General features: G+C 42.6%; 5 protein-coding genes across 8 annotated transcripts; 1 reads left to right on the plus strand and 4 right to left on the minus strand.

Moving 5' to 3' along the window:
* Positions 1 to 1726: 1726 nt before the first annotated feature.
* Positions 1727 to 69675, minus strand: LOC125879283 (vesicle-fusing ATPase). 2 transcript variants are annotated; one of them, XM_049561053.1, is made up of 21 exons: positions 69452 to 69675; positions 46601 to 46618; positions 34602 to 34687; positions 30318 to 30417; positions 30131 to 30170; positions 28074 to 28240; positions 27809 to 27916; positions 25912 to 25987; positions 23776 to 23931; positions 21788 to 21987; positions 21536 to 21701; positions 19499 to 19573; positions 18769 to 18956; positions 16285 to 16380; positions 16037 to 16193; positions 12896 to 13029; positions 12605 to 12751; positions 9798 to 9932; positions 9345 to 9458; positions 7532 to 7587; positions 1727 to 3016 (listed from the first exon to the last, which is right to left on the minus strand). In XM_049561053.1, the coding sequence occupies exons 1-21, from the start codon at positions 69461 to 69463 to the stop codon at positions 2995 to 2997; spliced, it is 2253 nt and encodes a 750-aa protein (XP_049417010.1). In that variant the 5' UTR covers positions 69464 to 69675; the 3' UTR covers positions 1727 to 2994. The 2 variants fall into 2 exon arrangements, with proteins under 2 accessions (XP_049417010.1, XP_049417011.1); XM_049561054.1 differs by lacking the exon at positions 46601 to 46618 and having other exon boundaries at positions 69452 to 69674.
* A 9734-nt stretch (positions 69676 to 79409) lies between these two features.
* Positions 79410 to 89982, minus strand: LOC125879304 (cyclin-dependent kinase 5 activator 1-like). 2 transcript variants are annotated; one of them, XR_007447845.1, is made up of 4 exons: positions 89274 to 89982; positions 85932 to 86574; positions 82468 to 84986; positions 79410 to 82136 (listed from the first exon to the last, which is right to left on the minus strand). XR_007447845.1 is itself a non-coding variant. In XM_049561135.1 (3 exons), the coding sequence occupies exons 2-3, from the start codon at positions 86439 to 86441 to the stop codon at positions 84495 to 84497; spliced, it is 1002 nt and encodes a 333-aa protein (XP_049417092.1). In that variant the 5' UTR covers positions 86442 to 86574; positions 89274 to 89982; the 3' UTR covers positions 79410 to 84494. The 2 variants fall into 2 exon arrangements, 1 of the variants encoding a protein (XP_049417092.1); XM_049561135.1 differs by having other exon boundaries at positions 79410 to 84986.
* Positions 89983 to 95451: 5469 nt separating this feature from the next.
* On the minus strand, positions 95452 to 111114 carry LOC125879294 (26S proteasome non-ATPase regulatory subunit 11A). Of its 2 annotated transcripts, none has more exons than XM_049561092.1 (13): positions 110987 to 111114; positions 110143 to 110244; positions 106497 to 106693; positions 104364 to 104421; positions 103929 to 104123; positions 103586 to 103730; positions 103366 to 103426; positions 99702 to 99764; positions 99417 to 99542; positions 99144 to 99179; positions 97922 to 97973; positions 97615 to 97758; positions 95452 to 96554 (listed from the first exon to the last, which is right to left on the minus strand). In XM_049561092.1, exons 1-12 carry the CDS (start codon positions 111075 to 111077, stop codon positions 97616 to 97618), a joined length of 1269 nt encoding a protein of 422 aa, XP_049417049.1. In that variant the 5' UTR covers positions 111078 to 111114; the 3' UTR covers positions 95452 to 96554; position 97615. The 2 variants fall into 2 exon arrangements, with proteins under 2 accessions (XP_049417049.1, XP_049417050.1); XM_049561093.1 differs by having other exon boundaries at positions 95452 to 96550; positions 110987 to 111100.
* A 1872-nt stretch (positions 111115 to 112986) lies between these two features.
* On the minus strand, positions 112987 to 118113 carry rpain (RPA interacting protein). Its single transcript, XM_049561154.1, has 7 exons — positions 117943 to 118113; positions 117656 to 117847; positions 117405 to 117477; positions 115993 to 116104; positions 115763 to 115826; positions 113294 to 113434; positions 112987 to 113089 (listed from the first exon to the last, which is right to left on the minus strand). The coding sequence occupies exons 1-7, from the start codon at positions 118012 to 118014 to the stop codon at positions 113060 to 113062; spliced, it is 684 nt and encodes a 227-aa protein (XP_049417111.1). The 5' UTR covers positions 118015 to 118113; the 3' UTR covers positions 112987 to 113059.
* Positions 118114 to 119691: 1578 nt separating this feature from the next.
* LOC125879307 (homeobox protein Dlx3b-like) lies at positions 119692 to 135925 on the plus strand. Its single transcript, XM_049561138.1, has 3 exons — positions 119692 to 121230; positions 127608 to 127792; positions 133012 to 135925. Exons 1-3 carry the CDS (start codon positions 120879 to 120881, stop codon positions 133432 to 133434), a joined length of 960 nt encoding a protein of 319 aa, XP_049417095.1. The 5' UTR covers positions 119692 to 120878; the 3' UTR covers positions 133435 to 135925.
* Positions 135926 to 144179: the final 8254 nt, after the last annotated feature.

Raw genomic sequence — 144179 nt, forward strand, 5'->3', positions numbered from 1 at the left:
TCATCCTGCCTCGAAACATAACCAGCAGAGTTAAGTTGATCCATGTAGGGCTTGTTTTTGATCACAGACATGTTAGCAAAGGTTTCTGCTCCCTGACTTCAGAGGAAACTGTGTGGGTTCAGTACATTTACCGAACGCTGGAACGCTGCAACCAGTGCCAGGATGTCAACTATAGGGACTGTCCAACTCCCTTTATTACTTCGTTACTGGAAGCATTTCAAACAGACATTGCCAAACGGCGTGGAATCCTGTGAAAGGTAGGTTTTGGCGAAAAAAATCACTGACAAAGCGATGGTATTTGACGAGTTAAAGGATAACTTAGGTATTTTTCAACCTGGGCCCTATTTCCCCATGTGTATGTGTGCGTATGATTCATAGGTACAGCTCGTTCTAAATTGGTTCAGTATTGAGGGAGGCGAGAGCCACGAAACGAGCTAAAACGGTGACGGGGGCAAATGCATCCCGTATAAGTTTGCGCATTAAAAGTGCTTTTTAATTTTAATTTATCTCTGTAAATAGCATAGTAAATGTTTCCCTTACCTCTGGGCTGTGACGTCATCTCATGAGAGCTTTGCTCCACTGTGTCTGTAGCTCTCTCTACTCGTGGGGCAGCCGTTGTCTTGAGGAAGAGGTGTTTCGGGATTGGATGTCTTCTCTTCTTCGGCTGGCAGTAGTCATCTTGGAAGAAGTGAGCACTGCAGACCCGATGGTCTGCAAGGCGCAGTGTCTGGACAGGAGTGTTAGCATCCATTTGTAGCACAACTAGCCACAACTTCAGCATCTCGCCGTGCGACAAAGGCAGCCTATGAAAGCTGTACGGGGTGTTACGCGACATCCTGTTCTTGCAATTCGGATAAGCACAAACACCAACCATTGTTTTCAATCAATGCAGTAAAACTCTCAGCTGTACTCCGGGACAACCAGTGCCACTCTGAGCGGCGCTCAGCATGGCTCCTCTGTTTTCAAGCAACGAGCAAAGCTCTCACGAGATGACGTCACAGCCCAGAGGTAAGGGAAACGCTTAGTATGCTATCTACAGAGATAGCACTGGCGATCTGAACCGGTCAGTGGCGAAAAAAAACACTTTTAATGTGCAAACTTATACGGGACGCATTTGCCCGTTACCGTTTTAGCTCGTTTCGCGGCTCCCGGCTGCATCCGCCTCCCTCAATACTGAACCAACTTTAGAACGAGTTGTACCTATGAATCATACGCACACATAGACATGGGGAAATAGGGCCCAGGTTGAAAAATACCGAAGTTATCCTTTAAGAGTGAGAACGAGCTGAATATCCATATATCCATCCAACACGTTCTCATCGCAAGACGTCACACATCGTGGCTTTGTCGGTGGACTCAAGTGCTAGGTGTCCTCATGCGTCTGCTGTTGACGTTCCAGGAGGCCAAAACCAACGCCAGAACCCCAGCAAAAGTTCATGGTTAGGTTTAGTAAAAAAAAAAAAAAAAGCATGATTTGGTTCTACGTGTATAAGGGACATGAACACCGGGTGAAAACCCGCCATTTGTTGGACCCCTCCACCAGCCCTCTCAGCCGCCCTATAAGGACTCTCCAGCTCCTTATATCGTCACAAGCAGCGTGTCTGATGCCAACAGACAGAGCGGCGGTATCTGACGAGTTTGGGGTGAGAACAGATTGAAGGTCCATGTCTTCACCAATAAATAAATGACACCAGACAGTTTCTTTTTCCTGTGCATCAGTGCTTTTTATTGCAATAATACATCTGCATGTTAATATATATTTACACACACACTCACGCACACTCACACACACATCGTCAATGATCCGAATAAAACAAGAACATTTGGACAAAAACCACTGAACACATGACATGAGAAAAACCCCACAAATTAACCACCGACCGCCTCAACCTGAACTCAAGATGCACACACACACTAAAACACACACATGCTCACATTCAACAGCACTTTCTGCTGCCACACACACTCTCTCAAACACACACACACACACACACACACACACATATACTCTGACATACTGGACACATGCAGCGTTTAGTTCCTCACACATGCACACGAGCTCGAGTTCCCACGAAGAGCCACTGAGATACTAAAGGTTCTTTGACTCGATGTTGAAAGTGCGGAATATTTTTTAATCGTTAACACTGATGCTGCCGTTTAGCGACACTAGCGAGACTCAACTGAACACAGACAGAAACAATCCAACAATTACTTTCACTATTACAGTAACCTGGTAACGTCTCAGGGAAGAAGAATCATACTGATATAGTACCAAACAGACTGGAGACCGATCATTTAAATGACTCTTGTGATATACTGCATTTGTCTCTATATATACTATGTACAGAACATGAACAGGTTACATACTGTAGATTTTAAAGGGTTTACATTGTCACATGGAACAGCTTCGTTTTTACAGCCACTACATATTCACTAAAAGCCTCTCAGAGATCCACATCTTAAATATTCAGATGGCTTGTGTCACGTCTGGATGTTTTCTGTTGACTCTGCTTGTGTTTGTGAGGATACATATCGTATACTAACAATAACTATCTTTAGCAGGACGAGGGATATGCAACAACACAACAAATACTAGAGCTGAAAACATACTTTCTTTTTTTGTTGTTTTTTTTTACGCACGATGCACAAAACAGCACTTTTTACAATCATCTATTGCAATTTTCTTTACAGATAACAGATTTTTAACAGTACGACTTCCAGTAGTTTGCTGTGATATGTCAATAAGTAAAGATGAAGGTGGATGAAGAGTAGGAGGACGGTGATACAGTGGCACTGCCTACAGAAACATGCTGAGATCAAGAGGAGTTGTGTGTCCCTCTCTTCGAACAGGTGGGTATTTAAGTAGATAGATGGACGGACGGATGGATGGATGGATCACTGGGTGGATGGACAAGAGGAGGATCTCTTCTTCTTCTTCTTCTTCTTCTCCTCTTCCTCATTTTATCCAATGGATATTGTTGGTGGTGAGCCCCTCTACTCATAGAAGCTGCGATCACTGGAAAGAGGAAGAGGCAGAAGTTGTTTCAGTTTCCTGTTGGTTGCGTTGTGTTATTTCCCCCAAAAGCAACTCCATATTTAAAGGGATAGTTCTGACTTTTTTGAAGTGGGGTTGTATGAGGGTCTTATCCACAGTCAGTCAAATATAACTACGGCAAACTAGCTACAAATTCTACAGCATCTATACAATCAGCACAGTTTCAAGATTAGAGTCACCAATTCAGTATCTGACCAAAAGTCTCCCCTTCTGTTCCTGAGATATGACGTTAAAACATGATGATGTCACAGTCAAGCTGACCTTTGACCTTTTCACCTTCATTATTTTATCCTATTAGACATTTGGGTGATGTTTCGTCATAATTAGTGTATGAACTCTTGAGTTATGGCCAAATACATGTTTTCTGAGGTCACACTGACCTTTGACCACTAAAACTGAATCAGTTCATTGTTGATACTAAGTGGACGTTTGTGCCAAATTTAAAGAAATTCTCTCTCAGTGCTCTTGAGATATTGCATTCACATAAATGAGACAGACAAGGTCACAGTGACCTTTGAGACCTATGAACATTAAAACTAAATCAGTTTTTTCATCTGGGTGATGTTTCGTCATAATTAGTGTATGAATTCTGTCAGTGTAGGACATCTGTGCCAAATTTTACAACAGTTCCTCAAGGCAATCTTGAGTTAGCACGTTCACGAGAATAAGATGAATGCAAGGTCACAGTAACCTTTGACCTCCAAAATATGATCAGCTCATTGTTGAGTTTAAGGGGATGTTTATGCCAAATTTGAGGAAATACCAGCACGGCATTCTTGATGTAATGCACTCAAAAATAAGACATACAAGATCATAGTGACCTCTGACCACCAAAGTCTGATCAGTTCACCATTGAGTCCAAGCAGATGTACGTGCCATGTTTTAAGAAATTCTCTAAAGGTGGTCTTGAGATAGCACACTCATGACACTGACACGGATGCAAGGTCACAGTGATCTTGGCCTTTGACCACCAGAAACTGATCAGTTTATTGTTAAATCCAAGTGAATGTTTGTGCTTAATTAGAAGAAATCCCTTCAAGATGTTCTTGAGATATTGTGTTCATAAGACTGAGACGGGTGCAAGGGCACAGTGACCTTGACCTTTGACCAAGAAAATATAACTAGTACATTGTTGAGTCCACTTTGGGCCAAATGTGACGAAATTCCCTTGAGGCGTTCTTGAGATAACTTGTTCACAAGAACAGGGTGGATGGTTTTTGGCCACGGTTATCGTTGGTTCAGTGGCATAATAACAGTAATTTTGGCGCAGTGAACGCAGGAGCTGCTGGTCCACAGCTGCCTCTATCATTTAGTTAGTCTGTCTTATTGTGTGACTTTGGTGAATGTGAATGAACCCTTTCAAACATCAAAGTCACACAATAACACAAACTAACTGATGGAGGCAGCAGGAGACCAGCAGCTCCTGTGTTCACTGATGTTACATCACTGTTTTTCTAAATGCAGTCTGGCTCTGACGAGGGCGATATAACAGCTTCACTTCCTCATCAGTAATGGCTGTCTGACAGAAAGAGTAAAGCTGTGAAAATACTCTGAATATAGCGACAAACTGGGGGCGTGCTGACTGACATCTACTGCAGGTAACACACTGTGGTTACACACAACCCTACTTCAAAGATCTGAACAATCCCTTTCAGATGGGCCCTTTATAGCAACCCTCATGAACTCCAGTGTACTCACACAACACCAGCACAACGCTGGGCGGTGTCTTGAGTGAAATAAAAAACGATGAGCAGGCTTTAAGTGGCTATAAAACAAGAAGAGAGCCACAACACAACACCATCACTCACTGATCTTTGGAGAATACTGCACTCTGTAGACGGAGGGGCGCCATCATACTACGGCAGCCCTCAATCCTCCAGCACACCATCCAAAAATAGTGCTGACAGATTTCATCTGAGCCCTGCAGGCTTTCACTCCAGCCATCGACTCTGGGATCTCAGGGTGTCTACATTCATCAGACACTTAAATTTAATGCTTTTTAAGACCCTTTAAAGGACCAAATTTAAGACTGACGGATTTTATGTAGGAATATGGCTATTAGAGTGAGTCGGGTTCATCTTCAAAATAAGTGACAAGAGAAAATTAAAGATGGATAACTTACCTCACATTTATATTTATATTTAAATAAAAAGAGCTGGTGTCACTGACTCATGAAACCTGCAGCACTTTAAATTTAAAATATAAAAACTACAAAAAAAAAAAATAAAAAATAAATCTTAATACTCTGTTGAATCACTCATGTTCAGGAATTAATACAGTCGAGCTACAATATTAAGAACACTGCTTGCAACAGTAAAATAATGATGAAGGGGGAGTAATAATGTAACATGACATTTAAAATGTCATGTTACATAAATTCAATAAATATGAATGTAATGTTGGCTTTAGGAACAGATCACTGAGGGTACAAATCCATTTTGCTAATGAAAGAGATGTGACGATGGAGTGGCGAAGAGCAGGTTAAAGACAAGCCAGACTATTTAAATTACACTTATTCTCTCACAAATTACAGGCTGGATTCATGAGAAATACAAAGCACTGACGCTCTGTTCGATGACGTTCATGGTTTTACTGATACAGCCTCACTCTCATAGAAGACCAGAAGCTAATGGTGGCTAACATTAGCTATTGTTCGCAAACTTTACTGCGTCACTGATACTAATGAGTTCACCTGCTGATTAATTTGATGAATCTTCTCTCTTGGCATCTACTGTAATCATGCAAATATCACTTGTGGCCACAACGACTGTTAGATAGCGTTAGCCAAAGTTACATCCTGTAAGCCAAAGTTACCTTCAGCCAAAGTTACACAGCACTGGACAAAGTTACCTACCATTAACTAACGTTACATAGCATTATCCAAAATTACCTACCATAAGCCAGCGTTACGCATTGTTAGCTAAAGTCATTAGCCAATGTTGCATAGCATTAGCCTATGTTACATACAATTAGCCACAGTTACCTACGATTAACTAAAGCTACACAGCATTAGCCAATGTTACATACTTTTAGCCAATGTCACATAACATTATCCAAAATTACCTACCATAAGCCAGTGTTACGTATTGTTAGCTTCATTAGCCAATGTTGCGTAGCATTAGCCTATGTTACATACAGTTAGCCACAGTTACCTACGATTAACTAAAGCTACACAGCATTAGCCAATGTTGCATAGCATTAGCCAGTGTCACATAGCATTATCCAAAGTTACCTACCATAAGCCAGTGTTACGTATTGTTAGCTTCATTAGCCAATGTTGCATAGCATTAACCTATGTTACATACAGTTACCTACCATTAACTAAAGCTACATAGCATTAGCCAATGTTACGTACTTTTAGCCAAAGTTACATAGTGTTAGCCAAATTTACATAGCATTAGTCAATGTTTACAGTTAGCCACAGTTACCTATGATTAACTAAAGCTACATAGCATTAGCCAATGTTACATAGCATTATCCAAAATTACCTATCATAAGCCAGTGTTACGTATTGTTAGCTAAAATCATTAGCCAATGTTGCATAGCATTAGCCAGTGTTACATAGCATTATCCAAAGTTACCTACCATAAGCCAGTGTTATGTATTGTTAGCTAAAGTCATTAGCCAATGTTGCATAGCATTAGCCTATGTTACATACAGTTACCTACCATTAACTAAAGCTACATAGCATTAGCCAATGTTACGTACTTTTAGCCAAAGTTACATAGTGTTAGCCAAATTTACATAGCATTAGTCAATGTTTACAGTTAGCCACAGTTACCTATGATTAACTAAAGCTACATAGCATTAGCCAGTGTTACATAATGTTAGCCAAAGTAACATCCCCTTAGCCTCGCTTTAACCTTTAAAATGAGACATGATGGTGCAAAATGAAATATTTGTACCCTCAGTGTGAATGCTTTACGTGTAAAATGGACTGAAACAGTAGTAAAACAGTTATTTGGAGCTGCTACTTAAATCAAAACCCCATAGAAATCAATATAAATGCTAATCTACTAGCTAACGGGAATGCTACAGGGTTTGTACTGTCTCTACCTGGAGGCACTAACATTACTCTCATTGTTTTGCTGTTGACCTTACCAGAGATCAGGGACAGAGACCGAAGGCTTAAATTCGGATCTGATCGCCATCATTCACCCTGGTGATTGCAGAATAAAGCCGTTAAGATCAATCGTTGGTGACTGGTTGTTATTAGCCTTTTTGTTTCTGTCCTGTTGAGTCTGCTCTGTGTGCACAGCCTTAATGGAGTCAATCAATACGTGTTGTTGTGTGACATTACTGTTCACAGTACAGTCTGTCAGTGGTGTTCATAGAGATAATAATATAGGAGGAAACAAGCTGAAGGAACAACATGAAAACAGATGGAGATGAGAATAAAAGAAGAGGGTGAGGTAATGGAGGCTGTTGACAAGCAGTGAAAATGACTTGTGATTGATGCAGAGCGCTTGTACTCACGCCCCCTCGTCTCGGAGCAGAGACAGGAACTTGGACACTCTGTAATCCTGGTCCATCTAAAGACGGAGAGAGAACAGAGGGTGAGACGGACTGAGCAGTGTGTCGTCGTCAGCAGCAACAAACAGTCGTGCAAATAATCACTAAAAGTCAATACGTTGAGTCGCATCACAAATCTGTCAGCGACCACAGCTGGTGCGTCTGTGGAGCCACCAGAGCACAGAGCAGCTTCACTAACCTTCAAGGAATAGCTTCACAATTTATGATGTTAGAATCTAAGAGAATTTTTTTTCTTATGAATTTGTGAGTTTTTTCCTACGTAAATTTGTGACTTTAATCTCTGAAAGTTTTTTACTCAACAATTTACAATTTTAATCTCAGAAGTTTTATTCCACATAATCAGAGAATTTTCTTTTCTGATAAATCTATGAGGTTTTTTTGGGAGTTTAATCTCAGGAAATATCTTGAGTTTTTTTCTCGCCCATTTACAATTTTAATGTCAGAAGTTATGAGGTTTCTTTCATTTGAGTTTCGGACTTCATAATATCAGAGAATATTCCTTTTTTTCTAATAAATTCACAACTTTAGTCTTAGAAATTTCATTTTTTCCCACATAATTTTATGACTATAATCACGATGTTTTTTTATTTGTAAGACAGTTTTATTTGTAAAACAGTTTTTTCTTGTAAATTCTTTACTTTAATCTCAGAATTTTAGATTTTTGTCTCACAAATTTATGACTTTATATTCTCTGAAAATGTTGTTTTCTCATAGATGTATGACTTTATAATCTATGGGAATGTTTTTTTATTTCTTAATAATTTCTTATTTAGTTTTTTTCCTTGTAAATTTAGAATTTTATTGTCGGAAATTCAGATTTTTTTCACATAAATTCAGGACTTTTTAATCTCTGAGATTTTTCTTTTTTCTTAAAAATTTACAACTTCAATCTTGATAATTCTGAGATTTTTTTCCACATAATCTTATGATTTTATAATCACAAAGCCTATTTTTTCCTTTATAATTTTGTGAGTTTTTTCTCATTAATTTGTGACTTTAATCTCAGTGAATATTTGACTTTTTTTTTCTTATAATCCGGGAATGTTTTGTTTATAGAATTTTTTTATAAAGTTTTTTCTCATTGATTTACTACTTAAATCTTGGAAATTCTGTTGGGGTTTTCTCAAATAAATGTGTGACTTTATAACATCAGAGAATTTTTTCTTATACATTTGTGATGTTTTTCTCATCAATTTCTGACCTTAATCTTAGGGAACATCCAAGTTTTTTTTTCTTGTAAATTCAGGACTTTATCTCGAGTATACTGAGTTTTTTCTTTGAATATTCGTGGGATATTTCCCCCTCGCCAGGCTCTGTGTTTTTGTCTTTTTACCCACAATGGTCCTAATACACCATCGTATAAGGACGGGCTTTAACTAGTCACGAACTCTTGTTTATATCAGCATCAAACAATAACTGGCTTTTTGCACTCTCTATTATTTCACTGTGTTGCTGTTTTATATATATATAGATAGTCTTTGTATATTTATATCTGTACATGTTAGTCAAATGTTTATGTTGACCTGCTCAGCTTTGTTGTCCTTGTTTGTCTGCCTGTTTCTGTTTGTACACTGAGAGCAACAAACTACTGTATGTGTTCACACTAACTCTGCTGCTAAAGCTTCTGACTGTAATTACTCGTGTTCTTCTTTTCTTTACTTCAGTGTGTAAATTTATCCTCTAACATCTCACACATCAGCCCTGCAGTGTATCACATCACAGTGTGTGCACGCTGCTTTACGTCAGTCTTCTGTACCTGCAGCGACATCTCGATGAGCACCAGGAGCTTCTTGATGCCGATCCACACTCGCTTCCCTTTGAGCTGCTGCGCGATGCTGGCGCGCTCTTTATCTGAGAAGCTCCCCAGCAGCTGCAAACACAACAAAGACATGAGAGAGGCGGAGCTTCTCAACGCTACCTCCACAACCTCCGACCCAGAACTAAAGAAAAACTGTTGGTGTAAACATCCTGTTAATTATGTTGAAGGTTCTTATAAGGCTGTGTGTGTGTGTGTGTGTGTGTGTGTGTGTGTGTGTGTGCGCTCCTGAGTATGGGGGATGGTGATGTATAATTTACCACATTCATCTGTTTGTCCTTGTGTGAGCTGACGATCTTTACCTTCAAGCAACCAAATGTGTTGACTACATTAAAGTGAAGGCCTGCGTGTGTGTGCACGTGTGTGCACACATGTGTGTGTGTGTGTTTATACCTCTAAAGCGTCGACTAGCTGCTCCCCAGTAGATATGTTGGGGATGTGGATGGTGGTGCTGAAGGCGTCCAGCATCTCCATCTCCTGCAGCACGTCCTTCCTGCTGGTGGTGCCAATGATGAGCAGCTTCCGACCCTGCAGGGGGAACAAATGCTTTCTTTTGTCCTTCCTTAATTACACCACATGGCAAACTCTCCACTCGATTTCCGTGATGAGTGCAGATTAATTGTCCGTTTACGAGCTCAGAATGTAAAACTCATGAGTTGTAGCAGCTCTGACCACAGGCACAGTGTGGATTTTCATTTCAGCAGATTTATTCTGGCTCATGGTTTGGTAACTCTGAGACAAACAAATGTTCTGTTCCAGCTTCTGCCGATCGAATTAAAGAGAGAAAGATAGAGAGATATCCAGGACTCCAGATAAATTCAATTATTTGCTGATGCAATAAAACAATAAACATGTGCACAGACACAGGAAATAAATATGATGAAGTACTTTCTGGTTATTTCCTGATTATTACATAACGTTCAGCTGCCATCTCAAAGCACTCTTCTTTGCTTTGTTGCCATGAAAAGAGCCACGCTCACATTGAAAGCTAGCAGCTGGCTAGCTTAGCTTAGCATACAGACTGGAAACGGGGAAACAGCTAGCCTGGCTAGAGGCTTTGCTAAAAGTGGTCAGGCACATAAAACCACAACGTGTCGTTATTTAATTTCAGTTTTTCTATGGATGAAACACGTGGCTGCTTCCTGATGTTTCCATATTTTATGCTAAGCTATGCTAAGCTAAGGTGCTACTCTTGTGCCAACTTTAAAGGGATAGTTTGACATTTTGGCAAATTGGCCTATTGCCGTAATCCCTGTAGTCATATGAGTAGGTACATTACCTTTAATTGTCAGTGCCTGCTGTTCTGAGATCAGTGGGGCAGAGCTGCCCTCTGAAATGGAGGTGAACGGTACAGCTCCCTCTCTCCCTCAAAACTAATCAAATACACCATCAAATGACTCCAAAATGCTCTAGTGGAAAACACACGGCTTGCGCATTCACCACACTATGAAATAATAATGTATAATTAAGTAACATTACGACACATGAAGCAAATACTCAGAACTACTTTCTTGAGTAAACCACTGGGCGGAGTGACACAGTGCGCAGCTGAGACAGTGGCGTTGTTATTGCTTGTAGCCATTTGCGTATCGTCAGCTGGACGCAGCAGAAGGTTTGAGGAAAGTTTACAGAGTGCTGTTGTAAATCATGGTTTACACATGCACTGTAAAAGGTTGCAGTAACAAGCCGAAGACATGGAGCAGAGTGAAGTTTCACGTAGTTCCAACCAGTAATACGGACAGGATGAAACAATGGCTATTTGTGCTGGATCCCAACACGCCTGTGGAAACGGTCCGGAAAATGTTTGTGTGCTGCTGCCATTTTTTACCGGAGGACTACGCTGAAAGGATGGAGCGCAGAAGCTCAGGAATGGTTCAAACGCTTTTCTTGAAAGACACTGTCACACTATCTGTTGGCATCACAAAACGAGCAGACGTGGTAAGTGATCGTTGTGTATTTTGCTCAGCAATCTCTCTGCTGTAACGTTACCTCCATGTTGAGTAACATTAGCCTACAACCCAAGCATGGTAAATAAGGCTGAAATGCAAATGTTGTTGTGGTCATGTTATGGATAAGTGCTGCCCAGAGCATATAGTGAAGTGACTGGCATTACTTCTCATTGTTGGGAATAAACAGACTGCTAGGGAACATTTTATGTTGTTGTTCCTTCAGGAGTTGTGGTGATTTATGAGTGTGGAGTTAGCATATTCTCCCCGTGTTCTGGTGATTATTTTGAGGCGTACTGTATATTCATATTGCACAGGTGTACCTAATAAAGTGGCCAGTAAGCCCCACATTTACACCACCGGCTCTGGGTCTCAGCCCCTGGTTGCTCGGCAGCCTCAGCCTCTCTTCTTGCTCTCTCTTCTTCCAAAACCTGTAACTCTTCCTCTGTATATTCTGGCTTCTTCTCAACAAACTTGTTGTTTTGATGACGGGAGGAACTGTACTAAACATACGCTGTTTGAAATCACTCCGCCCACCAAGTACTGTATGTCTGGAATGTAGTTCCGGCTCTGCATTTGGCTTCAAAACAACTCTGTCTCGTAATATTACATTATTATTTCATAGTGTGGTGAATGTGTAAGATACAAGTTGTCCACTAGAGCGTTTTGGAGTCATTTGATGTTGTGTTAGTTTTGAGGGAGAGAGGGACCTGTACCGTTCACCTCCATTTCAGAGGGCAGCTCTGCCCCACAGATCTCAGAACAGCACGCACTGACAATTAAAGGTAATGTACCTACCCATGTGACTATAAGGATTACGGCAATAGGCAAATTTGCCAAAATGTCGAACTATCCCTTTAAAGGGCGTGAAGGCAGGATGTCGCAAAGCAACAGTAACCAGCACCACATTGCAGCCTGCTGACCAGAAATCCAGAGTTTGGAGTGAATCTTATTCCAGGCGTTGTTTTCTAAGTGTGACAGGTCGTACAGCTCTGTGTAACCCTAAAACTATGATGTTCTCCTTCTTATCTATCAGACTGATATTCACAGAAGAAGAGACTGATATCAGCCGGCCATGATTGTTCCAGTGTACGTTGGGTTGAGTAAAATGCTCCTGGTCATGAAGGAACATGTGATCCAGTGACAGAGTGCAGCTCATCAACGTGTTCTAAACACTGAAGCTCTACGACTCGACTCGATACACACAGCTTTGTTAGTAAGATCTTTTCGCGTGAGCTTCAGATGAACTCTGACCTTTGGCGGCGCCTTCTTCAGCAGCACCAGCAGAGCCTGAAGCACCAGGTTGGAGAAACGTGGCCCGATGGGGACGTAGTCCAGCAGACGCTCGATGTCGTCCACCACCACGCAGCTGAGCTGAGACTTGTACGCGTCATCAAAGACCTGAGACAGAGGATGAGAGGAGGGGCGGATGATGAAGACGTGGACGAAGGGGAGAGACAACAGTTCCATGAGCTGCTGTTTAAATGTAGATGTCTCAGTGTTTGCTGACACACTCTAAGGGTTAAAACACACTGCAGCACGTACCTTTTTGATTGCCTGGCACTTGGAGATCTCGGAGTGTCCAATCATCTTGTCTGGAGAGCAGATCTTAATGAAGGGGAACTGTGAGTCCTCTGCAATCTTAGCTGCCAAGGCCGTCTTCCCACTGTGGGGTGGACCTGCGGAGAAGGAGGAGGAAGAGGAGGAGGAGGAGGAGGAGGAGGGCTGTTAGAGCGGAGGAGGGCTACAATTTACCGTCTGCATGTCTTTGTGTGTGCGGAGCTATTCAGTGTGCTGTTTGAGGCATTTACTGCAAATAATCGTTATTTTCGATTGAATGCATTTTTATTTCAGCCTGGTGCTCGACCCTTACATTTGATTACTGTGACTCTGTGAAGACTTTGCACCCGTCACCTCTGCTGCAGAGATCTGGGGAAATGAGGACTCAACTTTGTGTGTTTAAGTTTGTCAGAAATGTTGAAATGATTCATGTAAAAATCAGGTTTATTACAGGTTTACAGGTTTGTGCCTCATATGAATCCTCTCTGAATCTCTGACCCAATCGTCAGAATAAATGTGGGCACTGTATGTTTCTGCACACCACATATACGTTACAGTTGCATGCTGTTATGTAGCAATTTTAGGTTTCATCAACACTGTGGTAATTGTGAGGTTCGTTTTATGCAAAAACCACTTGGTTATGTTCAGGAAAAGATCATGTTTTGGCTTAAAAACACCTGGTTTTGGGGGTAAAATCCCTGCTGGAAACACAGCGATGTCTCTGCAAAAACACAACCACTTTTCATGGAGCTATCCAAGTCCTTGCTCTCTATCCTAGAGAGCAAGGACTTGCCACATTACAACCGGTGTTGCAGCTTGGCAGGGATCATGCCATCAACCATCAACCATCCCCTCCACCTCCACATGACAGAAGCCTTTTTCCACAGTCTCCTCAAGGCGGGAACATCGCACCATTATGTCGTCATGCCATTCTGTGCATAAGATACACTCGCAGAATGGGGGGCAGAGTTGTCTCCCCTTCAAGCTGGCAGCAGAGGTATTGACAGCACAGAAACAGTGTCTGTATGAACAGGACAGCTGGGAGGACGGGACCATGAGCAGGACGGTGTGACATTTTGACAATTTAAAAAGCACCTACTGGCAGTTAGCAGCTAACTCAAAGAAGAACAGCAGCCATAAATGTCAGCAAGTAGTAAAAACAATGAGCTCCTTACCCTCCGAGCAGAGGACGAGATCAGCCGCCATATAACAGGGACGCTACATGATTGTTATTGACATGTGATGTCACTGTTATTGTTTATAAAGAGCTGCTGACACTGGAGCGACATGATGCTGCCGTTTTTTGGTTCTGTGTAAAAATGCAAAGAAGACGTAAAGAAGGGAATTCATAGCGGCTCTACAGCGCCACCTCTGTGTGAAAAGGGCTAAAGTCAGCTCAGATCTTACTATATAATGACGCAAACCCTGTGTGTGTGTGTGTTCCAGGTTTTTCTCCTCACTGACTTGGTCAATCCATGTGAAATTTGGCACAGTGGTAGAGGGTCATGGGAGGATGCCAGTGAAGCAATATTACATCAATTGGCCAAAGGGGGGCGCTATAGCAACCCATTGAAATGTTAAACTTTGAATGGGCATATCTCATGCCCCGTATGTGGTAGAGACATGAAACTTTGCACAGAGATGCCTCTCCTCATGAGGAACACATTTGCCTCAAGAACCCATAACTTCCGCTTATATAGATTTTCCGCCATTTTGAATTTTTTGAAAAACACTTCAAATGGATCTCTTCCTAGGAAGTTTGAGCGATCTGCATGAAACTGGGTGAACATAATCTAGGGAGCAATATCTAAAGTTCCCTCTTGGCAAAAGTTGGAAAACTTCCTAAAACTGAGCTTCTATAAGGCAATGAATATTGCGGAGGGCGTGGCTCATCACATAAAGGTGTAGAACATCTCAAGGGTTTCACCCATCACCACGCAACTTTGTAGGCATATAAACTGTCAGTGTGTCATTCTGTCAGTCAGTCATTCTGTCTGTCCCACGTTTTTCTACTCACTGACGTGGTCAATCTATGTGAAACTGCACATAGGCATTGAGGACTGGCATAGGTAGAAGGTGACAAAGCTACCAATGGCTATGGACTAGTTATTACGTTACTTTAGAAATGTTAATATCAAAACGTACAAATAAAATGTGTCTGTGGTTTATAGAAACGTGCAATGGTGGGAGAAGTATTCACTTCCTTTACTGTAGTAAAAGTACTAACACCACACTGTGAATATACTGTTAAAAGTCCTGCACTGAAGATGTTACTTACGTAGAAGTAATTATCATCAGAAAAATATTCTTTAATTTACTTTGAGTATAAAAAGTAAAAGTACGCAATGCAGAAAGCTCTAAACCAAAAAACAAACAAAAACACACCCAAAACCTCAAAATTATTAAAAAAAACCCTCTAAATTATTTCCAAGAAAAACGACCCAAAACACCACTCAATTATTAAAAAAAAAACACACACAGTAACCCCCCCAAAAAATTATTCCCCCCAAAAAAATCTCAAAAATAATAATAACAATAAAAAAATGAAATTATTACCAAAACAAAACACCAAAAGAAACAATATATTATTCCAAAGACCCAAAAGACCCTCAAAATTATGGGAAAAAAACACACCCACAAAACAAATAATTTCAGCTGTACTTGCATTAACCTTTTGGCCGATTATCTTACAACAAAACATCATATTTTATAAACTCTTCTTATGTTTTTTACTCAAAAATCTGAATCTGTAAAGTAACTAAAGTTATCAGATAAATGTAGTGGAGTAAAAACAACAATATTTCCCTCTGAAATGTGCTGGAGTGAAAGTAAAAAGTGGCCTGAAAAGAAAATACTAAAGTGAAGTACAAGTACCTCAAATTTGTACTTTGATCTACTTAGTAGAATTTTCTTTAACACTTTTTTCTCCATCTGAATCAAACTTTACGTTGATGTCACTGCGCTGGAAAAATCACAGACTCACAGAATCTTATTAAATCTTGTGGAAAGTCGGAGAAAATCACCAGTTTAGGTGAAACTGTGAAACACCAGAAGCTTTTTATTGCACTAAACTGTGAATTAACTGTGACTTTTGCTGTATTTCCCTGAGTGTGTGTGGTTTCTCACCCTCCAGTAGCACGGCCACCAGCGGTGTGCGGTCACTGTTCTTAGTCTGCTGCACCAGCAGCTCTCCGTCGTCCAGGACGTGAGTGACGGGGTCGCCCCATTTGATGATGCCGTTCATGATGTAGCTGGAATAATCCTCCTGGTTCGTACCAAACGCCTGGAGAAGAACACGAGGAAGTGTTCGCAACCGTGCTCTGCCTTTTCATTCGATGTCAGGGACATAAACTCTAAGATGACCTGGTACTCACAGGTTTGATGTCGTTGTTGAGGGACCCCATGAAGTCGTCTCTGGTGACCTGCAGCTTCTCGGCCCTCTCCATGTCCACCTCCACTGTAGATGTGGCCTGGAGCAGAACAGACACAAACAACTGCGTCAGAACAACGTCAGGTTAAAGAGAAGCTGTGACGATTATAAACACCATATTCAGTTTACACGTCACCAGGAGTACGACTCAGAAAACTGTTTGATAATGTGTGGCTTATAGACCATGTGAAAGAAGTGGATTCAGCCACCGTGACATCAGTCTGCGAGGGCAGAGTCCACAAGCCGCTAACCGACAGGCCTAAAGTCTGTTTGACTCGTTGCTGTCATATTGTGTCTGCTCATCTGTCCCTGCAGATAACAAGCTATAAAGCCCATGCACTGTGAGTAAACAAAATAAATGTCTGTATCACATACAGACTGCAGACACTCAGACACAGAGATGTCTGTAGATGACGACTGGGCTGTGACTAAATAAATCAGGTAGGCCTGTGAGTTACATCAGAAAATCTTCTTTTGTCATTTTTCATTGTTACTTTTCAAGCCCTATATTTGACATTACACTGTGCAGCCTACAGCTGCGATAATACAAGCTACAGTAACTGTTTTACACACACATAAGTGTTGTTTTTTCTCCTGTGATCCAAGTGTCCTGAAGCCCCAACATATGGATCACTACGGACGAGCAGTATGGAGATACTTTGTGGTTTCAATTATGTGTGTTTGGACGTTTGAATCTGGGGCGCCGTCAGCCTCCATTAGGTGGAGTTGTGTTGCTACCTCCTCTCCCCTTGGATCTCTGCAAGTGATGTGAGGACTCTAAAACTTCACCTGAGCCTCCCTCGGCATATGGGTGAGTAGATAATGGCTGAGTTTACATTTTTGGGCGCACTATCCCTTTAAGTCTGCACCTAAAGCAGACTCTGTGGAAGCCTGCAGAAGGTCTGCTTTAGGCCCCTACTGAACTGGACGAATCGTGGATTTGGAGCCCTCAGCACTCCCAGACTTGGGAGCAGGACCCAGGAACGTATCTGTGCATGCGGTAAAGTCCGGACATTTGGATTCAGCCTGAAGCTTTCCCTGCTTTAAGCTCTATTTTACTCAAAACTGAACTATGATTTAGAAAGTGAACATCATGTTGTATTGAAAGAAACTTGAAACTACAGATTGAGACCATAAAGTCATCAAAACGTGTTTACTGAGAACTGGGCGCATGTCTCACTGACTTCTGTACAATCAGACATCGCCCCCTGCTGGACATTAGAAAGAATGCAGGTTTAAGGCACCTCAGTATTGTCTTCACTTTTCAGACCTGGAGATAACCTCTTGTCCTTTCCGCTGGAGTGCTTCAAAGTCTTATGTCATTTCATTAAAGCGTGCATACAGGAGGCTGGAGTTTAACACAAGGAGCTACAGTATCAGCTTTCATGAGAAATGTGATGTTTTTTGGAACTTCAGCGTCCACAGACCAGCTTTTTCTGGGGCCTTCATCGAGTTATCAAGTGGGCTCATCTGTCATAGAGTTAGTCCAGGTGTCTCGTTTATAAACTTTGCATACGCACAAATGAAACTTGAAAGAGGCGTGCCCCACTTCCCGCTAAGGTTGTGATCTCTAAAAACAGACTTGATGGGCGAAGCTTTGACCCATGCTTACCAACATTTTGGAGAAGACGGGAAATTGGCGCAGCAGACGGTGAGGTGGAAGCCTGACTGCATGCTTTTTGGTGCACACCATTTTTGGCTTTTGTCCGTTCGTACATTTTTAGTCTGGATCCTACAGATTGTTTTAAAATGAGAGCCCAGGTCATGTGATGTGAACTGAACCAGCTCAGTGGCCACCGTGCTTATTCCACTTGCTGTGAGATGTGGATGAAAACACCAGAAAAAGTAGGTACTCCTTGACTTGAATTATTTGTCAAATGATCTTTCCCAAAAGCTCATTTCCATGACTACTGACACTCCTATTGTTTTGCCTTGGTTCCCATCATGCTTTGGGTGATGTCAACAGTTAATATTCTGTTGCCTTGGTAACCTAATGCTAATCTGATTGCATGTTTACTTTCTGCTGACCAGTATAGACCCAGTCATCATGATGTTGCTCTGACAACAGTCACCTCCAGGTAGAAAACTGGAAATTTGTTTAAATTGCAGAGATAAGTGAACCTGTTTATTTCTAACATTTAAACATGTATAATTAAACATGGTGACGTGTCTGATGTTTCTGCTGTGCCTATTTTACTTCCTGTGGTGCTTTACTATCGGCACTAAGTTAAACAGTGTGCTGCTGTGGACGAGGCTGCAGCAAGACATTTCATTGCCACCTGAAATAATCAGTATCAGTGTCACTTCACGCATGAACTGATGGAGGCAGCAGTAGACAAGCAACGCCGTGTTCTTCTAACATTATGTGCCCTGGAGTATCACCCCGCCCCCGCCCTGATACAATGTGTATTGTGAAGTGCAGAGTGACCTTGATGTGTCGGTTCATGGCGGTGGACTGAGCGGCCCTGACCAGCCCCTCCAGCTCGGCACCGCTGTAGTTCTTAGTCTCAGCCGCCAGCTCCTTGATGTTGACGTCGCCAGCGAGCAGGTTGAAGCTTCGCATCTTGTTGGTGTGGATGGTCAGGATCTGGACACGCCCCTTCTCATCAGGCAGACCTGGAGGTGAGACGATGAGGCACGATGAGGAGGACGAGGGGCGGAGAGAAAGAGTTGATATGAAGGAAAGAAAGGAGAGAGGGAAGGAGAGGAACAAACATGTAAAAGGGTGAAGCAGGAACATGGCACTAATATGAGTGATCCTGATCAAACTGTCAGACTGATCAAAACTATAACTGAATACATGAATAAATTAAACTGTGTGCTGTGGCTCCTCATGATCACAAGACAAATACAAGACGCACAGTGTCTGTGAAGCAGCATTAGCTACTCTGTTAGCATTAGCATGCTGGCTAAACTGCTTTGACTCCCACACAGGAAGCGTTTTGCAAGTTGCAGATCACGAGGCACACCAAACAGTGATCAGTGTGTAGCTGCTGCCATGTTGAGGCAGAGGGTGCTGTCTGTAGCTCTGGTTGAGGGTGAGAGGCTGTCAGCAGATAAACAGAGATCTGTGTGGGTACATGAGACCCTAAAAAAGAGGCTGGATCATGGGGAGTACCACCAGTTGGTCCAGGAGCTTCTCCTTCCAAAACACTCACCGATTTCCATCTTGACCTCAAACCTGCCGGGCCTCATCAGAGCGTCATCGATCAGGTCGGGCCTGTTGGTCATACCTGCAGAGGAGGAGACGACAACAGAGACTGAGAGAGTAGAAAGAGGGCGGACTTGTGTAACTGATGCTGTCTGATGTTGATGATGCAGAGTTTGTCACGCTGACGTCTGTACAGTGCTTACTGATCTCACATGGAGTAAATGTAAATGTATGTATTTTTGAGGCTAAAAATAGTAATGAGGCTAAAAACAGAGTTCAAATGAGGTTCTTCCAAACAGCTTTTTATGTCGGGGCTTCAGGACACTTGGATCACTACGGACGAGCAGTATGGAGATATTTTGTGGTTTCAATGATGTGTTTTTGGACGTTTGAATCTGGGGCGCCGTCAGCCTCCATTAGGTGGAGTTGTGTTGCTACCTCCTCTCCCCTTGGATCTCTGCAAGTGATGTGAGGACTCTAAAACTTCACCTGAGCCTCCCTCGGCATATGGGTGAGTAGATAATGGCTGAATTTACATTTTTGGGTGCACTATGCCTTTAAGTTATGAGTAGAGGAACACTCAGCTAGCTGCTAGGCTAATGTATGCAATGTAAGACACTATAATAACTTGTGAAGAAAATACAAAAGAAGAGGGATATGAATAAAACATGAGCATACACACACACGCATCTACATACACACAGAAACACATATATACTATAAACACGTTAAATGTTTAGTGTTATATCATGAACGCCCACAAATGAAGCAGAACAGCCTCTCCTCGGTACAGACGGTCTACTGTCTGTGGAGCTCTATCAGAGGGATGGTATTCCCTCACTGGCTTTTAGGATGGTGCTGGTGGAGAGCGCTGTTGAACACACTGCTCTAATGCAGCACCTCTATCAAAATAAAGTGTCACCTGACACTAACAGTGTACGCAGATAATAAATATCACAGCGAGGTTTTACAATCTGGGACCAGTTTCACAGAAGTGATTTGTGAGTATGGCTCACAGCAGATCCAAAACGGTGACATGTTTTAAAGTTATTGTTGCATCACAGAGTCCTGCAGGGCCTCAGGTCCCTGCTCTTCAATCAGTGTAAAGCAGTGGTTCCCGACTTTGGGGTCGCAGGTTTATTCTGAACAGACTCAAGTGACTCGCAAACATGTCAAGTTTGTAAAAAACACACTTGATTTTGAAGTACGATGAATTCCCAGCACAGAGCTTTAATTCTGAAGTGCCGTTTTGCGTCGAATTGATGCCATACCTACATCAACGTAGAGCCTACGCCGTACCCTGACGTGCACCTCCCCAGAGATGTACCTACACATCACAGTGACGCAGACCTCCTGTCTGTCTCTGTGAGCTGAAACCATTTCCCTCAGTGGAAACAAAGCTTTGATTTACTTTAATTTCACAGATAAGAAACAATAAATTGTGAAGACAATAAAGCCTCCACACACTGTGTGTGATTTATCCTGGCTGTAATATGAGCAGAGGAAATCTCTGCTAGCTGCTAGGCTCATTTATACAATGTAAAATGCCATAGGCTTGTGCTAATAACGTTAGCATGTTGTATTTGTGGGGGAAATGTGTCCAGATAAAGACAAGTGTTTGTGAATGCTGCGAGTTATAGTGAAGCTGATTTGTGTTTGAAACTGTCTCTATTAAGCCATGTTTAATGTGTGTTTAATGTGTGTTCAATGTGTGTTCAATGTGTGTTTTGAATCAACTAAACTTTACAGCACTTCACAGAAACCCCACAGCCGACTAGTGTTTTGGAGGTGTAACTGCAGAGTGACACAGACACACCACCGCACAAGTATAAATGCCGCTTAACAGAAGGCTACTTGACAGAGACAGCAAACTAACTCGATGACATGGCCAAACTTAGTATGACGCTGAACACATTAAACCGTGCGGGCCTCGGACTAATGACTGAGCAGAAATCTGGACCAGTTGGCAACCACTGGTATAAAGTATGATACAGCTGGTGAGGATGGTGAGTGAGGTGAATCAGTTCCCTCTGATGCTACTGACCGATGACCAGGATGTTGTTCAGTTGCTCCACGCCATCAATCTTGGACAGGAGCTGGTTGACCACAGTGTCATGCACCCCTGTGCTGCTGGCGCCCGTTCCTCTCTGCTTGCAGATGGCGTCCAGCTCATCAAAGATGATGATATGGAGGCCGCTGTTGGCTCCCAGCTGGAGGCAGGTTGGGTGTAAAGATAATTAATTCAGTTGTTATATTTAAATGAAGCACACAGAAGATCACACCGAGCGGCTCTCACCCTCTTCTGCTCCTCCTCTGCGTCAGCAAACAGTTTTCGGATGTTGGCCTCAGACTCTCCTACGTACTTGTTCAGGATCTCGGGGCCGTTGACGATCTTGGGCTCGCGGGCGTTGAGCATCTTACCAATCTGCCTGGCCATCAGTGTTTTACCACAGCCTGGAGGCCCAAACAGCAAGATGCCCTTCACGTGCTTACAACCTGGAAACAAGAAAGAGGGGAGTGATGAGAAACAGTGAAGGGAGGAGAAGAAGGGAGGGACAGTTAACTAGAATCACCACCCCTTGGTTGTATGACTCCGCCCACTAGTCCACCCTGTGGTTGTATGACTCCGCCCACCAGTCAACCCTGTGGTTGTATGACTCCGCCCACCAGCCCACCCTGTGGTTGTATGACTCCGCCCACCAGTCCACCCTGTGGTTGTATGACTCCGCCCACCAGCCCACCCTGTGGTTGTATGACTCCGCCCACCAGCCCACCCTGTGGTTGTATGACTCCGCCCACCAGCCCACCCTGTGGTTGTATGACTCCACCCACCAGTCAACCCTGTGGTTGTATGACTCCGCCCACCAGTCCAGTGTCTCTGACAGTCTCCATCCATGTCAGTGAAAACATGGATGCTTCACACACAGAAGATCTATACAGTCAGCACAGTTTCAAGATTAGAGTCACCAATTCAGTATCTGACCAAATGTCTCCCCTTCTGTTCCTGAGATATGACGTTAAAACATGATGATGTCACAGTCAAGCTGACCTTTGACCTTTTCACCTTCATTATTTCACCCTGTTAGACATTTGTGTCAAGTTTTGTCACAATTAGTGTCTGAACTCTTGAGTTATGGCCAAATACATGTTTTCTGAGGTCACACTGACCTTTGACCACTAAAACTGAATCAGTTCATTGCTGATACTAAGTGGACGTTTGTGCCAAATTTAAAGAAATTCTCTCTCAGTGCTCTTGAGATATTGCATTCACATAAATGAGACAGACAAGGTCACAGTGACCTTTGAGACCTATGAACATTAAAACTGAATCAGTTTTTTGTTGAGTCCAGGTGGATTCAGTGCCAGATTTGAAGAAAGTGCTCTTGGGATATCGTCTTCACAGGAATGAGACAGACGAGGTCACAGTGACCTTGACCTTTGATCACAACAATCTAATAAAAAATCTGAAGAAATTCCCTCAAGGTGTTCTTGAGATTTCACCTCCATGGTGAATGAGACGGATGAAGGGCACACTGACCTCTGACCACGAAAACTGTATCAGTTCATTAGTGAGTCTAAGTGGACGTTTTTGCCAAAATTGAAGAAATCCCCTCAAGGTGTTCTTGAGATATCATGTTCACGAGAATGGTATGTAAATGTGTGCAGACGGACAACCAGAAAACAGAACCCCTCTGGCATGGAGGGAAAGAACAAAAGTCAGATGAAAAGTGGAAGAAGAATCAGAAACAGAATCAGAAAGAAAGAAAGAAGTGAGAGGTGAAAGCAGAGACGAGGCAGGAGAGGAGAGGACGGGGAGAGATGTATGAAGATTATAAAATAGTTTGATGCTCAGAGCTCGAGGGAGAAGAAACCAGATTAATAAAATGAAACGGAGGAATAAATTGTGTCTGTCTGTCTGTCTGTCTGCGACTAACTCTGTTTCCTCCTCTGCATCACTGTTTATTCCATTTGGCTGCAGCAGGGATAAAATACACTGTCGACAAAATTACCAGCAAAGTCACGTTATGCAAACCAGATGTTTCCATATAATAAAATACCTTTTATTTAAACTTTAATGAAATCCAATTAAACATTTAATTTACAGTAAAACCCAAACGCAAATGAAAAGTCCCTGAAGTACATAAATGTCATATGGGACGGAGAACTTTCAGATCTCTTAAGGAAAGTAGAGACGCAGTGACAACTCCTAACGAGCCAATAAAAAGACAGAATGGAAAAAAACCAAAACACTAAAGCAGAGTTAAGAGTGAGGAGGTTTCTCACCCATCTGCTCCACGATGTCCGGAGGGAAGACTCGGGAAGCAAAGGCTCTGCGGAAAATGTCGGAGAACTCCTTGTCCAGACCTCCGATTCCCATCTTCTCAAAGTTCCAGTCTGGGTTGATGATTGTCTGTCGAGCCTCCTTGGTCTTTGCCTTTCCTGTTCAAACACACAAGAGAAACTTCTTTATGCGACTCACACATTTATATCGACTCAAAGCAGGTGACTCCATGAGGACAGAGGAGGATATCTGGAACACAAAGTTTAAAGATGTCAGATGGAAAGGAGGGAGGTTTCTGAGGAGTGTCATGAAGAATTAAAAAACATTAAGTTAAAGTCAGGTTTGGTCTGTAAGGTGCTTTTGGCCTTTTCCTCAGCAGACACATGATCTGTGGGAGACGATGCTGTAATGTGCTCTTACTGCCACCTTGTGGAGGAAACAGATACAGGACCAGAGCAGGAAGCTTCATCTGCAGCTCTCTGAATTCACCATGAAGGATTTGTGGCGTTTAAAATGATCAGCCGTATAAAAGAAACTGAGGAAAAGAGGTTCTGATCTTATCTACGGCTGTGATTCACAGACATCCTGTATTTGCATCCTTTAACCTGGCTCGTAGGGAAGGCATGGACATGTTCACGGGGGTCCATTGACCTCTGCCCTCAAGATATCTGAATAAAAAATGGGTCTATGGGTACCTGTAAGTCTCTCATTTACAGACATGCCCACTCTGTGCTAGTCCAGTGCAGCTTTTCTCATACAGAACTAATTATTGGCTGTTACATTGGAATATTTCTGCACACTGTGGTGCCTAACCAGTCTTAGAATTGCATGAATGGGGCATGACTGGCAAGCTTAGATGCATGTGGATCTGATGAGCCCAAATTTTTTCATATGTGATGATGTTAGTCCCCATAGCAGTCATTTTATTGTAGCACGACCATGTTTGTATAAGGGGGTTTCTCAGCAGTTTCCAGAGCAGAAGTCGCCGTCCAGTCACTGAAAACTGCAGTTCTTACAGAAATCTCCAAATGTCAAAAGTTTTTTTTTCCAAATCTGGATTTTTCTGTCGGGTTCCTCAAGGTTTTGGTGTCTTAATGTGATATTTTGGAGGGATTTCCGACCATTCTTATTAATACTTGAGTGATGCTTAAATTTAGCACCAATTCAAATGGAATCAACCCAAAAACTGGTTGCAACAGTTTATGAGACAGAAACGATCATCACATGCTTTGATCATAATGTTCTCAGCACCTGTGCACTCTAAACTTTCTAAATAGGTGCCTTACCAAAACACGTGTATATTACAGATTTATGACTAGACAAACGACACACAGAGCTGGGCTGCATCTCAAATTAATGTTCAGGTTCACAGCTTTCAGATGGCGTAACCCACGTCTGTGTGGCATCTACTGTTGACCTGCTGTCCCCCCAAAACAAGACAGAATGGGTCTCTGTAGGGAGGGTGAAGTGGAGGAGGTTTTGATCTACGGACCAGCTGCACAAAACAGTTAAGGCCTTAAGGCTTAAATTCTCCTTAGCTGAAGGACTTATATAGCTGCACAGAATCCCCTAAAAGGTTTCCTTAGTTAAGTAAAAACTCATTTACTGCGATAAAAGACAGCAGTAAGAGTTTCCATGGAGATTGTTTGTTTGCTTGGACAAAGTTGTCTCATAGTTAGATAATGAGAAAATGTCAGAAGAAAAGAAGAGAAGACAATCAAAATACAATCAGAGAAAGAACAAACTACAAAGTAAACACCAGAAAACATTAAACGACTGTAGGAAGAAGCAACGGAAATGAATTCAGTCAAATCAGAAGTGTATCCGTCAGGTTCTCCAGGTCACAGAACACTCTGCTCTGGGTGTGTTAGCTTTTTCATTCATCACCATAAACTCGGTCATGTTGCAGTTAGGACAGAGTCAGAGGGACCTTAAGGGTTTGTTTGGTTGCTAAGGTCTTTGGTGCAACAGTTGAGGGATTCCTTAGGTATAAAACCAAGACAAGGAGAAAACCACAAATACTTAAGTGAACATTTTAAGGAAACCTTAACTGGGACTTTAAGGAAAATCTTAAGGTGTTTTGTGCAAGCGGCCCCTGATCCTGAGGTTAATTAAGTTTTGGGAAATGAGGAACATACCAACGAGTGTGAGGGACGAGCTCTCCGCCTTCTCAAAGATCACCTGGCTGTTGCCGATCATCAGCCCGCACTCGATCTGTCAGAGAGAACACAGTTACAGTCAGAGACGTGGAAACATTCACCTCTTTCACTTTCAGCCATAATGGCTTCAATAATTAATTTATGTATTGCTACACCTGTGGTGGTTGCTGTCCTCAATAACCCAGAGACCATTTATCAGATACTTTGGCAAAGACAAGGCCTTCATCTCCTGATTACAGGAGCAGTGTGGAGGATTTAGTGCCATCTAGTGGTGAGAATTGTGGATTGCAACTAGCTGAAACTTCCTCCGTGTGCCAAGCGTGAACTCCCAGTTAGAATTCCTTCATTGTTCAGGAGGTTTTTACAGGGAGCTGAATTACCCACAGAGGTCTCTTCCACTCCAAAACAAACAGACCAGCTGATTTAAAAACACTGAATGAAGACGTTTCATGTTAAAAATCAATGTTTTTCCAACAAATTTCACTTTACCCATTTATTCATTTTTTAATGTGTATAACGTTTTTTTTTGTTTTTTTTTTAAATCTATTTATTTTTTCATTTTTTTAAAAATAATTCTTTATTAATTTAATTATTGTAAATATCTTTTATTTCATCCTGCCCAGTATTTATACCAATAACCGTTTCCTTTAGAGTTGAAGTAGCATTTGTAAGTTTATTTTTATTCATGTTACCTCTCATGCCTTCTCTAAATTAACAGACATACTTTATGTTATTCAATCACTTTATTATATTACTAACTTCTATTTCACACTCTTATTCTTACTTCTTAAAATCCTCTAGTCTTTACATCAGAGCGACTGTAATGAATCACAATTTCCCCGCGGGGATCAATAATGTATTTCTGATTCTGATTCTACTGGTCACAGTGATGACTGTGATGGTGCAGCTGTGGAAAACAACAAAATCAAGCATGCTAGACTTTCCGTTGGGATGTCATGAGGCATCCGAGACACAGCGTTGGTTGTCGTCTACCATGACGCACTACACAAGATAAAACTCACACGACACTCATTATTGTTCATGATCCAAGCCAACGCCACAGGATGGCCAGGTCGGGCTATAATCAGGCTGATATCCTGTTGTCTAAACCCGGCTTAAGCTGACACAATTTTCAGGTGAGTATACACTAAATAAAACATCCTAATTATGTTATTATTATTCCATTTCTGCCAATGTATCCCCCTGAATCTGACACACTGGAGCTTTAAAACATCAGCTGAGAGGACTCTACTTGTAAGACATGAAAACACTGTGGCTCCTACAGATACAGCATGTATACAAGCAAAAGCACTGGCAGGAGGAAAGAAGGAGAACACTGCAAAAATCCCCAAAGTGCAACTAATAAAACAGGATTTTTCTGTTTTTTAAATACACTTTGCTTTGACTCATTCGTACCTTTAATTCTGAACTGGGAGCAAACCCCTCTGAACGTTGTGTTTAAGCAGCTGCTGCGTCTTCAGATCTGAAGTGCATTTTTCTGAAGTGCAGTGTTTGGTCCTTACGGGCCTCCTTATTAGTGTGCATGGATAAATAATGAGTGTGACGCAATAAATCAGGGGTAGGATGCTCCTCTGTACTGCAGTGACACCAGCTGTCAGGATGGTGTATGTGGAGGATCGAGATGATGCTTAAATATGAAATTAATTATTCAGCAGGCAGCAGCAGTGTGTGGTAAACATACGGTGCATTATTTAAGAGTGTGTGTCACTGTAACGCTTCTGTTCCCCTGTTATATTTCTCTACTATCAATGGGAGTTTAATTATGGAGGGGCGACTGTGTGTTGGTCCAGTTTACAGTGACAGAGCTGCATTAAGGGAAGACGAGCTGCTACGAGCTGCGAGCGCCGTCAGGTACCTTCTGTTTCTTTCCAGAGGCCGGCTCTCCTTTGAGGATGCTGGCGTCCATGGCCTCGATGTCTTTCACCACCAAACCAAACAGCTTGTCACAGAAACTGAAGACGAGCTGAGAGACAGAGGAAAGCAAGAGGAGGATCAAACAACCTGCAGAGGCAGCGCCAGAGAGCAGAGAACAAAGCAAACACACACACACACACACACACACACACACACACACACTGTGCATCTATGTGTTGGATATTTTGAGGCGTGTGAATATGAACCTGCTGGGTAACAGAGAAGGCCTGGTTGTTGAACTGCTGGATGAACTCGGCAGCCATCTTGTCCGAGTCATACGGGGAGGAGTCCGTACTCTTCTTCTGCAGGAAGTCGATTTCGATTGTCATGGCGCCGATGCACTGCTTGGACTTGTCAAAGTTGTAGTTGGCCACTGACGGGACAGACGGACAGAAGACTGAATCAGAGCAGCAGGGTGACGCCTCTTACTTTAAGCCTTTTCAAAACTAAAAACACAAGTGTGTGTTTAAGTGCTCTAACGTGATGCAATCATCAGCACATGACACATACTAACATGCTGCATAAAAAGGCCGGGGATAACATATCATAGCGTTGGTTAGTGTGGTTAAAACAGCCCTGAAGGTGGTCCTGGATGCTGTCACAGTCCTGGGTCATGTTGGCAGCTCTCTGCTGAACTCCAGCCAACACCATCAGAGACAGCGAGAGGTCTGCCAAATACATCAGTCAGTCCTCATCCTAAAATCTGTTAGTCTCGTCATGTTAACAGTGAAAAATACAAAAACACAAACAATTAGCCAAACAGCGTTCTGTTGGAACTGAACAGAGGTTTGATCTCACATTTACTCACAATACTGGGACGAACTGGCTCCAAGCTGCTGCTCCTTTATGTCATGATGCTAAGTTATTATCCACTGTGTGATGGCCACCAAATGCAAAGGTTTCTTGTTTTCAGCTGGAGGTGGTGTTTCAACCATCTCATGGAGCTCACATCACAGGAGCTTCATTAGCTAACCACAGCTGATCAAACACTTCAGTGACAGTTGTTATTTCAGCCAGTGAACCAGTCAGAAATAAGAAGCTGCGTCAGTCTGAAATCTGCCCTCATTGAGTTTAAGGTGGTAATCTGTCACTGCTATCACTGTACAGCCTACTGCATGTGACTGAGGAGGGCGGGGCTTAGACAATGGTGATGACAGCGACAGAGTTTTAGTGTTGTGTTTGTTCATCTTTCTACATAATGAGGAAAACTCTGTGTGTGTGTGTGTGTGTGTGTGTGTGTGTGTTCCAGGTTTTTCTCCTCACTGACTTGGTCAATCCATGTGAAACTTGGCACAGTGGTAGAGGGTCATGGGAGGATGCCAATGAAGCAATATTACATCAATTGGCCAAAGGGGGGCGCTATAGCAACCCATTGAAATGTCAAACTTTGAATGGGCATATCTCATGCCCCGTATGTCGTAGAGACATGAAACTTTGCACAGAGATGCCTCTCCTCATGAGGAACACATTTGCCTCAAGAACCCATAACTTCCGCTTATATAGATTTTCCACCATTTTGAATGTTTTGAAAAACACTTCAAATGGATCTCTTCCTAGGAAGTTTGAGCGATCTGCATGAAACTGGGTGAACATAATCTAGGGAGCAATATCTAAAGTCCCCTCTTGGCAAAAGTTGGAAAACTTCCTAAAACTGAGCTTCTATAAGGCAATGAATATTGCGGGCGTGGCTCATCACATAAAGGTGTAGAACATCTCAAGGGTTTCACCCATCACCACGCAACTTTGTAGGCATATGACCACACATAATCTGAGGGGACCCCTCCATTATTGAGCCCATCAAACAAAATGGGGGCGCTAGAGAGCTCATTTCTTATCTAGGCCTAACCGCCATATGGATTTTTACTAAACTTGGTAGATATGTAGAACAGGACGCCTCAAGGTGACTGGAGAAATTTAACTCTAATTGGCAACTGGGTGGCGCTATAACAACAGAAAAATGCTTCAAAATGGCTAAAATGCGACCGATCGCTGTGGCTCCCCCTGTGGACCAATGTTGGTGTTGTTTCTAATGTTTGGTATGACTAAGTCATGGTATGGTATGCTGTACATAATCACGGAAACTGTCAGTGTGTCATTCTGTCAGTCAGTCATTCTGTCTGTCCCACGTTTTTCTACTCACTGACGTGGTCAATCTATGTGAAACTGCACATAGGCATTGAGGACTGGCATAGGTAGAAGGTGACAAAGCTACCAATGGCTATGGACTAGTTATTTAAATGATCAAATACAGAAAATATCATACCTTCAACCTCCTGGCCGATGGAGAGACCCGCCCACTTCCTCTACAAGAGAGATAAGGAAGGAGAGGAGGAGTGACAGTGAGGTAAGTAAAGAGAGGTATGGATCCAACAACTACTACTTAACAATGTGTGTGTGTGTGTGTGTGTGTGTGTGTGTGTGTGTGTGTGTGTGTGTGTGTGTGTACGTACCTGCGGCAGGCTGAAGGCGATGCTTCCAGGTGCCACAGTGTGGTGAGTCTTCACTGTAAACACATACTTGTGGTTGGGTGTGGTCTTCACAGTCACATGTCTGCACACACAGGAGACAGGAGGACACTGGTTACTGAGACGTGGCGCTGCTGCTGGCCACCAGCCCGCTGTGACACTGGGGGGTTTGTGCTGGCTGAATTTCAGCCACCAACTGAAGGTCTGTCTCTGAAGCTGCTACAAACACCTTCAGTCTCTCTTCTTTGTCTCTGCTTTGGTCTCCACCAGGTAATAAAATATGTGTCCTCTTTGATGGACAGCTAGTTGTTAACTTTGTCTGTCTGCTGTTAGCTGCACCTTCCTGCTGCAAAACCACAGACTGTAAATGAAGATGGACAACATGACTCCACCTCCCTCCACTGTACAGAAGTGAAGCTAAAATATTGTGGATACGGCCGCTGCCATCTTGCTCTGGTGTCCTAATTCGGAGTCAAAGTCTGCGGAGTAGTGTTCTCCACAGTATCATCTTCATTCTACTGAGCTCAGACCTGTTGTCCTCGTTCATGGACACTTTTTTGTGTCATCTAGTGGCAGTAAGAGCACAATACACTAATCCACCTAAAAACAAGATGGCTGCCATCTCTGCCAAGTCAGTCTGCAGCCGATCCTGACACAAAAGTGGACAAGGTCCAGAACCTGATCACATTTAATGATTGAAACTTGTTTATTTATGAGTAATAATGGTTGAAGTTTGATATGGCAACAAATTTGACCAATTCTAGCAACAGGAACAAATTAAGACTGTTAATTAGGAAGTACTCGTTTGAGGACACTGGGACTTTATTATTGTTGACAGTGTTTAGTTTTTTATACTTATCAGTTCCGACTGATCCCATATAGTTTGGAGAAGTTCAAAATGAACACCAAACAAAAGTTGAGGTCTCAGGGGGACACTGAAGGACAGGAATGACCTACCTTTGGAGATGTTCCTCAGCTGGTAAAAACAGGACTGGACTACGTTCTTTACGTGCTGCTCCAGGGACAAATTACTGTTCAGAAGAACACCCAGATTTTTTACACCTGATTTTATGTTCAAAGTGAGGGGGCTGAATTTGTCTTTTCAGAGTATTGGGACATCCAGCTCTTTGATGTCATACAGGCAACTATGAAGAGATGCTGATGCACAGGTGTCAGGGGGTTTAAAGGACAGGTAGAGCTGTGTATCATCTGTGTAGCTATGGAAAGAGATGTTGTGATGACGTATTATCTGTCCCAGGGGGAGCATGTACATGTACAGGGTGAACAGAACAGGTCCCAAAACTGATCCTTGTGGTATTCCATGTTTTGACCGAGCAGTTCTTGAGGAATATTCCCCGATGGAGACAAAAAAACCAAACACAGTCCAGAGTGGTTCCAGTAAGACCCACCCACTACCCATTAGTAGTACCCACCTGCTGCAAAATCAAGTAAAAGGCTCCGTCTGTCGCTATGGACGACCTTGATTATTGATTCAAATTATGTAATTCAGCTTTAATTCATTCAGTCAAAGACACCACTGATCTTTTCACAGTCCTCCAGGTCACATCCTCAGAGGTTAGGGAGAGACACCAGTGTATCAGTGTGTGTGTGTGTCATTGTTAACTGGCCTATTTCACAGAAGCATTACTGAGCTCTGATTGGTTAATCTCCGCTGGTTACTAGGATACTAGCACTGCCCTCTGATCCAACACGGCTCATCAGCAGAGTTTGAATGAAAACACCTTTTAAAGTTGATGCTTTGAAATGAATGTCACGACATCAATGCAGGGATTATTTAACACCCTCATTTCAAAGAGTCATGTGGCCTCGTTGCTAGGCGACAAGAAAACAATCGTGACTTTTAACATACATTATGTTGCAGTAAAGTATGATTATCTGCAGATGCTCATCACCAGAAAATATAATTTCAACATTAAAAAAATCCATGTTGAGCTGCTCCTCAGTGAAGAGAGCGTTCTGCTGGTGGCTGTGACATCACTGCCTGGTGCCACTGAGTGATGAAGACGAGGCTGCTGTTGCCATGGCAGTAAAAATGTGGGACAAACTTAGGTAACACATTTATTTTGAGATCTGAAACGTGACTGCCACTTTAAAACACGTATAATTTATCATTTATAATCAATAGTTTAAATGATTCTCAGAATGACAACAGGTTGTTTTGGTGGGAAATTAATGTCCTCATTTTTCAAATGTGTTTTTAATTCTTCATTGTTTAATTCTTGTGTGTGTTTGCTGCTGCAGTGAGTGTCCCGTCCTTTCTGTTTGTCAGCAGTTTAATTGCATCTTTTCTCTTTATTAGCACATTTCTTTCTCCAACACACACAGACACATAAAAGCTGCAAAAACACGACGACATCTGAAGTGTCTGAATGCTTATCACACAAAACCAAGTGGAGAAGCTTTTGTTTCACAGCTGCATAAAAACAAGCTGACAGAGACAAAATACTGCAGTGAGGACTCTTTAAAAAACTTAAATAAGGGTGTGTGCTTAACTGTTTGCAGCAGACACTTTATTTCACTCACAGGGCCAACTGTGAGGGTGCCAATGCAGAACTGGCAGTAAAATAACTTCCTACTTGAACCACTGGGATTAACAATTAATAATAAAGCTGCACAAATATATTTCATGTCAGTAACCTCTCATGGCAGCCAAAGGGATTTTCAGTGCAAACTTCAAACTTACATTTACTTTGTTTATTGAACACATTATAGAGTATTATTTTGGGATTTAGGCATGGGCTTGTACTGTAGTTTTTTAATTATAACATTAACAAATATAAACAAATATATCACACCCCCTGCAGTTCTCCAAAGAACCACTCAGACACTGGTTTCTGAGCTGTGGGTCGTGAAGCCCATTAGGGGTCGCCGAAGCTTCACAGGGGGTTGCAACAGGGTCACAGGGAGTTGTTTGGAAAAACCTCATTTGAACTCTGTTTTTAGCCTCATTGTAGCCTGTAGCTCTGACTGCCTCTCTGGGCACCGCGCTCACGTGTTGTTTTTGTCCAAACAACTTTTTATGTCGGGGCTTCAGGACACTTGGATCACTACGGACGAGCAGTATGGAGATATTTTGTGGTTTCAGTTATGTGTTTCTGGACGTTTGAATCTGGGGCGCCGTCAGCCTCCATTAGGTGGAGTTGTGTTGCTACCTCCTCTCCCCTTGGATCTCTGCAAGTGATGTGAGGACTCTAAAACTTCACCTGAGCCTCCCTCGGCATATGGGTGAGTAGATAATGGCTGAATTTACATTTTTGGGTGCACTATCCCTTTAAGGGATGTAAGAAAGCTTTTTTGAATTTGTAAAAAGAGGAGCCCATTAAATGATTGTTAAATATATATATAATACAAACAGAGAAATGTATACAAAGTTTCTAAAAACATCAGGAAAACTCAAATCACTTGTTTCATACAAACTATGTTCACTATTTGGGTTACTTACACAGTTTACCAGTTGTTCTGTACAGTTACTGTTACGCACTGAATATAATCTGAATACATAAAGTCTGTTTCTTCGTCGGGTCGTCAGTTTACTCAACAATAGAAAAGAGACCCCATCAGGAAAAAGGTTGGGAATCACTGAGACTAGAGATATCAATGACCCCCGTTTGAGAAACACTGCATTTGTATATGGATGAATGTGCCACAACAGCAGTGGGAAGTACGATGCATAATTACCCACAATGTATTTGATCTGAGAAGTTGGGATAACATCAATAACCACAGTTTCGTTTTTTGCTTTATTGAGTTTCTGTTTGAACGATTATTGGCCTGCAATTTCCTGCAATAAACATTTACATTTTGTAATGGCCATTCCAGGCAGTTGTTGATGGCAGAGTCCGTCTTCCTGCAGGACTCAGTTCGACTGGGCGGGAAATGGCAAAATATTTCACACCTTCACCTGGTTCGGTTCATTTTCCTACTGCACTTTTTAAAGCGGACCAAACCGCCTGGACAACATCATGCAGTTATAACAGCTGCTCGTTTGGGGCTAAGATGTGACTTGGTGAGTCAGGCTGACATTAAATTTTCGCAGCGTTATCATCATTATTATGATACTCAGCCTGATAACAGTGATAATGACACGGAGCAGGTCCTGCAGCCTCACATCAGATCATTGACTGCGACCCTCTGAATGAACGATGGCTGATAAGGTGGGAGGATGGATGAGAAGATGATTGGAAAGGTGCCTGGCCGTGCGCCTGTATTGACAGATGCATTGATGAATAGGCGATAACGACTACTCACTGTCCTGACTGCAGATCCTTCTCGCTCACCACGGCACAATTAGTCAGCGACAGCTCATCTGTTGGGCATCGCGCCGCTTGCATGGTCTGTGAAGAGATGAAGGGGAGGAGGAGGAGGAGGAAGAGGAGGAAGACGAGGGGTGGAGGAGAAAAAGAGCAACGTTTAAAAGATTTTTTTTTTTAACCGAGCATAAAGATCAGAAGTTCTACTGTGTTTTATCTTTTAGATGAACATGTGAGACGTGTATCAGACACTGGGCTGAGGGTTCAGACCCAGACTGCCTGGTGAGAGACTCAACAATGTGTCACTCTGAACATCATCATTCACTCTCTGCATTAAGAAGTTACTGTAGTCGGAGATCAGATAAATGAAGCAGACAGAATTTTGCAGCTGATCAGAAGCAAAATCACACAGTGTAAATAATTCAACATGGAATAAATGTGACTAAATTTGCGCCAAAGTCCTTGAAAATATGACATCAAATATCTTATTCTGTTCAGTTGTACTATGCAAATCATTTCCAGCTTGTTCAACTTAAAAAAAAACTTTCTCCGCTGCCTGAAAAATGTGAGTCGACTGAGCTTAGTCTGAATCATTTGTGCAAAGTTGTCTTCTGAGATTTGAAAATATAAAACCAGCTGATTTAAAGCTGTGGTAAGCAGAAATCTGGGAAAACAAAAGCTAGAATCACCACCCCTTGGCTGTTTGACTCCGCCCACCAGTCCACTCTGTGTCCGTATGACTCCGCCCACCAGTCCACCCTGTGGTTGTATGACTCCGCCCACCAGTCCAGTGTCTCTGACAGTCTCCATCCATGTCAGTGAAAACATGGATGCTTCACACACAGAAGATCTATACAATCAGCACAGTTTCAAGATTAGAGTCACCAATTCAGTATCTGACCAAATGTCTCCCCTTCTGTTCCTGAGATATGACATTAAAACATGATGATGTCACAGTCAAGATGACCTTTGACCTTTTCACCTTCATTATTTTATCCTATCATGTTGTGTTCACACCAAACGCAATGAGAAGATTCAAGTTGCATCATCCGCGTGCGTTTGAATGCTAGAATATTTTGTGTTGACTCCCTTCACATGCACGTGAAATCACTGAATCAGTCTGTGCATCCTCGGCATCATACGTCTCCAGAGGATCTCAATGTTGATTGGCACGAATTGGTCGCTGAAGTTCAGATTTTTAGACTTTTGCGAATAAGGATTTGACGCGAAAAAAGAATTTACGTCTTTACATGTAATTCACTCGGGCAAACTGTTTTATTTGCGTCCGGTGTGAACACAACATAAGACATTTGTGTCAAGTTTTGTCATAATTAGTGTATGAATGAAGGTCACAGTGACCTTTGACCTTTAACGACAAAATTTTAATCATTTTATTCTTCAGTCCAAGTGGACGTTTGTGCCAAATTTAAAGAAATTCCCCCAAGGTGTTCTTTAGATATCACGTTCGCAAGAATAAGACAGATGAGGTCACATAGACCTTGACGTGTGACTTATGACCACCAAAAATTAATCAGTTCATGGTTGAGTTCAAGTAAACGTTTGTGCCAAATAGAAGAAACAATCTTACGCGAAGGGTAAAAATGGGTAAAAACACTGCACTTGTCATTGTCACTTTCTACCCAGCTGTCGAATCACAGCGGGGGAGGGGCGGGACAAAGACCAACAAAAGTGAACCGTCTGTCCTACGTGCTTCAGTCCTCGCTTCGTCCAGGCTGAGTGTCTACCTTGTGCTGACAGTTTTACTTCCATGGACATTCCTTATCAAAGCAACCAGATGCAACGTGAAAAAAAAAAAGCCCTCGAGTGCTCCCAGCTGGGTAAAAAACATCGGACTCTTATAAAATATCACCAGGAATAAAAACCAACCAACGAGAATCTGGTCAGACAAGAACATACTGACCAACCAATCGACCACAAGGCGTCAGCTCTACTTTAAAGGTCATAAAATCTGTCTATGAGCACCTCTAAAGCTCAATATATATTCTGTTTTATCTCATTACCTTTCCACCTTAACTTTCATTGTTGTTCTGCTGTGTTTCCCCTGATGAAGCCATTAACGGCGACTGGCCGCGTATCATGCCGACATAAAAGGACGTCTTTTTTCGCCAGTGTCTGACGCCAGAGGTCACTGACCAAGTGCTAGTTTTCAGTGACTTAGGAGTGAGACCAGGTTGGATCCATCAGGGAGTTGGGAATGTCCAGTCGTGCAGCTTGAGCCTTCTGCTAACCACAGCCTAAAGGATTTCAACACTTCCTCCACCTCTTTAAATAACCTCAGATGTATTCAGGAAGACGGATGACTCATACAGAGCTGCAGGGACAGGATCGAGGATTCACCCTGATAAAAATAGAAATGTGAGAAAACATCCGACACTGGAATTTTTTTTTTATTTTAATATTTACTGCTGATGAAAATGCAGGGAACCTCCGCCTCTTTAGATTAGCACTGAAAGAAAAGACAATCAGGCAGGAAGCTGCTTCAGGAAAACACCGAACCACCACGATGATCACCAGCTGGTCAGAGACAGATGGAGAGTATTTACTGTCTTTGATGTCATAAAGAAAAAGGAGAAACCACCTGTACTTCATGATGCGTTCACTGTGATTAGCTTTTACCCGGACTTCCCATTTGAGTCTTTATGTTTGAGGCGTCTCCTGCTGCTGCACAGGTAAGACAGGTTTGAGTATAAGGACACGCTGCTGTGGCCTCATCTCAAAGCCTCTGCACGGTTCAACCCTCTCTGCAGCACAGCAGAAGAAAGGTACAAACACTCAGCCGCGGGGTTCGGCAGGAATTCCAATGCACATCCCTGCAGCCTGAAGTGGTAACCATGGTAACTGCATTAGGCAATCAGACACAGCCTCTGACGATAAACTGCACTGATTTAACACGAGCCTGAAGAGCATCGTCCCTCAGAGGCTGCAAAGGTTACTCCTCCAGCACACACAGATTTATTTGATTTGATTTTGATTTCCTCCTTTGGAGTGCATAGAAATGTCTCCTTCATAAATTAAAACAATAAATTTGACACACCTGAATTTTTACTAGAGAAAGAAAAATAACAATAATTTAGAATGATTTAATGAACACAATGACATGCGACCAGGATCAGTTTATGGTGTAATAAAGTGACCGTTCATTCACGAGCAAAACTAATTACTCTTCAAAGGCACTTGACAGGAAGTTCATTAAAACAAAGATGGAGACACCGCAGAAAGAAACCAGAAATGTGTCGTCTGCATTTGAATCAAACATCTGGACATATTTGGGTTTTTACCACAGAAGAAAAGTAGGACTTGGACATGACACATGCTGTTTGCAAGCAGTGTCAAATGAGAATAAAATACTCTGGGAATAACGGACATGAGGGCTGACCTCACAGGCCACCATCCAGGGATAGCGTTAGCCGCTAACGGCCAAGCTAACGCTAAAAATCAACCAACACAGGACACAGTGAGCTCGACACAACTACCATCAGACAATAACACAGTCCATCACCTACTTCACGTCCAAAGATCTGCGTCTATACAGCGCTGCTGAAAACCAAGGCTTCTGTTACACGCTAAAAACACATGAACCCAGGTATGTGACTCCGCCCCCTCACAGCCGTACCCAAGCTCTACAGAGAAGTGAAGCATAAAGCTGAGGAAGCAGGACATTATCTGACAGAGGACAGGAGACACTGTCTCACGTCCTCCAAACTAGAGCGGACATTATCTGACAGAGGACAGGAGACACTGTCTCACGTCCTCCAAACTAGAGCGGGACATTAGAGCGGGACATTATCTGACAGAGGACAGGAGACACTGTCTCACGTCTTCCAAACTAGAGCGGGACATTATCTGACAGAGGACAGGATAGGGTGACCATATTTTGATTTCCAAAAAGAGGACACTTAAATGATACTCGCAGTTTACTCAAAGATGCCTTATAATTTTAATATATTTAAAATTTATATGTATGGATAGAAAATTCAGTTATATTACAAAATAATATCTCTCAAAGACAGAAATTCAGATAGGCCCCAATAGGGGACACATACACACATACAGTGTGGCGATCCGAGCCCGACGGGTCGGCCGGGTTTGGTCAAAAATGTAGCTATAAATTGTATTCGGGCTCGGGTCGGATTCGGTCAGCTTTCAGTGAAAACATAGTGTAAAAATAAATAAAATCCTATTGTCTGTCCTGTTTATTGCTTGGGCACTGTTATTTACGTGACAACACCTGAACATAACACACACAGACACACATTGGCTGTTTGTTTCTACCTCTGTCCTCGCTGGAAGTCTCGGACCTCCAGCCGCCCGCCTCCGCCTTGATTAAACGCTGAAAATAAAATAAAAGAGGGAGACAGGTGTCTCCTATTTTATCTTATTTTGTTATATTTTGAAAAGTGGACATGTCCGGGCAAAAGAGGACGTTTGGTCAGCCTAGGACAGGAGACACTGTCTCACGTCGTCCAAACTAGAGCAGGACATTATCTGACAGAGGACAGGAGACACTGTCTCACGTCGTCCAGACTAGAGCAGGACATTATCTGACAGAGGACAGGAGACACTGTCTCACGTCGTCCAAACTAGAGCAGGACATTATCTGACAGAGGACAGGAGACACTGTCTCACGTTGTCCAAACTAGAGCAGGACATTATCTGACACAGGACAGGAGACACTGTCTCACGTTGTCCAAACTAGAGCAGGACATTATCTGACAGAGGACAGGAGACACTGTCTCACGTTGTCCAAACTAGAGCGGGACATTATCTGTCAGAGGACAGTTCTAACATGTGTGTTGTCCCTCAGTCAGCAGGACACCTGCATGTTAAGTGTTTGTCTCATGTCTTTTAATTTGCAGTTGGAAAAAAAGGTAATACATCCCAATTTATTGTATCATGATAATATGGTATCGTGGTTCCTCTGATGATTCCCACCTCTCCCTTTGTGTTTCTGTGCAGTACGTGTTGATCCATAAAGCTGGCGTGTACCTAATATCCTTCACAGTCTGCAACATTCAGAGCTGCAGCTTCTGCATCAGACTGGCAGAGATGCTTCTTCACAGCTGAGTTTTCAGGCCTCCTCATCAGGAGAGCAGCCGTGGATAAAAAAACAAAAACTGTTTCATGGGCAAATTTCCAGATCGAGATCACAGGCAACATCTAGTAACCACCCAATCTTTAGTCTAATCCCTCCTCTATATTTCAGCCAAATCCATCATAATCTGTGAGGACTCTCTGCCAGAGGCACAAACACACAAATAATGACCTGACTGCAACACTGCTAACAAGGTGTGCGGGCAGTTTTTATCCTTTTACAGCCTCCAGAATGCAGTGTAAGTGGTAAACTAGATGTGAGATATAAAGCAGCTTTCATTTCTCCCTCATTATTTGTGCCACCTGTTGATGACGAATACATAATAATCAGTTATCAGTCACAAAGAGCTACAGCGAGATACAGACACAGCGAGGGAAACAGTGACATGAGAGCTCTGTATACAGGGAGGAACTGTGGGAACAGGGACAGAGACACAGACTGATAGAAACACTGCAGTGCTGGCCTCGTGCCCACATCACCTGCTCTCTGTAGTCTGAGCAGACAGAGGTGAGACGGAGCAACACCAGCGTGTCAGAGGCCTTAAAGGGGCCAACACTCAGAACAAGAATGACTGCTCTACCTTTGTCTTCAGTTTGTATGTTACAAAGAGGATTTCATCATGGTCATGTTAGGACATCAACTAATTAAACACAGTTCCTCACCTGAATCTCCAGAGCTGCAGGAAATAACTTCTTAGCCATTGTCTTTGTAATAACAGGACTGTGGGTTTCACAGCTCGGGTTATTTCTCCACCTTAACCACTATTGTCCTCTCATCCATTCTTCAACACACACGAGAGACGGCAACAGCGAGAGGTGAGGAGAGAAGTCGAGCTGCCACGGGAGCAGAGAAGAAGAGCTTGTACAGGGAGTGAGTGAGGAAGAAATGCAGAAGCAAGAAGGCTGGAAACAGGAAACAGCATGAAGTGTTGAGGGAATCTAAACTTTTGAACGGGGACCATCTCAATATTTTCTGTGCTGCAATGTTTTGTGATGCCTCATAGTTTTATCTGAATCCAATTAAACATAAAAGAAACGTGTTTGATGTGATCAGTTATGTTTCCTTTAAAGAATGATGCACATCTTACAAGTTCAGCCACCGTGTGTAAATTTAAGTGGGATTTATACTTCTATGTTGAATTGACACCATACCCTTACCATTACCCTGCACCTCCCCAGAAATGTAACTCCATGTCACAGTGACGCAGACCTCCTGTCTGTCTCTGTGAGCTGAAACCATTTCCCTCAGTGGAAGCAAAGCTTTGATTTACTTTAATTTCACAGATAAGAAACAATAAATTGTGAAGACAATAAAGCCTCCACATAATTTATTAATTTAATTTATACAATGTAAAATGGCATAGGCTTGTGCTAATAACGTTAGCATGTTGTATTTGTTTGGAAAACGTGTTTAGTATCAGACAGTTGTTTTGTCAGTGAACCTTGTGAGCTGTAATGGAGCCGAATTATGTGCCGTTACCTTTGTTACATGTTGCTGTTGTCCCTGGCTTCATATGAGTAGAGGAAAAGTCAGCTAGCTGCTAGGCTACTTTATACAATGTAAAATGTCATAGGCTTGTGCTAATAACGTTAGCATGTTGTATTTGTGGGGGAAATGTGTCCAGATAAAGACAAGTGTTTGTCTGTGAATGCTGCGAGTTATAGTGAAGCTGATTTGTGTACTTGTGTTTGAAATGGTCTCGATTAAGTCATTTTTAGTGTGTGTTTAATGTGTGTCTAATGTGTGTTTACTGTGTGTTTAATGTGTGTTTTGAATCAACTAAACTTTACAGTGACACAGACACACCACCACACAAGTATAAATGCTCACAACAGCGTAGGCCACGTGTGTGGAGCTGACACACGAGTATAAATCCGCCTTTCCGAGCAGAACTGTATCATAATGCAGGACATCGATGCTAATCATTAGGACTCATTAGTTCCTGGCATGTGTCAGAACAAATATAAAACTATAAAACCTTCCTCTGAGTGACTGCCGACCACAGAAGGTTGCATTAATTGCTCCTCTGACTAGTTCAAACACGCTTAATGTTCACAGTGTTTGCCAACATCGCTGAAAAGGCTGTGCCATAAACTCAGGAACTAAAAACCAGCCCCCCCGTGTGGAACACAACACAAATGTGACACATGATGAAAAACATTTTGTGGTAATGGAGATGGGAAATGTTGCTTTCAGCAGCAACATTAAAGTGCCAAAAAAATCAATATGGAAGACAGAGAGGGCAGGAAAGAGCAAAAGTATCACTGGATAGATAAAAACACGAATGCAGTGTTTATCTGCAGACTGCGTCCCATCGAGGGTACCCTAGAAAGCATCTGGGTAACCTAGAAAATAGTGACTATAACATAGTTTATTTAAAGCCCAGAGCAATAACATCTGATGTCTGTGGGGCATTTGTGATCTAGTTAGAATCATACACTGTATGTTTGTTGAGAAATACTGTTTTTGATAGAAAGTCTTTTGAATGTAAGGTTATGGATCACTGGATTACTCTGATACGAAGGAAAAGTTCTCGAGTTAAATGGAGCAGTTTGAAGAGATTCACTGATGTTTCTTGTTGATGGACATCAGAGATAATAATATCCTCTGACAGTGTGTGTGTGTGTGTGTGTGTTCAGGTCTGTCTGATTTATAATTCAGAGACAGAGAGTGAACGCTGACACAAACTGTGATGCTAAGGGTTTTTAAGTATCTTAATTGCTTGCAATGAGCATCACTGCTGTTCTAGAGCTGGGAATCATTTAAAAGTTACGATACCAGTAGGCTCGGGCGGCGTCTACAACACAAACTCACAGAATGTTAAGAAAGGTTATATTCTCACATTTATTTTCCTTATTAAAGCTATAGTGCGTAACTTCTACAGGTCTGTAAATGTCTGTTTCACCCAAGCCACTACTAGAGGAGATGACACAGTGCTGATTAAGCCGATCGGCTCCTCTAACATCTTGCAGTATTTTTCAATATATATCATTTTTATCATTTTTGCGTGTCGACCGGCGACATTCCCGCGCTGGCGCACAGGAAATACTTCCTCACAACAAGAAGGGAGGGGGAGGAGGAGCAGAGAGTGTCACAGCAAGAGGTAGAGTGCAGGTAGAAAGAAAAAGCAACATGGCGGAGAAGCGGCCGAGACACGGTTCAGAAGTGGATCCTACCACAAAGAAAAAGCCTGGACGTTCGGCTGAAGGTCTATTAGCAAAGAAGGAAAGTGACCAACAGAGAAGGCAAACAAGGATTTGTATTGGCGTCGCTTTTCCTCGGTGGAGAGCCCTGAAGGAAGAAATTGGGCTGAGAGCAGACACGGATGTTGCCTTGCTGCTGTTGGATAAGTAAGTGACTTGGTTTATAATTATATTATGAGTAGTATGTGTTGCTGTTACATGTACTGGACCTAGTACTTTATTATTTTCTTGGAAATGGTGCCATGAACGTAATGTAATGTTAGCAGCCTAGTGTTCACCACGTTGTGTAGCATTGTGTACACGGTGTGTGGCGACTGGCGAGTGTTACTCTGTGTACGGTGTGTGACGAGTGTTACTCTGTGTACATGGAAGTGCCGCCGGCTTATTAGTTGTAATAATGCATTAGCCGCTGGGAGGCGACAGAAGTTACGCACTATAGATTTAAATGACGAACTACAACTGCACACCTTTTAAATTCTCATTTCTGTTGGTCACGGATCATAAACAAATGAGGCCAGTGTTCTCGGCGCAGTCATCGACCCCTGCTTCAAGCACTGAATCCTCTAATGAGGAAAAGGTAAAGGTAAGACGAATCGTAGATGGTTGTCTATGGCTGCAAACTGTAGTGAAGCACTCGCTTTGCATCCAGATGAGGACAAACCTGCTGTGTTCCTAGTTATTGATAACCTGCAAAAACATTGCTAGCAATACTCCACCTTCCACCTTTTCTTCCCTCACTCTATCACACACATGCAGCAGCACACTAGATAATTAACGTACGTGTCTCGACCCATCGAAGCTCTGAATATGTGGGTAATATCACTGAAGTTGCGAAGCTTCTTAAACGGTATTCGAGACAGCTATTTTTTTTTCACCATGAAAACTTGTTATCACTAAAATCCTCTGGAACTGGACTACTGAAAGCCATGTGGCTCGATACGCCTATTCTGACGTTCATATTAATAAGTGACATTTGTTGGTCTAACAGTTAAAAATATAATGTCCTAATGCGTCAAAAATGCGTTAAGACAACAGAAAATATCCTGTAAAAAAGTACATTTCTGATGCTTAAGATGTTTAATATTGGTGAAACCATTTCACCACTTTCGGAGAGGACACTTATGAAATAGTGTTCAGTACACATTGTATTCGCACAAGTGTCCAAAGTCATCTATTCTCAGTGTGTTCCTGATTTGCCTTAATTCTTTCATTTTATATAAATTGAATGCCTAAAGTTATGTGCTCTACTTCTGTTCTATATTATTGACACTACTAAGGTCTGCTGCTGAATTCGACGTCATGTTTCACTTGGTAGAACTTTGATTTAGTAAGATAAACTTTACGTTTATCACTGCTGACGTTTATTCACTTTACATGGAGCTAAAGTTAATACTGAATTATGTAAAAAAGTTTGCCTCATGTGTTAGTGTCTGTTTATGAGTCGTAAGAAATCATAAATCATCTTTTAAGAGTAGATGTTTACCATAAGCTAGCTGGGGATCTGTTAAATCTAACAATATGCTAACGTAGCAAGGCAAGCTACTCACTAACACGCTTGGTTAGGAATTAAAGCAACAAATGCTTTGAGACGGCTGTCAGAGATGACAGAGGTATTATTGCGTTATACCATCTGAGGCATGACAGGTGGTGTGTTCCTCAGGTTATTTCCTAATTGATCTAGAAAAGAGGACTAGCGTACGGTTAACGTACCATTACAATAGGTAAACACCGGTTCTTGTTCAGTGCTGGAAGCTGCGCCTATTATTCATGCAAGCTATCACGGGGGCTTTGTCTGTTTATGAGTCATAAGTAATCATCTTTTAGGAGTTTACCGTTAGCTAGCTTGGGCTCTGTTAAAGTTATCAATATGCTAACAGAGCAAGGCAAGCTAAATGCTAACATGCTTGGTTAAAAGCACGTTTATTTCCTAACTGCTCTGTAAAAAAGGATTAGCATACCGTTAGCATGCCGTTCTGTATTGTTACCCTAGTAAAACGCCGGTTTCTGTTCAGTGCCGGAAGCCAAACCTATAATTAAATAATAAGAGGAATAAGGTGGATACAAAGCTCAGTTTTCTGAGTAAAACACCACGTTGTGTTTAAGAAGAATTTTCAATTTAATTTATTCTGGATGAAAACACACACAGGCTGTGGTACGTTACGGCCACAGAGGCTTTGCATTTGCTCTCTTCAGTCACCGGGAGTTCATGACAGAATCTATCCCCCCCCCCGCACAAAATAGAATGTCCCAAATACGAAATTGTTGCGTAGAAGACGGGTGATATGTACGTAGCCAAAATGTACCCACTAACAAGAGCCCACATTGGCCAATGCAGTCTCTACGTCAAAAAGCGGTGGGTATGTTAGAAGCTGTTCTAAATGTCATAAGACGTCAAAAATGTTCTTGTTAACAGGACATTTTCTGCCGTCTTTATGAGCATTTGATGCGTTAAGACGTCATGTTTCTACCTGTTAAGACAACCATATCTGACTTAATAATGCGAACATCAAAAACGTCAATAGCTGACAGCTGCCTCCATTTCTGGAAAGTAGCAAACCTTTACAGACAACTTTAAAGCAAACAGGAAGTGAGAGTTAGGGCTCATTTATGCTCAACGTTAAATACGGCTCCAGATACGGATGGAGCCTTCGGTCCGTGCTCCACGTTCATTTCGTCCGTATTTCTGCATGTTTCCATAAAGCTTACGGATACGGGCCAAACGGAGCAGTACCACCGGGAACCGTGGGGCCAGTGTTGCTGTCACTACCCGATACGTAGCTCTAGTGAGACACAAAGAAGAAATAACAATTCAGTTTCTCTCATCGGCAGTACTAGAGAAAAGAATTCTCCGTCCTCCAGTTGCGATGTATTTAACGGCCTCACCGACCACCGCCTCCTACAACGCTGCCTCTGTTTTTGTCTTTTATGCAAGAGGTACATTATCAATATCTCCTCCACAGTCGCCATGTTTGTTTTTGAGTTTTTCTTGTTGTGATAAACTTTTGACTCTGGGCTGCCCCCTGGTGGATATATTGGTTAACATCCATGCCAACGTAAAGGACACATGGAAGTATGTGGGCAGTGACGGTAACATCATTTGAAACGGACGTATACATTTTCATACGTAAAGGGAGCATAAATGAGCCCTTAGAAGAACTTCTTGTCCACCGCTTTGTTCGCTAAAATGGCATCATTAGCAAAATCTCTTCAATGTAAAGCTTCATTTCACATTTCAGCGCTGAGATGTTAGCATAACACGGCTAACATGCTAACATACTCACTGAGTCTAATCTGCATTCAGACTACCTGCCACATGAATCAAAATGGAAAATGGCTCCTAATGGAACAAATCCATTTTGTTCTGGCCTCCAGAGACTGAGCATTCTGTGCAAGTTACGATGCAACAGGGAGCTGATTAATGGATGCTAATGAGTTAGCGTTTCCATTCGGTCAGCACATGACACCAGCTTGACACTGCAGCTCACAGTGGCAGAGAATCTAGGGTTGTTATGCTCTATCCATCCTGCAGCAGTGGGGGGGAGGGGGGGGGCTGAAAGCAGTGACGTACATCCTCTATACAACCATCTCCAGGAAGAGAGCCACAAACAGCAAATATAATCCACATGACGGGGAGGATGGCTGCTCGTTTGGAAAGTTGAACAGATGTGTATCCATACATACCTTGAAAAATATAACGACCTTGTGGGCGCCAGCGAAGGCAAGCAGAGAGGAAGGACAGAAGACAGTATTTGAGACGGAGGGGGACTCAGAGCAGCAAGCTGGGGCTGGGGTGTGAAGCTGTGGTGCAGTCAAGGTGCATTCCTGTGTATGGATTCACTCATGCAAGCCACACTCAGATAATGAGGTCACCTGGGATGGAGTCAAGTGCATGCAGGCCAGAGTTGGGGTTTATTCGGTTTGCAAAACCATTTCTCAACCAGAGAACACATTTTTGTTTGTCTTTTCTTTTTCAAATGCCAAATTTACATGTTATAAATTACACCCCAAATCTGGTCGTGGTCAGATGACGTGAGCCGTATGCAGAATGTCATGCCAAACACACAGTGTTATGTTCGTCCAACCCAGTCACCAGAAAAAATGTGGGATTGTAAGTTTCTGCAAACCACGGATATGTTATATTTGTACTTAAACGTTTTTCAAACACACCGTAGGTGAAAGCGAGTCGGAGCACAGACCCCATGTTTTTTTAAACATACACGTGGAAGGAACCGCAAATCCTTAAAAATCCAGTTCAGACCAAAGATTCACGACGAGACGAAACCATTGCAGAGTGTCAGCGGTGTGAACTGGCTGGTCTGAGCTTGACTCAAGCCAGCTAATGGTGTCACCTGACAATCAGCTGGTCAAATGGGCGGTGGCTGGTTTTAAAGCACGTCACCTGTTTCAACAGCCAATCAGCTTGTAGTGAAGTCACTCAGTAGACTACCAATGGTTTTTTTGGCTGGTGAGTTAAGCAAATCCAGCAGCCACTTGCATATTTTACCAGCATTTGGCTGGTGGTAGATTCCAACCCTGGTGCTAATTTGCAGGCTACTGTAGTGTAGAGGACCAAACATGACTCTGACCAAATGTGGGTATGTGATGGAAAACAAATCTTCCCACGACTAGTTGTTGAAATGACAGAAACAGCAGCTTAAGTGACGGGAAGCACCTTGAATGTGTGTGCATGGGAAAGCTCGTTTGTCAGACACTAATTTTTTGGCTTTCTCTTAAGATTAGAAGACTCTCAAATGTGCAGCTCTGTCCAAGCCTCTCTCATTTTAAGTCTTGTTTACGCTACAACAATATTATATGATAATATGTAACGTATTCATGGTTTGCAGAAACGTACAGTAGCAACATTTTCCTCTGGTGGCTGGGCTGGTTTATCATGAGGCCGTATCTCTTTACCACAATAAAGACAAAGTGCCACCTGTCTTCTTGTGGTAAGAGACGTGGATACCGGAGACACAATCAGCTGCTATCTGATGGATGGATGTTAAATGCTGATGGATGAGAGGGGGTGTGATCTTCACTGTGATATGCCCTTATGGTAATTTGGTTCCACATTTCATTCAGTCAATAAATCAGTCAATCATGGATGCATACATTTTAAAAAACAGCATTTGTGATTGAATTTCCTCACAGTGTAAGAAGGGCAGTGACTCACACTGACACTAGTCCTGTTACTGCTTCATGTTTACTGTAGTATTGTTAGCACTGCATTGGTTAGCATTAGCCGGCATGCTCAAACAGGCAGAACATCACAGTGTGAGAAGAAAATACATTTTACAACAAGTTTTTAACAAGTATTCATGTTAACATCGGCTGCACTGGGTGGATTCCCTGTTTGACTTCTTGCTCCGGTTGCTGAGCAGAGCTGTGTCTGTCTTTGCCTCAAGGAAGCTCTGAGCCGCCTCTCACAGCTCTTTCAACTCAGGAGGAACAGCGACTTCAAGGAAAGTGTCCGTGCAGGAGCAGAAAAATATGGAAGCCCTTGTGACTGGGCTGCAGATATGTGTCCATAAAACACACCACCATACTTATAATACCAGGCACCAACATCTAAACCAGTTTTATCCAGTGACTTCTGGATGTCTTCAAACATCAGATGTGCATGTTTTGGCATCATTACAAAGATACATTGCTTATCTTTCATTTGAACACAGACGTCACTGCATCTTTTGGATTAAAAACGATTCCATTCCCTCGCCTAAACTTTACATTTATGAGCTCTATGGATAAAACAAACATAATTCCAGCTGTGATAACCTAATAGCCTCTCACATCAGGTAAACATCACCACTAGTAATGAGCTACAGCAGTATTTTAAGCCTCAAAATTTCTTAATGTGATTTTACAGACATTATATTTTAACCTTTTTCTGTGGTCAGTAGCAGCTACAAATCATACCTCAACAGAAAGAATGATAAACATTATGACTAGATTGATATCTTGCTGCTTCATGGGCGACATCAAATTTGCATTCTCATTTAAAACAGGATCACAAAACTATTCACATGGATTCACACATTGTTTTTCCACCATGTGACCCTCGAGGTGCTGCGTCGTAAAACCATGGAAACCACATTATGATTCCAGTATATTGTAACTCTGTGCATAGAAGGCAAGATTCGTACCAGTCTTATGTCTTTGTGAGGTAAATACGAAGCTAGAATGAGCGACTGGGTAGCTTAGCTTAGCATAAAGACTGGAAACAGGGAGCCTGGCTCTGTCCAAAAGTAACCAGATCTGCCATCCATCCATTTTCAGCTGCTTATCCGAATACCGGATTGTGGGGGCAGCAGGCTGAGCAAAGCACCCCAGATGTCCCTCTCCCCAGCAACACTTTCCAGCTCCTCCTGGAGGACCCCAAGGTGTTCCCAGACCAGAAGAGATATATAATCCCTCCAGTGTGTTCTGGGTCTGCCCCGGGGCCTCCTACCAGTGGGACGTGCCCAGAACACCTCTAACAGGAGGCGCCCAGGAGGATCCTGATCAGATGTTGAACCACCTCAACATGAAGGAGCAGCGGCTCTACTCCGAGCTCCCTCCAGATGTCTGACTCCTCCCCCTATCTCTAAGGCTGAGCCCAGACACCCTACAGAGGAAACTCATTTCAGACGCTTGTATCTGTGACCTCATTCTTTCAGTCACTACCCAGAGCTCATGACCATAGGTGAGGGTTGGGACGGAGATGGACCAGGAAATCGAAAGCTTTGCCTTCAGGCTCAGCTCCCTCTTCACCACGATGGTCCGGCACAGCGCCTGCATCACTGCAGATGAATGTATGAATGTGCTTAAATGTATATTTAGCAATCTCCGTCCGCACAACATTAAAGGGTCTGGTACCTCGCGCATGCCCATGTTTTAAACAGTAGCTCTCCTGCTCTGCATGTGAATGTTTCTCATGCCATGGCCTTCAACCAGCATGAGATGGAAATGTTAATGGCGCCCTCCTCAGCTGAGCTGTGACGTTAGCTAGCTCAGTGGCGCTAGATGAGCAAGCAGTAGATGCCCCTTCCTTCTGCACGTTGATACAATTGGAGGGTTGATTTTGAGGTGACCTGTCCCTTTAAACAAACATGATAACCTGTTGATTAGAGATTCAGAGCTGCTGATAGGTGGATTTTCTTCCTTTGGCAAAGCTAAGCTAGCTGTTTTCCAACATTCGTACAGACAGGAGAGCCACACCACTTCTCTCATCTAACTCTCAGCAAGAAGGCGTGTAAGTGTACTCCCCAAAATGTCAAACAGTCGGCAGAACATTTTGCACTGAGAGAAATCACACCTATTTAGAAACTGCTGAAATATTTCCAGGCTCTTGTGACATTAAGATCTTCCTTCTCTTTATTCATGCATCTGTGTTTCCTTGCTTCCTGTCATCTTCCTTTCTTCTCTCTTTCCTTATGGTGTTAAATATTTAAAGTTGCCTTCAGAGAAAGTGAGCTGTGGCTGCAGCAGCAGAGATAATAAAAGGCTTCGACAGTTTCTGTGTTTGAGCTGCTCAGAGAAAACGCTTCTCCAGCCACTGTTTCTGTTTGAGTCTGGACCGCTGATATGAGAACATTAATTGTCCGTGACTTTTTTGAGTTGCTGCTGGCTCAGGTGTTTCTTTTAAAGCTTCTCCTGTGTAGCTTCTCTCTATATTTACTGTAAATTCAATCCTGTGTGCTTATGAAAACTATTTTCCTGCAACCTTTCTGATGTCTCAAATATCCTCTCAGACATCATCTCTATCAGGCCCTTCAGTTTATCTGCTGCTCTCTGCTCCTCCTGTCTGCAGGGAAATAATCTGTCCCAGTGCTTTCTGTGAAATGATTTTGGCTCTCTGTGCCGCCCTCATCTAATCAGTTATGTTCCTTTCAGCAAACATCCTCATCACCAGCAAACAGCATCTTGAAACGCTGAATTAGATTTCTCCTCACCTGTTTGATGGCAGGAGAGACATTAATTTTAATATTCAGACACTTTTTTAAATTACTTTCCAATTACTAATGATCGTTCTGTCTCCCTCCTGTGAGCCTCTGACACATCATCTCTGATTCTTTAATCCATTATTCAAAGTGTTCGTGTCTTCCGTGCGAACAGGGAGCAGCTGGGAAGCAAAAAAGTCACTCCCTGGATCTCCCCCAACTCGTTCTAAATATTCCCCATATTCCAAGCATGCTGATAAATTATTCATCCCGCTGTGCCTTGGGGGGGCGTATCCAGTCACATGTCTGCACTGGCGATCGATGAGTTGATGGCGACACAGCAGATAGCATGATATCTGTTGTTTTTGCCTGTTGAGCTGGACTCTAAATGGATCCTAAAGAGGTTCTCAGTTATTCTCTGCTTTTATCAAATAGTCCACAACACAAAGGGATCTCTGAACATGAAACAGACGAAAAATATAGCGCACTTCTTTGAAGTTCTTACATAACCTTTATTATCCTTATTTCTGACGTCTCACTGAGATTAAAGCTGCCCTCATTAATATTTGCACATGTACAAAAGCTCACTTGACTCGTAGAGATAAACGTGCAGAGAGCTATAAAGAAATTAGAAATATAACTGAATGGTAATCTGCTTCTGCAAATTGCTGACATGTTACATTTGCACATTATTATTCAGCAGATACAATGAGACTTTATATATCTTTACATTTCAGCGACGCTGTGGTTCATGTGTGGTTAGGTTTAGGCACAAACGCCACTTGGTTGTGGTTGGGAAAAGATCATGTTTAAGCTTAAAATACCATGTTTTGGGGGGCACAATCCCTGCCAGAAATGCTGTCAATGTCTTGCTTAAAAACAACCGCTTTTCATGGCACTATTTCCCAGTGAAAAACAGCAACGTAGCTAAAAATCTGTGAAAAACACAGGAATGACTCACTGAAAACTGGAAATCTGGCTTCCGCTCTGCCCACAGCACGGAAACAGCTTTACTGAGAGTTACAAATGATCTGCTGATGACTGCTGATTCTGGTTCACCATCCCTCCTCATCCTCCTCGACCTATCTGCAGCGTTTGATACGGTCGACCATCACATACTGCTCCAGCATCTACATGACTCTGTTGGCCTCAGAGGCACAGCATTGAGCTGGTTTGAGTCCTACCTCACTGGCAGGTCAGAATACGTTGCCATGGGAAGATCAAGGTCTCGCTCACATGCTGTTGGCTGTGGGGTTCCACAAGGATCGTTGCTTGGACCCATCCTGTTTATTCTCTACATGCTCCCCCTCGGTAAAGTCATCAGACGCTTCGGGGTATCTTTCCACTGTTACGCAGATGACACGCAATTATACATCAAAACGGACACTCATCCATCACCATCAGCAGTATCACCTCTCTCCATGCTCACTGCATGTCTGGAGGAGATAAGGGCGTGGATGAGACATAATTTTCTCCAGCTGAACAGCTTGAAAACTGAAGCCATCCTCATTGGTTCCCCTCATCAGATTTGAAACACCTCCATGACCTGCATTACTTTCTCTGGCAAGGACATCCCTCTATCATCAACAGTCACTAACCTTGGTGTCAGGTTCGACCCCCAGCTAACCTTTGAGGCCCACATAAATCACCTCTGCAAAATATCATTTCTCCACCTGAGGAATATAGCCAGACTTCGTCCCACACTCACCTTAAGAGATGCAGAGAAGCTCGTCCACGCCTTTGTCTCCTCCAGACTTGACTACTGTAACGCACTTCTCAGCGGGATTCCCAGCAAGAGCATACAGAAATTACAACACATTCAAAACAGCGCCGCTAGAATCCTGCTGAGAGTACGTAAATATGAGCACATCACACCCATTCTTCACTCACTACACTGGCTACCCATCTCCGCTCGGATCGACTACAAAGTCTCCCTCCTCACATTCCAGTGCATGGCAACGCCCCCCAGTACCTCAAAGAACTCCTCACCCTCCAGACCTCAGCACGCTCACTCCGCTCCACCAACAGCCACAGACTTCTCCCCCCAGGGACGAAGAGCTGCACACTGGGAGATCGAGCCTTCTGCTCCTCTGCTCCTCGACTGTGGAACACCCTCCCAGAACACCTGAGGGTTCCACAGTCAATTGATTGTTTTAAAAAGGGCCTTAAAACGTACCTTTTTAAAAAAAATCTTTTAATCTGTAATTTTTGCTCGTGTTACTTTGATAACTGCTTTTAACTCTTGTTTTAACTTATTTTCTTCTTTTCTTGCTGTTGTAGCACTTTGAGATTTTTCGTTAAATATGAAGTGCGTTACAAATAAAATTTATTATTATTATTATTATTATTATTATTATTATTATTAAAACAACCAGTTTTGTTGTTTGTTGGTCTCAAACAGTGGTCTCTCTTTTCTATCAGTGGTCTGCAGCTTGGCAGGCGTCTCGCCACTCCTGATAACAAAGTCAGCTCATATACTACGTCACTTAAGAAATGTTGATATGAAATGTACAAATGCAACATATCTGGGGTTTGCAGACATGTACAGTCCAAACATTTTCTTCTGGAGACTGGGTTAAATACAGTATTAATTTCGTTGATGAAAACTATGATGAAAATTCTTCATCAGCAACCTTTTTCTGTGACAAAAACGAGACAATGACAAAGCTTAAAACAGATCTTGATAATAAAAACTAAAATGAAATCTATGTTTCAGACGAGACGTGATTAAAATGTTCGTGCTGGTATGACTATCGGGCATTGAAAGTGGAGAACAGCTGAGAACAGCTGTGCTTGTAATTATCTTTAAAGCAACAGGCTGGTAAACTCCAGTAAATAGTCTGCACCAGGATGTTTGGGTTGGTGTGAGTTGTGAGCTGTAATTCAGCAGTAAATAATCAGCCGTGTGTGTCTGACTGTGGATGGTGGAGCTGCTGAATGGATTTGTGGAGTTTGTTAGTTGCAGCGGTGGCTGTTAGCAGCTAGCTCCGCGTTAGCAGCTGAATGGCAGCGGAGCCAACAGCCGCCAGCCACTTTACCATGATTGTAATTTCCAATATATGAATTAGATACTGGGCTAGTTTAAAGATAAAAACATATAGAAAACATAATGTCTAAAATCTGACTATAACATTTTTCGTTGACTAAAACTATGAAGGATAAAAATTACTAAAATGTGACTAAAACTAATGAACATTTTCATCTTGAGACTAGATTGAAAATTGCTGTCAAAATTAAACCTGGTTAAACAAATCCTTGTTTCATGAAGATTAAAACATTCAGTTCTTGTGAGCTGTGGAGTGTTGATTCAACTGTATAATCACTTTGGAGGCTGCAATTTGTAGAGCTGTTGAATTATGTTGCATCACACTGACAGGTGTTTCTAAATACGTCCACCTGATCTGTATCAGTGAGAGCCTAATTAACAGGCACAACACCATACAGTTCACCAGCAGCAGAGTGATCACACAGCTGAATCAACACCTCTCTAAATCAGTTTCAACACAAACTAAACATTATAACCTTCATGAAGGGAGGACTGATTTAATCAGACGTAAGATCAGTCGATGACGCAGTCTGAAAATCTATTTTGGGGGTTTGGCACAACAAAAGTGTGTTTTTATACAAGACCAAAAGCTCTGACAGAATTTAACTCAACATTATTGGATATGTTATTTTTTTGTCAAAGGACACTTGAATTTTTCAGCATAAGGAAAATTTTTTTTATTAAAAATAAAATCCACAATCTTTCCGTCCTAATCACTGAAGCTAATGTGTCTCAGCCTCTGGACTCTGTTTGGTTTTGTGATCTCTCCACAGAATATCAGAAAAATCAATGTCAAACAAATTTGTTGCATTTACTTCACAGCTATTGAATTTGAAACCACTGTAGTCGGATTTTTCCATACAGATGAATGAAATATGAGCCGAGCTCGGCAGGAAATTGTATCCGCGCTGTCTGCTTTCTCCACTTTAAGCTGTGCTTTGGAATTTGTGCAGTAACCAAACAAACACTAAACACTCAACACTAACAGGGTTTAAAAGCCAACAAGGTGATGTGATATTCACCAGTTCATGACTCCGCCCACCAGTCCACCCTGTGGTTGTATGACTCCGCCCACCAGTCCACCCTGTGGTTGTATGACTCCGCCCACCAGTCCAGTGTCTCTGACAGTCTCCATCCATGTCAGTGAAAACATGGACGCTTCACACACAGAAGATCTATACAATCAGCACAGTTTCAAGATTAGAGTCACCAATTCAGTATCTGACCAAATGTCTCCCCTTCTGTTCCTGAGATATGACGTTAAAACATGATGATGTCACAGTCAAGCTGACCTTTGACCTTTTCACCTTCATTATTTTATCCTGTTAGACATTTGTGCCAAGTTTGGTCAGAATTAGTGAATGAATTCTTGAGTTATGGCCAAACATGTTTTGTGAGGTCACAGTGACCTTTGACCACCAAATTCTAATCTGTTTATTCTTCAGTCCAAGTGGACGTTTGTGTCAAATTCAAAGAAATTCCCTGAAGGCGTTCTTTACATACTGTGTTCATGAAAATCAGACAGATGCAAGGTCACACTAACTTTTGACCACCAAATCTAATCAGTTAATTCTTCAGTCCAAGAGGTTGTTTGTGTCAAATTCAAAGAAATTCCTTTTAGGGCGATGCTAAGATATCACGTTCATGAGAATGAGACGGACGCAAGTTCACAGCCACCTTAACCATTGACCACCAAAATCTAATCAGTTCATTGTTGAGTTCCAGTCAGGGCTGCCCCTGACCAAACTGGGGCCCTAAGCGAAATTTTATTTGGAGGCCCCCATCCCAAATGTATCATAGGTACAAAATGACGGTACAACAACTTGCCATTTAACTTGACAACCTTTACTGGCAATAACAAATGTACTGTAGATACAGTAGTTTGGCTGTATGAGTCAAATAAAATAAAAAATTAAAATAAATAAATATTAAATAAAAATAACTTCAAACTGAAATAAATAAATAAACAAATCTGAGTCACAAACAGCCATCAATTACTCATCAAAAGAAAGTAACTTCCACCACCTCAATCCCCCACCCTTGATTAAACACTGAAAATAAAATAAAAGAGGGAGACAGACAGGTTTTTCCTATTTAATCTTATTTTGTTATATTTCTCCCTCTCCCCTCTCTGGAGGCGTCCGATCTCCCTCAGCCCTCCGCCTCTCCCACCTTAATTAAACACTGAAAACAGAAATAAAATACAGAGACATTCTTTTCTATTTTCATCTAATTTAGCTATATTTCTCCCTCTCCCCTCTCTGGGAGCATCCGACCTCCCGGCCCCGCACATACCCCCGAGGCTCGGGTCTCCCCCTCCGTGGAGCCTGCCCTCCCGGCCCCGCACATACTCCTGAGGCTCTTTTGGACGACATGTCGACAACTCTTCACCTACTGCAGCTCTGCAAGTGCCTGCCAGCGCACCCCTCTGATTGTTCAGATGTGGAGTGCTGTCAATCATTGCATCGACGCATGGGCGTTCAGGTCTCTTCTCTCCTTCCTCGAGCTGATTCTACGCGTGCCTGACGGTAGCACATGTGCGCATCCATTGCGCATATGCGCAAATGCGTCCCCTCGCGCCCCATGGAAGATGAGGCCCTACGCACAGCGCGTGTTCTGCGTTTAGGGAGGGGCGGCCCTGGTTCCAGTGAACATTTGTGCCAAATTTTTAGAGATTCCCTTGAGATATCATGTTCACAAGGATGGGACACATATGTCAGATGGATGGATGGACTGACAACCCAAAAACATAATGCCTCTGGCCACGGCTATCGGCGGCATGGAGGCTTAAAAAGCCAAATTACAATAAATGATAGAAAACACTCAAAATGAAAGATTATTTCCTGTTTGGCACAAACACGCAGTCAATACCTGCACATTATGAAATGAATCAGCTGCTGGTAAAAGCCAACTCAGCAACCACTTATATAAATCACACAAAGTGAATTTTTGGCAGCTTCTGTATTAAATCAAGAAGGTTTCAGTGCACACAGTAACTGTGACGGTGCCTCCCTGCCTGGTTTCATCTGTTATTCAGGGGCTGTTCATCATAGTTAAGCAATAAAAAAAAAAAAAAAAGACTCAAACATACTCAAATAATCTTTATGCAATTACGAGCGTTGCAAAGCACAAAAAAAGGACACAGGACTGTGCTTGTAGAGTAAAATCATTATGAAGCAAAAATGCATCGTAGCAAAAGTGGGCTGTGGTTTTTTCATTATATAAGGACCATTAACATTAAAATGTGATCTGCTGCAGCCACATTTAGCTTCGGAGCTAATTATCCATCCACTGTAAAGTGCTTTTCAATCTTCTGCTGTCACTTCCTGTTGTAAATTGTCCGTCTGTAAAGTGAACATTAGCTCGTTAGCTTAACAGCCAGAGGAGAGCGTCCGCAGCTTCATTCAGAGGTTCAGTGTTTCCACACCGTTTTAAAAACCAACACATGAAAAGACAGCTGCTGCTCGTGATGAACTTATTCGATGATAACCATCAACTTTTATATCACAGTATGCCTCGAAACCGGTATGGGTGAGGTGGGACAAAGACCGAGTGCTGAACAACAACAACAGTGGAGGAGAAATTAATACTGAACTCACACAGAGCAGCCGGTCTGTCTTCTCTCCCTACGTCCTTCAGTCCTCCCTTCATCCGGGCCGAGTATTCTACCTTGTGCCGACATTTTTACTTCCATGGACATTCCTTATCAGATGTTTTTTCACTCTGTCTTGTCTCGGTCTCAGACAAAAGATTTTATTTCACGACAGGCCAAGACGACACATTTGCTCTCTGAACTCGTCGATTACCGACCTGGCCCTACAAGCCAAAATATTCTGTGTCAGTTCTGAACGCTCAGGGATGGCGTGGCAAGTTAGGATCTTTACATGCACTTTTCAAAACAAAGTCGTCTTCGTAGGAAATAGGGGCTGGCGATTTCACAGGGATTTTCTGTCTTTGATTTGTGTCCATTACAGTCTAGTATGCTTTGTTTTCGACAGCCTGACACCCTTTAACAGGTAACTATGTGGTTATTATCAAGAAAAAAAAACAGGTAAAAATGATGTGAAATATAAAAAGCCTTTCCTTTTAGTCCGGCGCTCCACTGACTGATTTAGCGCTGGTTTTCAAAGCGCTATCCATTCAGAGGTGGTGAAATCTTAAGGTTTTGTGATGTAACAATCTGGTCTCACTCTGAAGTCGTTGAGAACCACCACTTGGTAAAGCCAAACCCTGTTCTTTTTTCATAAACGTAACCACGTGTGTGTTGTTGAAGGAAAAAACATCAGTTGGCGGTGTTGTACCAATGTAGTGCTTTTACTTTGAAAGAGAAACTGTACATTTCCTGTGAAAACAGAAGTGTATTTTGAAAACAGACAATGCATGTAACAGGCTGAAGTTGACACGGCGTCCCAGAACGTCAACAACCAACACACCCAGGGTACCTTGGACGCCATATGTGGACATGGAAAGGTCACAGTGAGGATGGGCTGTGAAACTGTAATCACAAAAATCCTCCAGTAAACTTGACATTTTAACACTTTGCAGTTTGTGCGAATCAAACAAATGAGACGTAACGTGTTCGTCAGTGAGCTGGACGTATTCTGGCTGCAACCTCTCAGCACAGCTGTAGAAATCTGAGTGACAGAGGAAACACTCCAACACCCGCTCTGAAGGTTTCTCCTGTATTCAGTGAACACACACACACACACACACACACACACACACACAGAAACACAGTGTGTGTGTGTGTGTGTTGTGTTGGCTGCCCCACAGCAGAGTGCACGGCTCTCTATATTTAGCTCCAGCTCAGAGCTGACAGAGGAAGGCCCTGTGATCAGACGGCCGGGGATTAACCATTACTCTCCCTCTCCCTCTCACACACACACACACATTTGTTACTACACACTCACTGACATCCTAAACACGCAGGTACACACACACACATACAAACAGCATGTGGCATTTCAGTGATGCGTACAGACCAAGCACCTCAGACCTGCTGCACCACTGTCGCACCTATACTGTCAGTAAAGCTCACCCTCGAGTGTGATACGACTGATATCTGGTGAGTTTTAGGACTCAGTAAGAGAGAAGATTTTGCATTGCTGTATGATAATGATCTATACTACATGTGTGTGTGTGATGCTGACTGCACAACCAATCGTCACTCAAAGATAATAAAGATATCCTGTATTGCGATAACGATATTACTTGCGATAAATAAACAGATCAAAGTGTACTCAGTTTTCTGCTAAAATACAACTAATTTCTTGTTGAATTTAAAAAAAATAAAGAAATTATTTTAAGTATTTAGTACTGAAAAAACTGAACATTGAAAAAATGTAATGATAGCTACATTTCAAAGTGTAGTTTTCTACTGACTCTTTAAACAAAGTAAAAAAAAAGTTTATTGTGCAATTTGATTAAAAGAAATATTGTGCAGTTGAAATATTGTATAAAGAGAAAACTACAAAGGGAGAGGACGGCTGACAGGAAGACTGAGAGGCAGAGAAAATGTTGCTGCTGCTGTCGTGATAAAATTTATAAAGCAAACAGCGAGAAGCCTTTTAGCTGTTCAGAGCGAGCGATGAGTTTGTCAATGCAGCATGCAGAGGCAGTCTAACAGCCTCCGACCTCGCCAATGCAGTCTGCTGCCTCCGAAATTGGGTGTGGGTGCAAAAACAAAAAGCAGGAGCAGAGAAACAAATAAAGTCTCCTGACGAATGGTTGCTGAGCAGAAGATGGCTGAACTACAGGGAGAGTATGAGAGACATAAATCTATTAACGAGGAGCGAGGAGGAGACACACAACGGCAGAGATGCCATCGTTTGAAGCCCACTCGCTTGTTCCATCACACGAGTGGGCGTCTTTTTTTTTTTCTCCTTTGCCGACTGTGGGATTAAAAGCGCCTCGGCTCTGTTTATTGATTCTGACACAATCACATCGATCAGGCCGTCCTTGAAGCAAAACGAGCTCCTCCTCAGCACTGTTAGGAGACTCTATACATGCTGACAGCCATGAGGAGAACGCCTGAAGACATCTGTCAGAGGTTAAAGTCAGTTTGATGCTTCAACTTGTGGCTGAAAATATATTTTACACTTTGACTGCGAAGTATTTTGTTGTCGTATGTCAACAACACAAAGCAAACAGCCAACTGTGTTTACTGCTTATTCTTGTATCACACGGTTTAGTGTCCACACTCCGACTCAGGTCTAATTCCTTGTAAGCTGTTTACCTTCGACACTGTCCTGCCACAGCTGCTGTTTGTAAAGCAGTAGGGTGAAGTAGGGCAGTAGGGTGTCCAAAGATGCCTGTTACTTGAGTAAACAGAAGGTTTCTTCTAAAGTTTTAGCTGTTTTATCCCTGCAGTATGGTGGGTTTCAGTAAGTATGGGCTCAACCATGGTATTCTGAAACATTTGTAATGTTTCAGTGCTTTAGTCTTGAGTCGCTACTCTCTAATTTAACAGGTTTATGAAGGCCAGGTGGCTGATGAGACTGCCCGATGGACAGAAAGTTTCTTCCAATACAGAGGAGCGGGAACAAAGAAAAGCAGCAAGATGTTTCTACAACATTTGTAATGTTTCCATGCTTTCAACTTCGGCTGCTTTATGAAGGCCAGATGGCTGATGAGACAGACTGCACGATGGACAGAAGGTCAGTTCAGTTTCTTCTAATACAGAGTGGACACAAACAAAAGCAGCAAGATGTGTCTAACCCTGATAACATCCACAAATCAGGCAGTATCGTGAGCTTTGAGTGAGTATGAGCTTAACCATGTTGCTACTCTCTAATTCAGTGACTTTGTAAAGGCCAGATGGCTGATGAGACTGCCCGATAGACAGAATGTTTCTTCCAATACAGAGAAAAGGAAACAAACAAAAGCAGCAACATGTTTCTACCCCTGATAACAGCGTCAATAAATCAGGCAGTGTAGGTTTTGAGTGAGTATGAGCTCAACCATGGTATTCATGGACATTTGTGATGTTCAAATGTAAAAAGGCCAGATGGCTGATGAGACCGCCCGATGGACAGAGGGTCATCAGATCAGTCTCCACCACAGCCAGAGTCTGTCCAAGTGTCTCAGTCAGCTTTTAAAATCCCTGTGAACATGTCAGTGTGAGTGAAATGGTCCTGCAGTGAATGTGTCACAGTGGGACTAACACACCCAGATCATGTGACTCCTGCATGTATACAGTCAATCAGACCCAAACTGGCCGAGGCGCTCTGAGCATGCTCCACAGTTTCCGCCCCAGGCTTTGACCCGGAAGTCCAATAGCATTAAATGTGTAAGAGAAGAAGAAGCCGGTAACAACATGGAGAAATCTACATCCAGAGCCGTGACTTTTTGGACGCACCAAATGTACAGAGCTGTAAAGTTGTCCACCATGGTAGCAGTTAGCAGCTAGCTAACCGTAGCTAACTTGTTTGTCCATTGTTTGGTCTGTGACGTAATAGGTCAACAGGAAAAAGGTCCAATACTAACAAGCTGAAAGGGGGCATATCTCCACCTATCGTAGAGGAGTCGCACATACTTGGCTCAATAAATGGATTCCCCTCCCGTGCTCGTATACTGGGAGAAACAATAACCGCATAGTTGCCAGTTAATAGGTGTCAGGACACTGGCATCCCTATAATAGACACAAGTCACAGACAGAAAGTCCCTGTGAATCCATTGGTCAATTTACCACTGAAGACAGCAGATCAATAATTCATTACGTCTTACACCACCAGCCCATATTTCCTATGAAAACAAGAGTTCATTTTGAAAAGACACAATGCATGTAACGACTCTCACTTGACACTCCGCCCCTGAGTGTTTAAAACTGACGCAGACATGGTACCCAGGGTGATATATTTTGCCTTGTAGAGCCATGTCTGTATTTGACGAGCTCAGAGTGAGAATATGTCGTCTTGGCCTGTCCTGAAATAAAATCCTTTGTCTGAGACCAAGACAAGACAAGTGTTCTCGAGGCAGATCTCCAGTGCTTCAACCCTGGAGGACGGTCAGTGACAGCTGGAAACAGCGCGGCCTCAGATCAGCATCACAACAGACAAACCACAGAGTTTCTTATTTTGGCATCAGTGATGAATCCTCTTTCTGCCCACAGGAAATCAACACATCGGGTCAGCGCCAGAGGTCTATCAACACGCAGACTACTCACTTCTTCTTCTTCTTTCCTTCTCACTGAATGAAAGCCATGAAAAATTAACGCTTGACAAACAGGCTGCTGAACGGCCGTCACTGCTCTGTAAGTGAGAATTACAAAACAGTTTTTCACCCAACACCATCAGGTGAGCCGTCGATATAAACGCTGAGATGATACAGATTTGTCAACCCTCAATCATCATCATATTAAGCCTTAAATTAGCCCTTAAATTAACCCTTTGTTTCCCCTATACTATCTTTTGAAGCTGATGTTGAGTCCTTCACGGTGTCAGGCTGTGGAAGTGTTAGTTTGGTCCTGACTCCCTCTGACAGGCGGCAGGACGCCGACAGGACATGCTCTGCTGGGCAAGTCAGAGTGAGGGATGTGTGTGTGTGTGTGTGTGTGTGTCAGCAGCAGAACATCACGCCCGTGGACATGTTTGACTCATGCTGGTTGACCAAGAGGAGGACTGTACCATCACACACACACACACACACACACACACGTGATACATGATTATAATCTTCTCTGTTCTGTGATACAGAGTCCAGTCTGAGCTTCACGTGACAGATTCATCATGTTCTTATACATCAAATGCACCTGTTTTACATCCACATGCATCGTCTCTTTATAAAGTATTGATCGCATCTTGAAGCGCCTCATCATGCATGACCAATAAAAAGGGCGGAGGAAGAGAACATAAGTCGTTTTGTATTCATTTGCAGGAAATGTTCCCTGTGACTCTTTAACGCCCTCAAATCAACTCTGCAGTTTTCTCATTGAAGCTGTTTAAACTGTGGAAAATATAAAAACTATATTATAAATACAGCATAAAGCACTAACCACCAAACAGTAGGGACAGAATGAAAAGTGTGTTTTATATTTAATATTATCCCTTATTGATGATTTGATTATAAGATCATGTCTTTTTATAAAATGATGTCTAAGTGAATGATTTCAAGCAAATTAATTTAAAAAAGAAATGAACAGAAATTAATATAATTTTTTACAAACACAATGCACATTTGTTCGTTGCTTAAACATCTATTTTGATTTTGTTATGTTTTACAAAATTGTATTTAAATTGAATCTTTTCATGCATGAATTATTACGACCTCAGTCAAGATTTGCTTCTATTTAGTGTTTTTATTCCTCTTTAGGCATGAAAAAGATTTGAAGTTCATTTTCTTTAAATGTGCGTTTTTCCACGCGTCTGCTCGAGTGGACAGCATGCGTTTAGGTTTTAAACTAAAAAATATAACCTAATCAAAACATAATCTTTATCGCGTCAAACTATAGCAATATATATTTTGATGCTGTTAAACTAGTGTTTTCACATTTGCTGAGACAAATTCTAATACTGTTCAATGCCATGTAAGCACTGAACTTTGCTCCTGACTCCTCAGCTCCTCCTCTCTGTCTTCCTACAGATGGGAGGAGCTCCCTCCTCTTCACTCGAATAACAAAAATATTGTCAAAATATTGTTTCCGTTACAAACACTGTCCATCACCTTCTAATAACATAAATCAATTCATTTACAGCCGAAAAATGTCGCTGCAGATGAAGACGTATTATCGCAGTTTTGCAGTGAAAATATTAATTGTAGTTTAAATGCAGCCAGTGCTGCATGATGTCCAGTTTAGTGGACGGATGATTAACTGCAATTTCCTCACAACATAAAATCAATAATTGGAAAATGAAACAACTGCATTGCTCCTTAGATCTTACTTGATTTTTCCAGATTTTGTTTACCTGCCAGGGTCTCCTGTTAGAGAAGGATTGGCAGGATATTCCTGAGCTGCGCAACATTTCCTGCACTCTGTCGGCCATCCTGGTTTTGAGAGATCTGTGTTGCACTGACAACACCTGGCCAGTGGGTGGCAGTGTATGGCGTGACGCACTACTAGGTTCTATTATAGTGACTAAGGGCGCATTCACACCAGCGCTATTTGGTCCACTTCCATGGATAGTTCGGTTCATTTGGAGTGGTGTGAACGTTCTTTCGAACTCTGGTGAGGACCAAACGAGCGAACCCTGGTCTGCTTCCACGGATAGTTTGGTTCGTTTGGGGTGGTGTGAATGCTCGTTCAAACTCTGGTGAGGACCAAACGAGCAATCCTTGGTCAGCTTGAAAACCGGAGGTCTCAGTTCACTTGCAAGTGAACCCTGGTGCGCTTACAGTGGGAAATGCAAACGGACTATCCAGTGAACCAAAGAGAGGAAGTGATGTAGAGCGCAGCGCAGAGCAACATACTGGATAGCTCGCTGCCTCACCTGCTGCTCATACTGGGCAGCTTCTTGTGAAGAAACAATTAAGTTTGAGCACCTAAGTAAAAACAGAAACTCCAGACTGCATAACTTTGGTGCTGCGTCTTTGTTTTTGAGGTGACCAAGCCGGCTGAAGGGGATGGATTTCCATTTTCGGTCCTGGCCAGTCGATGAGCTGGGTTTTCTTCTTCCTCATGCTTTTTTTCTTCCAGGCAACACCGCCCCCGAACGATCAAGTTGTAACTGAGTGACATTGTCGAGGCAGTTTGGTCTGCTTTAAAAAGTGTAGTGTGAACCGAACCAAATGAAGGTGTGCAATTTTTTGGCATTTTCCGCCCAATGGAACCAAGTCCCCCGGACTATCCTGGTATGTCTGTATGTCGCCCCATTCTCTTTCCCTGTCCTTGTGTTTGTGTATATACATATCTTCTGTTTGTTTTGTGCCTGTAAAGTCGCCACTGTTTTAATTTTGCAAAAAAAAAAAAAAAAAAATTAAATGATGTCATTTCCTCTTACTTACTGTATGTCACGTAAGGGAAAGGTGCAGTATTGGTGCAGAAATACTTTGGTGTGACGGGTAACATTTTGCATGCACACATAAATCATGCTATGTAAATTATTATTCTTTTTTTTGTTGCAGATGCATTTCTCAGTGTGGCTGTTAATAGCCATTACATCCTGTCAGAGGGTCTCTGGTGATTCCCACCCCTTATTAGTGTCACCCAGACGTCCTGCTCAGGTGTCTCAGGGCCGTCACACATTATTTTACCTAACAGTTTGAAACATTCACTTAACCTCGTCTGCAGCTCCTGCTCTGATCCGTCACATCAGCAGCTGCTCTGAAGCCTTTCTTTAATGAACAGCGTCCAGGTTTTTTACTTGTCACTTAAATAACTGCAGGAATCCATTCCCCATTTAAAAACTGACAAATGAAAACATGCGGTCCTTTTACAGCCGTATCGACCGAGCTCCCTCGGGTGTTGTGCTTCATTCACAAATCAGCCAGCGGTCAGGCTGTTAAATAAAAAGCTGCTGATGTCGCGTGTCTGAGAGCCGCAGGAAGAGCAGATCTGCAGGTCGGAGCTTTGCTACGATGTATTTCTGCTTCTGGACTATCAGAGCTCTGAGTATTTCACTGACAGAGTAAGAGTTTTCTCTGCTGTCACATCTCCACTGAAACAATAAAAATCTGCGCACAGGCAGCTTCAAGGCTCTCTGGATAAATCACCACCTAATGATGTGCATTAGTGTCACTGCTGCATGAGCTGATCTTTATGTGTGGCGTGCACAAACTGATGAGACGTGCACGCCCGCTCTGAGAGGTCATGAATGAGCTGAAATATATTGAATCCACCAGCACAAAGACTCCATGCATGATTTATATCCAGTCTCTCTGTAGTCTAACGTCATGAGCACGGTGAGACAATCTTGCTGTGTAATGCTACAGCTGTTAGCACCTCGCACCATGACTCGGCATGATTCCTGCACCATGGGTCTGACTGCAAATATAAAACCCCTCAAATAATACATGTAAGACAGAGACAGACATGAGATGTCAGCCCTGAATGTAAAGCTACATCACACCTTTATAAGAATAAAGTGATGCTGTCCAGAACACATCTCCCCCACCCCTCTGTGGTGACACAAGTCAAAGGAGAAGATACCACCGTCACGTGAGTGTGGTTGATATGAGGCTGCAGCCTGCAGCTCGTTAGCTTAGCACAAAGACTGAAACACAAGTGTCAAAGACAGTTTTATGAGCCAGGCTACTTCTTGCTTTTAAACAGTTGCCAGGTAACCATCTTAGACTGCAGGAAGTTCCTGCCTCCATCCAAGAAATACTTCGGCACATCGCCCTGTGTGAAACACTGATTCCTTGTTTTAATTTTTTATGTACAAATCAAACGAGATGTAACGTGTTGATCAGCTTTAGAGGAGCTGGCAGGAGGCAGAGTCGCGTACCTGACACACACCCCGCAAATAAAACAAAGTAAAAAGCTGTGCAGCACATGTGTAATATTTTGACAGTTCCTTTTATTTTGAAAGTCAGTGACACAAGTGGAAACTTTGACCCCGTCGTCACATTGGACTCCAGCCATGTAGCCTCTGCGTCAACGTAGAGCCCACGCCGTAGCCTGACGTGCACCTCCCCAGAGAGGTAACTCCACGTCACAGTGACGCAGACCTCCTGTCTGTCTCTGTGAGCTGAAACCATTTCCCTCAGTGGAAACAAAGCTTTGATTTACTTTAATTTCACAGATAAGAAACAATAAATTGTGAAGACAATAAAGCCTCCACACACTGTGTGTGATTTATCCTGGCTTCATATGAGCAGAGGAAATCTCTGCTAGCTGCTAGGCTAATTTATACAATGTAAAATGCCATAGGCTTGTGCTAATAACATTAGCATGTTGTATTTGTTTGGAAAACGTGTTTAGTATAAGACAGTTGTTTTGTCAGTGAACCTTGTGAGTTGTAATGGAGCCAAATTATGTAACGTTACCTTTGTTAAATGTTGCTGTTGTCCCTGGCTTCATATGAGTAGAGGAAAAGTCAGCTAGCTGCTAGGCTACTTTATACAATGTAAAATACCATAGGCTTGTGCTAATAACGTTAGCATGTTGTATTTGTGGGGAAAATGTGTCCAGATAAAGACAAGTGTTTGTCTGTGAATGCTGCGAGTTATAGTGAAGCTGATTTGTGTTTGAAACTGTCTCTATTAAGCCATGTTTAATGTGTGTTTACTGTGTGTTTACTGTGTGTTTAATGTGTGTTTAATGTGTGTTTTGAATCAACCAAACTTTACAGCACTTCACCGCCAACTAGTGTTCTGGAGGTGTAACTGCAGAGTGACACAGACACACCACTGCACAAGTAAAAATGCTCATAATTGCGTAGGCTCTGCAGAGAGCTGAAGCGCAAGTATAAATTAGGGCATTAACGACTTTGATTTTTTTCAGGTCGACTTATCTGTCAATAAAGTCGAAGTCAAGTCGACAAGTCATTTGATGACATCATCACATTGACACAGCAGAGGAAAGTGAAGTATCTCCACACATGTGATGTGTGTCTGTCAGGCCCGAACATACTCGGGTGGAACGTACGCGGAATGGACTCCGCGCAGACTCAAAGCGGACGTCCGCAAGCCCTGTGCTTGCAAAGCTCAGATTTTACGACCGCGTGGACTCTGCTCCGTGCACCAGTGACTGCTCGGCATGTATTTCTCACATCGCGGGGATTTTTCACGGACATTTTTATAGGAAACTACAACGCGGAAGTGCGCTCGACTATGAAAGCCCGAATGACTGCGGACATTCCTCGCGGAGTCCGCTCCACTTATAGTACGCTCACTTAGGATGTTCACTTAGTCAAGGATAAAGTATCAGCGTAAGCCAATCAGAGGCAGCGATTGCATTCTGTACACAAGCACAGAGAGAGAGAAAAAAAACACACGACTTGTCGACTCCTCCCGGGGGGTGTTGACTTGTGCCACTGACGTCGACACGTCGACAAACCGACTTTTCTGTTAATGCCCGAGTATAAATCCACCTTGAGTGATGAAACACAGCGACCCAAATGAGTATTTCTCTTTATCACGAGTGCACGTACTGACACATTTTACTTGTGCAGTACTTGTACTCGTAAGAAGTACATTATCTGTACCAGATACTCGTTCAATCAGAGTATTCTGCTCAACCCTAGTAGATATGATGAGCATGAAATGTCCAAATGTAAAGTATAGGTGGTTTGCAGAGACGTACGATGCCAATAATCTCCTCTGTTGCTGCTGGTCTATGATCATGATGTAGAAGCAAAAGGCAACTTCTGAAGTTCAGATGTTCTGTAACCCTGATGGAGAGTCAGGATCATTGAGAGTGAGATATTTAGCAAGATAAAGCAAACCTGCTTCCCCAGGAATGTGAACAGGGATGCACGACTATGTCGTCATTATCAGCCAACATGCTTTTTGTAATTTTGCACAAGCAAAGTGCTCCTGTTACCAAGGATTGTTTAATGCAGAGTAACGTTTCAAGACCACCGCTCTTCTTCAGGATTCTGATAAATACCCAGAGTGCTGCCTGAGCCAGTCATGTGACCTACCACATCTGTAGCCCGCATTCATAATAAAAATAAACAAAGAAAATAAATATATGTATCCCAGTATTGTACTACTTTTGATGATATATATTTGTTTGTTTTTGTTGTTGTTGTTTTCCATCAGCTGCTGGAAGAGACCTGGTGATCACTGAGGTGGGAAAAGTGGATATATTGATCAGTGTATGGGTCAAATGAGGTGTTACATATCGGCAAAAAAAATCCAATATCATGCCTCCCCAATTATAAATATCCTGATGCAGCAGATGTAACTGCTGGCTCGCCCTGCCCTCAGTGACTCATTACATTTTGGGCTGTATTAATCAGTGGATGGATGCTCATTAAGCAGCAGCTCTGATCTGGGGCCTGTGATGAGGGACGGACAGCAGGACAGGTGGACACTGGTCACCTGACATCATCATCATCCTCCCTGTGCACAGACAGCTCCTGCACAGCCCTGAGATAAACCAGTCCAGCAGTCAGCAGTCAGCCATGCGCTGCTCCTCGGCACAAACAGCCTCAGCAGCACGAACACACACCGCAGACTGACGGCTCAGGCAGCATCAGCCTCATTGCTCTGACCAATCATCATCAAATACACACTGACATGTCTGATACACGCTGGCTGCTGCACACACACACACACACACACACACACACACCGTCACTCTGGTGTTATAGATGCAAAGCTCGGGAAGCTTTTCAGTGGCTGTTTTTTACGCAGCCGCGTCGGCTCAAGGACAAGTAGACCCCGGATTAGGGAGAGGAGGCAGCCCCGGAGAGGAGGCGGCAGGAGCAACAGGAGCAGCAGGAGGCTGGAGCTCATGTTCTGCAGAGCTGCACCATGTCAGGGTGACGGTGCTGCACCATCAGCTCCAAAACACCATGATGTGCGGTGGCGGTGACATTCAGCCGCTGCAGGCAGCAGGACCGCTCAGTGTGAATGGAGGCAGCGCTGCCGACATCTTACGCCATGTTTCTCCTCAATAACCGACACAAGCGCGAGGACATCGAAATCAATCACCACTGGTTGTAATAAATAAATGTCTCATCTTACCCGGGCCGCCATCTTCACGGTTGCGGTGTAGAGGGCTGCAGCTGGGGTCAGTGATTCACGGGACAGCGGGGACGGTGAACGGAAAAGGCTCGGCAGCTGACGCGTTTATAAGCTGCAGCGCACCTCGCTCTGATTGGCCGGCTCAGGCGGAAGCGCTCCGATTAGCTCGCGTGCGGCTGAAGGAGGATCGCTCCGCGGCTCTCGTGATCCTCTGCCGTGCAGGAAACGGTCACGTGGCAGGTTGATAAAAGAGGGGGAAACACAGGAGACATGTGTCCGCACGTGCACGCGCATTTCACTGGACTGCTCTTTTTTCCTCACTGATATTAAAACATACAAACACTTACATTTATAACTGAATCCAAACATCTGTTTTAATCTGACAAATCTACAACACCTGACGGTCCTTACCTGTCGTTTCCGCCCTGTGACTTTATGAATCATCTTTTATTTTGGTAACCGTCAGGTCTTCCGGTGCTTCAGCACCACAGACAGCGCCCCCGCTGCACAGACTGTCTCCGTGAGAGGACTGAGGAGCTCTGCACCGTCATCCTGACTGAGACAAACACAAACACCTCAGTGTAACACACATTTATTATCAGCACTTAGCTGATCATATCACAGCTAGTGGCTCATATGTCAGTGACAGACAGGGAGATCATTATCAGCAGGGCTGCAGCTAACCATTATCTTCACTATCGACTAATCTGTCGATTATTCCTTCGATTAGTCGACTAATCATTTTATTGAAAAATGTGTTAAAATGTTGAAAAATGTCGGTCTGTCTCTCCCAAACCCCAAAATGATGTCATCTAATGTCTTGTTTCGTGCTCACGCCAAAGGGTTTTAGTTCACCGTCACAGGAGAGTGTGTAAAGCTGCCAATATCTGAACATAAGAAGCTGCAGTAAGAGTGTTTGGGTACTTTTATAGTACTTTTATATGAGAAATGACTCAAACCGATTAGTCGACTACTAAAATAGTCGCCGATTATTTTAATAGTCGACTAATCGTTGCAGCCCTAATTATCAGTCAGCAGACAATATCCTTTCCTTTAAAGGGATAGTGCACCCAAAAATGTAAATTCAGCCATTATCTACTCACCCATATGGCGAGGGAGGCTCAGGTGAAGTTTTAGAGTCCTCACATCACTTGCAGAGATCCAAGGGGAGAGGAGGTAGCAACACAACTCCACCTAATGGAGGCTGACGGCTCCCCAGATTCAAACGTCCAAAAACACATCATTGAAACCACAAAATATCTCCATACTGCTCGTCCGTAGTGATCCAAGTGTCCTGAAGCCCCGACATAAAAAGTTGTTTGGAAAAACCTCATTTGAACTCTGTTTTTAGCCTCATTGTAGCCTGTAGCTCTGACTGCCTCTCTGGGCACCGCGCTCACGTGTGCAACTTTTTATGTCGGAGCTTCAGGACACTTGGATCACTACGGACGAGCAGTATGGAGACATTTTGTGGTTTCAATGATGTGTGTTTGGACGTTTGAATCTGGGGCGCCGTCAGCCTCCATTAGGTGGAGTTGTGTTGCTACCTCCTCTCCCCTTGGATCTCTGCAAGTGATGTGAGGACTCTAAAACTTCACCTGAGCCTCCCTCGGCATATGGGTGAGTAGATAATGGCTGAATATACATTTTTGGGTGCACTATCCCTTTAAGCTCAAGAAGTTAAGTTAAGTTCAAGAAGGACAAAGACACCATGTGCACTTTTTAATAACATGCATCCAGAGACTGTCGCCCATTCGTTCTCAGCCTGTGGCAAGTTATGTCACCTTATATTGGACTGTATCTATGATGCTTTTGTACCTTGCTTTCAGGATGTACTGTTTGGGTTTACAAGTTATAAAACAGAACTAGAAAATGAGTTTGTTTTGTGTCATCTCATCGCATCGGCAAGTTTCATATCCATAAATGTAAGGTGTTAAAAATCAAACCCTCTCTGCACCTTCAAAGAGAAGCAGAATCCAACATCAGGACTTTACTTACCTCAAACAATAGGAAAGCTATGAAAACCCTACATTTGTGCTCCAAGTTTAAGATTCGATTATACTGTTAATTTATTGCATTTATCGCATATTGTTTATTTATCTGTGTCACAGCTTGTGTGTTATTGTCTGTCTGTCTCTCTGCTGTTCATTATCCTCTGATCTTCATGATGTTCTCTCATATAGTGTCTCTATGAAATGTGAACTAAAGATTGTTTTTACAAATGTAACATAAGTTAAACAGTGGATCAGTAACAAACACCATGCAGAGACAGCTGAACACAATAAGAACAATCAGATGCTCAGCTGACCTTCAGCACAGTGGAATCAGAATATTGTCACAGCGCTACACTTCAGTGTTTTCAGTAGCTTCTATATCAATTCTTTTTGAGCTAGACGTAATTACTAGAACATTTGTTCATCGTGCACAATTCACACACAGAGATATTCAGTGTGCTTTAAATGAATAGAATAAAAACAAACAGAACGTACGTATAATAGAGTCAAAGCATATAGTAGTGATTAAAAACAGAGCGCTATAACTAAAAGAAAAGTTACATGTCAGTGCAACAAAACTGTGAAATGATGCACTTGTCAAACTGTCTAATCAAAATGGCAGAGGACAACAAATAAGAAGGTTTTTATGAGGGGTTATGACTTGAGAGGAAAACTTAACTTTAAACAACAGCGTGTTCGTTCAACTAAAAAAAGGTCTGTGTATTTCAGTGTGTGGGTGGATTTGTGGAACGGGGTGACAGATGACCAACCATTTTAAAAAAAACTGTACAAAAAACAAACCCTTGACAGGTATTTGGAAGAGGAAAAGCTGTTTTAGGGAAAGTCGTATTTATTTAGTATCACCGGGTGTGTTGTAAATAATTTAGGAATGTAATTAGAAAATTGGGTTGTGAAATGGGTTTATTGTTGTATGTAACTATACAGGTAAAGATCAAAAAACACGCACATCAGACAGTGAAAAATTAATGGTGCTGGATCAAAAAAGTATATACGTGAAAATGATCTGAATAAATTTCTCTATGGGAGCTTCAGTTGGTGTGCGGACCATCTCTTTATTTTTCATGTATGTAACTATACATGTAAGAAACTGCAAATAATTTAAGTTAATAGAAGAAAAGTGACGGCGGGGTAGGAACATATAAGTTTTACTTCTACCTGCTCCCTTTCAAACATTTCTGTTTTCATTTTTTGTTATCACAAAATTGTTTTAAACTTTGGTTCGAAATAAAGTCATTCATTCATTCGTGTACTTAAAGGGACAATTTGATTTTCAACCAGCTCTGCATCATGACACTGGGCCTACAGGGGACAAGCTCAGGGGCCCAAAGTGTCTGCAAACATAAGGAGGCACAGAATGACGACAAAACGACACAAGACAACTAAAGACAGACACAAAATAATCTCAGAGACACAAAATAAGACAGAACAAGGACTAATAAACGCCCACACAGACACAAAACAACCACAGAGAGACACAGAGGTGTTTAACTTCCCTCCATGTTACCTGCACACAGATCTACCTGCTCACCTCTCACCTCAAAGCCGCAGAGGTGTTTCCTCTCCAGCTGTTTCCTCTCCAGCTGTTTCTCCAACTAAGGATTGTACTTCCGCATTTTCGTATTTCCCGCCACCACGGAAGCAAAGAGTAAAAAAGGACCGAGAGGGAAACCTGCTCTCTGTCTGTCTCTCAAACTGAGACTAAACTGCATCACACTGTAAAATGATGCGGTGCTGATTAAATACGAACGTATATTGAGTTATTGCGTTGCCTTTCTCTGTCCTCAAGTGTTTCAGACACATGTTTTATCTCACTATTCAACTGTGATTCCTGATTGTTGTTTCCAGCCGGCCGCCATTTTGTTTCCTGTGGAAAAACGAGGAGGGGTGCGTTCAGTGTCAAAATGGCGTCCACTGTTTTGCTACAGTTTCCAGGGTGAACGTGTGTAACGGACTCTGAGGTGTGTTTTCTCTGGTTTGGTGGGTGTGTCACAGTGTTTCCCAGTCAGCAGTGATGTGTATATAGACGTATATATTTTGTTTTTCTTTCACAGTGGCTTTACCCATGTAAACATGTGTTTTCCCGCCAATAATGCTCCTTTTGATTGAACTTAACTAAACCTCACTGTGTCAACAGGCAGAGCGTCTGTGTAACACAACAATGTTTCCATGTTTCTGTTTAAATAAACATTTTGCTATGTTTTTGGGGATGAACATCCAACCTGCATGACGTCACCCACCAGTGGGAGCATATTGGTGTGGTGTGATGCAGTGCATGCTGGTAGTTGTAGGTTTTAAACCTCTTGAGCAAAAGTAAATACCACAGCCCATTTTCTCTGTTTCTGTGATCATGTCGCACTAAATTCAAAAGTATTTGTCTGTCTGCACAGACATCTTAGTTTTATGAGAAAACCATCTCTTCAGCAGTGAAATACTTTTTTAACAAATAAATAGACCGAACATTTATCAGCCTTTATTCTACTTTTTTGGTAAATAAACTCTAAAATGCAAAGTTAAAGGCCACTCTTTGGCTTAAGTAAAGATTTTAAGATATTAAGAATTAGAGTGTAATTATCAGCATTTATAATAACACTCTAAAACAATTCAAGTAAAGTGTTAATCATGTAAGTTAGTCAGTCATGTAATCACATGTTAATCTGGAGCCCGGTCACACAAAACACCTTAAATTAGCATTTTCCTTAAGGTCCTAGTTCAGGTTTCCTCAAAATATGTACAAAACAACCTTAAATCTTCTCCTTAAGGTTTCCTTAAAATGTTCACTTAAGTATTTATGGTTTTCTCCTTGTCCTGGTCTTATACTTAAGGAATCCCTCGATTGCTGCACAAAAGACCTTAGCAACCACAGTAAGGTGAAAAAAAACAACTTAGGGTCCCTTTGACTCTGTCTTAACTGCAGCATGACAGAGTTTATGGTGATAAATGATAAAAACAAGCCAATGGATCCACTTCTGATTTCACACTTTAGATTTGACTGAATTAAGAAATTAAGCCTTAAGTGTCATACTTAAGGAGAAAACTTAAGGTGTTTTGTGCAACTCGTCCCTTTAATATGGAGTAAGATTACAGTCTTGATTTTTAAGTTTCAATCTTTGGTTTTTACCTATTGTATTATATCCCTCCTGTTCATTTGTGTCCATTTACATTATTTATTTATTTACTTTCTTTTTATTCTTAAGGACATTTGATCTTTTTTTAGTCTTACAGAACGTGTTAAGTTCAGTTGTTCGTGTTCTCCTTTAAATCATGTCAGTGTCATTCCAGTTTTGCCATGTGAAGCTCTTTGGGCTGCATGTTTGTATGAAAGGTGCTTTATAAATAAAGTTAAGTTCAAGTACCCTGACTTTGACAGTATTTGAGTAAATATACTTAGTTACAGTCCCTCACTGTGTGTTGAACACTTATATCAAACACATCTGACACAACTCTAAAGCTGAGTAAACTCAAAAAGACTTTGCAGCTCAGACCGCTCTGGATCAGAGGATTAGACATGTTAAGTTGTTGGTTTGGTTCAGAAATCCCTTTAAGTCCAAAGTTGTGTTTACTGGGGTCCGTGTGTTCTCTCTTATCACTGTGGGTCTAATAACTGTCTGTTCTAAGACACTGAAGACATCAAAGGCTCCAGGAATTGAAAGAATGGGTTAATAAGTTATAAACTTGCTCTGTGATGATGTGACCCTGTGGAGTGATCCAGCAGCCGAAACATTAAAACCACTGACAGGTGAAGTGAATAACATCGATCGTTTTGTTACAGTGCAGTGCTCTTCTAAGGAACCTTGGGCCCTTGCATTCATGTGGTTGCCCCTTGACACACACCGCCCACCCAAACACCATTACAGACCAAGAAGACCCTTCATTGGCAACTGCACTCCCTGATGGCAGCGCGCCCCCCAGGCAGCACAGTGCACCATGCCACTCCACCAAAACTGCTCAAGAATGGCCTGAGGGACGTGACTGAGAGCTCAAGGCGCCAACCTGGCCTCCAGTGCCCCCAGATCCCAATCTGATCGAACGTCCACCTTACCGCCCAACCCACAGGACTCAAAGAATCCTTCGACCATGCCTTGGTGCCAGACAACACAGGACACCCACAGAGGTCCTGTCTCCTTGCCTCGACAGGTCAGGGGCCCCATCATAGATCGGACTTGGCTTTGACCTGTCGAGGCCCGGACAAAGGAGCTCCGGAGCACCGGTTTGTCCCGCAGATGCGTGATCAGATTGGGATCTGGGGAATTTGAAAGCTAGATCGATGCGTTGAGCTCCTTGCCGTGTTCCTTGGACCATTCCTGAGCAGTTTCTGCAGTTGGGCATGGTGCACTGCCTCGCTGAGGGGCTGCTGCCATCAGGGGTACTGTTGTAATGAGCAGGGCACTTGGTCTATGACAATGTCTAGGTGGGTGGAGTGCGTAAAGGGGCTCCACATGAATGCAAGAAGCAAAGGTTTCCTAGCAGAACATTGCATTGTAATGAAATGACCGACGTTACTCACTTCACCTGTCAGTGGTTTGAATGTTTAATGTTTTGGCTGACTGTATTGTAATTTCTCCAGATCTTTTCAGAGTCCGTACACAGGCAGATTGATGTGAGCTGGAATTTTCCTGAAACTCTCAGAGGCCTCCGTCTCCGTGCAGCACTCAGTAATAAGATTTCAGCACTCCAACTACAATCACATCCACCCTCGATGGCTCTCCTGGTGCATACTAATATCTGTCAACACTCCACCCACTCAGGAGCTCCAGAGTCAGTGAGCAATAAGCGCATCGCCTGTTATGGAGCTCTCCAAACTCCCCAAACACCACTTCATCCCCAAAACTGCTCAGCAGCGTCACCTCACTAACAGCTCAGTGCTGCCTCACTGTGGTCACACTGAGAACTGTAACATCACGTGAACTGAAAATAAAAACCAACACACCGTGCTTGTAAAGGTTTTTATATAAAGTACCTGTAACAGTTGATCAAATTATTCTTAATTCTCACATACATATTCATACATCCACATAGTAACAGACTGCAGCGTCAGTAACACGAGTAGCCTCGACGTTTGTTCAACAAAGATTCCTGTTTACATGACATGATCCACAAATGAAAAGGAAGGAAAAACTTCGTCATCGTAAGCGTCATATGTTACACGATCCTTTTTGTCTTGTACGTGTTGCAAGATAAAATATGGCACATGAGTTGATCGATGATGAGAGCGTGTACAGGAGGGGGTGCGGTCGACCCATACTTCTCTCTCAGATTCAAGAAAAAGGTTCATTCAGAGGACAAGCTTCCTTTCCTCGCCTCCTGTCCTCGCTTCCTTGTCCCTTTTAATTATTGTCCCTGCAGAGCTGGAAGGAGCGGAGCAGCTGGAAGCAAGAGGAGTGAAAAAACTCACATTTGTTTCACAGAGAAAAACATGATCTCACTTCCTGTCTGTCATCTGACATCACATTGAATAATCACCATACAATACTGTGAGTGTGAGCGGGGGGGTGTTTGTACTTAAGATAAGGTGTCAGACTTTAACTGACCGTTCTCTAAATCCCCTTTCAAGAGTTTGGACGGTGGCGTGTTTGAACCTTTAACAAAACAAAACCAAAAGCGCAAAAGTGTGGGAGGAAGGTTAGCTGACGAGCTAACTAGCTACAGTACAAACTCAACTTAGATTTAACGTGAGCAGCTGTGTCCTGAGCTTCACTGGATTCGGTGTAAACTCCAGTAAACCCAGTCAGTGTCACTGAAGATAATGCAACGCAAAACACTTCAGCCACAAAACAATTTGCAGGAGTGAATTAAATGTGGTGTCCGTGTAAAGACACGATGAGACACAAATTCCAACTGGGCAGCGCAATGGACACAACGCAAATGAGGTGAATTAAGCTAATTAAGCAACGAGAATGAAGCAAGTAGCAAGTAACGTGTCACACTTATTCACGAGAGTTGAAAAATCTCAACTTCAGCGACCAATTCGCACCACGATAGCAAATCAGCATGGAGATCCTCCAGTGATGTATGACAGCGAGGATGTGCCAGCAGAAGTTCATTTGTCGTTTCAGCGATTTTACACAGGTATGACGTCAGTCAACACAAAATATTGTTTGTGAGTAACGCGACAGGAAAATTTGCATCGTGTTTGGTGTGAAGACATTACATTTTTCATCATCATAGTTAAAATAACGTCCAACAAAGACGAACCGCAGTAACTACAGTTTTGATCAAAGTTGAGTTCTGACTGAAATGAAACCTTTGGGTATCTCATACATCAAAATTTCCTGCAAATCCAGACAAAACCCAAGGCTGGGCGCAGTAAATGTAGTCACTGCGCCCAGCCTTGGGTTCCCGGAGGTTTGGGATTGTATTGAGCAGAGGAAACCACAGTCAGCAAATAACAGCAAGTGGTGAACGTGAGAACGTGAAAGATGCAATTATAAAACGTGACGATGATGATGTCAGATGATCTAATTTAGGTCAAACATGATGAACTTTACAACAAATTGTGGGCTGCTTAACATTTTCTGTTATTACTTTAAAACATAAATCTATAAATGAAACAAATTCAAATTAAATCTAATGAGAAATAAAAGACTTCTCCTCATATGAAAAATGAAAAACACTAATATTGTAGTTCCTGCTTTTTAAATTACCTGTAGAGCTGTTCAGGGTCACACAGGAGGAAGCGGGCATTTTTGGGGTCGTAGGTAAAGTCACTGATCGTGGTGCATACCCAAAAGAAAAGCCCATATTTCTACTTTAAACATGATAAAAAACTGGATAGCAACAGATTTTTGGATATGCTCAAGTTCCTTTACACATCTTTTGAAGAAGGTGGTTGAAAGAGTGAAAGTAAGGGTGCGTTCACACGATCCAACCAGTCTGTCACCGCCAAAAAACTTTGGAAAAATCCTGTTTTGATACAAAGAAGCAAAACAACAAAAGCAGCTCCAGTCATTTCACTTTTACATATTCTGATGGGATAAACGACATGTTTGAGCAGCGGTGTCCAAATTTTTTTCAAATGGGGGCCAGATTACATAACGTGAAAATACCTGAAATGAAACAAACACAACTGTTTCACTGACAAAATAGTCAACCTTCCACCGCTCCTGAAAGCGGCGGCACTTGCCATCAACTTTACGCTTCTTTGCGGTTGTAATGTCTGCTACCTAGCAGGAAATGTCTGCTGTTAGGCAACTGTCCGTCAGTCCTGAACGTAAAAAATGCAAAATGATCGTACTTGTTTCACCAACATTGTGTAGTGGGCCACACATTACACTTTATAAAACAAGCCCTGGGTCATTTAAAATCAATCTGTGGGCTATGATTGGCCACCTGGCCAGACTTTGGACATACCTGTGTGAGGGCATCGACCTCTGTCAAACACAGCCGAGCATTTAAGGCTAACTGAAGTTTGCATGGCCGGGAATATTAGTGAAATATATTCATTTTCATTAGCTGTGTAAACAGCTTAGTAGGAGCATATTTAGTTTTGGAAAGAGGGCAAAAACTGGAATATGATGTGCATGTAAACGCAGCCGTTGTAAACTGCATATGTTCTGCGCGTCAACAGTCACTAAAGGTGGAGGCGGGGCTTAGAGAGCGGTCAGTTAAACCTCAAAGAATCCAGGCAACACTTCTTGATTACAACATTCATCATCCCTCGACTAAACCTGGCTGATAGCTCCATCATCGTATCGTAGAAAAACAAACTTACGTTCATCACTTTCAGTCCAGGCTGTAATAAACTTCCCATCAAACCCACTTCCTGCAGTTTGGATCTTTGAGAACAACAAATTAAAAAGCAAAACAAGCTCATCCAACAGTCATCATGAGAATGCTACTTGTGACTGTCGAACCCGTCAGAAACAGCTCGGAGGAAGGACATGTAAACAAGCTTGTTGCCATGGATTCATTCTTCATGTGCATATTTGTCTCGTGAGGTCGGACTCTGCATCAAGGCTACATAATTTTTACAGCGTGGTTCCTTCTGCAGCCCCGTCGGTTCATGTGAACACACAAACACCACCTGCACCGTGGACGCACCCAGTCTGGAGACACACAGCACGTTCTTTTACATATCACTTTTCATAGATGATGAACTCACTGACAGGACGCTGAGCGCTCCAGCTTTGGGTGACTCCATGTTCAGCTAACAAACATTAAAACTTTTTGTGTGTGTTAAAATCACAAGTTTCCATTTTGCCGTCCGAACAAAGTTCCTGGTGTCGGACATGTGACGCAGCAACACTGTGAAAAGTCTTTTCTTGTTGAGCAGTCGGCTCATGTTGTGTATGAAATAATGAGTCTCTAGGATGATATGGCACAAGATCTGCTCCCTGTTTGAGAGGGCAGAGCTTTTGTAAAATTGAAGACAGTTTATTGGCTGCGGTTGGACTCGGTGATGTGACATCATCAAGGCGAAGGATCGCTAGAGGCACTCGGTTGGTTTTTAGGTTGAGCTGTATGATGTCTTCAGTGCTCCAGTGTTTGTCATCTCGGCTTTAAATCTGTTTACTGAGAGCCTGTGTGACAAAGAGGAGGGGTGGAGTTTGAAGGAATGCATCATGGGAAATGTAGGATCCACCATTTTCTAGAGCTTTTCTCACACTAGGGATTAAAAGTCAGAATATTCTGGTGTCTGCTGCTTCAGTTTTGACCACTCTTTTTAAAATACATCTCTCATGAAGCCCCAAACTTTACTGAACTGCTGTAGTGCCCCTTCAATCAGTGTTCTTCTAACAGAGGTGCCCCGAGAGGTACTTTGTAGTACTCTGTAGAGTCTCTGATGACTGACAGGGAGGACTCTGTATGTTCTTCTTTCGGAAAATTCTGCAGATAATTTTATTTAAAAAAATATCAGTCATGCATATTTCCTAAAATAATTATACTATCAGTTCAATAAAAAAAAATCTCAATGTAGGTTTTATACACGTTTTATATTCAGTATTCCTACTGTATGTCCAATGCAATTGTTACCCGCCGCAAACTGTCAACTGCTGTTACACACACAATCATGTTCACGTTTATTCACTGTGACCGCGACCGACGATATGACATGAATACCAAGAAAATAGATTTGTGGTTGAAATGTAGCAGCAGCGCAGCTGAACACACGGAGGAAGAAGTGAAAACAGAACCAACAAAATACCGGAGGCTTGATCCTTTCTTCGTAATTTACGTGGCAACCAAAATGCCAAATACACTGAAAACAACATCTTCAGTCGCACATGGCGGAAACAGCAAAATTAAAGATGATAATGAGACGACCAAACATCACTAGTGGCTACAGATGGGGCAGAATGGGCAGACGTGAGTTTTTTTGTTGGATTTTGTGAAACAAAACTTAATTTTTCTGCTGCCCAAGTGCAGAAAAATCATCTCGACGGGTGTGCAAAGCATTGAAATAGGTTATTTTTCCCCATCCTGTCCTGGTTTGGGGGCTTGAAATTGTGGTTGCCCTATTATTGGTTTCCAAAAGGTGGAAACATTTAACTTTGGAGGGTCTTTTAGGTCCCTAAGAACCAACAACAGCAGAACTCCTGATGGAGGATCTTTGCCTGGACTGTCCTTTATCGATGTGCGCTCAGCGAAGGCAAAAAACATGTTGCCTTTCACACGTTTCCTTCATTAGAGAGTCCTCGTGCCGAGTCGCCTGATGTCACATCACTGAGTCCAGCCGTCAGCAGTTGAGCGTGGCGACCGCTCTGTAACATTAGGTGCGGCGTGCCCAACACAAAGCAGCATGCTAGGAAACCTATAGAAGCACACATGCATGTCAAACGACTCGGTGAGTAACTAAGCCACCAGGTCAGCAGACCAGAGAGTCTCTAAATATGGAACAGCTGGACTGCACCAGACAGGACGGGACCGGAGCAGGTGGACAGAGAGAGACAGAATCTGCTGTTTGTCTGTGGGGAGTACCGAGCGGAGGGAAGAGGAGAGAGGAGGAGGTGGAGGCCTTGTTTTAGAGGAGAAGTCACATGGGGCCACACACCTGGAATACAGTCAAGTTTCTCTCATTCTGACATGTGTGGCCATTGGTTGAGACAGATCACATGATCTCCTCTCTGTCCTCCACGACCCGAGCTCCACCCATCATTCACACAGCGTGGAGCATACGGGATGAACGCAGGATTTCAAAACACAAATCTGTCTGTCTTCCTTCCTTCCTTCCTTCCTTCCTGTGGTCACTCAGCACCAATATGGACTGCAGGAGAAAGTGCAGGGGAACGAGAAGGAATGAAATAATTCCCCGTGTAAAATCAGCTCGGAGGAGTCACTATTGCATTTTCCCATATTTTTGTGAATGTAAACATTTTACAGAAGAGCTTGTTGAATTATTAATCTGCCACCCAGTAGAAGAACATGTTGTACGTTTCTGCAAACCAGGAGTATGTTACATGTATATGTTAAATACATATCATATCAACATTTTTAAAGTGACGCAGTAAATGAGCTTATGTTGTCATCAGGAGGTGGAGGGGACGGTGGAAGCCACTGTTACCGAGATATTGCTGTGTTTTTAGCATCTTTATAGCCATCACGCGTGGCTGTTTTGTAGCGACCTGTCTCTGTTTTTCTTCTACAGTGCCACAAAAAGTGGCTCTTTATTTACTGAGATGTTGCTGCGTTTTTAGGAGCTTTTTAACCATAAACCGTGGCTGTTTTGTAGCAACCTGTTGCTGTTTTCCCGCAGGTATAGTGCCACAAAAAACGTCTCTTTTACCAACATGTTGCTGCATTTCCTCCCAGGAAAGTGCCTTAAAAAAGAGGTTGTTTTTTACTTAGACTGCTACATTTTAGCATTTTTTAGCCAACAAGCATGGCTGTTTTGTAGCAACTTGCCACTGTTTTTCTCAGAAGAATAGTGTCACAAAAAGTGGCTCTTTTTTTACTGAGATATTTGCTGCGTTGGGATAGCTCCACGAGAAACAGCTGTTTTTTACAGAGACATCTCTGCATTTTCAGCATCTTTTTAACCATCAGGCATGGGTGTTTTGTAGCAACCTGTCGCTGTTTTCCCCCCAGGTATAGTACCACAAAAAAATGTCTCTTTTACCAACATGTTGCTGCATTTCCTGCCAGGAAAGCGCCATAAAATGTGGTTGTTTTTATACTAAGACATCTCTGCGTTTTCAGCATCTTTATAGCCATCAAGCACGGCTGTTTTGTAGCAACCTGTCACTGATTTTCTTCCAGGAATAGTGCCACAAAAAGCAGCTCTTTTCTAACAAGATTTTGCTGCATTTCCTGTCAGGATAGTGGCACGAAAAGTGGTTGTTTCTTCCTCATACGTTGCTGTGTTTTCAGTGGCTTTTAAACCATCAAGCATGGGTGTTTTGTAGCAACCTGTCGCCGTTTTTCTCTCAGGAGTAGTGCCACAAAAAGCAGCTCTTTTTTACCGAGATCTTGCTGTGCTTCCTGCCAGGAAAGTGCCTTAAAAAAGTGGTTGTTTTTTACTGAGCCATCTCTGCGTTTTCAGGATCTTTATAGCCATCAAGTGTGGCTGTTTTGTAGCGACCTGTCACCGTTTTTCTCCCAGGAATAGTGCCACAAAAAGCAGCTTTTTTTAACGAGATTTTGCTGCATTTCCTGCCAGGAAAGTGGCACGAAAAATGGTTGTTTCTTCCTCATATGTGGCTTTCAAACCATCAAGCACGGGTGTTTTGTAGCAACCTGTCGCTGTTTTTCTCTCAGGAGTAGTGCCGCAAAAAGCAGTTCTTTTTTACTGAGACATTACTGCATCTCCTGCTGTGATTGCGCCACCAAAACAGGGTATTTTAAGGCAAAACATGATCTTTAACTATAACCAAGTGGTTTTTGTGCCTTAACGCACGCTAATCACAGAGTTTCTGAAACACAGTTTCAGTGTATCCCCGACATAAGGACGTACAAATATAATGAATCAGTGGTTTGCAGACACGTACAGTGCCAACATTTCTTCTGCTGCTTGGGCTGTAATCTGAGTCCAATGGAAAAGCATTTGATACTCTTAAAAATAAATCACTAATCTCCTAATTCATATCAGACTTGACTGGATAATCCCAAATGAAACTACAGTACTTTACATAACGTGGATGAATTAATCCACTACAGTACAACAACACCAAATAGCAACTTGTGTTTCACAGTCAGACTTGTTGTGGTTGGTTCGAGCTCGTCTGCTTTTGGGGGGGGGGGGGGGGGGGTTAAAGTTTAAACAGTGACATGGCAGCCAGTGTCGGTGAGTGCAATAAGCTCGGGCAGGACAATAAGGAATAAGGTAAAGTGGAGTTGGCAATAAGCAGGTGGTCATGTGCAAGGACGTATGGAGTGACCTCATGCAAGGTGATTCTCATCACCGTGACATCTCTCTATAGTGGAAATGCCTGGATGCTTTCACACACGATCATCAACATACTGTGTCTTTATATCTATAATATTCTCCTGTGATGAGTAAATCTGCTGTCTGGCGTCTCTGAACGACAGAAAAATATCAGATTGCATTTCTGATCTCACTGAAACAAGGTCCAGGTCGGACTGATGTGAATCTGAGCCTGAGGCAGAAGATAAAAATGATCTATTTCTCACAGCGTGTAAATGTGACATCACCGACCCTGCTGGCCGCGCGTTTGACAAAACATCTGTCTGTGTTGTCAGTTACATTGTTCTTGATAAACGTGATCGTATCTCTGCTTTAAAGCTTGTTGCTGTCACATCCTGACCCGGGCGCTGGATATCAACAGATCCAATCAGATCCAATCATGTCAAATAACGTCGCTGACAGCTCTGATTTTATCTGCTGCGTTGTGGTAAAATGGTCCTGTAGGACGCATGTTGCCTTCAGGCGAGACACAGATCAGTTACTGCCTCTGTCTCAGAGTGTTTTGAACCCAGAAACAGGGAATATGGTTAATGATGAACTGGTAGAGACGCCAGACAACGTTACTGCTCCACGGTATCGCTACGCTGCGTTACATTAGTCCGCCTGTCCTCAACCTATTAACCCCGTCAATCTTTCTATCCATCCTTCCTTCCCCCCTCCCAGCTCCCTCTTATCGGTCGAGGCCTATGAGGAGTTTGGTCTTCTCCTCCTCTTTCTTGCTCTCGTTCTTCAGGTCGGCGAACACCTGGGTAAAGAAGTGCGGGTCGGTGTTGATCTGGAGCATCTTGCCGCTCATGCGGTTGATGATCTCCAGGCAGCGGTCCCAGAAGGCTTCCTTCTCCGCCTCGACCAGGAAGGGCTTCAGCGGGTAGGAGATCTCGTTGCCCATGTAGGAGTAGGACAGGTAGAGGCAGGTGAGCAGCGAGGCCTGCAGCTCGCGCTCCGACGCCACCTCGGACGAGACCACGTCGCGGCACAGCATGTAGAGGAAGACCACGTTGGCCGGAGTGATGAAGCCCTGATCCTGCCAGCCCTGCAGGAGGAGGGAGCGGTCGACGCTGCGCAGCCACAGCACCGGGTCTGTCGGGGAGAGACGCTTCAGTCTGTAGCACCGACGGCACAGGAACTCACCCAGGCTGCGCATCAGTTCACTGGTGGAGGCCTGGTGGAGAGAAGGAGGGAGAATAAAGGGAGGTGAGACAGAAGATTAGTGAAATGAAGAAGTGATGAATGAGAATTCAAAGATACATTACATTTGTACGTTGTTATGTAGCGGACACCTTGAAACTTTGCATTTCAACAACGCTGTGGTGAAGCTGTCATTAGGTTTAGGCATAAAAACCACTTGGTTCTGGTCAGGAAAAGGTGATGTTTTAGCTGAAAATACACAGTTTTGGGGCACAGTCCCACCTGGAAATGCAGTAATATCTCAGTAAAATAAAAGTAAAATACCGCTTTTTGTAGTACTATCATCGGCGCAAAAACAGCAGTGATGCCTCAGTAAAAACAACCCTTTCGGGTGGCACTATCCTGGCAGGAAATGCAGTTATGTTTTGGAACAAATAAATGCACTATCTTGGCAGGAAACCCAGTGATGTCTGGGTAAAAACAGCCACTTTGGGTGGCACTCTTCCGGCAGAAAACACAGCTACAGCTCTGTAAAAAAACTCCCCTTGTTGTCGTACTCTTTCGGCACAAACTACTGCTCCTCATTGCAGTATTCTGGCAGAAAAAACAGCGACTTCTTGGTACGAACTCACGCACTATCCAAACAGAAAACGCAGCAATTTTTTGTTGCACATGCCCAGTGGACAACAGCGACTGGTCACGAAAAAAACCTGGTGAAAAAAAATGGTGCGTAAAAAGCAGCTGGAAACACAGCGACTCACTAAAACACAACCAGTTTTGTTGTTTGCTGGTCTACAACAGTGATCTGCAGCTTGGTGTCACGTCATCTACCATCCCCTCCACCTCCCGATGCCTCCTACACTACCACACTTTAAAACACTGATGTGATACATATTAAACGTACAAATGTAACGTGTCTGTGGTTTGCAGAAACGTACTACGCCAGCATTTTTTTCTGGCGCCTGGGCTGCGGGATTACCTGGACGATGACACGTTTTGGCGTGCCGGTAGCAGCGGATGGCTGGATCCCAGAGCCTGTGAGGGAATTCTTTTTGGCAGCGACAGTAGCTACGTTAGCCAAGGTCTTGGAGACGGGCAGGTGGGAGGAGGTAGTGGTGGTGGTGGCCGAGGGGTCCTGGCTGGAGGAGTAAGACGAAAGGTTTGCACAGGACTGAGACTTCTTCAGCTTCAGGCTGTTGGAGGCTGAGTTGGCTGTGGCGTGGCCATCCGGGGAGCTTCCTTTCCCGCCGTCCCCGCCGTCTGCCTGCAACTTCTTGGAGCCCTTCCTCTTCGCCGATACAGCCACGATGCGTTTCCATGGCAGCACGCTGATGATAGAGGGCCGTTTGAGGGACTTCCCGGCTGCTGCGGCAGCGTCCTTGGCGTTCTTGCTGTTCTGGACGGCTGTGTAGTGGCCTACCGTCGCCGGACCGTCCTCAAACAGCACGGCCTTGCGGTAGCTGGGAGACAGAGACAGCACCGTGCCCATGATGTCTGCTCGAGGGTCAGCAGTGAGACAGAGGACAGGTGGAGAGGGAAGCAGTAGGGGGAAAGCTCTTTGATTGGTCGAGACAAAGAGCTCCAAGAGGACCAAAGTGTCTCACTTCTGGAGGAGGTCGAACCTGTGGAGAAGAGGAAGACGCGTCAATACTCTGCATAAGTTACATCACATGTGGTAAACAACGCAAAATGAAACCATCAGCAACAAACACCTCATAATCAATGACCAAAGGCCAAAGGTGAACTCTTAGTGTCTTAGTGACTCAGTGGGAACAACAGTTTTTGTTACTGGTTCAAAACCAACCTGATCTCACTCCCAATGCCTCAAATGATGACACTTGGTCAATGACCTGTCAGCGTTAGACACCAACGTACAGAGGCACACTAGTGGCGGTATGAGACGACATGGTGGCAGCGTTTGTTGACGATCTGGGGAACTACCAAATTATAAATAGCCAGAAAGTCCACATTAGGCGGGCAGGAAGGAAGATGAACGAGTCAAGTCCAGACTTTTCACCCTGGAGCCTGCTGTTTGTGTCCCATTTGTAACAAAACTCAATCCAGTTGTTTTAATAATGACGTAGTGTGGCAGCGTGAGAAGAGGGCTGTGCTACTGACGCATGTCATGTGACGTTACATTTCATTAGTAATAAACAAATCCATGATGTTTTTTCTAAACCTAACCACATACTTTTGTTGCCTAAATCTAAGGAAGTAAACCTGAAAACAAAGTGTTCTGCCTGAGTTGTAAGTTTATTTTGAAAAAGAAAGTATGCATTTAACGAAAAGCAACAATGTTTGATGATAAAAACAAACGCTTTTTGTGGCCAAGAATCTGCTGGAAACACACTGACCAGTCGCTATGAAACACCCACATTTAGACAAGCTGATGGAATTATAGTGATCACTTGCAACAAAACACCAACGTTTGGAGCTTAAAAAAGTTGCTGAAAAGACACCGACAAGTCGCTTCAAATCACCCAGGTTTAGAGTGTATAAAGCCACAGGAAAAACAGTGATGGGTTGCTACCCACATTTGAAGCTTAACAAGCTGCTAAAAAAAAACAATGACAGGTCGCTACAAATCACCCACAATGGGACTGAAAAAGCTGCTGTAAAACACAGATGGGTTGCTATGAAACACCCACATTTGAAGTTTCAAAAGCCGCTGGAAAACACCAACAGTTTGCTGCAAATCACCCCGTTTGGAGTTTCAAAAGCTGCTGGAAAACACTGACTGGTCGCTACCAAACAACCTAAAAAAACGCTGGAAAACACTGACAGGGTGCTACAAATCAGCCACGTTTGGAGCCTAACAACCCGATGGGATAACAGCGATCACTCACCACAAAACACAGATGTTTGGAGCTAAAAAAAGACACTGAAATGTCACTGGTGCGTTGCTACAAAACACCCACATTTGGAGCCTAAAAAGCTGATGGAACAACAGTGATCATTCACTACAAAAAAGGCACTGATGGTTAGCTACGAAACACTCACATTTGGAGCCTAACAAGCTGATGGAAAACAATGACAGGTCGCTACAAATCACCCATCATGGGACTGAAAAAGCTGCTGTAAAACACAGATGGATTGCTATGAAACACCCACATTTGAAGTTTCAAAAGCCGCTGGAAAAACACTGACTGGTCGCTACCAAACAATCTAAAAAAAAAAAAACGCTGGAAAACACTGATAGGTTGCTACAAATCAGCCATGTTTGGAGCCTAACAACCCGATGGGATAACAGTGATCACTCACCACAAAACACAGATGTTTGGAGCTAAAAAAAGATGCTGAAAAGTCACTGGCAGGTTGCTACAAAACACTCGTGGAGCCAATGGAAAAACAGCAGAGACTAAATCACAACCAGTTTTGTTTTTGTTTTTGTTGGTCTGCAGCTTGGCAGGCATCTCTTCTTGGTGTCACACCATCCTCCACCTCCTGATGACAAAGGCAGCTCATATCTCATATACTTGTTTAGACAAATGTTACGTATTCATGGTTTGCAGAAACGTACAACACCAACATTTTGTTCTGGCAACTGGGCTGTAAATGTGTTTTTAAAAAGCCAGTAAGTGAGGCCTTGAGTTCAGTTTATGAACCAGTGTCTCTGATTGTTTTTCAGGGAGTCAGAAGGAAAGAAAATATCTTAAGGGACCTGTTTGCATTTTACATTTCAGCAATTTAATTATCTACACATTATTGTTTTGTTTTATTTCTCAACCTGTCAGAAAGCTTTATTATAATTTTCACAGCTCCATAATGTGTTTGCATTCCTTCACAGCAGAAACACACAGACAGCAGCAGTGTAACAAACACACAGGCTGTTTGTTTCCCTGTCAGACAAAATGAACCTGCCTCGGTCTGTTGCAGCAGCACATTTAATTTCCACTCGGTTTTTAATCTGCAGCCTCTCGGTGTGTGTGACATAAAGCATATGCATCGTGGCTGCACGTCAGCCCAGCGCGGGCCTGCAGCTCCTCATCAGTATTATATAAGATGAGGCCACAGAGGCATGAGGAAGAAATGTGCGCAAGCATCCATCTTAGCTTCAAAATGGAAGCCTTGAAAACAGCTCCTGCAACACACGGCGGCTCCGGAGACAGCTGACGGGCCTGCAGCCCGGACACACACACATGATGTCTCTGATGTTCACAGGATGAAGGACACACACAAATCAGATCAATAATAACACACACACACACACACAGAGCTGTGCGTAAATGATTTGGGGTATTTTCTGGAGGCTTCTCATTTGACTGTTTGCAGAGCTGCAATAAACTGAAGCATGCAGCAGTCAGTCCTTCATGTCTCCTACCTGCTGATTATTTGTGTCTTCCTGTGGGATCCATGGATCACACCTTGACCCCCCCGCTGCTCAGCAACTGCGGTCAAAATGTGGACAGCAGCTCGGTCTCCTGTCTCCGGGCTCCAGGGCGTCAAACGGCTCCGTCCCTGATTAACGACGAGCCCCGGTGCTTGAGGCCGACACGTTGCTCCTCCTGAGTCTTTATTATCAGATCTTCATTTATAGAAAGTCCGTGTGTGCTCGGCGGGGACACAGATGCGCTTCAGTCCGTCTCTCGCAGCGGACAGGAAGATGTCTTCCATTGAGAAGCGCAAATCTCTCCGCTCTCGGCTGTTACCGGCCCGCTACGGTGCTCGCAGCTCCGATGATTCTCCTCCACACATCAATAAATCAGCACATATCGATGATTAATCGACTCAAAGGCGGAAGAGAGAGAAAGAGGGAAAAAATGGCCACTATGAGATCCAAAAATAGCCAGCAGCTCTGCGCCCGGGCTGTGCGCAGAGGAGAGGGGGAGACCCGCTGCTTTGATGCGGGCATCTGCAGTTATTCGGGTTGGATGTGGGAGAGGAACGGAGGCTTCTGATTGGCTGCTGCCGGGATGCTGCCGCAGCCGCTGCTGCGCATCGCTGTCGCCGCCGCTGCCGCTGCCGCCATTGGCCGCCGCCGCGCCGCAGCCTATCGGAGAGGGCGCTGTCCGAGGTGCTGAAGCGGCGGAGCGGACGCTGCTGCGGAAGAGGAGGAGGATGAAGGTTTTATGAATCAGTGAGTGTGGGTGCTGAATCCGCCTGCAGGCTGACGAGAGGTGAACTCATCTGCTGCAGGAGAACAGGCCTCGTGCTCATCAACAGGAAACTGATCTCAGCTCAGTGTAAAGGGCTGCTTATAACACCTGTCTGTGTGACACAATGAATTCAGTGCAGCTCTGCCTGTATACTGCAGGCTGATCCTGTCTATGGAACTGTCTCTGATGGAAATCCAAACATGTGAATCAGTCTGTATATACTTATCTCTTTTCATCTGTGACACACTGATGGACAGATGGATGCAGATACTGATCCCTCCATCTGTTAGTCCATCATCCAGATGAGATGTTGGACCCATACATGGACACAGATTGTCCTCCTGTCAGTATGAATATTGACGAGACAGTGAAACTGTGTCAGTAAGACACCTGACAAATTCAAATACAAAGTACATCTGATTTTATGAGACTTAAGTTCAAACTGAACTCAAGTCTGAAGTGCAAAAATAAAGACGGCGCATTACAGCCTCACTGTGACTCCCAGCCGAGCTGACACCTGCTGGGAGCTGGTGTCATAGTTCAAGTTCATAGTTTTGGCAAGAAGACATGGAGACAGACTCAGTGATCAAACAAATCACTCAAACACAAGTCAGTGCTCAATTTTAAAAACACAGACTGAGTCTTCAGAATATCTCAAGGACAAAAGCACTCATGTCTCAGCAGGAGCTGGAAATACTTCTCTCTGCATTTATCTTCAGTCGACTCGACGGCTGTCACGGTGTCTTTACAGCTCTCCCTAAAAAATCCATCAGACAGCTGATTCAGAAAACTGCCGCTCGAGTCCTCACCAACACCAAGAGAGTTCTGAGGTCTTTACACTGACTTCCTGTGTGTCAGAGAATCAACTGCTGGTTTATAAAACACTGAACAGTTTGTGAGCTGCAGCTACAGTACGAACCATCCAGACTCCTCAGGTCTTCAGGGACACGTCTGCTCTGTGTCCACAGAGTCAGGACGAAACAGCGTTTAGTTTTTATGCTCCACATATCTGGAACTAACTCACAGAGAACTGCAGCTCTGCACCAACTTAGTTTGGCTTCTTTTCTTTCACACGTCTTTAACATGTCTTTAGGGTTACAGTAATATCACCACCTGTTGGTTTGGCATGCTGAGTTTTAGTTTTCATTTGGACAGAGATTTTTTTTTTTTTTTTTGAGAACGAAGGAGGAAAAACCCCTGGAAACGTCCCTGTACAGACGGTGAGTCATCCAGAGGACCAGCTGCTCTCTGATGGCATTAACACCATGTGCTTTCTGTCTCCGTTAAACCAGTGCGGAGGCTGTGAGCTACAAAGTGGACTCATCAGTGTGTCTGTCTCTAAAATACAGCTGTGCCCAGCAGGAGGAAGAGGAGGACACTGAGTCAGAGGAGAGGAAGAGGTTTATAAAGTGTCTTTTTAACAGGACGAACGCTGAGAAGAATAAAATAAACGCTGAGCTGTGGACGATGACGTGAACACACTGAGTCACCTGACTGCTGTCTGACTCTGGAAATACACACTGTATACACACACAGAAAACTATCAGAGAATAAAAGCTGTGTAAACGGAGTGATGATTAATAATCAAGAGGATCTGCTGAAACAAATTCCTGCTCTGTCCGTGATTAGGTGACAGTAACGTCTGGATCCAGGACAGTTTGTCTCAATTCATAAAAACTAGAATCACCACCCTATGGTTGTATGACTCCGCCCACCAGCCCACCCTGTGGTTGTATGACTCCGCCCACCAGCCCACCCTGTGGTTGTATGACTCCGCCCACCAGTGCACCCTGTGGTTGTATGACTCCGCCCACCAGTGCACCCTGTGGTTGTATGACTCCGCCCACCAGCCACCCTGTGGTTGTATGACTCCGCCCACCAGCCCACCCTGTGGTTGTATGACTCCACCCACCAGTCCACCCTGTGGTTGTATGACTCCGCCCACCAGCCCACCCTGTGGTTGTATGACTCCGCCCACCAGCCCACCCTGTGGTTGTATGACTCCACCCACCAGTCCACCCTGTGGTTGTATGACTCCGCCCACCAGCCCACCCTGTGGTTGTATGACTCCGCCCACCAGTCCACCCTGTGGTTGTATGACTCCGCCCACCAGTCCACCCTGTGGTTGTATGACTCCGCCCACCAGTCCACTCTGTGGTTGTATGACTCCGCCCACCAGTCCAGTGTCTCTGACAGTCTCCATCCATGTCAGTGAAAACATGGATGCTTCACACACAGAAGATCTATACAATCAGCACAGTTTCAAGATTAGAGTCACCAATTCAGTATCTGACCAAATGTCTCCCCTTCTGTTCCTGAGATATGACGTTAAAACATGATGATGTCACAGTCAAGCTGACCTTTGACCTTTTGACCTTCATTATTTGTGTCAAGTTTTGTCATAATCAGCATATGAACTCTTGAGTTATGGCCAAAAACATGTTTTCTGAGGTCACACAGACCTTTGACCACCTAAATCTAATCAGTTCATCGTTGAACCCAAGAGGACGTTTGTGCCAAATTTGAAGAAATTCCCTCCATGTGTTCTTAAAATAATGCATTCACAAGAGTGAGACAGATGAGGCCACGTTGACCTTTGACCACTAAAACTGAATCAGTTCATTGTTGATGCTAAGTGGACGTTTGTGCCGAATTTAAAGAAATTCTCTCTCAGTGCTCTTGAGATATTGCATTCACATGAATGAGACAGACAAGGTCACAGTGACTTTTGAGACCTATGAACATTAAAATTCAGTCACCAATTCAGTATCTGACCAAATGTCTCCCCTTCTGTTCCTGAGATATGATGTTAACACATGATGATGTCACAGTCAAGCTGACCTTTGACCTTTTGACCTTCCTTATTTCATCCTGTTCGACACTTGTGTCAAGTTTGGTCAGAATTAGTGAATGAATTCTTGAGTTATGTGAGGTCACCTTCGACCTTCGACCCACAAATTCTAATCAATTTATTCTTCAGTCCAAGTGGACGTTTGTGCCAAATTTAAAGAAATTCCCTTAAGGTGTTGAGATACAGCATTTACAAGGATGGGACGGACAGATGGACAACCTGAACACACAGTGCCTCAGGTCACGGCTGTCGGAGTTTCTCAAATTACTGAGAAACATCAAGTCAACGTTTGAAAAAGTTTCTTCTTTTGTTTTATATAAAGTTTCTGATTATTCCGAGTTGGAGTTGTTATTCTATTTATTTATTTTAAGGTACTCTGTCATTATATCAAGTCATTATTTTCAGAAAGTTTCAGGTTATTTTGAGACATTAAATCATTTCGAGATGAGTCATTACTTTGAGTTTCTCATTTTGAGATACTCTGTCATCATTCTGAGAAAGTTTCTCTTTCTGTTGCGACACTGAGTCATTTTGAGTTTCTCGTTATCTTGAAATACCAAGTCAGTAATTTGAGATGCTGTCATTATTTGGAGATAATCAATATTTTGAGTTCTTCATTATTTTAAAATATTGAATGATTATTTGTACTGAATCGTTAGCTTTTAAAATACTTTGGAATCACGAGATTTTATGTCCCTATTTCAAGTTGAGTTTTTATTTTGAGAAACCAGATTATTATTTTGACACATTAAATCATTATTTTGGCAAAGTTCTTGATTATTTTGAGGCATATTTTGAGAAGTTTCTCATTTGTAGATACTGTGTCATTCAGTCGTGATATGAAGTCTTTATTTTTAGAGATACTAGACGTTTGTTTTTTTAAAGATAGTGAGTCATTATTTTAATCACTGACACGAGCCTCCATACAGCTGACCCATTAAACCACCAGGTGCTTTAAGTTCAGTTTGTGAGACTGAGTTTGAAAGAACAACTGAAATTAGAACAATAAGTTGATAATAACCTCTAATCAACAAACTCCAGCGTATATTATGCATCAATTCTTCAGTCTCATCATATAAGCTGCAGTAACTCTCCACCTGCTCCACCCTTCATCCTCCAGGTGTGTTCATCTCAAATCATAACAAACTGGATGTTACTTAGAAGTATATTAATTATATAAAAGCAGATGTTTTTTTTTTCTCAATATAACTGAATGCTCAGGTCAGTTTGCTTTCACTCCTCAGGATCCATTAAGTGACCATTTATTGATTATTTTTTTCCTCCAACCACTAATCTGACTTTATCTGCATGTAACTAATATTTATCTAATGTTTATATCAAACTGTGGAGACGTGTTTGTCTGCTGACGTCTCAGACTCAAGACATTCAATTGTTATTGAGATGTTTTTCCAGTGAGTTGAGCTTCTCCAGTCTTTGCAGCTCCATGTAGATTTTATGTTTGTCCGAAAATGGCTCTTTTAACCCTTTGAACTCTGAGAGCACATTGGCTGGATTTCTTTTAAAAGCACAGGACGACTGCAGTGAGCAACCAAAGAAGAAATGACCCCAGAACATTTGCAAGAAATTATTAAAATTAGCCAAAGGGAAAATTAAAATAAATAAATAAATGTAAGAAGGTATAAATAATAAAACATGAATATGACAATATGGGAACCCTTTTTTTTCTTTAATTGGTCATTTTATTACGTTTAATTTATTATTATTAGTATTGTTGGTATTTTGTTATTTCTAAAATGTCTGACATGTAAGGGAAGACTTTATTTTGTTGTTGGACAATAATATCTGTGCTTATGATATTCTTCTGGATGAGAACTCAGTTGCTCCCCTGCTCTTATAAGGGATTTAAAAATTAAAATTAAAGATATTGCTGGGAAAAAGAGAGAATTAATTGAAAAAGAGTGGTTAAAAATTACAATAATTCTGTACCATAATTCTAAATCTCATAATAATAACAAATATCGTTTTCCCCTAGCTTTTTAATTTTTCCTCATTTTTTAAAAAGAATTTTCTAAATTTAATTTTTTTTTTTGCTATTATTTCTGCCATTTAAAAAAAAGAAAAACAAAAAAGATATTTTTTGGGGGAGTTTTTGCCTTTCATTGACAGGAAAGCAGGGATGACGCCTGCTCTATCCACTAAGCCACTGACGCCCCGCCATGTTTTTTAAAAAAGGAATCGCAGCAGTCAGCTCAGAGTTCAAAGGTTTAAATACTTGTGAAAGGTGTCTGAAAGCAGCAAAAGAAGTGACGTCGCTCCAGGTTTTAAAGGGTTAATAGTAAAGGTTGCCGACCCCTGTGTGAAGGTAACGAACAGCTGATTAAACACTGAAGAATGATAATAATAATAACAATAATATGCCACACACACTGATCAAACCTCGTACAAGAGAAAAACAGAAGTTTGACCCAAAGATGAAAAATAACCTGAAACATTTTCATCTCCAGATCCTAAAACCACACCACGTGCAAGTTTAATTTTTTTTTATTAGCATTTGTCTTTCTCTATGTCATATATGGTAAACCCTCGAGTCCTTGCAAAATTAAGTTCCCAAAAATGTACAGCTTGATTTTCTTCAGCGCCCTTTTCTGGTCTCAGAGTTCCCTCTGCAGTCAGCATCAAAAGCACTTTGTGTGACCGACCCAGCTCTCAGCGGCGAGCTTTATTCTGTTCTTACGTGTTATAAAAAAAGGGGACAGTGTGAATACATCAGGCCTGGGATGAACTGAGGCGCTTGGCAATGTTATATACAAACAGGAAGTGGGAGTGCAGGGGGGGAGGAAGGGGGCGCAGGACACCCCGGCGTGTTGATGAATGTCCTCCTCTCCTTGTGGCGTGGTCCCAAAGTGGACAAAGAGCAGGTTCCCTGTATGGTCCACGAATCCCAGAATGCCTTGTGAGTGAGTGAGAGCACTCAGGGTGAAACGGGTGAGGGGTCAAAGGTCATGGTGAGGATGTGAGGAGAAGGCGGCCGCCGTTTTCATTCGTCAGGCGACCCGTGAGGCGATTCTTCCAAACCGCAGGAAATCAGAGAAACTCAAACATTCAGTTTTGGGGCCGGCCGGTGAACTGAACACAACAGGTCGAATCCGGTGAGAGACACACCAACCAACCCACGGTTACCCCCGGTTACACTCTGAGGACAGACCGAGCATGTTGTTTATATAATACATGTATGTATAAGTACTGTATACGTTTTCTTTACTGTTATTTTACAAGATTCCCTGATGGCCAGCGCAGAGAGAAACAGGAAGAGGAGGGCAGAGAGGCTCGTCCAATTTACATACAGTAGAAACCAGTGGAGGAGAAGAGAAGAGGGGCACAGTGCCTGAATTTGTCCACAGGGAGGAGCCATCGAGGCGGATCAACCCCGGTCAGATAGGAAGGAGGAGACAGGAGACAGGGAGAGCAGAGGAGTGAGGGTGGAGCAGGAGGAGCGGCGTGTGCGCTCCCTCACGTTGTTGTTCTGTTGGGTTGTCTCCGGTTGGTCGGCTGGTTTATTTGCTTGCTGGGTTGTTGAGTGTTTGTACTCTCCTCGTCCTCCTCGCCTCGTCCCTCCCCGGTTGAAGTGAGCGCACAGCGGAGGTCTGACTGGCCCACGTCACTCCTGACAGGAGGAGCCATGGTCCCGCTCTGTCTGAGGAAGAGGACAGACAGGGTGAAGAAGACGAACACTGAAGACTCTGATTCTCTGCCTCAACCAGAGACACACATTTTAGATTTAGTCTTCAGACAAAAACGCTTTTTAGTTTAAACACATTTTTACCCTTCATAGTTTTACCCACCAAAAATCCAAATGTTTTAGTTGACAAAAATTCAAAATGCTCTATTTGAGGAGAATTCCAAATGTTTTAGTCGACAAAACTTCAAAATGTTTTAGTTGACGAAAGTTCATGACGTTTTAGTCAAAGGAAATTCAAAAGCTTTCAATCAAAAATTCCAAATGTTTTAGTTGACGAAAATCCCAAATGTTTTAGCTGACTAAAACTCATGACGTTTTAGTCAAAGGAAATTATAAACCTTTTAGTCAAAAATTCCAAATGTTTTAGTCGACAAAAGTTCATGACGATTTAGTCACAACAAATTCAAAACTTTTCAGTCGACAAAACAATTAAAAATGGTTTAGTTGACAAAAATTTGTGATATTTTAGTCATTGAAAATTCAAAATGATTTCTATATGTTTTTTTTTTTAATCTTTAAACTGATCCAGTGAGGCTGATTCATGGATCATAAATCAGACTCAAGGCGACAGGTTGTATAAGATAATGTGTGTGTCATGTCTCCAGCAGTGTGTGACAGGTTTAAGGGCTGATTTACGAGCACACACTCACTGATCATCATCTGAAAAGCTCAACATCTCTCTATTTATGCTCTCAACAAATAACTAATGTGAGCCAACTAGGATTTGTCCCCAGGTTCATTGTAAACTCTGACTTATCCATGTGACTGTTAAGAAGCAGAAACATAACTTGTTTCTTCATGTGCAACATGTTAGTCTGGAGGTTTAAACTGGTGTCCTCTCACAGAGTTGGTGATTCAAACTAAACTTTCATCTCTGTCAGAGAAAACTGATCTGAGTTCAGACTGTTTACTCAGTTACTGTTTTTAAAAGGACTCTCAGCCACGTTACATTCAGGTTTTTAAACCTGAGCCACTGACTGTAATCTCACACACCCTCAACTGTGTCGGGGCTGACCTTATGTGAGCTTCTTGGCTTTGTTGTAGAGCGAGTCGACCACTTTGCTCATGTTCTGAATGGTCTCCAGGGCCGCCTCGTACGTCTTGTCCACCACCGGCTCGTCGAACACAATCAGCACACCCTCACCTTGGTCCAAGATACCTGTCGAGTCGTTCAGGTCAGTTAGTGTCACCCAGTTAAAATAAACAAAAGCACTATGACCTGATGTAGTGAGAGTAAATCTGCAGGAAGCATAACAATGACAACAGATCAAGCTAATATTTATCATGTGTCTTCATGTACGAGCAGAGCTGCAGACACGTACCGTGAAACTTCTCGTCCAGGATCATCTGTGATAATTTCCTCTCCACGTCCCCCTGCAGAGCGAACACAGTCTCACTGATTCATCACAAAAATCTAAAGGGCCGTGAGTCCACTGAGCTTTTTTTTTCCCAGCAGAAAAGTGGTAGCAGGGCGCCAAGGAGCACTTTATAAAAAAAAAAAAGCACTTTTTTAAATGACGTGCTGTGCGTGGGTTTTGTTTTTATGACATCAATATCTCGACACTAACATTAGCCAGGTAGCTAACGGGGTGCTGCAGTTGTTGATGGTTGATGCAGTTAACTTCAAGCTTACAAAGCTATAGGTGATAAAACAACATCCAGCGTCTGCCAGCTGATCTGCTCCTGAAACATGAGCTTTTCTGTCTTTGCTGTGACAGAAGACAACAGCCTAGTTAAAGAAGCAGCAGTGACATCACCGGCACCTTTCTGAAGAAATTTAACTTAAACGCTCTAAGTGGCCGAACAAGAAAAGGCCGAGGACTGTGGAAAAAAACGCTGGAATTGGCTCTTTTTGTACAGGCAGCTGCATGCTTTGCTCCTCATTGAGAACAGCTGCAACTAGAATTACTGCCTTGCCTTTGTATTCATGGTCACAGTGACATTGACCTTTGACGCTTGACCACCAAAATATAATCAATTCACCCCCAGGTCCAAGTTAAAGTTTGTGCCAAATTTCAAGAGGGTGTTCTTGAGTTATCACGTTCATGAGAATAAGACAAACAAGGTCACAGTGACATTGACCTTTGACTACCAGAATGTAATCAGTTCATCGTTGCGTCCAAGTGGATGTTTGTGCCAAATTTGAAGTCACTCCCTCACCTTGTTCTTGAGATATTGCACTAAAACAAAAAAAGAGTCAAAGAACGTTGCAGCGACCTTGACCTTTGACCTATGACCACCAAATTCCAATCAGTTCATTGTTGAGTCCAAGTGGACATTTGTGCCAAATCTTAAAATTCCCTTAGGTGTTCTTGAGGTATCATGTTCACAAGGATGGGATGGACATGTGAACGGACAACCTGAAAACGGAATTCCTCCGGCCGTGGCTATCGCCAGCGCAGAAGCATAAAAAGACGTTGCCTCTGATAAAAAAACAAACAAACAAAAAAAAAAAAACGACTCTATGTGGACACAGGCCCTTCTGTTTTACTCTAAACAGGAAACTGGTGTTTAATTGAAGTTTAAAAGAGGAGAAAATCTTACCTTTGATAGTTTGATGAGGGAGGAAATGTGTGCTATCTGTGAGAGAAAAGAAAGACAAGCATGATGATTAAAGACATTTTAATTCGTAAACTACGAGTGTATTAGTGAGTGTACTAAGAATTCTTTATGTGCTTACTAGAGTTAGAGTTACACCTGTTTTTCTTAATCTGTCTGGTTGAGTTCTGGAGCACGGAACAAAGTCTCCGTGTCCTGGATGAGGTTCTGTATCTGAACTGACGCAGCCCGAGTACAGACAGGTGTTGAGAAGCTTACCTGGACCCTGGAGAAAGGTTCGATGACCCTGATGAGGTTCTGCTCCAGCAGGTTGTCGTACAGTTTGGTCAGATGGGTGCTGATGATGGGGTCATCCCTCAGCTCTGCTTTGTACTCTGTTAATGCCTGGGATCAGAAGAAGGAAGAGGACATTTCAGTCACATGTGAGAGGCTAAAACATGATCCACAAACAAACATGCAGAATGTGTAATCAGCTGTTTCATTCATTATGTAGTTAAAGAACATCAAATGGTCCTGAGACAGCATCAAACTCTGGACACAAACCTTTTCAAAGTCTGCCAGCGACCGGTTCTTGCTGGCTTGTGCGACACATTTCAGTGAGTCTGTCTGTAGAATGAGAATAGAAACTGAAGGTTATGGGTACATTCAACATACACGTGGGAATAAATACAGAAAATCCATTAACAGTCAGATCTAATAAAATTAACTCTGACTTTCAATGACTCTAACCGTTCATATCTACATATGGAGAAGGCCCTCTTCCACAGAGTCCATCATGTTTCTACAATAGCCCAGAACGGACAAATCAAACACTGGCGTAGTTTCTTACACGCTTGGCACATGGGACAAGTTTCAGTTGGTTGCAATCTGCAATCTCACCACTAGATGCCACTACATCCCGCACACTGGGCCTTTGAAACTCGCACTGACTCCACAGTGGGCAAATATTTTGACAGTGAGTGTGATAATCGAGGGAGAGCTTTTTTAATGTAATCTCTAACCCCCCAAAATTAATGTTTGTTCAGGTAGTAAGATATTTAGCCAGACATGCTAACATTTGCAGCTAACTTTAACCCTTTGAAACCTGACAGCAAATCGACTTGATTGGGAAGAAGGCAATGAGCAACCAAAGAAGTAATTACACACACACACACACACACACACACACACACACACACACACAAAAAAAGGGGGTGGAAATTAGTAAAAAGAGAAAATTAAAAACAAGAAAATTAGTTAAAAAAAAGAAATAAAAGTTAAGACCCGGGAAGACTGCTTAAAAATCATAATAATTCTGCAACATAATTTTAAAAGATAATAATAATTATTATAAATATAGTTTTCCTCTACCTTTTCTTTTTTCCTAGGTGTTTTTTTTTGGTAAATAATTTTCTAAATTTAGAAATAGAACTAGTTAGCACCAGCACCAGTTAGCTCAGGGTTTAAAGGTTGAAATACTTGCAGAAGGCATCTAAAAGCAGCACAAGATAAGTAATGTCATTCCAGGTTTCAAAGGGTTAAAGTAGACACACTCCCCCAATCCCAAATGGATCCCTTACAGACTTGTTGACTCAAGCCCTAAGCCCTTACAGACGTAGGACCAATTCCATTTCTTCCCCTTAGCCCTTGTCTTGGCCCTTCCCCTTGGTTTTGTGCGTTCATGTGAGGGGAAGTGGTGTCACAATTCTAACCTGATGGAGAACTGAGACACCACTTCCCCCCTTGGGCCAAGACAAGGGCTAAGGGGAAGAAATGGAATTGGTCCTAGGTCTGTAAGGGCTTAGGGCTTGAGTCAATGAGTCTGTAAGGGATCCATTTGGGATTGGGGGAGTGTGTGTTCCACAGAAAAAGATTCAGGCTTCGCAGACAAGTCAACGACCAGGCTGTTTGAAGAATCGGGAATTCGAGGCCAAGCCCAATGTCAGGCCATCAAAGCCCTCTCTAGTCACGTTTCCATTACAGTTTTGCACAAAATAAATGCGTTATTTCTGAAGTTTCGACAAAGTACAATTGCGACTTTCAGGCGTTTCCATTAAAAGGTGTTTTGCGTATGAGCTGTAATTCTCGTAAAATCTCGTCCCACGAGACTCCACTTTGTTTGCGGAAGTAAGATGGACATTCCAAATCTCTTGCGAGCTGGAACAATCAGACAGAAGAAGACAAAGAGAGCGAGTGGTATTCCAAAGGCAAAGTCCTTATGTGTGGCGGCGACCACGGATAACGCATTTCTCGGGTTAATGGAAACACACTTTCTGGCACGGCCAAATAAGCGAGCCTGCGGCTATGAAAAGAGGAGAGGCACCACCTGGGCCCTGAAATACCACCAACAACAGCAGGGTTTGAGGGAGTAAAAGCAGAGGGGGGCGCACCTGGGATGGCAGGTGATGCTAAGGCGCCCTCTGGAGGTGTTGTGGGTCTATCATTGAAACACCAGAGAACGAAGATAATACAGTGGTGGAAAGAAGTTTTCGGACACCCCATGCATTTGTGAAATATTGCATTAAGAATCACTCTTAGGTCTTCAAGTGCAATTTCTTTTAGTACAGTCACAGCCAAAACACTAAATAAATCCTAAAAAAGCCATTAAAAACTTAAAATTGATTGGGTCCATAAAAATACATAAGAAATTTTGAGTATTGGGTCATTTTGGTACCAGTGATGAAGGTCGTTCTTTTTATTAAAAGACACAATTTTTGTTGCCAAGCTTCGTGTCTACATAAAGGCAGCACATTTGAAAGTTCTTCAGACACAAAAATGGCTAAGACAAGGAACCTAACGCAGGAAACACGCCTGAAGATAAAGATTCTCAGCCAGGAAGGGTACAGCTGCCGCCAGATAGCCAGGAAGTGCAGATGCAGTCCTTCAGCAGTTGGATACACTCTGCAGAAATACAGACGAACCAACAGCTTGGAAGACAAACCAAGATCTGGGTGTCCAAGGGTTTCTCCAGCAAGAAATGACCGCATCCTGATCCGCATGTGCAGGCAAAACCGCCGAATGACATCACAGGAGCTTCAGCAGCAGTGGTCAAACCAAACTGGTGTCCAGTGTTCCACCCGCACTGTACGTGGCGACTTTTAGATCACGGCTTAAGGTCCTACAAGGCTATCAAAGCCCCTGATCAATGAGAGACAGAGGTTAGCCCGGCGTCGCTGGGCCCAGGCACACAAGAACTGGACAGCCAGGAACTGGAAGAAGATTTTGTGGTCAGATGAGTCCAGTTTCCAGCTTTATCTTCCTCCCTACTAATGTGAGGGTACGCAGAAGGCCAGGCGAGCATTATCTCCAGCATGTACAGTACCTACTGTCAAGCATGGTGGAGGCAGTATCATGGTTTGGGGATGCATGAGTGCTGCTGGTGTTGGTCATCTCACTGTCTGTGATGGCACATTGAACTCTACCAAGTATTGTACCATTCTCCAAACCCACATGCTCCCTTCTGCGCGTGCACTGTTCCGTCGAGGTAAAAACTGGATGTTTCAACAAGATAATGCCCCTTGCCACACATCCAAGGCCAGTAGAACTTGGCTGCAGGAGCACAGTATCCAGGTCTTAGAGTGGCCAGCTCAATCCCGGACATGAGCCCATTGAAAATCTGTGGTGGATTATCAAAAGGTCTGTTTCAAAGCATAAACCAAAGAATTTAGAAGAATTAAAAGCAGTAATTCAAGAAGAATGGGACAAGATTACCCCTCAACAGTGTGAAAGGCTCGTGGGGAACATGCCAGCCAGGATTAGAGCTCTACTACGTGCCAATGGCAGGACTACTAAATATTAATTTGATGATGTGATGGTTTATTTATTTTTTGTTCAGTTTTGAACACATTCTGTTATTTGTTGACTTTGATACCGACAGTGTTGAGAACTGACATATTGAAACTGTCAAGAATTTAGTTTTGTTAGTTTTTCTTGTAAACAATAAACAAAACAATATAATTTGTATTTGTTTGTGTCTGTCTAATGCAGCCACACCTTTTGAAACACAAAAAAGATTTTTCCACAAACATTTCATGATAATATTTGAGATTGTGCAAAATTTTAAGGGTGTCCGAAAACTTTTTTCCATCACTGTATCTGATGACACCAATAAAGCTTTTAAACTTCCCTGAACAACACAGACCTGCCATGCCTACTTGGTGGCTGAGCTATGACTGGATGATTGTTGTTCGAGTTTAAATGACAAAATCTTAGAAATAAAGAGTGATACCTGTCTGCCAGCGTACCGCAGAGCAAGCTTGCCACTGATGAGGGCCTGGACATCCTCAGGCCTGAAACAGAGGCAGCAGCCATCAGACACAGCAGGACAAAAACATGTCCCTTGTCCCCTCACTGCATTTGGAAACTTTTATGAACAAGCTGATGACTTTCAGCAGAGTTGAACCTCTTACATTAAATGTTGTAAACGTACTGAGAAATATTTCACTTACAGATTGAGCATGATTTTGCAGAGCAGCATGTATTTGAGAGCTGTGATGGCGCGGGGACTGTCGATGGAGTCGTAACCCTCAAAGGCCTCGTAAAAGTAAGAGTACGCCGTCTTCCAGTCTTTCTCCTCCGCTGCGTGAATGATCCCTGAAAAACAACCAAACACTCACATCAATGTGGGGTTAACTGTGACACAAAACAGAAGCTCCAGTTTTCTTCACCCGCCACGTTTTCATAAACCTATAAACTGGTGTTAACGTGTTCAGTAGACAGTTCAAACATCTGGAGCTCCTGCAGCTGAGCGGCAGACGCCTCACATCAGTGACTTGTTCCGAGTGTTTGTACCTGACTGCATGTCTAAAGCTGCTTGTAGTTTGGGTGGGCAGTAGATGGCGTTGGCGGTCGTCCTGGCGGAGGTGAGGGCGGCACGGGCCTTGGGCAGGTTGCTGAGCGCGTGGTATGTCTTGCTCTCCAGCAGCTGAACCTCCACCAGCAGAGCTTTGTCGTCCATCTTCTTCAGCTCCTGCAGCAACTGGGAGCCTGGAGGAGGAGGAAGGAGGAGGAGGAAGGAGGGTTAGAGTCAATGCAACGTCCCAATAGGTGGGAAAACACATTTAGAATAATACCTCTCCTCCATCATAATTTTAGCCGTGTAACAAGGATGAGAACCAACCTGGGATGGTTCAGGAGGAGCTAACAGTCTCCCTCTCCTCTTTTTAATTTAGGTTTCAATCACAAGTTTTATTTTATCCTCTCAACGTTCATTGACTGAACACTCACCGAGCTGTAGTGCCTCCTGGTAGCACTTTGTGTCGAAATACAGCGAGATGAGTCGAGCCTGAGGAGAGACGAGAAACAACTTCAGGGCTCTGGTTTGTTTTTGGGTCTGCTCATAAATAACAAGCGTTAATCAACACCCAGATTTACCCAGAAGACTGAGCAGCGGAGACACGACATTATAAAGTTTGTAACATGCTGACTTCTGTTAACCTGAAAACACATTAACACATGCAGGTGAAGGGGCTTGTTTTTCAAGGAATTTCAAACTACTGGTCTCGTCCAAAGTCCATTAAAAATCAGAGTTACGGCTGGGGCAATTCATCGGCCATTACAAAAATAAGTTGTTTTGCAAAACATTCATCGGCGCATCACAATAACGTAGGCTGCACCTGGTGAAAACATGGATTCCTCCAGAGAGCCAGCTGCAGCTGAAAACCTCGCCCACAAAGTGAAAATGACCTCTGACAGGAGAACAACTGTAGCACAGACACTCGAAGTGAAAGCATCCCAGAGCGCTTTGTCAAGACGGCAGCAGAAAGCACCATCCTGTTTACTTTTTATCTGCATCCAAGCATGTACCACAGCTAATGACACCTAACCCCCTCCCTCCGTTAAATGCTATCTCCCAGGCGCACTACGTCATCAAACCATGTGATGTTTGGTATTGCCGGATTCAGGAAGCTCTCGACTTTTCAAAAATAACATTGTTTTTCTTTTATTTATTATGTATTTGGCACCAGAGCAGCCTAAACACACAAAGTCCAACATCACGATGAGTGGTGACAAGTCATGTCATGGCGTTTTTCAACAGGAAAAGTTAAAGGATTACTCGCGATCTTATGTGGAGCTGTTAGCGGGGACGTAGCTGGTTTATAAAAGGTAAGAGTCTCACTCCTACCACTATTTTTGGCTGAGATATACCGTCTAGAAAGTGGGATCATAACTTTCACGTTTCATATGACTATTTGGTGATATTTTATGGTGTTTCTGTGTCATAAACAACATCAGCTATCATAATCACACCTGATTTCAATAAGGTACAATGTTTGAAGCTGGCTGAGTGTTGTTTGATCACTGATAGTACTGTTTTGAAGCAGAGTGACCGACTTGTCATTTGGAGCTCCGCCTGGATCTTTTCATGGTAAAAACACTGTAGAATGGTCATACTTTGAGCAGTCTTCTTCAAATGAAACAAGTGTTCATTGATAGTGTGCCTACAGCCCCACAGTGTCATTTACCTGCTCAGATGAAGCCACAGACAGTTATTCATCCTCAAACACATTTTTTATTTTATTTTAGGCAAAATCTTCAACTTGTTACTGACTTCAGAGGCCCATTACTCTGTCTCTGTATCACCTAGAGTGTTTCTGACACTTTCACAAGAAACTTCAGGGAGTTTTCTTTCTGGCAAGACCTCATGCATGCATGTAGTCAGAGCGGTTCAGAAGCTACAGTCATTTTAATTTGGGTATGTCATTTTAGGCGTTTTTACCACAAAATGGGGGTGGAGTGGAAGAAGGTAACAAACCATGCATGAGCGAGAAAACGGCTGAAACTAACATTACGAACCGTTGTTACAGTCTGTAAATCATTTATTTCAGTTCCTTCCCTCTCCCACACTGATGCAAAAATACATTTGTCAGTAATGATCTTAACTGTATATCACTCCAGTGATCAAATAAATCCATGTCATAACCATTTTAAGTCAAGTAATTAAGAAAAAATCCTCATGCTCCAGTTCAGTGACAGGACTGCTGTGATACACAATGACAAAAATTAAGTATGTGTCACAGCAGTGCTTTTGAATTTGAGGTCCAGCACCTTCTGATCAGGTGTCTGACACACAGGGCCTGTTGTTAATTAAATATTGTATAATTAGTGAGAGAAATACTATCTCCAGTTTGTCAGCCTGTGTTAGTGCAGTTGTTTCCACACAGCTAAACCAGACAGCTCTCAAACAAACATCCTAATCTCGAGGTGACACAGGGGCAACAGTGACTCACATCACAGTTTGTTTGGAAAAGTTCAGAGACAGTTTCAGGAACTCGTCGCAGTAATCTGGTGCCACTCACTCAAACAAACAAACCTATGAAGACGAGACTGAACAAACGGCTGTGTGTGAACGAGTCTCACCTCCAGAGCCTGTCTGAGGAAGGTCCTCTTCTCAGCCTTGGCCCACTCTATGCACTCCAGACAGAGCTCCACCTCCTGACCTGTGGCGGCCTCCATGTCCAGGAACAGGTCCAGCAGGGAGCGGACCAACCTGGCCGCCTTCGCCTTGGAGATGGAGTTGAGGAAGGGCCGCACATATTTCAGCAGACCGCCCAGCTCTGAGGAGGAGACACAAGTGCACAAGTGTGTGTGAGCAGAAGACAGCTTTGAATGAGCTCAGGGTCGACCTGCTGCAATCAGGTTATTAAAAATTATGTTGTAATTCAATAAAAAAGAATCAATGATAAAACAGCATTTTAACACAAAAACAATCTCCAGACACACAAGCGTTTTAGCTCGTCAATACTGACACACCTGAAAATCACGGGGCATGTGCACAACGCTATAAACAGGAAGCTGAGTGTCAACTTTAATTCTGCGGTGGTGTGTCTGTGTCACTCTGCAGTTGCACATCCAAAACACTAGTTGGCGGCAGAGGTTTCTGTGAAGTGCTGTAAAGTTTAGTTGATTCAAAACACACATTAAACACACAATAAACACACATAAGCGTGGTGCCCAGAGAGGCAGTCAGAGCTACAGGCTACAGTGAGGCTAAAAACAGAGTTCAAATGAGGTTTTTCCAAACAACTTTTTATGTCGGGGCTTCAGGACACTTGGATCACTACGGACGAGCAGTATGGAGATATTTTGTGGTTTCAGTTATGTGTTTCTGGACGTTTGAATCTGGGGCGCCGTCAGCCTCCATTAGGTGGAGTTGTGTTGCTACCTCCTCTCCCCTTGGATCTCTGCAAGTGATGTGAGGACTCTATGTCCTTGTCACTGTGAGTGCCAAACTGATCTCTGACCCAGACAGGAAGAAGAGGACAGAAGCAGTGCAACTGTAAATGACACCAAAATGCACCAACAGAGTCTCTGCAAAGGTTTTTAATCACCTGACTATTCTGGTATAAAGATTTACCCAGCAGTGTGGCAGATATCCTTCTGAAATTTACTCGCCAAACATCAAATCTGCTTGCATTTGGTGCTTGGTGGGTGATCATTTTGGAAAACAACTATTTTTGTTTTTGCTTAATTTTCATCAGAAGCCATGTGATGTTAAAAAATGTCATTTAAGGAGAAACTGAACATTTCAAACAGACACTAGGTCAACACTCACAGTTAGATTGTGCACAATAGTGGTTACTGACATCAGAACTCATAATGAAGCCTGGTAACGAGGGACATGACTTCTTTGTCCACTCATTATTTCTGTGCAACATTAAGCTTCATGGACATGTGCATGCTCAAATAGCAGCTGGTTCATTCAGCGAGGATCAAAGATGAAGTCATTAGTTCAAATGTTCATTTCACAGACACTCTTGTCTTTAAGATAAACTCTGCAGGACTTTACTTAAAAACAACGTACAGACTCGTACAGCAGTGATCCCTCGCTATCAGAGAGACAGAGAACTATACTTTTGTGTTACACATTTAATTGATGAACTTTAAATGAAAAATATCTTTAAGAAAATGATAAAGAAAAAGATGGAAAAGAGAAAAAGACAGTACTGTAACCTTGAATAAACCTGACCTCACCAAACTAAAACCCCAGAACTGGAGATCCTTCACAGTAACAACATGTACATGGATTAGGAAATAAAGAGAAACAAAACAAACGGACGTTTATGAGCATGTACCCTCACAGCGCTCAGGTGAGGTCGGGACTTTACAGACTGACAAGAAGCTACTTTATGCTGAAGGGTAACGTCTGAAAAGAAAATCTTATCTCAAGGTCCATTTACTGACTGAGATGTGTTTGAATACTGAAGGACTTTTAAGATTGATTGAACTGATTCAAAGTTCTGGACATATGTTTAAAAATAATCTTTGTTTTATCCCTAGTGACAAGGTGACAGACCACAAGCAGCAGCAAGCAAACAAGGGACAGAGAGCCAAATAAACACTGACACAGTGAGGAGTACTGCCAGATAAGAATCAGTCTTGGGTCGACTTTTACTTTCGCTTGTGAGCGTGTTTACAGACAGTAACTGGAATGTGTAGGCTCATACACACCGTCAAAAACTCCCCGACCTGGCTATTCATTTATTTAAAAGGGTCTGGGCTATTTACTGGTTCTTTATCATTGTTTATCTTTTAAATCCAAACGGTAGCGACTGTATGTGAACACATGAATGGGTCAGAGCTGCAGCACAACTGTAATAAACTGGAGCTGCTGTGAAACAACATGAGTCTCGTGCATTTAACATCAACATCAGTCCCTCTGAGCTCCTTTTAGTCAAAGCAACTAAAAATTAGTGTAATAAGTAACTCAAAGACCCTTTTACAGCCGACGTCATCAAAAGTTATCAAGCTGCAAACACTGAACTAGACATTTTACCAGCACCAAAATGTCCAGTTGTTGTGTGTACCATTGTCTGAAACAATATTCCACTGGTGGACTCAAGTTGTACAGGATTACAAGAGGATCACGACCATTTCATACACGGCAGTCTTGTGTCCTTGTCTTTGACTAGGAAGGATCTCTAACTTCAACACCTAAGACTCTGAATCCATGTCGTGGTATTTGATGTTCTGCACATGTCCGCAGATAACTTAGTCGTGAGCATCAAGTGACTTCAATTTTATTTATAAAGCCCAATATCACAAATCACAATTAGCCTCTGAAGTCTTTACAGCACACAACATCGCTCTGTCCTCTGGACCCTCACAGCAAGGAAAGTCTTCAGTCTGCCTCCTGGTCTGAAACAGGAAGATGATTCCACAGGAGAGGAGCCTGATAGCTGAAGGCTCTGGCTCCTGATCTACTTTTGGAGACTTTAGGGACCACGAGTAACCCTGCGTTCTCAGAGCGCAGTGTTCTGGTGGGATAATAAGGCACTATGAGCTCTCTAAGATATGACGGAGCTTGACCATTTAGAGCTTTATAAGTTAACAGTAGGATTTTAAATTCAATTCTGGATTTTACAGGGAGCCAGTGCAGAGAAGCTAAAACAGGAGAAATATGATCTTGTTTCTTAGTTCCTGTTAGTACACGTGCTGCTGCAAGTTTGTACAGACTTACTAGAGCTACCTGATAATAGAGAGTTACAGTAATCCAGCCTTGAGGTAACAATAGCATGGACCAATTTTTCTGCATCTTTTCGGGTCAGGATAGGCCTAATTTTCACAATATTACGCAGATGAAAGAACGCAGACTCGACTGGACTTGCATGCCTTTAGTTTCTCCCTGGTGTACATGTGAGGTTTCTCAGTCAAATAGTTGCCACTGAATATTGGGCCACTTACTGATGTCTTCTACTAACAAACAGATCTGGAAGATAGTTGTCACTTGCTGAAGTTAATTTGTTGAAGTAGCATTTGCAATCTTTGGTGGTTAGTGTCCTCATACAGCTTGAGCTGTTGTGGTCCGCCATACTTCTGTTGCCACAATGCCTGCACCTTGTAAGTTACTGCTTTCAAATGAAGGTAAATAATAATGTATGGAATGTTTGGGGATAACTTGCCCAGCTCTGGAGCTCATGTGGTCTGTGTGTGACTGCAGCACAGCAGTGACATAATAAAGCTTTGTGCACAGATCTGACACAGAGTATGAACATGGTGTTGTTACCTGCAGCCTGTCCTGTCTTGGCCAGCAGCCCACCCAGCTCCAGGATGCTCTGCTCTTTAACACGCACCGCCTCCTCATCACTCTCCTGGATGTCCCGCTTCACTACAGCGCGCGCGCACACACACACACACACACACACACACACACACACACACATATATATAATGATGATGTAATCTGATCCGGATTGACATGAACCAGCCTGATATACAAACAGTGACAAGCTGACTGTGTCCATGTGTCTCCAGAGAGCGGCATTAAGTCAGTTGACACGGTGGACAGGTTGAGCTGAGTGGCAGGGAGCCAGGAGGCTCGCGGAGCTGTCACATTAAACAATAAACGCTGATGACAGCGACATAACTGCTCTTTAATAACCAGCATACAGCTTCACACGGACCATCAGCATTAACCACAGGCTGTGACAGAGTCGGGGGTGTTCATAAAGTCAGCTCAGTTTCACACTAACGTCCATGTCGGCCTGACATCTGACAAGACGAGGAGTAGCTGCTAACAACGCTGGCTGCATGCTAACGTTAACTAGCCAGCTGTCACACAACTTGCTGTCAGATCAATGAGCCGGGGGAGCTAACGCTAGCTTGGCTGGTAAGCTAGCCGGTGTGTTGCTAGCCGGCTAGCCCGCTGCTGCTGACTCACTGTGCAAGCAACGAGAAAAAAGAGACGGCCAGCGCTGGGCTAGCTAACCTAGCTTAGCTTAGCTGCTAACAGGCTAACAGCGGAGCAGGCTAACTCCGCTGCTCCACGTCTGATGGAGGGATGTGAACCTCCGGTGTCTGACGGTACCGTTATTTTCTGTCCGCTGTCACACTGTGAGGAGGATATTTACCGATAGAGTGTAGGATATCGATAGAGGCATTCCGGTCTGTTCCAAGAAGAGACTGTGCTCTCTGAAACTCAGCCACTGCCGCGGCTGCCATCTTTCCTCTGCCTGCCTCCAATCCGCTCTGACTCGTTGTTTTCCGGTCAGCTCGTTCACATGGTCCGAACAATGCCGCCCTCCCCCGGTGATGACGAGTACTGCAGGCTCCAAACAGGACTATGGGCACGGGCGGGTTATGAGACAACAGGGCCTCTGTGCACAGACATGTATTAGTATTTGTTAATACTAATGTTTAAATTTCTTATATTTTCACATATCTTTCCTCTCTTGCAAGGAGCAACTGTAACATAAACAATTTCCCCTCGGGGATCAATAAAGTATTTCTGATTCTGATTCTGATTCGTAGTGGTTTTGTGTCTCTTTGTGGTTTGGCCCATTCCCACAGTTGTTGTGAGTCTCCTTGCGTGTATTTGCAGCCGTTTTGCATCTTGTTGTAGTAGCTTTCTGTCTCTTTGGCTCTTTATATATATTTCACATCTCGGTTGTTTTCTGTGTCTGTGGTTGTTTTGCCTTTTACTTATTTATTTGTTTTAACTGTTTTGTGTCTCTTTACGGTGATTTTGAGTCTCTTTGTAGTTGCTTTCTGTCTCCTCGGCCATTTTCTGTCTCTTTGTGGACATTCTGCATCTCTCGTTGCTGTGTTGCCCCTTTTCATAGTTGCTTTGCATCTCCTTGTAGTAATTTCGTGGCTCTTTGTATATTCACATCTGTGATTTTGCCATTTATGAAAAAATTATATTAAATCTCTTTGTCGTTGTTTTCCGCCTCTTTGAAGTCATTTCCTGTCTCTTTGTAGTCATCTTGCATCTCTTTGCGGTTGTTTTGCTCCTTTTCATTGTGAGTCTCTTTGAAGCTGTTACGCATCACTTTGTAGTTGTTATGTGTCTCATTGTATGTTCACATCCCTGTGGTTTTGTGTCTCTTTGTAGTCATTCTGTTTTGTTTGGTCATTTTGAATCTCCTTGTAGTCATGTTTAATCTCTGTTTTGTGTGTCTCTTATGTTCGCATCTTTGTGGTTTTGTGTCTATTTGTAGCTGCATTGTGTCTCTTTGAAGTCATTTCCTCTCTTTTTGGTCATCTTGCATCTCTTTGCGGTTGTTTTGCCCCTTTGCGTCGTTGTGAGTCTCTGAAGCTGTTAAGCATCACTGTATGTTCACATCTCTGTGGATGTGTCTCTTTGTAGCTGTATTCTGTCTCTTTGGAGTCATTTTCTGTCTCTTTGTTGCTCCATTTTTAAAGTAAGTTTCACATGCACATAAATTAATGTCAAGTTATCAAATTAAGCCAAAATAGCCGTAACTATGCGCCGGTCACTGCGGCTGTGTGACTCTCACTGTCAAGACGGAGCAGCCACAGTGAATACAGTGAAATGTTGCAGCAGACAAAAACAAAATGGAGGTTGAATTACAGTCACATCTAGATGTTTCTGTCACCAGCAGACAAACTGAAAGAGGTGACCTTGGCTTCCAGACTCATGTCAGCAACTTCAGGTCCTCACACACCGCCCTCAAACCTCAGAGTCACATGCAGTTTCAGCACATTCAGCGGTCAGGTGTCATTTCAGTAACTTACATTTTGTTTTATTGAAAATACTTTGTGATGGTACAGTGACTCAGACACAAATTCATCAGAACTTCAATATGAACAGAAGGGGGCCAAGAACTGAGCCTTGAGGGACCCCACAATTCAACTGCGCTATCGTGGAGGTGGAGTTACCCAGAGCGACAGAAAAGCTTCTTTTTAGGAGGTATGACTGTAATAAACAGACAAGGTGAGACTGTTGATGTTGAAGTTGTGAGGGCTGAAACATCATCATCATCAAAGAGAAAAAGAAATGCATCTGGAGCCGGAGTGTGTGACACTTGATCAGCACCTCGCTGTATGAGTTACGTCTACATTTTCAAAGAGTCAGAGACAGGGTGGCATAAAGTAGAGCATCAACACATTAAATATAAAATAGTCTTTATTTAACAAAACATACATACAATCAAATCAAATGAAGTCAGCTGCGTCTGCTCTCACAGGACGATGGACAGGTAGTCACAAACCTGAAAGAGACAACAACAATAAAGAAGTCCATCTGTCACAAGTGATACAACTGTTAGTGTGTGGCACGCTGATTATTTTTCCTCTTTGTAAATGGAGTCAGTGAAGTAGCAGAGAACAGAAGTGGACGACAGGTCAGTGCAGTTAGAACAAACAGACCTCTTAGTATAAACTTTCTGAAACTCCTGGTGGTGAGTGTGTCCTACCTTGCAGCTGATCATCAGGTTGGGGGAGCTGTCTGTGTTTGGAGTTACAGAGAACACGGGGTTTTGGAGACAGTCCTCCATGTGCTCCGACACTCTGGACTCCAGGAGGTGACGCAGGATGTCAGGGGTGATGTTCTGTTTCTGGAGACAAGGTGGACGATGCAGCAGCGTTAACTGATGCTATGTCTCACTGAGTCAGGCCTCGTCCACATGGACACAGGTATTTTTGAAAATAGGTTTTTTTTTATAAATAAGATAAGGAAGAAGAAAAGAAGACTAAGATAAAAAATTACAAAGAAGAACATGAAAAAAGAAAAAGAATACAAAGAAAGTCTACAAATGGAGAATACGAAGAACAAAATGAATATGAAGAATACAAAGAGGACGAAAAAGAAGATGAAAAAGAAAGGAAGACAGTTATTTCCAGAAGGATACCTGCAGCAGTGATCTCTGCAACTTATGCTGATGCCTCTGTTCATTAATAAAGGTGAAGAGTAAATGTACATTTATGTGCAAACATGAAACATTTTCTCTCTTTCACACTGTACAAACTATGATGACTTAAGGGCCTGGATGTTTCATGAAATAGCTCCTCTAAACGCTAACACCTTCTGGTGCTCAGATGACTAAAAGCTAGAAGGGTTATTTAATTTCAATGTGTTAAAGTCTGGCAATGTTGTTGCTAAAGCCTGAAAAAGAAGGCAAAAACAAGTTTGTTTTATCTTACTATATAATGATGAAAACTCTGTGTGTGTGTGTGTTCCAGGTTTTTCTCCTCACTGACTTGGTCAATCCATGTGAAATTTGGCACAGTGGTAGAGGGTCATGGGAGGATGCCAATGAAGCAATATTACATCAATTGGCCAAAGGGGGGCGCTATAGCAACCCATTGAAATGTCAAACTTTGAATGGGCATATCTCATGCCCCGTATGTGGTAGAGACATGAAACTTTGCACAGAGATGCCTCTCCTCATGAGGAACACATTTGCCTCAAGAACCCATAACTTCCGCTTATATAGATTTTCCACCATTTTGAATTTTTTGAAAAACACTTCAAATGGATCTCTTCCTAGGAAGTTTGAGCGATCTGCATGAAACTGGGTGAACATAATCTAGGGACCAATATCTAAAGTTCCCTCTTGGCAAAAGTTGGAAAACTTCCTAAAACTGAGCTTCTATAAGGCAATGAATATTGCGGAGGGCGTGGCTCATCACATAAAGGTGTAGAACATCTCAAGGGTTTCACCCATCACCACGCAACTTTGTAGGCATATGACCACACATAATCTGAGGAGACCCCATCAAACAAAATGGGGGCGCTAGAGAGCTCATTTCTTATCTAGGCCTAACCGCCATATGGATTTTTACTAAACTTGGTAGATATGTAGAACAGGACGCCTCAAGGTGACTGGAGAAATTTAACTCTAATTGGCAACTGGGTGGCGCTATAACAACAGAAAAATGCTTCAAAATGGCTAAAATGCGACCGATCGCTGTGGCTCCCCCTGTGGACCAATGTCTAATGTTTGCTATGACTAAGTCATGGTATGGTATGCTGCTGCAACAAGGGCTAGCTGCACCTTTCCCATGTGAACTACCAGTGCGCCCCACTTTTTAGTCAATACAACATATAAACACTTTAACTATCTGCCTTTCAACGTGCTACCTCAACTACTAATGTACAGTTTTAGCCCACTAACTATCCCACTATTGGCAATGGTACTACTGTACTTTCAATAAAGCAATCATACTATCAACTTCACAAACACTCTGTCTGAATACATTGCTCTTCTTAATGGGTTCAGTTGACTATTTAATCTGCAGTTTCCTATGACCTGCATCCCAAACACACACCATGTGAAACTGTACGTGGGCAACTGTGCACTCAGTGAGTATGGACTAGTTAATAATATTTGGATTTTTCTTTAGTCTTACATAACAAATGCCTCTGTGAGTGATTCACAAAGCTGATGTTCCAAAATCTGATTATGTGTTTGCTGCTTTGTTTCCTTTTCTTGGCTTTTAATGCCGTCTGAATTTATGTTCGCTGAAGTCTTATCCTGACTCGCTTTGAATTTATGGTGTCTTGTGAGCCCATGTGGGCTGCGTATAACTGCTTGCATAACACAATAATAAACATTCACTCATGAAAAACTCTGTTTGTGAGGTTAGAGCAGCACTGTATTGGTCACATCCGCCACCGTACGAAATGTCGCCTCATTTGTGACACATTACAGAGGAGATGATGGCGCACACTCTGAAATCACGAGCCACTAACTCTGTTTCACATGTCTGTCTACACTGAAAACAGTTTCTGAACATCTTCACCCTGGAAGGAAATGTGATGTTAATTATCTATGCTACTTGCTACTTTACTTACTCCTTAGCTGAGGTAATATGATCATTTAAAGAACGTCCAGTAACATAAAACAAAGTGTCCCCATTCGTCCCTCATTTAACAAACCCACCTTATTGCTGATGTACAGTCCACAGGTGCAGGAGATGAAAAGGTTGTTGATGTTCAAATTGTTCCTGCGAGACAAAAGAAGCACGTTAATATTGAGCATTAAAAATCTGTTCGTACAAAGCTATATTCAATTATTGATTAAAGTGATCAACTCTGTCTTTGTGTAACAAATATGGAAACTATCAGCCTGTGTCAATATCTCATGTGACAGCAGTGATTTCTCAGACTCACGTGTGACAGATGGGGCAAATGATGTGCATCTCATCCATCCCCTCCACCACAGACGAGATGTACTGCTGCTCAAACTGCAGGTTCCTCTCAAGTTCTTCAATTATGGACATTTCTGGGACACAAAGGAAAAAAAAAACATCTTTAGTTTGACCTCAAAATCAACAGGTTCCTTGTCTTCATAGTGCAGCTGCCTTGCTCCAGGCTATCCACACTATCAAGACATCAGCACCAGCTGCACTTCATCGCTCTCTCTGATCAGCCCCTTTTACACTGTCCATTCAGGGCAGGAACATCACAGCATGATGCTGCCTTGGCATTCTGTACATAAGGTACGATGAAATGGTGTTTGTATAGAAAGGACAGGCGGCAAGATAGGACTATGGGCGCCTTGGGTGTGACATTTTGGCAACGTGTTACACATGCAGGCCACTGCCGAAGATTTCGTTCGTAGCAGTTAGCAGCTAACCCAAAGAAAAACAGCGGATGAAAATGTCCACAAAACATCCATCCATTTTCATCCGCTCATCCGGGGCCGGGTCGCGTCTCCAACAGGTCTCCCAACGCGTTCCCAGGCCAGATGAGATATGAAATCCTGCCAGCGTGTTCTGGGTCTGCCCCGGGGCCTCCTACCGGTGGGACGTGCCCGAGAGGCATTCTAGTCAGATGCCCAAACCACCTCAACTGACCCCTTTCAACATGAAGGAGCAGCGGCTCTACTCCGAGCTCCCTCCAGATGTCTGACTCCTCCCCCTATCTCTAAGGCTGAGCCCAGACAACCCACAGAGGAAACTCATTTCAGACGCTTGTATCTGTGATCTCATTCTCTTGGTCACTACCCAGAGCTCATGACCATAGGTGAGGGTTGGGACGGAGTTGGACCAGGAAATCGAAAGCTTTGCTTTCTGGCTCAGCTCCCTCTGAACCACGACGCACCGGCACAGCGCCCGCATCACTGCAGAAGCCACAATGACCCGCTGATTCATCTCACACTCCATTCTACCCTCAGTCTTGAACAAAACCCCGAGATACTTGAACTCCCTCTCTTGAGGCAGTAACTCTCCCCCAACCTGGAGAGGACAATCCACCAGTTTGCGACAGAGGACCATGACCTCAGACTTGGAGGTGCTGACATTTACATTTATTTGATTGGACATTTGTTTCACGTCTACAGTCGGGAGTTAAGAATGAAATGCATCATGGGAAAGACTTGTGAAGTTTGAGGAAGTGCCAAACATCACTCTGTATTAAAATCCTCCTAAACAGGAGCTGATTAGTGTGCGGACTGATTTGTTTTTGACTTTGTCTGACGTTTCTTCAGTCCAGCACCCACTCCACTGCACATTAGGATGTGTGTGTGTGTGTGTGTGTGTGTGTGTGTGTGTGCGTCTTTTACAGTGTCTATAATACTTCACCTTGAGACATGAGCTCCTGCTGGATTTCCTCCAGTACGGCCAGTTCATCATATTCCTTCATGACACTGAACATCTGCTCAGAGATGAGAGGAGAGCAGAGCTGAGGACAGGTTTTACTGGGTTCATGACTTACTCTGAGAATGTGTTTTAACTACAGGTGGAGGTGTCTCATTCTGTGTCCTCACAGCTGACAGAGACAGACAGACAGAGAGCCAGGAGACAAGGACAGAGTACTGTACCGAGACACCGACCTGTGCCATCCCCTCCGGCCCCCACAGGGAGGGCAGCCTCCGCTCCTCTGACTGCAGGGCGCTCCACTCCTCCTCCATCACCTCCTGGACGATGCTGGAGGTCCCGGAGCCGGTGTCCCGGTGACTGTCCCCCATCTGCCGGTATCTCTCCAGCAGCCTGGACCGGCTGTTCTTCAGTCTGTCCACACAGCGCTGAGACAGACAGCAGACAAACAGGACAGAGTTAAACTCCGACATGCTAACAGGCTAAGGTTAGCTAGCTGACGGTTACCGTTAGTTTTCGTCACCTTCCGGTAAGTTTCCTTCCATGGCGGAGTGGTTCCTTTATAAAGGGACCGGTGTCGGTGCAGAGCGTCCATCTGTCGGTGCCGTTAACGGGAGGAACTCTGACTCTGGGTCCAACAAACTGACTGAGACCTGAGGAGACTGTAAAACCAAAACATTCCAGCTTTTAACCCCACGACCCGGAAGTTGATGTGTGCCGCCTCAGACTGCATGATGGGTATTGTAGTTCTGTCCTGTAAATTCTAATGACAATTTTTTTTAATCGAAATATAAAAAGTCGACATTATTACTCAATTAAAAAATATATATATAGTATATAAAGTATATTAAAAGAATGACAATTTTTTTTTAGCTATTCAGCCATTATTTTGGGAAAGTTTATTTCAAAATTATGACTTATTATCACAAAATTATGAATAGATATCACCTCAAAATAATGACAAACTTTCTCAAAATAATTTTCTCGAATTTTTTATTAGTGCAAATTTCTTTTCAAATAACAGAACTTTAGCAAAAATAATAACTTAATATCCCAAAATGTTGACATAATATCTAAAAATAATGGGAAGCTCTCTCGGAATGATGACTTATCTCAAAATAACAATAAGCTTTTTTTCCCCCAATGTAATAACTCTCCTCAAAATAATGACACAATATATTAAAATAATGAGAAACTTTCTGAAAATATTGACTTAATATCCCAATGCCCTTTTTAAACTGTTTATCAAGTGCTCAGTTTTTTTGTCAAATAACAGAACATTCTCAAAATAATGACATAATGTTTCAAATAATGAGAAGGTTTCTCAAAAAAAAAAAAAAAATTGACTCATTTCAAAATAATTTCTGATTTAGTATCACAAAGTAATACTTACTATCTGAAAACAATTAGAAGCTTTTTCAAAACAATGACTTGGTATACTGAAATGAGAAATTCTGTCAAAATTATGATTAAATATCTCAAAATATTGACACAGTTTCTCAAAAAATGAGAAGCTTTTTCAAAAATAATGACAAATCTCAAAATAATTATTTAGTATCACAAAATAATACTTGGCATCTCGAAACAATGAGAAACTTGCTAAAAATTAAGACTTGGTATCTACAAATGAGAAATTCTGTCTATATATTACTATAGATACATCTGTATACCAAAATATTGACATGTCTCAAAATTCTCAAAAATTATCTCAAAATATTGGCACAGCATTTCAAAACAATGAGCAGCTTTCTCAAAATATTGACTTTATATCTCTAAAATATCGACATAGTAACTAAGAAAATAATGACATAGCATCCCAATACATTTTCAAAAACTTTTTAAGTGTTCAAATATTTCAAATAACAGAAAATTCTCAAAATAATGATGTAATATCTCAAAATATTACATAGCATCTCAGATATTGACATAGTTTCTCAAAATAATGAGCAGCTTTTTCAAAATAAAGATTTAGTGTCACAAAATAATACTTGGCATCTTGAAACTATGAGAAACATTCTCAAATTAATAAATTAATATCTCAAAATAATTACTCAGCGTCTCAAAAATAATGAGACACTTTCTCAAAAAATGATTTAATATCACAAAATTATAACTTACTGTCTCAAAACAATGAGAAACTTGGTACCTCAAAATGAGAAAATCTGTAAAAAAACAAAAAACAAAACACTTTGTGTAGCAAAAATAATAAAACACTTTCTCAAAAATTAATGAATTAATATCATAAAATAATGACTTAGTTTCAAAAGCATGACGATACTTTAAAATCATGAAAAACTTTCTCAAAATAATAACTTGATATCTCAAAACTATGACTTGGTATCTGAAATAAGTCATTATTCTGTAACAGTAAGTCATAAACCTAAGAAAGGTTTCTCATTAAACTGACTTCAGTTATTTTATTTCATCACACTGGACACACACAATTACACCTGAGATCCATCTTGTTGCCAAAACCACCTGAAAATATCCCAAACTACTTTTATTTAAAGTCTCAACAGTGACATCTGGTGGTGAGATTGTGTCACTGCACAGAAGGACACTCAACTTTACAGGGACATTTTATTTTTCTCAGTGTACAAGATGGATTTTGTGACAGTTATTTGTGTTTTCAGTGAGTAACAATACAGTTATTCTCAAGTGAAAACTGAAAACTCCACCTTTAGGTTGTGTTCAGTCAGATTTTACTTTACTCAGTTTATTTTTAAACACATTAAATCTTTTCACAGTGAAGATGAACTCGCCATCGGGTTCCTGCAGTGTCCTACAGAAAGTTATATAAGTTTATGGAGCTGTGTCTCTGCCCCGGGGCATGCTGGGAGAAGCCTGGGGCTCAAGTCAACACATGTAAAGAATGAAAAGCCTTTTTACAATAAGCCTTGATTAAGTGTAAATGGTCCCAACATGGGTCTGCAGCAGCTCCTGGCTCTGGATCTGCATGTGAATGGGAGGCAGCTAATGCGTAAACACTCCTTATCACAACAGCTTTATGCAGAGGAGCTGCTGCTAAATCTTTATCTGCTCTGCTGCTGACAGTCCCGCTGCTTGTGAAGACGAGCTAAACGTTAGTTAGAGGACTTTAAGGCTCGCCAAGTGTTTATGCGCTCTGGTGCAGGCCCGAGGAGAGGCTTACTGGAGGTTTCTGTGGGAAGGAGAGGGGAGCCAGACAGGCGACAGTCAGCGCTGCCTTGGCCTCGAGGCAGAGGCAGGGAGCGAGCAGGCGAGCCAATGAGAAGGAGACATCCACTCTGTCCTGCCCGGCTTGGCTCAGCTCGGCGCGCCCTGTAATTAGGAGCTCTAGTTGGGTTGGGCGCCGCCACGGTGGACAGCCCGGCTGCTGCGTCAAGGGAGTTTGGGAACGCCAGCTCCAGACCGTGAGGATATCTGCACACTGCTGCTTCCACAGTCAGGAGCGGGGACCAGAAATACAAAACTCTGAACATGAACGGGCAGTCCTCACCTGTCTTCGAGGAGAAGAAGCCACCCCTCCCCATGGCCGGGGGCTCCATCTCGGCCACCAAGGATTCCCCGACCCTGCCGGAGTCCTCGTCCACAGACATGGGCTTCTACAGCGGCCAGAGCGCGCTCCACGGCTCCCAGGATTTCTACCCGGCGCAGCAGCCGTACTCCGCCCAGCACATGAACCCGTACGCGTACCACCACTACAACCTACACGGGATGGGTCCCGGAGGAGGCTACCCTGTTGGCAAGGCAGAGTACCCGTACCCCCCCTCAGCGTACAGAGAGCACGGCGCGTTCAGCAGGGAGGCGCAGGCAGCGCTGCAGGACGGGGGTAAGCTGAGTCTGAAACTTTAGCGGAGTGTCTGAGTCATGAGCAGATATTTGTGTTGGATCGTTTTAATGAAGAGCTGCTGTCACACACAGCTCTGTGAAACATCTCTCAAGCTTTGTCCAACAGCATGAAAAGCCACACTGACCACGCGAGGCTGATGTGTGGCGAGTGCTCACGTCTGGCCATAAAAACCAAGTAATTGCGCACGAGCTTTACGCACGAAGAGAACGTTTTCACCGCGTCCAGAACTATTTACATCGCCTTTTAGACACACTGTGGAGCAGCTCCAAACACCTCCAAACCTTCATCGTTAGAAGATGATTAGAGGAGTCATTATTACAGTGTGCTGATGGTGTCAAGTGACTACAGGAGTAAGGGACACACCGTCAGTGTCCTCCTGATTACTAAAAACATGTCCCACAGGGTTGATATACATGAGACCATATATACCGCGATCTTAAATCTGATATCATACCGTGTATTAGTGCTCATCTATAATACTGAAAATAAACTGGACGGAGAATCTCACCTGCAATTACACTTCTCTTTCCTCCTCCACTGCCTGTCAGACTTTTTACACACAGTTGAAATGGTTTCACCCTTTTAATTTAATTCCTTCAAGGGTTTTTGTAACTGACATTAAGAATAATAACTGTTTAATAACATACGCCATATTTTCTGAGACGTTATTGTACTGTTAAATCTCGAAAGCTTACGTCGTAGATCCATTATTAGAATAATTTTTTCAGCTTTAATATGCCCCTTTATTCAGGTGAATGATGTGTAGATGCATAAGCAACATCTAATAGTATTCATTTACATTTTTAAATCTTTAGTACACCAGTGTTGGAGGTTAATAACTCACAGTTCGCACTGTAAAGCACGGATACTCAACTTGCTTTGCCCAGGGGGCCACTTTTGTAAAACTGTCAGGAGGCCAGAGGCCAGATAATAAACACACTTAACTAATATTTGTCAAATAAATCAAATAAAATGTGAAATTAAGGCAAATTCATCTTTTTATGTTTTGTTGAATTGCCTGTTTTCAATCTTTCAGCATGAGGTGTCCTTACTCATCTTTGCCAAGAGGCAAATCCAGACGAGCAGCTCCGGGCAGGTCTGGTGTTCACACAGGGGCGCATCTAGGATTTGAGGAGTTCAGGGCTCAGCTCAGGCCTCTGTGGGGGGGTCCGTGGGATCTTCTACTTTTTTTGTAGTGATCTTAAGTGCTACATCGTGGGCAACTGGACTTGCTCGAGTTTCTTGAAGATGTTTCACCTCTCATACAAGAAGCTAGATAGAGAAGAGAAGATATTTTATTTACTGTATTTGGTGTTTTTAAAATGTATTTGGCACCTTGTTTACACTTAAAGTGCGTTTAAATACATTTATTTTCATTGTAAATTAGAAAATGGTTGGCAGGGTCCAGATTTTGCCCGTGGGCCACAAGTTGAGTGTCACTGCTGTAAAGCTTTATGACAAACAGGGATTCTGGCCTCCTCAAAAAGTAAATATTGAGTGTTACATGCAGTTCGTACTGCCAGGTGAAGTTTTCTCTCTTCCTCCTGAAAATAAGCCACAAGTTGAATCTTTATATTGGCTGTTAGAAGAACTCACAAACTAACTCAGTCAGTCGTTCAAGGTGAGCGGAGCGGCTCCTGCCAGGATGCAAGAATACAGGTGAATTTTTAGAAAATGTAAATTGTGTTTTAGTTCACCAACTTCGCCCAGAAGAAAAAACTGTGAGTCACAGTTTTATTGAAAAGTAGAGGAGGGTGCGTCTGTGGGTGAGAAGTAGAGATGTACCGATACCACTGTTTCCTTCCTGATACCGTTTCCGATCCCTAAACCTTAGGTATCTGCCGATACCGAGTACCGATCCGATACCAGCGCGTAAAATAAAAATGGATGGGATATGAATTGTTGTATGTCTCAACTCCTAAAACTCTATGTAAGATATTAAGAAATAAATACATAATAGTAGAATGAATGCCATAAAACATTTTGTTTGCCTGTAGCGTGCATATGCGTAATGACGTGAGGCATTACATGGTATCGGATTAGGCCTAGGCTGTACTCGCCTACCCGATACCGCATTGTAGGCAGTACTAGAGGCATTTCTGATACTGGTATCGGTATCGGTACAACTCTAGTGAGAAGGAAACAGGAAATCATTCCTGGCGAGGTAATTTTTTTTAAGTTGAAGACAAAATCCTGGAGTTTGAAAAAGCCTCGTTTTTTCCACTCTTGTCGTGCATTGTGGTTAGCTTGTGCAAACGGTTTATTTAAGTTCAGTGATTTTGATGTTATTAACCATATATTTGGAAATGTATCTCTCTGATGTGTCCATGGACTGTTATAATTTCTGTTTTTACAGCTTCTGGTTGTGATAAATGGTGTGTCTGGCGATTTTTTAAAGAAAACATGCCCTTCAAACTCAAATTTTGCACCAAAATTTTAAAATGGCTAAAATCTGGAAAATCGCCAAAATCTATAATTATGTTTTCTTTAAAAATCTGCAGTAAAATAAATATGAAATACAACTATTTTGTAACGTTCCCTTTCTTAAATGTTTCTGTCCTCATGGGAGTAGAGGAAAACTCAGCTAGCTGCTAGGCTAATTTATTCAATGTAAAATGTCATAGGATTATGCTAACAACATTAGCATGTTGTATTTGTGGGGAAAGTGTGTCGAGTATAAAGCAGCTGTTTTGTTTGTGAATCTTTTGAGTTACAATGGACCCAAATTTTGTACGTTTGTTTAATTCTGACACTATCAAAACATGTTTTAGGTGTGTTTTATTAAATCAGACTTGACTGCACTTCACAGAAACTCAACACAGCGGCAAAGAAACAGCGGTGGAGGTTGGAATCATGTTTCCTTTAAAAATCTGCAGTCAAATAAATACAAAATACAACAATTTAAACTTGTTTGCCCCTGTACTAAGCCAAAATAAAAACATGAATCCCTCCCCAGTGCTTAAAAATATTTGACATGCTTCCCTGTTTTTACAATACCCCTCTCCCCTCATAAATAACAAACAGTCCATAATGTATTCAGTATTTTTCTCTTAATTTTAGCAACCCGACGGCCAGTTTACACTCTGCTTTTTAAACATTTAAATTCTACCAAATTATATGATTAAAAAAAGCATAAGCAGTATAATCACGAGAGTCAGGAAAAGCAAGTTTAACGGAGGTTTATCTTTTGTTTTCCTGGTTGTTGTTCACTGTAAACAGAAGCTCACCTCATCTAGCTGTCTGTCAGCTTTTATTTTTATAGGTCAACAGAGATCAGTCTAAAGGTCACTGGATTGAAGGCACAGTGACTTTTCAGCTTCACCTACATTAGGAATGAAGAAGTAATTAAAGAACACTCAGCTGGTTTATGTGTACTGCACTAACATAAATAAAGTGATGGTAGAATAACTCAGATCCTGCCGTGATATCACAGACAACACTTGGAGCAACAAACACGAGCTCGGCTCTGCGTCCCCCCTCAGCCACACTGTGTCTTCAAAAGCTTTTTCTTCGGGCTCTTCTTGGAGCCTGGAAGATGTTTCTGTGTGAACTCGACAGACTGGTGTTGTGTTTTTGACATTCCAGTTGGGAGTTGACTCCTGGAAATGGCCCCAAGGGACTTTGGCCCACAGCCACGCACATCAGGTGTCACGACATGTCAGTCAGCCTTGGCCTTTGAATCATCCAGTGAGGACGGCTCCTTATCATGCGAGGCCCGAGGCTACGCCCAAACAAACACATCACAAACAAATACATAAACAGGTGACAAGTGAAATGAATGGCCTGATGTCTAACTGATCACACAAAGTAATCAACTGATAATAAATACATGTTTCAAACAACATAGTTAGTTAAATAATGCGGTGAATTAATTAAATAAGTAGATGAAAAACCTACAGGGATAACAAATGGCACAGGGGCGCAGCCAGAACTTTAAAAAATACTGAGGTCATGAGTCAATGCCTATCAAATGAACCCACACAAATATATTTTAAACTTTTCATATTTTATTTACTGAAGTAATTGCTGTAGTGATTTAACTGGATTCTTTCTTTTTATTTTGGTCCAATTTAAATATATTGAGTAAAAAACTGTGGACTGAGCCTTTAAAACAAATGCAGAGTGTAAACTGGCCGTCAGGTTGCTAAAATTCAGACATAAAAATACTGAATACATTAGGGACTGTTCTTTACTTTTGGGGGGGCGGGGGGGGGGGGGGGGGGGGGGGAAAAAATGGGGAGGCATGTCAAATAATTTTATAAGCACTGGGATGGAGCTTTAAAGAAAATAAAGAAAACACAGCTTCAAAACCCCGGCCGCCATTTCTTTGCCACCGCGTTGAGTTTCTTTTGAAGTTTGATTCAATAAAACACACCTAAAACATGTCTTAACAGTGTCAGTATTAAACAAACGTACAAAATTTGGGTCCATTATAATTTAAAAGTTTCACAGACAAAACCATTGCTTTATACTCGACACGTTTTCCCCACAAATACAACATGCTAATGTTGTTAGCATAATCCTATGACATTTTACATTGCATAAATTAGCCCAGCAGCTAGCTGAGTTTTCCTCTACTCAAATGAAGATTGAAAAAACAGCAACATTTAACAAAGTGAACATTACTTTGGCTTAGGAGAGGGGCATACAAAATTTAAATGGTAGAATTTTTAGGACACGTTTTCCTTAAAAATCACCAAATTACATCATTTATCGCAGCCTGAAACTGTAAAACCACAAATTATTGTTGGATTTTCAAATTTCTGACGATCCTTGGACACATCGTGCAAGATGGACGCTTCCATCAGGAATAGAAACCATAAACAAATCTGAGCTTAAAATACTGATATTTCATCAAAAGCACTGAACTTGAATATACTGTTTGCACGACAAGAGTGAAAAACTGAGTCACCGTTGTTGAGACTCAGGAAAAGTTTATGAAAAGGCGCCGGGCTGTGGACTTTTTCTCTTGGAGGCCCAAAACTGAAACTTAGTGGTGGGCCACAGGCTTCAAGCAAACACATAATGTGTTGTATCATACTGTTAGTATGTTAAATGGTACCAGCATCCCTTTTGTGCTAATGTCCATTTTTTTCTTACCTCACTCTCAGCAAACTGTCTTTCTGTGCGAAGTGTCACTCTGCTCGTGGCGCTCAGATCATGAACAATAATATTTAGGGGTCTTATCAATTTCAAGAACATTAAAAAACAAAGCATAAGCGGCCATGGAAATTATAATGTTTTTAAAATGACTTTTTCTGCTGTATGATGCACATTTTAGTCGACAAAATGTTAAAACATTTTTGCAGTCACTGGGCGACACATTTTCAGAATTTAAAAATCACTTCAGGTCTACAGCACTGACAAATAAAAAATAAAATGTTAAAAAGAAACCGTTACTTATTTCCATATAGTTTTTCTTCAAAGCCACAGGGAGCTGCTGAGGAGGGGCTGAAGAGTAGCAGGTTGCCGTATTTATTTTTAAACGTTGTTTCCATCTTAACCCTTTGAAACCTGGAACGACATCACTTTTCTTGTGCTGCTATCAGATGCCTTTCACAAGTATTCAGACCTTTAAACCCTGAGCTAATTGGTGCAGTCTCCTAAAAAATGGACATATTTAGATTTTTTTTTTTTAAAAAAAAAAGCTAGGCAAGAACCATATTAATAATTATCATTATTATATATCTAAAGTTATGCTACAGATTTATTGAGCTTTGTAAGCTCTTTGTCCAGGTCATTTCCTTGTTTGTTTGTATTTTAACTCATTTTCTTGCTCTTAATTTTCTCGTTGAGCTAAGTTTTTGGGTAATTTCATGTGCAGCCTATTGCCTTCGTACCACGTTTCTGAAAGAAACAAGGCCTATTTGCTGTCAGGTTTCAAAGGGTTAATGTGATGAAAACATACATGTTGATCAAATGTAAACAAATGTATCTGAGTGAGTTTGTCTGTCTGACTGAAAGAAGACAAAAAAGAAATCTGATACAAGAATAACAGCCTGAACGAGGAGAGCTGTATACAAGCAGCCCTCCAGGCTACATGAAAAGCACCTATAAATCTCTGTCTCCCTCCCCGGCTGTGGGAGACACTCAGACCAAAATTATAAGTTCAGAGTGCTGGCGGAATTTCTTTGAAATTTCTGGGTTGTAGCGGCCGTGGCTATTTTTGTTTTCCTCTGCACAGACTGCCCTGTGGAGACCTAATGCAAGTTCAGTTCATTTAACTGGAAGACTTGTGTTTAAAAGTCTCACACAGACTGTTACGTTTTACAGGATCAGAGAAGAAGAAGGTGAGAGTGCCATTAACAGGAGTGTTTCAGGAAACATTTATAACTTCTTACTGTCTCCTCCCACAGTGAAAGAGGAGCCAGACGTGGAGGTTCGGATGGTCAACGGGAAGCCCAAGAAGGTGCGCAAGCCCCGGACCATTTACTCCAGCTACCAGCTGGCAGTCCTGCAGAGGAGGTTCCAGTCGGCGCAGTACCTGGCGCTGCCGGAGCGGGCCGAGTTGGCCGCGCAGCTGGGACTCACACAGACACAGGTGAGGCTGCAGGGAACAAACACCAACCAGAGTGGCTCAGTTTAGTTCAGGAACAATCAAAGAGGGCTACAGTTTATGAAACAAATCTGAAATAGCTGGGATCACATACCTGCATACATCCACCTGGTGCCCATTTGCCAGCTGGTGTGAACAGTTAATCAGCTGTTGACCAGTCCTTCCACAAAATCTTGGTCAAGGGGTCGCAGGGGGCACTGGAGCTCGAGAAACATCTCCTTGCAGAGCTGGAGACACGCCTTTTTAGATGTGCGCGTGCACAAGTTTCAGAACAACTGTTTTATGTTGAATGCATGGAGACTGCTAAATATGCATTTACGATCTTTGTTAAAAAACATAACGTTAGTTGACATATTATTGAATTAAAAACTGATAGTATTTGCATGACAGGGGATTGTGGGCCTCTGATTGGCCTCATTAAAAAATGACTGACAGATACCCTGCCCTCTTAAGCTAGCATATGCGTACATCTTAAATGGTGGCTCTCCGGCTCTGCAGGTGGATGCTGTTGTCTATCCCAGCTGACACTGGGTGAGAGGCAGGGTTCACCCTGGACAGGTCACCAGACTATCACAGGGCTGACACATAGAGACAGACAACCATTCACACTCACATTCACACCTACGGACAATTTAGAGTTATCAATTAACCTGCATGTCTTTGGACTGTGGGAGGAAGCTGGAGCACCTGGAGGAAACCCACGCTGACACAGGTAGAACATGTAAACTCCACCACCCCGGGGTATGAACCTCCCATCCTGGGTTCAAACCAGGAACCCTTTTGCTGTGAGGCAAGTCTTTCAATCAATTTGGAAGTTAGGCGCCTTTTTGCGATAAGCCACACCCACTGGCCCCCTTTTGCCAACTGGCATCAACACAAACACACACCTTCACATTGATACTTAATCTCCATGCTGAATATCAGTGTCCTAGGGCAAAAACTGTGACCGCCAAAGAATGAGGAAATCTCTGTTGATCAACTCACAGAGTGAGCTCCAGAGCTGCTGGTCGCAGCTGAAACAGTCTGCTCTCTTTCACTGAAAATCACACCTGTAAACATGTTAAAATACCTGAAAATCTTAATTTCCAGCATGTGAGACATTGAATGGGAGTTGTAGTTTAAACTGAAGCTCTTAAAAAAGTGTCAGTGAAAGCAGAACTGAAAGAGTTTGTCATTTGATTTTGGTTTTGAAATATCTTGTGTCAGAGTTGAGAGCAGCTGATGTTTTAATTTCAAGTTACAGGCCTGTAGGTAGTTTTCAGGTTGTAAGTCATTTGAAGTGTGTGAGCAACTGCGCTGGCATTTAAAGAGTTAAAAGATAAAAGTAGTTTGTAATGTCAGCTGAACTTAATAACAATGAAAGCAACTGGAGTTTACATTGCCATTAGAGTGGCAGGGATAGTTTTAAGTGCACTGAAAAAGTGTCAGCTGATATGAAAGGACTGCCAGCTGCCAAAATGTCAGAGTTCCTCAGCTGAGGGTTAAAAAGAAAAAAATATTGCAATGAAGATGAAAGTAGAAATTTTAGATGAAGTGTGTCTGTAAACAGTTGAACATTTAAGGGCACTGTTTAAGACCAACAAACAACAAAACAGGTTGTTGTCTTTTGAGTCATTGCTGTGTTTCCTGCAGCTTTTTAATTCAATTCAATTCAATAGAACTTTATTTATCCCAAAGGAAATTATGGTGCCAGAGAATGCTTCAATTACAGTAACACAAAATACAGTAACAACAATTAACGTTCAGAAACCAGTAACAACCAGAACAACCAGTGGGTTCCCTGGGTCAGGGTCACACACTGGGCAAAGTTTGTGAAACAACAGAGTTTTAAATATCAGTCAAAAAAATTTGAAATATACAAGATATAAAGTAAAACAGTGCCTAACAGAGTAACAGAGGAGTAAGACAAGTTACTAAAAATGAACTAAAATGGTGGAAACATGCAGAAAGTGAGGCTTAGGCACCAAAAGTGGGTGTTTTGTAGCCACCTGTTGCTGTTTTTCCAGCGGAGATTGTGCCGCCCAAAACCGGGTATTTCAAGCCAAAACATGACAAACTTTTCCAACCCGTAATCAAGTTGTTTTTGTGCCTAAACATAATCACATTAACTTATCACGTGCAAATGTAACATAGTACTGGTTTGCAGAAAACGCCAACATTGTTTCTGGTGATTGGGTTGATAATTGAGTATGAAGAAGCTGAAGAGGAGATGAAAAGGTCCAAAATAGGGCACAATGTTTCAGTGACGAAAACCATGACGAAAATATTTAGTCAACAACCTTGTTTCCATAATGAAAATGAGACTGACTCAAACATTTAGAATTTTGTCAACTGAAATGTTTTGAATTTCCCTTGACTAAAACTATGAAGGATCAAAATGACTAAAATGTGACTAAAACTAATACACATTTTCATCTCAAGTCTAAGACTAAATCTAAAGTTGCTGTCAAAATTAATATTAGAAGCTACAGGTTATACTAAAATATAATTTGCAAGATCTATTTTGACAGCAATATAATAAAATATACTCAAATACTTGATTTGATTTGATTTGATTTGGCTTTAGTGTCAAAAAAAAAATCTGAAATTTGTCTCACGTTCAAGAACTATTTTATATACATCGACATAAATACAAAACAACACTTAACCAAACAGCACACTAACACAACACACACTACAAATCACAGCAGACATTACGAAAAGTGGATGCAGTGCAACATATTACTCAAGCAGACAACTTAGAAGCCATATTCTGATTTTTTTTTTTTTTTTTTTTTGAGGAACGAATGAGTTCCTCAACCTGTTCAGTCGAGCCCGTGGGACTCTGAATCTTATGTGCAAAGCTGATATGCTAAAAAATAACGTGGGAGTGATCGGACGTAATATTACCAGCCAGAGACAACATTCTTTTAGTGTATGCAGTAAATACAATGGTAAACAATACCATACGAGGCTGCTAAGCTAACATGTAACAGATTAAGAATAAAATACAACAGAATACAGTGCCATAAAATACAGTCCTATATAAAGACATTTATCAGGATGTTTGACGTTGCCCTGTGAGTTGTTACTGTGGTGTCAGTCTGGTATACACAGTCATACTCCTCCCGTCCTAATGATTTATTACCGCAAGAATTATCTCCGCTTCAGTGATAAAAGACAAAACTTGCAGCGCAGGTTGTTTGATCTGCCGTAAATCATTGCTCAGTAATTTCCTTCAGCTGCAAGCGTTAAGAAAACAAAGATAAAAGCCGTCCCATTCAAGCTGAAACAGTCGTGTCATTTGGTTTGATGCTCGAATGAATTTAAAATGTAAATAACAGCACTGTGGTAGCTCTTACTGTGTCATTATATAACATTTAAAGGAGCCACAAATAATCTATGACATCACCTCTGCTGGCCAATTACAGTTCTTAGATAGTGTCTTGTGTTATATGGACATTATATACGGTGTTTCCCCTACCATTATATTAGGGGGGCGCCCCAACCTCTCCATTGGCACCCCCGCCCCCCCTTGAAGGTCAAGTTAATTTTATTTAATTTTATTTTCTGTTTAGCTCCAGATCACAACAGAAGTCCTTTAAGGTTACCTTTCCTATAGAACAGGTCTATACCTTGTCCTTTTATTAAACAAACTAAAAAGCCTTATGTTATTTATCTTATTTACCCGACGGCATGTCATTTCTGTCTCTATGTGGTCATGCATTTACAATTCTCATCTGCTCTCTGTATCGTGCACGGCGGAGGTCCACCTCAATATGCACACACACACAAACACATACACACACACACACACACACACACACACACACACAGGTGAGCACACGCCTTCACATCAACCACCTGAAAAGCAGACGAAAATAGTTTTAATACTTTAGTAGTAAAATAGTTTTAGTTTTAGCTCTTTGTTTGGTCTCCACCAGCTCCTGAGGAAAATATCCGTCTGTCTAGCTGCTAAATCTTTCACTGTGTTCACCACATAGTTTCAGACTTTGCCTGCCTGCTGTTTTGTGCTCAGCAGGTCATGTACAGTCCCAATCACACAGGTTGTGAAATTCAAACATCAGACACCTGATGCCAAAAGTCACCTTTCGCAGTGGTATGATATGTGGCAGGGCGGCGTCAGTTGGTAACACAGCAGGACGGAACCTTTTGCAGTGTTATGATATGCCGCTGGTTGGCTGGATGGCATCTGCCACAGCTTTTGTCACCTAACCATGTACAATTTGAGAATAAATTAGTAAAAAGTACAAGAAAAATACCAGATTTGAAGAAAAGGTAAATAAAAAAGAAAAATACCTGAAAATTGGCAAAAAAATAAAAGTACAAACCTACCCAGGAAAAGACGTGGGGGGAAAAGTGCCTAAAAATAATAATAATCTGCAACATAACTTTTATTAAATAGTTATGATGATTCTAAATATAGTTCCCTAGCTTACTTTCAATTATTTTTTTTATATGATTATTATTTTCTAAATCTTCTATTTTTTATGCAATTTTCCAGACATTTCTTGACGAGTTACTTACATGCTTTTTTCCATGTTTTTGAAAAAAAATGAAACCAATTTGCTCAAAAGGTTCAAAGGTTTAAATCCTTGTGAAAGCAAAAGAAAAGTGATGTCGGTCCAAGTTTCAAAGGGTTAAGGGCCTTTACAGGTTGATTTCACATGTTAGAGCAGCTCAAAGGTGATCAGTTGCGTCGCTGTGTTAGTGATTTGCTGCTGGTCAGTCAGATGGCACCTGGATGTTGTCAGGTTGTAACACTGCCGTTAATGACTTAATCTAAGGAGCAGGAATGTCTCTGTAGGGCAGACGGGAGTGGTGGTGGATAGGTCACCTTGGAGGCCAGTGTTTGCTTTCTGTAGAGCCAAAACATGTTTTTTCCTAAACTTAACATCATGCTTTTGTTGCCTAAACCTAGCGATGTGCTTTTGTTGACTTCCTGGCATTGGTTACTGAACCCGGAACATCAGCAGCACCTAATATGTAGGAGTGAGAGTCCTCTGACAAAGCGACAACATGTTATGACTTGGTATAAGAATGCGTTGGGAGAGCCAACTATAACTCAGCCTTCAGGAAGTTGGAGGAGACCAAAGCGGAGCTAGCACAAGAGTGAATATTGTAAATGAAATTAATATTGCTTTAGATTTTTAGGTTCTTCAACCTCTTTCGGTTACCTCAACGTTTGATGCTCTTTCTTCCAGGTCAAAATCTGGTTCCAGAACCGTCGCTCCAAGTTTAAGAAGCTCTACAAGAACGGAGAGTTTCCACTCGGGGAGATTCCTCTGGAACACAGTCCAGACGCCAGCGACTCCATGGCCTGCAACTCTCCTCCATCCCCTGCTGTGTGGGACAACAATAGCAGCAGCAACAACAACAACAACAACAACAACAACAGCAGCAGCAGCAGCAGCATCAAGAGTAATGCAGTGATGGATCCCACCAGCAGGGGGCAAGGTCCCTATCAGCCGCCTGTGGATTCCTCGCCCGCCTGCATGGGAGAGTACACACACCAGGACTGGTACCAACAGCAGGGTGCACATTTAGGTCTGCAACAGCCCGGCCCGACGCACCACACACCATCAGCCGCACCGTCAGCCACACAGAGTCTGGGAGCCGTCTACTGACGCTGAACTCAGTTTGACTGGAGCCCTGCGCTTTAACACAGGGGGGATTTCTTTTTTTGGATGACTCGGAGCGCTGCTGTGACCTGGGAACACCTGACAGTGATCATCAGACACGAGTCATGACTGTAAAACCAGACACACATGTTGTTAAACAGGCTTTTCGATAGTAAACGTGGATTGAAAACAAGTGCTGGCCTCAGCTGCCCCGCTCTCCTCCGCTCTGAAGTTTATGATCTCAAAACGCGGAGGTTAAAACAGAGATTAGGATGATCGATGTGGCTTTTTTTCAGTGCTGAGACTGGTACAGATTTTTTATTTGAAATCAGTGACAACACATAATATTTTGTATATTTAATATTTTTAAAATTACCATATTTATGCCATTTGTTTCAGTTTTGCATTGATTCAGTCCCTTAGTTTTTTTTCTTCTGGAATCGGCCTCTGACAACACTTTCCCTTGAAAACTGAATACTACTGAAACTTTCCAGCAAACTACAGTCCACCACACACCAGCACAGCAAACTTTTTTTTTGTTTTTTTTAAATAGGAAACTGGACTGTTTGTTGTAGCTGTGATTGGACACCGTGTTAAAAGGCTGATAACCTTTTAAAATAAAACTATCAGGCAAACACAGAAGACAAACTGTAGAGACACTGAAATGATCTGTGAGAGAGTGTTTTAATTTACGAACTCAATTTAAACTATTTTTGTTTCTTATAAAACCCTCCTGCAGCAGATTAAAGTAAAACTTTTCTTATGAGGATTTGCCTCTAGTGATGTCACTCGAGGCAGTTGGGTCTAAAGACAATACGTTTGTAAATTAAAATCTGGTGGTGAGGAGGTAGAAAGACGTGAGTTTAGTAGCTACGTCTGCAGCCTGCTCTTCATCCCTGCTTGAGGCTACATTAGCCGCCACTAGCTTAACACACCTATATCGCTAAGTGAACTGTTGGCAGTCAAGTTGCATTGTGGGAAATGTAGGCACCAGGTGTTTTTGGGGTTTTTTTGACAAGAAAGACCAGTGCATGGAATAAAAAAGATGATCTCTCTGGTTCTGCTGCATTGATTTGGATTTCTTTAACTTTCATCAGGGTTCTATCTGGAACAGGATAGGACCCGTTTATTCCTATGAAAGTTGCTCAGTGGCGTATGAAGCCAAAATGGTTTAACTGCAGCGTATATAATAACCTGGATGATCCAGGGATTTTTGGCACTACTTCCCCACTGTGTGGCCTACAGAGCATGTTCACTGGGGACTTAGGACAGCCGAGCACGGCTGAGCACGACCAAATGTCTAACTTCTGGTTTAGTGCTCCGCTAACTTGAGTCTTGTGGCTCTTCCAGACTTTCCAAATGTTATCCGACCCGGGAACTGCCCATTGGTCCGGCAGCCCATTGGTTCGACAGCCCAGTGTTCCGACCATATTAAACTCATTGTTCCGAAGCCCGTTCCGAAATCATCATGATGCCCTGTGGTTAAGGTCTGGTTAGGTTTATGCACAAAAACCACTTGGTTAGGGTCAGGAAAAGATCATGGTGTGGGTTAAAATGAAAAAGAAAGTGAAAATACATAAGCTGTGAGCCTGCTCCGCCTCAAGCCTTTCCCAGCTGACCCAGAGCTGGTCGCAGCGCACCATCAAGGTAGAAATACGCCCCTTGGGAGCCGTTCAGCACCGCGGACAGTCGGACTAATGGGCTGTCGGACCAATGACATGGTCCATCCAACCCAGAGGATCAAATCCTGATGGTGAAACGAATCATTTCATAGGGGGTTGTGTTGCTAAAAAGTGTATCCACAGATTTACACATGCCTCTTTTCCCAATGTAAAAGACATAATGCTATGAACTCCGGAAGTTCCACTGTTTGGCTACTATGAAAACTGGCTTCAAAGCCTGATGCATGTCCTCGGGGCCGGACTACATGCCTTTGCAACGGTACTTGAGTTTACTGAGCATGGATGTGGCATACTTACTGCTTCCAACGTCCTAAGGTGTTCAGACACTTCATCAATGTTCAGCAAAGGTATGTCTTCAGTCCAACCTGCGTCCTTACACTGATAACACGATATGTACGAATTGGGTGCATTGCTTTTCATAGAAAAACATACAAAATTTTTTTGGGAACAGCCAGAATAATACATCATAATGCTGCGTCTTTTATTAGACCCTCCTTGCTTGATAAAAGCTCACATTTCTTAGACTCCTTGTGTTCTTTTCAATGCAGACTTTCTGTTTTCATTTTGAAATCTTCAAGCCTAAACCAAGATAACCCTGGTGACATCGCTATGACATCATCAGGGCCACAGAAGACATTTTACACCTGTTCTCACGAGCTGAGTTGTACTCATCTCCTTCATGATCAGTAAAATGATCCCCATGGGTAAAAACTGTTTGAACTCCTCTTAAAAACTATCAAGAGTAAAAACGATAGTGAGTTGGTGCTAAAACGTTTGAAAAATAAAGTTGTAAATATTCTATTCACACGAGCTGTACTCAGGTTTTTATTTATAGTGTCAACTGTAGAACAAAAGTGGCACAACAGTTTGTGCCTTTTTCATGAAATGAGTAAAAATAAAATGTTTAGATTTGAATTTGTGTGTTTTTTTTCAGCATGTTAACGTGTGAATGCAGCACACACACTCACACACAAAGGCGTTGAAAGTGTGCTGACGGTGCTTCGCTGGTGTGTCTGTCAGAGTGAGTCAGACAACAGATACAGGTTGCACCCATCTATATATCTCACACACACACACACACACACACACACACACACACACACACACACACACACACACAGACTGAGAGTGCGTGTAAAGGAGGTTGTGGGAGGTGACAGTGCAGCAGACACTCTGGAGTCTCTGGATACTAATAACACACCGCTGACACAGAGAGAGACGGGTGTACGCGGCTTTCATGTGGCACACAGTTGGAGAGGGGAGGAGAGTTGTGTGTTTGTGTGCGTGACCGTGTGCATGTGTGTGTGTGTGTGTGTGTGTGTGACAAACAAGCTGTTCTCCAGGCTCTCAACCAACTAAACCCACTGGTTAGCCAACAAAAAGAGGGCGTGATGAGGAAGAGAAACAGACGAGGACACTTACAAACAAAGTTACAGATCCAAAAACAACGACCTGAGAACACTGGCAGAATATTTCTCTTTGTGAACCTGCATGAGACGTCATTCAAAAAAACTGTTATTCTGGGAAATACTCATACTGAGTTTTATTGCCGAGAGTGAGACAAGAAGACTGATACTATGGAAAACATGAAGCTACAGCTGGTAGCCTGTTAGCTTAGCATACGATTGTAAATGGGGAAACAGCTAGCCTGGCTCCGTACGAAGGAAACAAAGTCCACCTACTAGCTTTTAAAGTAGAGTTGTACCGATACCGATACCAGTATTGGAAATGCCTCCGATACTGCCTAAAATGCGGTATCGGGTATCGCCGAGTACAGCCTATGACCAATCCGATACCACGTAATGCCTCACGTCATTACACATACGCACGCTACAGGCAAACAAAACGTTTTATGGCATTCATTCTACTATTATGTATTTATTTCTTAATATTTTACAAAGAGTTTTAGGAGTTGAGACATACAACAATTCATATCCCATCCATTTTTATTTTATGCACTGGTATTGGATCGGTACTCGGTATCGGCAGATACCTAAGGTTCAGGGATTGGAATCGGTATCGGGAAGGAAAAAGTGGTATCGGTACATCTCTATTTTAAAGCTAGCTAAATAAAATATTATCTGTTGTTTGTTTAATCTGCACTGTGACAGATAACCCACAAAAAGTTGTTTTACTGGTAAAAATATGTAAATTCACACGTAAAAATTAACTACACGTGGGTGAGATCAAAGAGAAGAACCCAGTTTAATGTGAGTGACTGTAGCCTGTGTGTGTTTAAGCTAGCATTGGGGTTATCTCCACCCTCTTATCTAAATATGGTCACTTCTGGCTCCAAAAATCCAAGATGGCGATGGACATACTTGACTCTTGGCTTCAAAACGGGAGTCCACAAACCAATGGCTGACGTCGCGGTGGCTGTGCCCATTATTTTATAATCTTTGGAGTTTACACCTGGATTAACTAGAAGCTGCAACCCAGGTCCGAGTCTGATGTTATCCATCCACAACAAAATGTCAAATGACGTGACTGATTGCCTGAACATTAACACTGTACAGTATACTCAGTGTAGTGAAGATTATGTGCAGGTATACAGGGTATACCCTCCTCTTTTTCTGGCCGTTAACAGTATACGCACCTATTAGCTAAAAAGCCATTAGAACATATAGGAATCGTTACCCACTTCCTCCTTGGTAACCTACCCATCTACCTCATAGTGCACCCATCTCACCAACTACCACTACATCACTTCATATATTCTATTATTCAGGTATTTGTGTGCAAATTTCCATGACTGTTCCAAAGCGTTCTGGGTTTCCTTATTTTTCTCAAAACTTTTCCAGACATGGAAATTGCTATTTTAAAATTCCATGACCTTTCCAGGTTTTTCATGACCGTGTCAATATTGTGGTTTATGGCACAATATCTAAAGAACTAATGACTTTCCCATCCAGCCTGTTCTTATTCTGAAGTCGTTTAAAACCGTCAATTTCAATCAATCAGTTTTATTTATAAAGCCCAATATATATAGCCTCACAGGGCTTTACAGCATACGACATCCCTCTGTCCTTATGACCCTCACAGCTGATCAGGAAAAACTCCCCAAAAAACCCTTTAACGGGGGAAAAACAGTAGAAACCTCAGGAAGAGCAACTGAGGAGGGATCCCTCTTCCAGGACAGTAATGACAGTAGCTTACAACAACATTAATTTAAGTAATAATATAATTATAGTTCTGGCTACTGTGGTACAATATGTTGAAAGTATGTATTAATATCTGGCAGTATACATGTGTGACAATAGTCATATGTGTATAATAACAGTAGAAGTATGACTAATGACTAATGATGGCAGCAGCAGCAGCAGGAGGCATCTGGCAGGACCACGGCAGCAGCACAACCACACACGTCACGCTGTCCAGGCACCGCTGTGATATGAGTTAATCTGAGAGACAGTGGAGCACAAAGGCTCCGGAGAAGAAGCCGAGTTAGTGACATCCAGAATGGCCGAGTTAGCAAGATGCAGTAATAGGATACGAGAGAGAGAGAGAGAGAGAGAGAGAGAGAGAAGGAGAGAAGGTGCCCGGTGTATTATAGGGGGGTCCTCCGGCAGACTAGGCCTAAGTCAGCCTAACTAGGGGCTGGTACAGGGCAAGCCTGAGCCAGCCCTAACTATAAGCTTTATCAAAGAGGAAAGTCTTAAGTCTAGTCTTAAATGTGGAGACGGTGTCTGCCTCCCGGACCGTAACAGGAAGATGATTCCACAGGAGAGGAGCCTGATAGCTGAAGGCTCTGGCTCCTGATCTACTTTTGGAGACTTTAGGGACCACGAGTAACCCTGCATTCTCCGAGTGCAGTGCTTGTCAGTTATTTTGGTGTCAGACACCTGATGCAAAAAGCCACCTTTTGAGGTAGTATGATATGTCACCAGGCAGCATCAGTTTGCAACGTGGCCAGATGTAACCTTTTGTGGTGTTATCATATGCTGCCAGTTGGCTCAATGGCACCTGCTGCAGTGGTATCATATACAGACAGATGTTGTCCGGTAGAAATGCTGCCAGTAAGGGCGTAAAATAAGGGGCAGGAAGGTCCCTACAGGGCGGGCAGGAGAGGAGGTGGATGGGTCAAACAAACCCTGGACTTTCACCTGGAAGCCCAGTATTCAGGTCCCTTATGAATGTAGAGCCAAACCATGATGGTTTCTTTCTGAACTAAACCATGCGCTTTTGTTAACATCCTGGTGCTGACGAGACCTAGTGCGTAATATGTAGACGTGAAAGGGCACTAATAAAGTGGCGGTATGTGACAACTTTGGATGAGAACGTATTGTCCCATCAGCCTCAGCTGTGCTTTGTGTTCAGTGCCAATTACCAAATATCAAAATGCTAACACTCTAAACTAAGATGGTGAACATGGTAAAAATATTGCATTAATACAGCATGTTAGCACGCGGACGTTACCATGTAGCTCAACTGCTGCCAGCACGGTTCTTAGTCTTGTTTCCTGTAGGTTCTTACGGCAGCTCAAATTGTAATAAAAAGTAAGACCTAGTGTATCACTTCATATAAAGTCATTTCCCCTGTGTGTGTGTGTGTGTGTGTGTGTGTGTGTGTGTGTGTGGGCGTTTACACTGTACCCAGCCCTGTAAAATGATGCAGTTCATCGAAAATGTAGTAGGTGTAACGAGGAAAAAATGTGACTTTCAGTTAGAACGGGCCAACAGACATCCACATTATAATATCATGTTCAACTGTACCCATAAGTGTGCAGGGTGTGGACCCTAAACCGCAGATCCACTGGGACACCTTGCATGTTTGTTTAGGCTCTTACCTTCCTGTGCTGAGCCCTCAGCTTCCAGGTGTCAGAGAGGAATGCATCAAACATCACAGCGAGACGGACGGAGACGGCAAACAGGGACTTGTAGCAACCTGCGACTGGCACTTTACAGGAAAAACGTTCTTTACCAAAGCCATTGTGTTGGGTTTCTGGCTCATAGCAGGTTTTGGTTTGATCATATATTCATGCAATAACAGCAGTTTGATCTCAAAGACAAACCAGGTGATTTTGTTTTTCTTGGTCATGAATTCTGTGAATGTTACGACCCGTCCAGTGTTTCATCACCTTCTGTTTAAGCACACACACAAAATAAATGCCTGATCTTTTATATCACTGTGAAGAGTTGGACGGAGTGTCTAAAAGGTGGGCTGAGGTGACAGTTTTACACCGCTGCTCTTTGGCACTCACACGCAGGCTGAAGAGGGTGAGACGAGGTGATGACATCAGCTGCTGTGAGCTGAACTCAGCAGCGGAAGGAAAGTTTATAACAGTGTCATGAAAGATTTGGAGCTGACGTTACGTTCCTTTCCCTGCCTCTAGCCATGAGCTACAAACTGTGCCCGGACTGATGTGTGCTTTTGAAAGCCGATACTAAAGCCGACACCTGTGTTGCCAGTAGGCGAAATCTTGTGCCAATATTACGTCAAATTTTGGGACGTAATCTGAAGCAGCTTGTGGATTTTATGTGGCACTTAAAAAATACAAAAACACCACAACAATTCAGTGACAGGGAAACCTTAGGATGTGTAAAGACCTCAGTTCACAGAAAATTAAATGTAACCCTCTGCACCCGGCTTGAATTATAACTGATAATATACACACCATAAATGTCAATAAATGTGCTGAGATAAATGTTCTTCTGCATCCAAAGTAACCTTGGTGACTAACTGAGCAGTTAGTGACTTTAGCTTAGCATAAAGACTGGAAACAGATCGCTTGGACAGATCATCCAAAGATGATCCACCTAACCACCACCTCTAAAGCTAGTCTGGTTGTATGTTGCATTCACACCAGGCACAAATAAAACAGTTTGTGCGACTGAATTACACGTAAAGTCAATGTAAAGACGCAATCAGACGCGTATTCCCGCCGGGTGGTGCGATGGACGCATCACAAATGATGTGAAATATGCTTAATAAGTGGCACGGATAAAGCAAGTTGTGTGATTCTGTATCATACAGTTATTTGCGAGAGTTCAAAAATCTGAACTTTAGCAACTAATTCACGCCACAGTAGCCAATCAGCACCGAGATCCTCTGGGGACATATTACGCTGAGGACGTTATGGCAGAAGTTCAATAATCGATTAAACGATTTCACGTATGTATGACGCAAGTTATTCATGCGTATGAAGTGAGTCAACACAAAATATCCTAGTGTTCATGCGATGTGAATATTTGCATCAAGTTTGGTGTGAGCACAACATTGCAGTAACACCTGAACCAACCACAACTTCTTAACACTGCATTATGTGTGGCATGTAATGTGTTGAAATTGTGCGCTGGCAACACAAAATGGAAAGTCAACTCAGATCCTCTGTCATGGTGGACACACAAATTCCTGACAACGACACGGAATAGGTCGAATAAAGAGCGAGAAAGTCCGCGTAGGAGGGAGGTAAGGATGGTGGGCGGGTCAAACCAAAATACGTACTGCGTGAAAACAAAAGTCAACACTGAGTTATTTTAACTTTACATACTGTATGTAACTATGTCACATTATGTAATATTATGTGTGATGTATCAGGTTATAACTGTAACTGTGTAATTAAGATGGACGACATGACAGCTTACCAAAAGTGAAGCCAAAACATCTCAACCGCCCCCTGGTGGCTGGCTGCAGTACTCCACCCCCTCCACGTTAGCTGACGAGGCGCAGTCTAAACTAAAAACTCAAATTGCAGGTTTTTTGTCATTTTAGGTAGCTCTTGTTATGCTGGTGTTTGGTCAAGTGTTTAGTTTTCCTAAACCCAGCCAAATGTTTCGTTAGGTTTAGGATGTTTAACGTTTTAAACCTTTTAACCATTTGCTAAAAACTGCGACCGTGTGTAATAGAGTGCTGCAGGAATGAGTCCTCTAACCCAGTAAGGAGTTCGAATTTTACGACTCCTGGCTGCCTTGTCTTGAAGTTCATGGGTTTTTTGAATGCTGTCTGAAATAAGGTCCGTAGTTAACGCAAGCTGAAGAGACTTGCACGTATTGTTCTACGACATAATACAGCAGTAAATACCCCACTGTGAAATTTGACACTTTTATGTATCACAAGATAGACGGTTGCTCACAAGTGGCTAAATGAGACTTCGGAACGTCATCAAGGCTTTGAAAGGCTATGATCACATGACTAATGCCCTCATGGTATTAAACAAGAAAGCAGTCCCGAGCGCTGGTACAAAGGCAGGTTGGGGTGGTGGACATGTCACGGAAAAAACTTATTTTCGCCCGCAACTTTCACTTGGAGTCACATGCTCGAATCTTTGAGTCATTTTATGGTATGTCCTCACCGTGTCTCTTTCCCTAAACCTAATCTTAGTTACTTTACATTAATTAAGTTACTGTACGATAAGGACATGACGTCATTGTGGGCTCAAATATGTAGGATATCATACGAAAAATGAAAATGAAAAAAGAATAAAAAACTTGAACTTTGAGCAAACTTTACATTATTTTAAGGTTTCTTTTCCTAAACCTAACAACACTAACTTTTACGTTAAGGACGTAACATCATTTGTGGGGCACAAATTCGTATCATATCATATGACCTGTTCTATGAGAATATGTAGAGTGAAAAAACAAATTTCCCAAAATGCCAAACTATTCTTTTAAATATTGAAGATCTTGTGTTGTTTGCATCCATGTTCAGTTGCTTGCAGTCTTCTTTTTCGCTGAGGCACCACTTTGTTTTTTGGCGCAATACTGACACCAACTGTCGAACTGCTCATTTAATATCTTAAGTACTGGTGTTACACATTGTAGCATAATTCATATTTTATTTCTATCTTATTTTAAGCATCAAACGAATCAAAATTTTCCCTCAGGGATCAATAATGTACCTGGTTCTGAATCTGAAACTCCACAGTTTATGCTCTTTTAAGAAGTAAATGTCAGCAAACTGCAGTTTACATGCCATTATCGACTTTTTTGAGGGTCAGATTAGGTGACAGAAATCATGATTGTCGTCACGAAGCATCCTAGATACTGGGATGAATTAGCAGTTGTCACGCCTGACACCAGTTTCATGACTGTTGGGTCAGGCCATTGTTAGACTTCCAGATTCAACTTCATGTATTAATTATTATTGAAATATTTTTGTTAAATTTTCAGAATGTAAATCAGAAAGCAAAACATTTTTAACATCTACTTGTCAAATAAACACTGACAGTGAACAACATGACTGCCTTTATCAGCCAGATATATCGGTCTAATTCTGTTGCGTCCACACACCAACCCCCCACACACATACGAATGTTCTCATTCACACACACACACACACACACACACACACACACACACACACACACACAAGCCGAGCTCTGCAGTGTCTCAGTTGCACTTCGAAACTGAGCGTCTCTGTGTTTTCGCACCGCATGGGTCAAGTTTAACAAGCAAATATAAAGTGACCCCCACTGTTTATGACCTGTTTTAATTAATGTGTTTTTTCCCCATGTCTCTCTTTCAATACGTCTCATCCCATGAATCTCTCTGCCTCTCTGCTTTCTACTCTACATGAGGTCACATGCTGTCATCTGCCCAGTAGCAAGTTGTGAACTCTTTGGTTTTATAGTTTTTACATTTTTGTCCTCACGCAAGCTCCTGAGTTTTGGTCCTTCTTTTCTGTTTCCCTCTTCAAATGTGCTTGGTGTTTCTTTGTCTGTGTAAACTGTAGGCCTAATATGTACTCATACAGCTGAGATATCGTTTTTATTCTACATACTGTGAATTTGATCAGATATCTTCAAGTATGACTCTAATAATACATTACAGATAGAAAGGAGATGGGAAACTGAAATGGACACAGACTTACCATAGGAGGATATTCAGGTGGAAGGTGGTGATGAGATTTGGCTAAAATGGGCTCAACATACTCAAGTAAATGTTGTAGAAACTGTGGTAAACAAATTGGCAGCTATACTCACATATTTTGGACATGAACTTAGTTAAGTACATTTTGGGAAGATTTTTGAGGCACTTAGGAAAATATTTTACAAAAATTTCACAAAAGATTCAAGGAACGCAATATTGGGTCTAACACAGGAGGGCAGCGATGGGAGAGCAAAAAAAA

This window comes from Epinephelus fuscoguttatus, linkage group LG19 (genome assembly GCF_011397635.1).
Source record: "Epinephelus fuscoguttatus linkage group LG19, E.fuscoguttatus.final_Chr_v1".
Lineage (NCBI taxonomy): Eukaryota > Metazoa > Chordata > Actinopteri > Perciformes > Serranidae > Epinephelus > Epinephelus fuscoguttatus.

What these genes read in the sequence shown, in the direction of transcription:
- LOC125879283 (XM_049561053.1), bottom strand. An exon ending in CTCGTCCCTCACACTCGTTG is followed by an intron (nt 23,932 to 25,911) that starts GTATGTTCCTCA and finishes GTGTTTGAACAG; the next exon opens with GAAAGGCAAAGACCAAGGAG. An exon ending in CAGAGGAGGAGCAGAAGAGG is followed by an intron (nt 21,702 to 21,787) that starts GTGAGAGCCGCT and finishes ACCTGCCTCCAG; the next exon opens with CTGGGAGCCAACAGCGGCCT.
- LOC125879304 (XM_049561135.1), bottom strand. Translation starts at nt 86,441, where the DNA reads ATGGGCACGGTGCTGTCTCTGTCTCCCAGCTACCGCAAGGCCGTGCTG. An exon ending in CAAAACGTGTCATCGTCCAG is followed by an intron (nt 84,987 to 85,931) that starts GTAATCCCGCAG and finishes TCTCTCCACCAG; the next exon opens with GCCTCCACCAGTGAACTGAT.
- LOC125879294 (XM_049561092.1), bottom strand. Translation starts at nt 111,077, where the DNA reads ATGGCAGCCGCGGCAGTGGCTGAGTTTCAGAGAGCACAGTCTCTTCTT. An exon ending in AACCTTTCTCCAGGGTCCAG is followed by an intron (nt 99,180 to 99,416) that starts GTAAGCTTCTCA and finishes TTTCTCTCACAG; the next exon opens with ATAGCACACATTTCCTCCCT. An exon ending in CCCTCATCAAACTATCAAAG is followed by an intron (nt 97,974 to 99,143) that starts GTAAGATTTTCT and finishes TTCGCTCTGCAG; the next exon opens with GGGGACGTGGAGAGGAAATT.
- rpain (XM_049561154.1), bottom strand. Translation starts at nt 118,014, where the DNA reads ATGGACGCTCTGCACCGACACCGGTCCCTTTATAAAGGAACCACTCCG. An exon ending in GGAAGGAAACTTACCGGAAG is followed by an intron (nt 117,848 to 117,942) that starts GTGACGAAAACT and finishes TGTCTGTCTCAG; the next exon opens with CGCTGTGTGGACAGACTGAA. An exon ending in GGCCGGAGGGGATGGCACAG is followed by an intron (nt 117,478 to 117,655) that starts GTCGGTGTCTCG and finishes ATCTCTGAGCAG; the next exon opens with ATGTTCAGTGTCATGAAGGA.
- LOC125879307 (XM_049561138.1), top strand. Translation starts at nt 120,879, where the DNA reads ATGAACGGGCAGTCCTCACCTGTCTTCGAGGAGAAGAAGCCACCCCTC. An exon ending in GGCAGCGCTGCAGGACGGGG is followed by an intron (nt 121,231 to 127,607) that starts GTAAGCTGAGTC and finishes CTCCTCCCACAG; the next exon opens with TGAAAGAGGAGCCAGACGTG. An exon ending in TGGGACTCACACAGACACAG is followed by an intron (nt 127,793 to 133,011) that starts GTGAGGCTGCAG and finishes TCTTTCTTCCAG; the next exon opens with GTCAAAATCTGGTTCCAGAA.